This window comes from Pan paniscus, chromosome X (assembly GCF_029289425.2).
Source record: "Pan paniscus chromosome X, NHGRI_mPanPan1-v2.0_pri, whole genome shotgun sequence".
Lineage (NCBI taxonomy): Eukaryota > Metazoa > Chordata > Mammalia > Primates > Hominidae > Pan > Pan paniscus.
In genome coordinates, this window is record NC_073272.2 from 1,079,387 (window position 1) to 1,219,749 (window position 140,363).

The following is a 140,363-nucleotide window of genomic DNA, read 5'->3' on the forward strand; positions in this document are numbered from 1 at the left end:
GGCAACTACCTTAGGATTTCAAAAGAACCTTGTCTGAATTCACAATCTTTTATCTTTTTTTAAATTTTTTTTCCGGGACTGAGTTTCACTCTTGTCACCCAGGCTAGAGTGCAGTGGCACAATCTCGAATCACCGCAACCTCCACCTCCCGGGTTCAAGTGATTCTCCTGCCCCAGCCTCCCTAGTAGCTGGAATGATAGGCGCCCGCCACCACACCTGGCTAATTTTTGTATTTTTAGAAGAGATGGGGTTTCACCATGTTGGCCAGGCTGGTCTCGAACTCCTGACCTCAAGTGATCCATCTGCCTCGGCCTTGCAAAGTGCTGGGATTACAGGCGTGAGCCACCCCGCCCGGCCATATTTTTCCTTTAAGAAAATAGGTTAAACAATCTGTTAAAAATTTTCCATCTTATTTCATTTCTGTAGCAGTTGATATCTGGCTGTCCTTTTTACAATGCAGAGTAAGAACTTTCCCTACCATGTTTGATAAATGTCCTGGTTCCGTTGCCAAGAATGTGTTGTCCAAGATGCCTGTTTAGTTTTTAAAGATGGAACTCCATTCTTTGCTTTTTCTTCTTCTTCTTTTTGACGGAGTCTCGTTCTGTTGCCCAGGCTGGAGTGCAGTGGCGCTATCTCGGCTCACTGCAAGCTCCACCTCCCAGGTTCACGCCATTCTCCTGCCTCAGCCTCCTGAGTACCTGGGACTACAGGCGCCTGCCACCACGCCGGCTAATTTTTGTATTTTTAGTAGAGACGAGGTTTCAGCATGTTGGCCAGGCTGGTCTCGATCTCCTGACCTCGTGATCCACCCGCCTCGGCCTCCCAAAGTGCTGGGATTACAGGCGTGAGCCACCATGCCCGGCCACCTTTGCTTGGTGTTAAGTACGTACGGAATCTTACGATAGGACATAGTCGTAGCAGTGGTCAGACGTGGAAATGGTGGGGAGACAAAAACATACGTGTGAAATAAAACTCAGTATTTTAATAAAGTAGCACAGTTTCTATTGAAAAAATAAAAAACAAAATAAATAAAAATACAAAATAAATAAAATAAAATACAAATAAAATAAAATAAAATACAAAATAAATTAAAATACAAAAATTAATAAATAAATACAAAAAAATAAATACAAAAAATACAAAAATTAATAAATAAATAAAAATAAATAAAAATACAAAAATTAGTCAGGCTGGGTGGTGGGTGGTGGGATTACACATGTGAGCCACCACTCCCGGCCTTATCCCCCGCCTTTCTACACTGAAGCAATGTTCATCTTACCCACACTGATGGATGTTTCACATCTCCCTAAAATGTATGAAACCAAGCTGCGCCCGGACCACCCTCGGCATCTGTCATCAGGACCTTCTGAGGCTGCGTCACAGGGACGAATCTTCACGTCCTCAACCTTGGCAAAATAAACTTCCTAATTAACTGAGACCTGCGGCCGGGCATGGGGGCTCACGCCTGTAATCCCAGCAATTTGGGAGGCCGAGGTATGCGGATCACCTGAGGTCAGGAGTTCGAGACCAGCCTGGTCAACATGGTGAAACCCCGTCTCTACTAAAAATACAAAATTAGCCGGGCGTGGTGGCAAGTGCCTGTAATCCCAGCTATCCAGGAGGCTGAGAGAGGAGAATCTCTTGAACCCGGAGGCAGAGGTTGCAGTGAGCCGAGATCATACTACTGCACTCCAGCCTGGGTAACAGAGTTAGGCTCTGCCTCAAAACAAAACAATAAAAAAAATTAACCAGGCGTGGTGGCAGGTGCCTGTAATCCCCACTGCTTGGGAGGCTGAGACAGGAGAATCACTTGAACCCGGGAGGTGGAGGTTGCAGTGAGCCAAGATCACACCACTGCACTCCAGCCTGGGTGACAAGACTGAAACTCCATCTCAAAAAGTAAAATAAAACAGGCCGGGTGCGGTGGCTCACGCCTGTCATCCCAGCATTTAGCGAGGCCGAGGCGGGTGGATCACCTGAGGGTGGGAGTTAGAGACCAGCCTGACCAACCTGGAGAAACCCCGTCTCTACTAAAAATACAAAAATTAGCCGGGCGTGGTGGCAGGCGCCTGTGATCCCAACTACTCGGGAGGCTGAAGCAGGGGAATCGCTTGAACCAGGGAGGTGGAGGTTGCCGTGAGCCGAGATCACGTCATTGCACTCCAGTGTGGGCGACAGAGCGAGACTCTGTCTCCAAAAAATAAAATAATAAATAAATAAAATAAAGGCCGGGCACGGTGGCTCATGCCTGTAATCCCAGCACTTAGGGATGCCAAGGTGGGCTGATCCCCTGAGGTCGGGAGTTGGAGACCAGCCTGATCAACCTGGTGAAACCCCGTCTCTACTAAAAATACAAAATGAACTGGGCGTGGTGGTGCATGCCTGTAATCCCAGCTACTTGGGAGACTGAGACAGGACAATCGCTTGAACCCCGGAGGCAGAGGTTGCGGTGAGCCGAGATCACACCGTTGTACCGCAGCCTGGGCAACAGAGAGAAGCTCTGTCTCAAAACAAAATAAATGAACAAATAAATAAATAAAATAAATGTACTGAGACCTGTCATTGCAATGAAAAACCCACTCATCCTCAAACATAAAAAAAATATTCGGTCGGGCGCGGTGGCTCACGCCTGTCATCCCAGCACTTTGGGAGGCCGAGGCGGGTGGATCACGAAGTCAGGAGTTCGAGACCCGCCTGGCCAACATAGTGAAACCCTGTCTCTACTAAAAATACAAACAATTAGCCCGGCGTGGTGGCGGGCGCCTGTAGTCCCAGCTACTCGGGAGGCTGAGGCAGGAGAATGGCGTGAACCCAGGAGGCGGAGGTTGCAGTGAGCTGAGATCGCACCACTGCATTCCAGCCTGGGAGACAGAGTGAGACTCTGTCTCAAAAAATAAAAATAAACATAAATTAATTTTAAAAAAATTTAAAAAACACAAAAGTAAGAGACAGGTGAATTAACCAGGAGGCCGGCTCGTCTTGCGGTCTGGGAAGGGCGTAACTTCAGAGGATCACGGGCTTTGGAAAATTTGCCAAAATGAGACATTTCGGCTCCATTTAGCTGTGGTTTCTCTGCACTCCCACTTCCCCTCTGCCTAAGTTCCCCGTATGCCGGGCGGCCCCGGGGCAGAGGTGGGGTTCTGGGATGCTGAGACAGGGAAGTTGACCTGCAGTTGATTTGCTTGTGGTCTTTGAGGGATCTGCCCGTGGGTTCCAACGTCAGGGCCAGGCCTGGCTCCCCGGGCTCTGGCCTCCCATGATGATAGCAGTATCTTCTAGGAATATTCCCACCCACCCACGGCGCTGACGCACGGATATGACAGGGAAGCCTCCGGACCTGTCCTCTGGTGCTGGGTGTTGTCAAGAAAAAAAGAGCCAAACTCTGGCCGGGCGCGGTGACTCACACCTGTGATCCCAGCACTTTGGGAGGCCGAGGCGGGCAGATCACCTGAGGTCAGGAGTTTGAGACCAGCCTGACCAACATGGCAAAAACCTGTCTCTATTAAAAATACAAAAATTAGGTCGGGCGCGGTGACTCACACCTGTGATCCCAGCACTTTGGGAGGCCGAGGCGGGTGGATCACCTGAGGTCAGGAGTTTGAGACCAGCCTGACCAACATGGCAAAAACCTGTGTCTATTAAAAATACAAAAATTATTCCGCGCCTGGTGGCTCACACCTGTGATCCCAGCACTCTGGGAGGCCGAGGCGGGCGGATCACCTGAGGTCAGGAGTTTGAGACCAGCCTGACCAACGTGGCAAAAACCTGTGTCTATTAAAAATACAAAAATTATTCCGCGCCTGGTGGCTCACACCTGTAATCCCAGCACTCTAGGAGGCTGAGGCGGGTGGATCACCTCAGCCTGAGGTCAGGAGTTTGAGACCAGCCTGACCAACATGGCAACAACCTCTCTCTATTAAAAATACAAAAATTAGGCCGGGCGCGGTGGCTCACAACTGTGATCCCAGCACTTTGGGAGGCTGAGGCGGGTGGATCACGAGGTCAGGAGAATGAGACCATCCTGGCTAACATGGTGAAACCCCGTCTCTACTAAAAATACAAAAAATTAGCCGGGCATGGTGACGGGTGCCTGTAGTCCCAGCTACTCGGGAGGCCGAGGCAGGAGAATGGCGTGAACCCGGGAGGCGGAGCTTGCAGTGAGTCGAGATGGCGCCACTGCACTCCAGCCTGGGCGACAGAGCGAGACTCTGTCTTGGATAGACAAATAAATAAATAATAAACAAAATTAGCCGGGTATGGTGGCGTGCACCAGTAAACCCAGCTACTCGGGAGGCTGAGGTAGAAGAATTACTTGAACCTAGGAAGCAGAGGTTGCAGTGAGACAAGATCACACTGTTGCACTCCAGCCTGGGCAACAAGAGCAAAACTCCATCTCAAAAAAAAAAGAGTCAGACTCTGTAAAATATATATATATATATATATATATATATATATATATATGTATGTATGTTTTTTAGACAGAGTTTCGCTCTTGTCGCCCAGGCTGCAGTGCAATGGTGTGATCTCATCTCATTGCAACCTGCGCCTCCCGGGTTCAAGCGATTCTCCTGCCTCAGCCTCCCGAGTAGCTGGGATTACAGGCACCCGCCACCACGCCCAGCTAATTTTTTTTTTTTTTTTTTTTTTTTTGAGACAGAGTCTCACTCTATTGCCCAGAGGCTGGAGTGCAGTGGCACGATCTCGGCTCACTGCAACCTCCGCCTCCTGGGTTCACGCCATTCTCCTGCCTCAGCCTCCCGAGTAGCTGGGACTACAGGCGCCCACCGCCACGCCCGGCTAATTTTTCATATTTTTAGTAGAGACGGGGTTTCACCGTGTTACCCAGGATGGTCTCGATCTCCTGACCTCGTGATCTGCCTGCCTCGGCCTCCCAAAGTGCTGGGATGACAGGCATGAGCCACCGTGCCCGGCCAATTTTTGTATTTTTAGTACAGATGGGGTTTCACCATGTTGGTCAGTCTGGTCTCGAACTCCCGACCTCAGGTGATCCACCCGCCTCAGCCTCACAAAGTGCTGAGATGACAGGCGTGAGCCACCGCACCCGGCCGACTCTGTGAAATATTTGAAGAGATTTATTCTGAGCCAAATATGACTGACCCATGGCCCATGATACAGTCTCAGGAGGTCCTGAGAACAGGTGCTGAAGGTGGTCGGGGGCACCCCTTGGTTTTATACATTTTAGGGAGACACGAGACCTTGATCAACATGTGTAAGATGAAGATTGCTTCTGTCCAGAAAGGCAGGGGTAAAACTGGAAGTGGGGGCGTCCAGCACAAAAGGTTGCATTCTTGGCTGGGCACGGTGGCTCAGGCCTGTCATCCCAGCACTTTGGGAGGCTGAGGCGGGCAGATCACCTGAGGTCAGGAGTTCGAGACCAGCCTGAGCAACATGGAGAAACCCCGTCTCTACTAAAAATACAAAATTAGCCAGGCAGGCATGGTGGCTCATGCCTGTCATCCTAGCAGTTTGGGAGGCTGAGGCGGGCAGATCACCTGAGGTCAGGAGTTCGAGACCAGCCTGACCAACACGGTGAAACCCCATCTCTACTAAAAATACAAAAATTAGCCGGGCGTGATGGCAGGTGCCTGTAATCCCAGCTACTCGGGAGGCTGAGGCAGGAGAATCGCTTGAACCTGGAAGGTGGAGGTTACAGTGAGCCAAGATTACACCACTGCACTCCAGCCTGGTGACAAAGGGAGACTCAATCTCAAAAAAAAAAAGAAAAGACAAGACAAGACATCCATAAAGATCCCTGAATTGCCTAGGACCACTGAGCAGTCGGCCACGGCCCCATCCCAGAGGATCATGGCCCCAGCCTCGGAGTCCCCCAGCTGAGTGGGGTCTCTGGAGCATGGTGGAGATTTGGGGTGAGTGAAGGCCTCTGCAGGAGGGGTGATTTGGGGTGAGTGGGGGGGTCTCTCCCTGAAGGATGGAGATTTGGGGAGAGTGGGGTCTCTCTGAGGGATGGAGATTTGGGGTGAGTGGGGATCTCTCTCTGAAGAATGGAGACTTGGGGTGAGCAGGGATCTCTCTCTGAAGGATGGAGATTTGGGGTGAGCGGGGATCTCTCTCTGAGGGTGGAGATTTGGGGTGAGTGAGGGTCTCTCTCTGAAGGATGGAGTGGGGGGTCTCTGAGGGATGGAGATTTGGGGTGAATGGGGGTCTCTGTGAGGGACAGAGATTTGGGGTGAGTGGGGGTCTCTGAGGGATGGAGATCTGGGGTGAGTGGGGGTCTCTCTTTGAAGGTTGAAGATTTGGGGTGAGTGGGGTGTCTCTGAGTGATAGAGATTTGGGATGAGTGAGGGTCTCTCTCTGAAGAATGGAGATTTGGGGTGAGTGGGGATCTCTGTGAGGGATGGAGATTTGGGGTGAGTGGGGTGTCTCTGATGGATAGAGATTTGGGGTGAATGGGGGTCTCTGTGAGAGATGGAGATTTGGGGTGAGTGGGGGTCTCTCTCTGAAGGATGGAGTGGGGGTCTCTGAAGGATGGAGATTTGGGGTGAGTGGGGGTCTCTGTGAGGGATGGAGATTTGGGGTGGGGGGGGGTCCCTGAGGGATAGAGATTTGGGTTGAATGGGGGTCTCTCTGAGGGATGGAGATTTGGGGTGAAGACCATCCATGGGGTGACGATCAGAAACACAGTAACCTGATCGCATTTTCCCTCCTGCATTTTTTCCTGGAACTGTGGGCTGGGCGCGGTGGCTCACGCCTGTAATCCCAGCAGTTTGGAAGGCCAAGGCAGGTGGATCACTTGAGGTCAGGAGTTTGAGACCAGCCTGACTAACATGGTGAAACTCCGTCACTCCTAAAAATGCAAAAATTAGCCAGGTGTGGTGGCGAACGCCTGTAATCCCAGCTACTTGGGAGGTTGAGGAAGGAGAATCGCTTGAACCCTGGAGACAGTGGTTGCAGTGAGCCCAGATCACGCCATTGCACTCCTGCACTCCAGCCTGAGTGAAAGAGCAACACTCTGTCTTGGAAAAATATATTTAAAAATAATAATAATAAATAAAATTAGCCAAGCGTGGTGGCACATGCCTGTCATCCCAGCTACTCGGAAGGCTGAGGCAGGAGAATTACTTGAACCCGGGAGGCAGAAGTTGCAGTGACCTGAGATCACGCCACTGCACTCCAGCCTGGGCAACAAGAGTGAAAGTCTGCCTCAATAAATAAATAAATAAATAAAATTAAATAAATAAATAAATAAATAAATAGGGCTGGGCGCGGTGGCTCACGCCTGTAATCCCAGCACTTTGGGAGGCCGAGGCAGGCGGATCACTTGAGGTCAGGAGTTCAAGACCAGCCTGACTAAAAACCCCGTCACTCCTAAAAATACAAAAATTAGCCGGGTGTGGTGGCGGGCACCTGTAATCCCAGCTACTCGGGAGGCTGAGGCAGGAGCATCACTTGAACCTGGGAGGCGGAGGTTGCAGTGAGCTGAGATCGCACCAGTGCATTCCAGCCTGGGCAACAAGAGCGAAAGTCCACCTCGAAAAAAAAAAAAATAAATAAGTAAATAAAAAGGGCCAGGCACGGTGGCTCACGCCTGTAATCCCAGCACTTTGGGAGCCCAAGGCAGGTGAATCACTTGAGGTCGGAGTTCGAGACCAGCCTGACTAACATGGTGAAACCCCGTCTCTACTAAAAATACAAAAATTAGCCAGGTGTGGTGGCAGGCGCCTGTAATCCCAGCTACTCGGGAGGCTGAGGCAGGAGAATCACCTGAACCTAGGACGCAGAGGTTGCAGTGAGCTGAGATTGCACCACTGCACTCCAGCCTGGGCAACAAGAGCAAAAGTCCGCCTCAAAACACTACAAAAAATAAAAATAAGTAAAATAAAAAGGGCCAGGCGCGGTGGCTCACGCCTGTAATCCCAGCAGTTTGGGAGGCCGAGGCAGGTGAATCACTTGAGGTTGGAGTTCGAGACCAGCCTGACTAACATGGTGAAACCCTGTCACTCCTAAAAATACAAAAATTAGCCAGGCATGGTGGCAGGCGCCTGTAATACCAGCTACTCGGGAGGCTGAGGCAGGAGAATCGCTTGAACCCGGGAGGCGGAGGTTGTAGTGAGCCGAGATCGCACCAGTGCATTCCAGCCTGGGCAACAAGAGTGAAACTCCATCTGAAAAAAATTAAAAAAAAAACAAAAACACACAGCAACCCTCGTCTTCCCAGCTGAGTCATCCCACCTGTGGCTTCCCACTCAGTGCTTGCTTTCGGGGTGTGAGAATATGCCCTGAGGCCTAGGGCCGAACCCCACAGGAGAAAACAGCAGGGGGGGTGGCTGGCAAAGGTACTGGGAGGCTCCCCAACCCAGGAAGGTCCCCCCACCCTCCCCGCCCAGGAAGGACCCAGCATGTGGGAGTTACACCCCGGTTTGCGGGTCTCCCAGCCCAGGATGTTTTGTCAAAACTTAGCAAACCAGAGAGCGTCCTGGCCTTCTTGAAGGCATCTGATTTCTCTTTTCTTGTGAAGATTTTTCAAGCCAAGTGCTGGAGGTGGGAAGGGGGTTTCCAAGGCACCAACATACAAGATAACTCCAGGAGATAAGGACGCTGAGAGTTTTCAGGCAGAGCCGGTTCTGCAAACACCAGGAAATAGAAACAACAAGCAACTCACAAGCAGCTCACGCCTGTCATCCCAGCACTTTGGGAGGCCGAGGCGGGTGGATCACCAAAGGTCGGGAGTTTGAGACCAGCCTGGCCAACATGGTGAAACCCCGTCTCTACTAAAAATACAAAAATCAGCCAGATGTGGTGGTGGATGCCTGTAATCCCAGCTACTCGGGAGGCTGAGGCAGGAGAATCGCTTGAACCCAGGAGGCGGAGGTTGCAGTGAGCTGAGATCACACCGCGGCACTCCAGCCTGGGCGAAAAGAGTGAAAACTCCATTTAAAAAAAAAAAGCAAGCTACCTAGATTTTCACAGCTGGTTCAAATACCGCCGAGGGTATCCAGTCAGGAAGGGGTACTGTCTGAGGGGGCCAGGGGATACCTGTGCAAGTTGTCAGTTCAGAATGAATTTCTGAAACCCTCTCGTGGTAACAAGCTCCCAGCCTCTTTCTAATGGGCTTTGGCTAAAGGTCCAGCACGTAAAACACAAAGGCCAAGACGTGCTCTCCTGGGCTTGGCTCAACAGGGAGGTAGTTCCCAGAAAGAGACCTTCCTAGCTGGGCGCAGTAGCTCACGCCTGTAATCCCAGCACTTTGGGAGGCTGAGGCAGGCGGATCACGTGGTCAGGAGTTCGAGACCAGCCTGGCCAACTTGGTGAAACCCCGTCTCTACCGAAAACACAAAACGTTAGCCAGGCGTGGTGGCAGGTGCCTGTAATCCCAGCTACTCAGGAGGCTGATGCAGGAGAATGGCGTGAACCCGGGAGGCGGAGGTTGCAGTGAGCCGAGATTGTGCATTGCAGTACAGCCTGAGTGAGAGAGCAAGTCTCCATAGAAAAGAAGAAGGAAAAGAAAGAAAGACAGAAAGAGAGAAAGAAAGAGAAAGAAATGAAGGAGAGAAGCAGAAAGAAACAGAGAGAGAAAAAAGAAAGAATGAAAGAAAGAAAAGAAAGGAAGGAAGCAGGGAGGGAGGGAAAGAGAGAGGAAGGAAGGAAAGGGAAGGGAAGTAAGAAGGAAGGAAAGAAAGAAAGAAAAGGAAGGAAGGAGGGAGGGAGGGAAAGAGAGAGAGGAAGGAAGGAAAGGGAAGGGAAGTAAGAAGGAAGGAAAGAAACAGAAAGAAAGAAAGAAAGAAAAGGAAGGAAGGAGGGAGGGAGGGAAAGAGAGAGAGGAAGGAAGGAAAGGGAAGGGAAGTAAGAAGGAAGGAAAGAAAGAGAAAGAAAGAAAAGGAAGGAAGGAGGGAGGGAGGGAAAGAGAGAGAGGAAGGAAGGAAGGAAAGGGAAGGGAAGGGAAGGAAGGAAAGAAAGAGAAAGAAGACAGAAAAGGAAGGAAGGAGGGAAAGAGAGAGGAAGGAAGGAAAGGGAAGGGAAGGAAGGAGAAGGAGGGAAAGAAAGAAAGAAAAGGAAGGAAGCAGGGAGGGAAAGAGGAAGGAAGGAAGGAAGGAAAGGGAAGGGAAGGAAGGAGAAGGAATGAAAGAAAGAGGAAGGAAGGAAGCAGGGAGGGAGGGAAAGAGGAAGGAAGGAAGGAAAGGGAAGGGAAGTAAGAAGGAAGGAAAGAGAAAGAAAGAAAGAAAAGGAAGGAAGGAGGGAGGGAGGGAAAGAGAGAGGAAGGAAGGAAAGGGAAGGAAGGAGAAGGAAGGAAAGAAAGAGGAAGGAAGGAAGGAGGGAGGGAAAAAGAGAGGAAGGGAAGGAAGGAGAAGGAAGGAAGGAAAGAAAGAGAAAGAAAGAGAGAGAGAAAGGAAGCAAAGAAGAAGAAAGGAAGGAAGGAGAAAGAAAAAGAGAAAGAAAAAGGAAGGAAGGAGGGAGGGAAAGAGAGAGGGAGGGGAGGGGAGGGAAGGGAAGGGAAGGGAAGGGAAGGGAAGGGAAGGGAAGGGAAGGGAAGGGAAGGGAAGGGAAGGGAGAGCCCCAGACATCCCAGGTATCCTCATCCTAAATTCCTTCCACAGCTCACTGCATCCCAGGTGTGGGATTAACACAAGCCTCTGGTTACCTTTGAGGCTGGCGAGACAGCTTGGCTCCAGCCCTGGGGGACACTGGGTCTCCAAGTGCTGCGGGATACAGAGAGGCTTTTCCAGCCCCTCCTGCGACCCTTTCATCGCCAACAGCTGCTGGGGGGCTGAGCCAGCCAAAGCTGAATTTGCAGAGGATGCTTCTGACCCCTAGTGTCCAAAACTTCCAAATTAAAGGCGTGTCCCTGAGCAAGGGCTGGACGGGCTCAGGGGGCCCGGGGGCCTGCGGTTTAATGAACTCTGCAGAGACGCTTTAAACCCATCTACGGCCGGGCAACGTGGCTCATGCCTGTAATTCTTTTTTTCTTTTTTTTGAGACCGAATCTCGCTGTGTCGCCCAGGCTGGAGTGCAGTGGTGCGATCTCCGCTCACTGCAACCTCTGCCTCCCGGGTTCGAGTGATTCTCCTGCCTCAGCCTCCCGAGTAGCTGGGATTACAGGCAGCTGCCACTACGCGCCGCTAACTTTTGTCTTTTAAGTAGAGATGGGGTTTCACCATGTTGGCCAGGCTGGTCTCGAACTCCTGACCTCAGGTGATCCACCCGCCTGGGCCTCCCAAAGTGCTGGGATTACAGGCGTGAGCCACCGCGCCCGCCCTATAAACGGGTTATTTTTTATTATTTTTTATTTTTTGAGACAGAGTCTGGCTCTGTCCCCCAGGCTGGAGTGCAATGGCACCATCTCGGCTCACTGCAAGCTCTGCCTCCCGGGTTCAAGTGATTCTCCTGCCTCAGCCTCCGGAGTAGCTGGGACTACAGGCGCCCACCACCATGCCCTGCTAAATTTTTTTGTATTTTTAGTAGAGACAGGGTTTCACCATGTTGGCCAGGTTGGTCTCGAACTCCTGGCCTCAGGTGATCCACCCGCCTCGGCCTCCCAAAGTGCTAGGATGACAGGCGTGAGCCACTGCGCCCAGCCTATAAACGGGTTATTAATGAGCTCTCCAGCCAGGCAAACTTGAAAGCTCCAGGGCAGCCTTTCCGTGGCCGACGACGAGCAAAAGCAGAAGCTCGGAGATGCAGCAGGATAATTTGTTAAGGGGTGAAATGTACGTTGAGTTCCCAACTTCCAGTCTCTGTGAATATTGGGACCTTATTTGGAAATGTAATTAAAATGTAAATTGAGATGACATCATTTTTGATTAAGGTGAGTCATAAATCCCATGAGTGTGTGTCTAAGAGACAGAAGGGGCCGGGCGCGGTGGCTCACGCTTGTCATCCCAGCACTTTGGGAGCCCGAGGCAGGCGGATCACCTGAGCCCAGGAGATCGAGACCAGCCTGGCCAACATGGTGAAACCCTGTCTCTACTAAAAATACAAAAATTAGCTGGGCGTGGTGGCGGGCGCCTGTAATTCCAGCTATTCCAGAGGCTGAGGCAGGAGAATCGCTTGAACCCGGCAGGCGGAGGTTGCAGTGAGCCGAGATCGAGCCACTGCACTCCAGCCTGGCGACAGAGTGAGACTCCATCTCAAAAAAAAAAAAAAAAAAAAGAGACAGAAGAGGAGACACAGACAGGGGAGGAGGCCACGTGGAGACGGAGGCAGAGACTGGAGTGATTCGGCCACAAGCCCAGGGATTCCTGGAGCCCCCAGGAGCTGGGAGAGGCAGGAAGGATCCTCCCCTAGGACCTCCAGCAGGAACTGAATATAACTCTAGTGGGGTGAATGGGGATCCCCCAAAGACATGTCCAGGTCCTAAACCTTAGAATCCGTGCATAGGACCTCATTTGGAAATAGGGTCTTTGCAGATGTGTTTAAGGGAAGGATCTCAAAATCAAATCGTCTTGCATTGGAGTTGGACTCTAAATCCAATGAGGGGTGACCCCATCAGAGACAGAAGAGGAGACACAGACACAGAGGAGAAGGCCACATGGAGATGGTGGCAGAGACTGCAGTGAGGCGGCCACAAACCCAGGGACGCCTGGAGCCCCCAGGAGCTGGGAGAGGCAGGAAGGACCCTCCCCTAGAGCCTCCAGAGGGAGCGCAGTCCTGAGACACCTGGATCTCAAGACTCCTGGTCTGCAGGACTCAGAGAGGATAAATTCCAGTTGTTTTAAGGCCCTCGGTTTGTTCTGTCCGCCCCAAGAAACTACACACCCTACAAATGAGGACTCCAAGCCTCATTCTCCCGGCACCGCACGCCTGCAAACATAGGCATGGCCAGCAGGTGGCAGTCGAGTCCCCAAAAAGAAATCGCGTGGCTTAAGGTTCCTGGATTTGAATAAATACGGTAATAAAAAATCCGGCGGGCGGATCACGAGGTCAGGAGTTCGAGACCAGCCTGGCCAACATGGTGAAACCCTGTCTCTACTAAAAATACAAAAATTAGCCGGGGGTGGTGGCAGGCGCCTGTAGTCACTGCTACCGGGAGGCTGAGGCAGGAGAATGGCATGACCAGGGAGGCGGAGCTTACAGTGCTCTAAAAAAAAAAAAAAAAAAAAATCAGGCAGGCGGATCACAAGCTCAGGAATTCGAGACCTGCCTGACCAACATGGAGAAACCCCTTCTCTACTAAAAATACAAAAAATTAGCTGGGTGTGGTGGTGCATGCCTGTAATCCCAGCACTTTGGGAGGCTGAGGTGGGTGGATCACCAGAGCTTAGGAGTTCGAGACCAGCCTGGCCAACATGGAGAAACCCCGTCTCTACTAAAAATACAAAAAATTAGCTGGGCGTGGTGGTGCATGCCTGTAATCCCAGCTACTCGGGAGGCTGAGGTAGGAGAATCGCTTGAATCTGGGAGACGGAGGTTGCCGTGAGCCAAGATCGTGCCATTGTACTCCAGCCTGGGCAACAAGAGCAAAACTCTATCTCAAAAAGAAAAGAAAAGAATCTCAAGAAAGAAAGAAGGGAGGGAGGAAGGAAGGAAGGAGAGAGAGAGAGAGAGAGAGAGAGAAAGAGAGAGAGAGAGAGAAGAGACAGCCTGTACTATCCACCGGTTGAGTTGAGGGATGAAGAGAGGAGAGGGGAGGGGAGGAGAGGGGAGGAGAGGGGAGGGGAGGAGAGGGGAGGAGAGGGGAGGGGAGGAGAGGGGAGGAGAGGGGAGGGGAGGAGAGGGGAGGGGAGGAGAGGGGAGGGGAGGAGAGGGGAGGAGAGGGGAGGAGAGGGGAGGAGAGGGGAGGGGAGGGGAGGGGAGGGGAGGGGAGGAGAGGGGAGGAGACGGGAGGGGAGGAGAGGGGAGGAGAGGGGAGGGGAGGGGAGGGGAGGGGAGGGGAGGAGAGGGGAGGGGAGGGGAGGGGAGGAGAGGGGAGGGGAGGAGAGGGGAGGGGAGACCAGACGAGAAGAGACAGCCTGTACTACCCACCCGTTGAGTTGAGGGGTGAAGAGAGGAGAAGATAGGGGAGGAGAGGATAGGGGAGGGGAGGGGAGAAGAGAAGACAAGAGCCTATACTACCCACCCGTTGACTTGAGGGGGAAAGGGAGGGGAGGGGAAGGGATGGGAGGGGAGGGGAAGGGATGGGAGGGGAGGGGAATGGAGGGGAGGGGAGGGGAGGGGAGGGCGGGGAAGAAAAGAAAAGAGAGGAGAAGAGGACAGCCTGTACTACCCTCTCGTAGAGTTGAGGGGGGAGGGGAGGGGAGGAGAGAGGAGAGGAGAGGAGACAGCCTGTACTACCCACCCCTTGAGTTGAGGGGTGCCGGAAAACCCCGGACTTTTCTTGTGGAGGTGGAGGGGAGGGATTCCAGGGTTAGTCACAGCTGTCACTTTTCTGCTTCTTGTTTCTGGCAGGGTTCACTGTCCTGGGTGCTTGATTCGTTGCTAGCGATCCGGAGAAGAAAGGGTTAAAGGAATCCCTCCCCCACCCCTGGAATTCCAAAGGCGCAGCCAGGCTCGAATTTCCACGCGGGTGGTACTGAATTAACGGCTGGGCCCCGGCGCCTTTCTTTTAACTAATTACATCTGCAAGGGCCTTAATTCCAAATGAGGCGTCATTCCGGGAGACCAGGCATTTGGAACTCAACGTATATATTTTGGGGCCGCGATCGAGGCGCGTCTCCCGTCTTCTGCCTCTGCGTGTCCTCAGCTGCAGAAAGGCCGCCCTTGAGCCTTCGGAGAGCTCATGAGGAACCCGTGTATGCCTGGCGTTCCATTATTGGAACGCTAAGCTTGTCTGAACGCTGAAGGCCATCGCCAAGATCTGGTTTTTTACACCAAAAAAACTTGCAACCTCCGGCATAAATGGGCGTAAAGTGTCCGTGAGAGCTCATTAAACGACAGGCCCCGGGTCCCTGACGCCCCCCCCCCCTCCAAAGCCCTTGCTCTGGGACGCGCCTTGGACACGTCTGCAGATTCAGCCCTGGCCGGTTCAGCCCCCAGCGGCTGTCAGCAATGAAAGGGGTCCCAGAAAGGACTGGAAAAAGCAGATCACAACGGGAATCCCGAGGCAAGAATGCAGGAGCCAGGCTATGTGGCAAGCCTCAAATATAGCCAGCAGGTTGTGTTAATCCCGCATCACGGACGCTGTGAGCTGTGGAAGGAGCTTGGGATGAGGATTGCTGGGGATGCCTGCAGCTGTTTCTGCTGAAGCTGCCTCTGCGGCAGGAGGTGTCACGTTGCACCCCAGGAAGGTCTCTGTCCAGCGCAGACCACGTGGCCCTTCCTGGTGCTACTCAAGCCCTGGAGAGAGCCTCTAGGCTATTTGAGGTTCCTGGACTCCAGCTTTAGCCAGAGCCAGCTAGGAGGAGGCTGGGAGCTTGTTAAAGCCTGAAGGTAAGCCGGATGCGGTGGCTCACGCCTGTAATCCCAGCACTTTGGGAGGTCGAGGCAGGTGGATCACCTGAGGTCAGGAGTTCAAGACCAGCCTGGCCAACATGGTGAAACCTCATTTCTACTAAAAATACAAAAATTATCCAGGTGTGGTGGCAGATGCCTGTAATCCCAGCTACTCGGGAGGCTGAAGCAGGAGAATTGCTTGAAACCCGGAGGTGGAGGTTGCAGTGAGCCGAGATTGCACCACTGCACTCCAGCCTGGGTGACAGAGCGAGACTCCATCTCAAAGACAAAAAAAAAAAAAAAAAAGCCTGATGGTCCTGGGAATTCCACCCAAACTGAAAACCCAGAACAGGTGTCCCTGGCCCCCTCAAATAGGACACCAGACACCCCCTCAAATAGGACACCAGACACCCCCTCCAGGCTGGCCTCCAGGGACATCAGAACCAGGTATAACAATATATGTAGGTTGCTTTTGTCTTTTTTCTACTGGTGGCAGAATCAAATTCGTAACAGCTTTTTTTGCTGTTTATTTCTCTCTTTTTTTTTTTTTGTTTTTTTTTGTTGGTTGGTTGGTTGGTTTTTTGTGAGACGTTCTCACTGTGTTGCCCAGGCTGGTCTTGAACTCCTAGGCTTAAGCGACCCTCCTGCCTGGGCATCCGACAGTGCTGGGATTACAGGCGTGAGCCACCGCGCCCAGCCTATTATTTTTTGTTTATTTGTTTGTTTGTGATGGAGTTTCAATCTTGTTGCCCAGTCTGGAGTACAGTGGCACAATCTCAGCTCACTGCAATCTCCACCTCCTGGGTTCAAGCGATTCTCCAGCCTCAGCCTCCCGAGTAGCTGCGATTACAGGTGCATGCCACCACGCTCTGCTAATTTTTGTATTTTTTTTTTAGTAGAGACGGGGGGTTTCCCTACCTTGGCCAGGCTCGAACTCGTGACTTCAGGTAATCCACCCGCCTTGGCCTCCCACAGTGCTGTGATTACAGGCGTGAGACATCGTGCCCGGCCTATTTCTCTTTTTTTAAAACAGAAGTGATCAGCATGGACTGGGCGCGGTGGCTCACACCTGTAATCCCAGCACTTTGGGAGGCCGAGGCAGGTGGTTCACGAGGTCAAGAGATCGAGACCAGCCTGGCCAACATGGTGAAACCTCGTCTCTACTAAAAATACAACAATTAGCTGGGCGTGGGGGTGTGTGGCTGTAATCCCAGCTACTCAGGAGGTTGAGGCAGGAGAATCCCTTGAACCTGGGAGGCGGAGGTTGCAGTGAGCTGAGATTGTGCCATTGCACTCCAGCCTGGGCCCAGGAGCTCAAGGCTGCAGTGAGCTAAGATTGCACCACTACACAGCACTCCAGCCTGGGAGACAGAATGAGATGCTGTCTCTCAAAAAAAAAAAAAAAAACAGGAAGAAAATTAGTTAGGCTCCTGGTCTCACGCCTGTAATCCCAGCACTTTGGGAGGCCAAGGTGGGTGGATCACCTGAGGTCGGGAGTTCAAGACCAGCCTGACCAACATGGTGAAACCCCGCCTCTACTAAAAATACAAAATTAGCCGGGCGTGGTGGCAGGTGCTTTTATTCCCAGCTACGCGGGAGGCTGAGGCAGGAGAATCGCTTGAACCCGGGAGGTGGAGGTTGCAATGAGTCAAGATTACACCACTGCACTCCAGCCTGGGCAACAGAGTGAGACTCTGTCTCAAAAAATAAAAATTGATAGGCCGGGTGCAGTGGCTCACGCGTGTATTCCCAGCACTTTAGGACGCCAAGGCAGGTGGATCACCTGAGGTCAAGAGTTTGAGACCAGCCTGATCAACATGGTGAAACCCCGTCTCTACTGAAAATACAAAAATTAGCGAGGTGTAGTGGTAGATGCCTGTCATCCCAGCTACTGGGGAGGCTGAGGCAGGAGAATCACTTGAATCCGGGAGGTGGAGGTTGCAGTGAGTCAAGATTGTACCACTGCACTCCAGCCTGGGCGACAGAGTGAAACTCTGTCTCAAAAAAAATAAATAAAAACAAACACGGTATACATTTTGCACCCCAGCCTGGGAGACAGAGCGAGACTCCATCTCAAAAAATACAAATAAATAAATAAATAAAACAAAAACAGTAACTTCTTTGCACTTCAGCCTCGGAGACAGAGCAAGACTCTATCTCAAAAATAAATAAGTAAATAAATAAATAATAAATAGGCCGGGCGAGGTGTAATCGCTTGAACCCGGGAGGCGGAGGTCGCGGTGAGCCGAGATCGTGCCATTGCACTCCAGCCTGGGCGACAAGAGCGAAACTCCGTCTCAAAATAAATAAATACATACATAAATAAAAATAAAAACAAAAACAGTAACTTTTTTGCTCTCCAGCCTGGGAGACAGAGGGAGACTCTGTCTAAAAAAATATAAATAAGTAAATAAAAACATAAATGGTAACTTTTTTGCACTCCAACCTGGGAGACAGAGGGAGACTGTCTCAAAAAATATAAATAAATAAATAAATAATGGTGACTTTTTCTAAAAAAATATAAATAAATAAAGGCTGGGCGCGGTGGCTCACACCTGTCATCCCAGTACTTTGGGAGGCCGAGGCGGGCGGATTACCTGAGGTCAGGAGTTCGAGACCAGCCTGACCAACATGGAGAAACACCGTCTCTACTAAAAATACAAAATCAGCCGGATGTGGTGGCGGGTGCCTCTAATCCCAGCTACTCGGGAGGCTGAGGCAGGAGAATCGCTTGAACCCGGGAGGCGGAGGTTGCGGTGAGCCGAGATCGTGCCACTGTACTGCAGCCTGGGCAGCAAGAGTGAAACTCCGTCTCTAAATAAATAAATACAAAAATGGTGACTTTTTTGCACTCCAGCCTGCCAGACAGACTGAGACTTCGTCTCAAAAAAAAAAAAAAAAAAAAAAAAATTCCATTGCCACCAGCGTCTTCTTCCCCTGGTCCAGACACCAGGTAGCACCTGAGCGCCGCCCACCCCCCGTGGGGGAGATGTGGCCCCCACACTCTTTCTCCCAGGGAAGGATCACGACTCCGCTCTGTCGTCAGGAAGTTGAGAAATTTCAACTCGGATGATTTGGAAACAGGCCTGATAGTCTGTGCTTCCTCTTCGGGAAAAAGAGATGTCACAACGCGCTGGGCTCCACCCTCCCCCGAGAGCTTGCAGATTTCCGGCTTCTGAGGAGCTGCCCTACCACAGCTCCTTCTGTCGCTAGATAAGGGGTTGGGGTCACACCCTCCTCCCTTCTGTGGCTGGAGGGATGGTCTGTGGACACAAGAATGTGTGGCCACAGGGAAAGTGAGCCAGTATCAGCAGAAAAAGCAAACTGAGGCCGGCTCAGTGGCTCACGCCTGTCATCCCAGTACTTTAAGGCTGAGGTGGGCTGATCACGAGGTCATGAGTTCGAGACCAGCCTGGCCAACACGGTGAAACCCCATCTCTACTGAAAATACAAAACTTAGCCGGATGTGGTGGCGGGTGCCTGTAATCCCAGCTACTCAGGAGGCTGAGGCAGGAGAATCGCTTGAACCCGGGAGGCGGAGGTGGCAGTGAGCCGAGATCGCACCACTGCCCTCCAGCTTGGATGACAGAGCGAGACTCCATCTCAAGAATAAAAAGAAAAGGAAAAAGCAAACTGATATTGTCCCCAACATGGAGGATGGGGCATTCTCAACCTCGGCACTGCTGACATTGGGAGCGGGAGGATTCTCTGTGGTGGGGCTGTCCTGGGCACTGGTGGGCGTTGAGCAGCCGTCCTGGGATCCACACACCGGGGGCCAGGAGCAAACTTCCCAGGACTGACACCAAGGGTGTCCACAGATTGTCATTCTCTTGTGATTGTCTCTAGACATTGCCAAGTTTCCCCTGGGGGTAGAATTCTCCCTGGCCTGTGAACCACTGTTATAGATAGATGATACATAGATAGATGATAGATAGATAGATAGATAGATAGATAGATAGATAGATAGATAGAGTAGATAGAAAGATAGATAATAGATGGAAGAGAAGATGGACCGATATAATAAGTGATCATTACAGATATGATAGATGATAGGTGATAGGTAGACAGATGATAGATCGATAGATAGATAAAATAAAACTTAGATGATACATATAACAAATGATTATGATAGGTGATAGATACATAGATATCTATATACATATATAGAGGGAGTAAATACAAAGACACATAGACAATAGATGGAATAGAAGATCGATTGATATAATAAGTGATCATTATCGATATGATAGATGGTAGGTGATAGGTAGACAGATGATAGACATATAGATAGATAAAACTTAGATGATAGATATCATAAATGATTATGATAGGTGATACATATCTATGTAGATATCTATATAGATATATAGAGAGAGTAGATACAAAGAGACATAGACAGATAATAGATGCAATAGAAGATTAATTGATATAAGTGATCATTATAGATACGATAGATGGTAGGTGACAGATGATAGATGATAAACATATAGATAGATAAAATAAAACTTAGATGATAGATATAATAAATGATTATGATAGGTGATAGATATCTATCTAGGTAGATATCTATATAGACAGATATCTATCTAGATAGATATCTATATTGACAGATATCTACCTAGATAGATATCTGTCAATATAGATATCTAGAGAGAGTAGATACAAAGATAGAGGGACATAGATAATAAATGGAATAGAAGATCGATTGATATAATAAGTGATCATTATAGATATGATAGGTGATAGGTAGATGATAGATGATAGACATATAGATAGATAAAACTGAGATGATAGATATAATAAATGATTATGATAGATATCTATCCATATAGATATATCCACATAGATATGTCCACATAGATATATCCACATAGATATATCCACATGGATGTATCCACATAGATATATCCACATGGATGTATCCACATAGATATATCCACATGGATGTATCCACATAGATATATCCACATGGATGTATCCACATAGATATATCCACATGGATGTATCCACATAGATATATCCACATGGATGTATCCGTATAGATATACATAGATATCTATCCATATAGATATATAGAGAGAGTAGATACAAAGATAGAGGGACATAGAAAGATAATAAATGGAATAGAAGATCGATTGATATAATAAGTGATCATTATAGATATGATAGGTGATAGGTAGACAGATGATAGATGATAGACATATAGAGAGATAAAACTGAGATGATAGATATAATAAATGATTATGATAGATATCTATCCATATAGATATATCCATATAGATATACATAGATATCTATTCATATAGATATATAGAGAGTAGATACAAAGATAGAGAGCATAGACAAATAATAGATGGAATAGAAGATTAATTGATATAATAAGTAATCATTACAGATATGATAGATGGTAGGTGATAGGTAGACAGATGATAGATAATTGATAGATGATAGATAGGGTAGATAATTGATAGGATAGATAAGTGATAGATGATAGATAGATAGATAGATACATACATAGATAGATGCCGGGCATGGCGACTCACACCTGTAATCCCAGCACTTTGGGAGGCCGAGGCAGGTGGATCACGAGATCAGGAGTTCGAGACCATCCTGGCCAACATGGTGAAACCCCATCTCTACTGAAAATACAAAAATTGGCCAGGCATGGTGATGCACGCCGGTAATCCCAGCTACTCGGGAGGCTGAGGCAGGAGAATGGCGTGAACCCGGGAGGCACAGATTGCAGTGAGCAGAGGTCGCGCCACTGCACTCAGGCCTGGTGACAGAGCAAGACTCCCTCTCAAAATAATAATGATAAACAAAGTTCTGGGATTACAGGCGTGAGCCACCACTCCCGGCCTGGGGCTGTAGTTTTCCATCTCTTTGTTCCAAAGGCCGGAGTCACCAGCTTATCTTAATTTGCCTTGTGGTCTACCTGCCAACCTTCCCACCATCCCACACAGGAAAACTCATTGAGGCTGCTTCAGCAGACAACACCCTGAGCCTATTCCCACTGGTGCCTTTACTTATTACAACGCCGAGCTGCTTCAGAGGCAGAACAGGCTTATCTGAGTCCTCAGACTTCTCTCCTTCCCAACAGCATCAACATATTCCAGGAAAATCACGACTTGTGAATTTATTATTTTTATTTTATCTTATTTTATTTATTTTTTGAGATAGAATTTCACTCTTGTTGCCCAGGCTGGAGTGCAATGGCACGATCTCAGCTCACTGCAATGGCCACCTCCCAGGTTCAATCGATTCTCCTGCCTCAGCCTCCCAAGTAGCTGGGATTACAGCCACCTGCCACCACACCCAGCTATTTTTTTTGTATTTTTGTTAGAGATGGGGTTTCACCATGATGACCAGGCTGCTCTCAAACTCCTGACCTCAAGTGACCTGCCTGCCTCGGCCTCCCAGACTGCTGGGATTACAGGTGTGAGCCACTGTGCACGGCCAATGTGTAGATTTATTAAATGCCCCTGTTCGGCCTCCCAAAGTGCTGGGATTATAGGTGTGAGCCACCTCGCCCAACCCACCATCTAAAGTCTGTCTCTGAGCTTTACCTCATACCACCCCCACTCCTGGTATCCATCCCTGCCCCTGAGAAAAGGGAGGTGAAGGAGACCAGGAACCACAGTTTTCAGCTAAGAGGAAACTTCAGGTCAGAAAGTCCCTGCCTGGCCCACGTCCCTCATTCTAAAGAGAGAACTGGGGCTTCCCAGCAAGGAACAAGGAGATGGCACAGACAAGGCTATGTCTGTTCAAACAGTGACATTCTCTGGGCCATGTGTCCATCAAGCAAAAGATATCACCATCCCCATGTTCACAGACCAGGACAGGCACCTACAGGAAGCCGCTGACAGGTGCTGGGATGTATCTCAGAGCTCGGTCCTTTGAACACATCCCTCTGGGCCACGTTCTGGCCTTAGTACTGGAGGTTAAAGATTCACGGGACCATTGTTTCTGGAAAGGCAGGGAAGTATAAATAAACAAATGCTCAATGTCATCTGAAGGTGACGTACGAGGGAAGCGGAGAACTGAGAACTGGAGGCGGAGGGTTTCCAGTCATGGTGCAAGGCAAAGGGGTAGAAGGAATTACATGGTGAGAAAGGAAGCAAGAGAGAAGCCAGGGTCTTTTTTATTTTTTTGAGACGGAGTCTCACTCTGTTGCCCAGGCTGGAGTGCAGTGGCGCGATCTCGGCTCACTGCAACCTCCGCCTCCCAGGTTCAAGTGATTCTCCTGCCTCAGCCTGCTGAGTAGCTGGGACTACAGGCACCTGCCACCGTGCCTGGCTAATGTTTTTTGTATTTTTAGTAGAGATGGGGTTTCACCGTGTTAGCCAGGATGGTCTTGATCTCCTGACCTCGTGATCCGCCCGCCTCGGCCTCCCAAAGTGCTGGGATTACAGGCGTGAGCCACCACGCCCGGCTTTTTTCTTTTTTTGAGACAGAGTCGCACTCTGTCACCAGGCTGCAGTGCAATGGCGCGATCTCGGCTCACTGCAACCTCCACCTCCCGGGTTCATGCCATTTTCCTGCCTCAGCCTCCCGAGTAGCTGGGACTACAGGTGCCCGCCACCACGCCCGGCTAATTTTGTGTATTTTTAGTAGAGACGGGGTTTCACCATGTTAGCCAGGATGGTAAAAGAACAAACTCTCACACGAACTCACAGAGGAGAGCTCATTTACTGTCTCATTACCTTGGGGACTGCACCAAGCTATTTACTAGGGATTCACCCCATGATCCAAACACCTACCACCAGACCTCACACCCCAACATTGGGGATCCCATTTCAACATGAGATTTGGAGGGTACAAACATACAGACTCTATCACCGTCTCAATTTTTTTTTTTTTAAGAGGGACTCTTGCTCTGTTGCCGGGTTGGAGTGCAGTGGCACGATCTCGGCTGATCGCAAGCTCCGCCTCCAGGGTTCAAGCGATTCACCTGCCTCAGCCTCCTGAGTAGGTGGGATTACAGGCATTACAGCTGCATGTCCATGGTGGGCTGTGGGATGGTGATAAAAGTAGGGACAGAGAAGTCTACGTTCAGCCAAGATGGAATCATGGAAACGCACTTTACCCTCCCATCTGAAACAATCAAGAAAAACGTGGAAAAATGCAACTGTGATAATTTCTTTTTTTTCTTATTTTTTATTATTATTATTATTGAGACAGAGCTTCACTCTTGTAGCCCAGGCTGGAGTACAATGGCACAATTGCAGCTCACTGCCACCTCCAACTCCAGGGTTCAAGCGATTCTCCTGCCTCAGCCTCCCGATTAGGTGGAATTACAGGTGCACGCCACCATGCCCAGCTAATTTTTGTATTTTTAGTAGAGATGGGGTTTTACCATGTTGGCCAGGCTGTTCTCGAACTCCTGACCTCAGGGGATCCGCCCACCTCAGCCTCCCAAAGTGCTGGGTTTACAGGCATGAGCCACCACACCCCGCCAACTGTTAGTTTCTTAAGGCTGTGACAATAAATTAAAACAGATTGGGAGGTTTCCAAGAAAAGAGATTTATCCTCTACCTCAGTCCTGGAGAACAGAAGTCTGAGATCAAGGTGTCTTAGGGCTATGCTCCCTCCAGAGGCTCTAGGGGAGGATCCTTCCTGCCTCTCCCAGCTCCTGGGGTTCCAGGCATCCCTGGGCTTGTGACCGCATCACTACAGTCTCTGCCTCTGTCTTCACGTGGTCTTCTCCTGTGTGTCTGTGTCTCCTCTTCTGTCTCTTAGAAGGACACCTGCCGCCGTTGCATTTACGGCCCATCCTAATTCGGGATGATCTCATCGCCAGATCCTTAATCACATCTGCAAAGAAACTTTATCGAAATGAGGTCCCATTCCCAGGTTCTGGGGCTTAGGACATGGACAGATCTTTTGGACATCACCGCCCAACCCAATGCAGTTGGCTTTGCTTCCTTCCGGAGGCTCTAGGGGAGGATCCTTCCTGCCTCTCCCAGCTCCTGGGGGCTCCAGGCATCCCTGGGCTTGTGGCCACATCACTGCAGTCTCTGCCTCTGTCTCCGTGTGGCCTCATCCTCTGTGTCTGTGTCTCCTGTTCTGTCTCTTAGAAGGACACTTGTCACTGCATTTACAGCCCACCCTAATCCAGGATGATGTCAATCCAAGATGGATTTCATTTTGAGATCCTTCACTTAATTGTATTTGCAAAGACCCTATTTCCAAATGAGGTCCTATTCACAGGTTCTTGGGGGTTAGGACCTGAATCTATCTTTTGTGGATCATCATTCAACTCATTATAATATTGTTTGGTACCTTCTAGAAGGTTTAGGGGAGGATCCTTCCTGCCTCTCCCAGCTCCTGGGGGCTCCAGGCGTCCCTGGGTTTGTGGCCGCCTCACTGCAGTCTCTGCCGCCATCTCCATGTGGCCTTCTCCTCTGTGTCTGTGTATCCTCTTCTGTCTCTGATGGGGTCACCCCTCATTGGATTTAGACTCCAACCCCAATGCAAGACGATTTCATTTTGAGATCATTCCCTTAATCACATCTGCAAAGACGCTATTTCCAAATGAGATCATATTCACGGATTCTAAGGTTGAGGACCTGGACATGTCTTTAGGGGATCCCCATTCAACCCACTGCAATTTGGTTTGGTTCCTTTTAGAAGCTCTAGGAAAGGATCCTTCCTGCCTCTCCCAGCTCCTGGGGCCTCCAGGTGTCCCTGGGCTTGTGGCCACATCACTACAGTCTCTGCCTCTGTCTTCACGTGGCCTTCTCCTCTGTGTCTGTGTCTCCTCTTCTGTCTCTTACAGGGATACCTGGTATTGGATTGAGAATCCACCCTAAACCTAGGATGATCTCATCTCAAGATCTTTTACTCATTACACCTGCAAAGACACTATTTCTTTTTTTTTTTTTTCTTTTTTTGAGACAGAGTCTCACTCTGTCACCAGGCTGGAGTGCACTGGCGCGATCTCGGCTCACTGCAACCTCTGCCTCCCAGGTTCAAGCGATTCTCTTGCCTCAGCCTGCTGAGTAGCTGGGACTACGGGCGCCCGCCACCGCGCCTGGCTAATTTTTTTTTGTATTTTTAGTAGAGACGGGGTTTCACCATGTTAGGCAGGATGGTCTCGATCTCCTGACCTCGTGATCCGCCCACCTCGGCCTCCCAAAGTGCTGGGATTACAGGCGTGAGCCACCGCACCCGCCTTTTTTTTTTTTGAGACAGAGTCTCACTCTGTCACCAGGCTGGAGTGCAGTGGCGCGATCTCAACTCACTGCAACCTCCGCCTCCCGGGTTCAAGCGATTCTCCTGCCTCAGCCTCCCAAGTAGCTGGGACTACAGGTGCCCGCCACCACGCCCGGCTAATTTTTGTATTTTTAATAGAGATGGGGTTTCACCATGTTGGCCAGGATGCCCTCGATCTCTTGACCTTGTGATCTGCCTGCCTCAGCCTCCCAAAGTGCTGGGATTACAGGCGTGAGCCACCGCACCCGGCCAAATGCAAAGACCCTATTTCAAAATAAGGAAATAAAAAAATATTTCACAGCTGGACTTGATGTTGCATGTCTGTGGTCCCCGCCACTCTGCTTGAGCTTGGGAGTTCAAGGGTACGGTGAGCTGTGATCTCACCATTGCACTCCAGCCTAGTTGACAGAGCAAGACTCTGTCTCAAAAAAATAAAAATAAATTAATAAAATAAAATAATAAAAAGTGGGTGAGGTCAGGAGTTCCAAGACCAGCCTGGCCAACATGGTGAAATCCCGTCCCTACTGAAGATATAAGAAATTAGCAGGGTGTGGTGTCAGGCACCTGCAGTCCCAGCTACTCGGGAGGCTGAGAAAGGAGAAGGCTTCAACCCAGGAGGCGGAGGTGGTGGTGAGCAGAGATCGCACCACTGCACTCCTGCCTGGGCGATAGAATAAGACTATGTCTCAAAAAAAAAGAAAAGAAAAAAGAAAAAAAAAAGAGTGGAGATAATTACAGCAACCTACTCTTTAAATTCTAAACAAATGGACTGGGCGCGGTGGCTCACACCTATAATCCCAGCACTTTGGGAGGCTGAGGCGGGCGGATCACTTGAGGTCAGGAGTTCAACACCAGCCTGGCCAACGTGGTGAAACCCCATCTCTACTAAAAATACAAAAATTACCAGGCACAGTGGCGCACGCCTGTAACCCCAGCTACGTGGCAGGTTGAGGCAGGAGAATCGCTTGAACCCAGGAGGTGGAGGACGCAGTGAGCCGAGATCAGGACACTTCACTCCAGCCTGGGGGACAGAGTGAGAGTCTGTCTTTTTTTCTTTTTCTTTCTTCTTCTTTTTTTTTTTTTTGAGATGGAGTCTCGCTCTGTTTCCAGGCTGGAGTGTAGTGGCGTGATCTCGGCTCACTGCAACCTCCGCCTCCCAGGTTCAAGTGATTCTCCTGCCTCAGCCTCCTAACTGGGATTACAGGCACGCACCACCATGCCCAGCTAATTTTTTGTATTTTTAGTACAGATAGGGTTTCATCACTATACCCAGCGTGGTGTCCAACTCCTGAGCTCAGGCAATCCACCCGCCTCGGCCTCCCAAAAGTGCTGGGATGACAGACGGGAGCCACACCAGGCTGGGCTGCTTCTGTACATTTTAGGTAGACGTGAGACATGAATCAAACATATTTAAGATACACATTGGTTCAGTCCGGAAAAATGGGGAAGCTCACAGCGAACGCTCCCAGGTAATAGGTAGATTTAAACATTTAGTGATTGGTAATTGTTTGAAATAATTGTTCTTTTTTTTTTGAGATGGAGTTTCACTCTTGTTGTCCAGGCTAGAGTGCGGTGGCATGATCTCAGCTCACTGCAACCTCTGCCTCCCGGGTTCAAACGATTCTCCTGCCTCAGCCTCCCGAATAGCTGGGATTACAGGCATGCGCCACCATGCTCGGCTAAGTTTGTATTTTTAGTAGAGACGGGGTTATTTTTGAGGTGGAGTCTCACTCTATTGCCCAGGCTGGAATGCAGTGGCATGATATCAGCTCACTGCAACCTCTGCCTCCCGGGTTCAAGCAATTCTCCTGCCTTAGCCTTCCAAGTAGCTGGGATTACAGGCGTGCGCCACCACGCCCGGCTAATTTTTGTATTTTCAGTAGAGACAGGGATTCACCATGTTGGCCAGGCTGGTCTTGAACTCCTGACCTCAGGTGATCCGCCCTCCTCAGCCTCCCAAAGTGCTGGGATTACAGGCTTCAGCCACCGCGCCCGGCCTAACACAGATCTTAAGTCTGAAAAAGAAATATTTACAATTGGCTGGGTCTGGTGGCAAAAAAAAAAAATACAAAAAATACAAAAATTAGCCGGGCACGGTGGCACCTGTAATCCCAGCTACTTGGGAGGCTGAGGCAGAAGAATCACTTGAACCCGGGAAGCGGAGGTTGCAGTGAGCCAAGATCATGCTACTTCACTCCAGCCTGGAGGACAGAGCAACACTGTGTCTCAAAAAAAAAAAAAAAAAAAAAAAAGAGAAACATTTACAATCTATTCTCTCTGAAGCCTGCTCCCTGGAGGCGTCATCTGCTTGATAAAACCTTGGTCCCCAAACCCTATACCATTATAACCCAGACATTCTTTTCTATTGATAATAATTCTCGGCCAGGCACAATGGCTCACGCCCGTAATCCCAGCACTTTGGGAGGCCGAGGCGGGTGAATCACCTGAGGTTGGGAGTTCGAGACCAGCCTGACCAACATGGAGAAACCCCGTCTCTACTAAAAATACAAAATTAGCCGGGCGTGGTGGCGGGCGCCTGTAGTCCCAGCTACTAGGGAGGCTGAGGCAGGAGAATCGCTTGAACCCAGAAGGCGGAGGTTGTGGTGAACCGAGATCGCGCCATTGCACTCCAGCCTGGGCAACAGAGCGAGATTCCACCTCAAAAATAAAATAAAATAAATAGGCCGGGCGCGGTGGCTCACACCTGTAATCCAAACACTTTGGGAGGCCGAGGCGGGCAGATCACAAGGTCAGGAGATCGAGACCATCCTGGCTAACACGGTGAAACCCCGTCTCTACTAAAAATACAAAAAATTAGCTGGGCGTGGTGGCGGGCGCCTGTAGTCCCAGCTACTCGGGAGGTTGAGGCAGGAGAATGGCGTGAACCCGGGAGGCGGAGCTTGCAGTGAGCCGAGATCGTGCCACTGCACTCCAGCCTGGGCCACAGAGCGAGACTCCGTCTAAAATAAATAAATAAATAAAAATAGGACTCTGATTTTCCCTCCCCTTTTCTGTGTAAAAACTGGCCGTAAGGAAATTCCATGACCTCCCTTGTTTGTCTGAAGATCCTAAGATTTCCATTCCAGAGAGGAACAGGAATTCCGTTCTTTTCTTCTGCCCCACACCCAGAAGAAAAGGAGCTCTGCTGAGAGACACCAAGAAGAATCTAGAAAGACAGGCCTGGCTGGATTTCCTCACTCATTCATTAGCCTTAGATCAGACCTTTTTCCACCAATTCTGTTTCTACACAGCTGTCCAGACTGTGTTAAACCTAAGCTTAAAAACGAACAGTTTCACGCCTGGCACGGTGGCTCACGCCTGTCATCCCAGCACTTTGGGAGGCCGAGGCGGGTGGATCACGAGGTCAAGAGATCGAGACCAGCCTGGCCAACATGGTGAAACCCTGTCTCTACTAAAAATACAAAAAATGAGCCTGGCATGGTGGCGGGCACCTGTAATCCCAGCTACTCGGGAGGCTGAGGCAGGAGAATCGCTTGAACCTGGCAGGTGGAGGTTGCGGTGAGCTGAGATCAAACCACTGTCCTCCGACCTGGGTGACAGAGTGAGACTCAGTCTCAAAAAAAAGAATGTGCCAAGATCATGTATCACTCTGGGGTTTTTCTGCAGACAGATCATTTGGGCCCAGGAGTTCGAGACCAGTCTGGGCAACATAGTGAGACCTCGTGTGTACAGATAAGTTTTTTAATAAAATTCCCTGGGCACAGTGATCCCAGCCTGTCATCCCAGCACTTTGTGAGGCCAAGACAGGCGGATCACATGATGTAGGAGGTCGAGACCATCCTGGCCAACACGGTGAAACCCTGTCTCTACTAAAAATACAAAAAATTAGCCAGGCGTGGTGGAGGGCGCCTGTAGTCCCAGCTACTTAGGAGGCTGAGGCAGGAGAATGGCGTGAACCCAGGAGGCAGAGCTTGCAGTGAGCTGAGATCACGCCACCACACTCCAGCCTGGGAGACAGCGAGACTCCGTCTCAAAAAAAAAAAAAAAAAATTGCCTGGACACCTTGATCCCAGCCGGTCATCCCAGCACTTTGCGAGGCCAAGACAGGCGGATCACATGAGGTAGGAGTTCGAGACCAGCCTGGCCAACAGGGTGCAACCCCGTCTCTACTAAAAATACAAAAATTAGCTGGGCATGGTGCTGCATGCCTGTAATCCCAGCTACTTAGGAGGCTGAGGTATGAGAATCACTTGAATCCGGAAGCAGAGATTGCAGTGTGTTGAGATCACACCACTGTACTCCATCCTGGGGGACAGAGTGAGACCCTGTCTCAAAAAAAAAAAAAAAAAAAAAAAACAGAAAAAAAAACAAGAGAAAAGAAGAGAAAAAACAGAGGTTTATAGCATCTCCACAGGCTCCTGTTATCACTAATGTAAACCACAAATAAAATTTGAATGCTTGCTCAACCATCTGAATGGATCCCTTCCCTCAGCTAAGGACATTTGAAAGTTAAGGCCGGGCGCGGTGGCTCACGCCTGTAATCCCAGCACTTTGGGAGGCCGAGGCGGGAGGATCACCTGAGGTCAAGAGATCAAGACCAGCCTGGCCAGTATAGTCAAACCCTGTCACTACTAAAAATACAAAAAATTAGGTGGGCGTGGGGGCAGGTGCCTGTAATCACGGCTACTCAAGAGGCTGAGGCAGGAGAATGGAGTGAACCCAGGAGGCAGAGCTTGCAGTGAGCCAAGATCGCGCCACTGCACTCCAGCCTGGGTGACAGAGTGAGACTCTGTCTCAAAAAAAAAAAGTTAACCTGAAAGTCTAGTTCAGGCCGTCATGGAAAGTGGAGCCGGACATGCCTCATTACAGCCTCCTGCCTTTAGAATTCAGGCACAGCTGAGCAGCATTCACGTGAAAACCAAGATCATAAGATTCACAAAACAGGCCGGCACAGCGGCTCATGCCTGTAATCCCAGCACTTTGGGAGGCAGAGGCAGGCGGATCACCTGAGGTCCGGAGTTCGAGACCAGCCTGGCTAACACGGTGAGACCACCCCCGCCGCCGCCCCATCTCTACTAAAAATACAAAAAAAAAAATATTAGTCAGGCGTGATGGCAGGTGCCTGTGATCCCAGCTACTTGGGAGGCTGAGGCAGGAGAATCGCTTGAACCCGGGAGGCGGAGGTTGCAGTGAGCCGACATTGCACCATTGCACTCCAGCCTGGGCAACAGAGCGAGAGTCCATCTCAAAAAACAAAACAAAACAAAAAAAACCGGTAGCTAATAAGTAGCCTCTGAAAAGGACATCAGTTTCGGAGTTTTTGGCCCAAACCTGGGAGAATAATAAGACGTGGGGAATTCTTTCTGTGGGCAGAAGAGCATGCAGAGCGGGAAACCCAGTCTCCGTTTCTTGGAAAGCCTGTTTCTCATCTGTTCTCAGAACCTTTCTCTCAGCCGCTAACCTTTAGGATAAACTGCCAGACAAGGGACATTTGAAATCCCGCAGCTCACAGCTGCCAGGTAATCCTCGGTCCTAGAGAAGTAGAAACCGACCCCTCTGGGCCATGGGATTTTGGTTCTGGAAGGTCTGTGGGCTCCAGAGGAATGAGGGTTTTTTGGTTTTTGGTTTTTGTTATGAGACGGAGTTTCACTCTTGTCACCCAGGCTGGAGTGCAGTGGCACGATCTCGACTCACTGCAACCTCCGCCTCCCAGGTTCAAGAGATTCTCCTGCCTCAGCGTCCCAAGTTTCTGGGAGTACAGGTGCCTGCCACCACGCCTGGCTAATTTTTCTTTCTTTATTTTGTTTCTGTATTTTTAGTAGAGACAGGGTTTTGCCATGTTGGCCAGCCTGGTCTCGAACTCCTGACCTCAAGTGATCCACCCGTCTCGGCCTCCCAAAGTGCTGGGATTACGGGCGTGAGCCACTGCGCCCGGTCAGAAACAGGTTTTTCTTTTGTTTTGTTTTTATGTTTTCAGATGGAGTTTCACTCTTGTTGCCCAGGCTGCAATGCAGTGGCACAATCTCGGCTCACTGCAACCTCTGCCTCCCAGGTTCAAGAGACTCTCCTGCCCCAGCCTCCTGAGTTTCTAGGAGTACAGGTGCCTGCCCCCACGCCCGGCTAATTTTTCTTTTTTGTTTTTGTATTTTTAGTAGAGACATGCTTTCACCATATTGGCCAGCCTGGTCTTGAACTCCTGACCTCAAGTGATCCACCCCTCTCGGCCTCCCAAAGTGCTGGGATTACAGGCGTGAGCCACTGTGCCCGGTCAGCAAGATTTTTTTTGTTGTTTTTTTTTTGTTTTATGTTTTGAGACGGAGTTTCACTCTCCTCACCCAGGCTGGAGTGTAGTGGCACGATCTCAGCTCACTGCAACCTCCACTCCCGGGTTCAAGTGATTCCCCTGCCTCAGCCTCCCGAGTAGCTGGGATTACAGGTGCCCGCCACCACGCCCGACTAATTTTTTTCGGGGTTTTTTTTTTTTTGAGACGAAGTTTCGCTCTTGTTGCCCAGGCTGGAGTGCAGTGGCACGATCTCGGCTCACCGCCACCTCCGCCTCCTGGGTTCAAGCGATTCTCCTGCCCCAGCCTCCCGAGTAGCTGGGATTACAGGTGCCCACCACCACACTCGGCTGATTTTTGTATTTTTAGTAGAGACAGGGTTTCTCCCTGTGGGTCAGGCTGGTCTCGAACTCCTGACCTCAGGTGATCCGCTCCCCTCGGCCTCCCAAAGTGCTGGGATGACAGGGTAAGCCATTGCACCCAGCCTTTTTTTGATGTTTTTAGTAGAGATGGTGTTTCCCCATGTTGGCTAGGCTGGTCTCGAGCTCCTGACCTCAACTGATCCACCTGTCTCGGCCTCCCAAAGTGCTGGGATTACAGGTGTGAGTCAATGAGCCTGGTCAGCAAGAGATTGTTTTTGTTTTGTTTTGTTTTGTTTTATGTTTTGAGATGGAGTTTCACTCTTGTCGTCCAGGCTGGAGTGCAGTGGCATGAACTCAGCTCACTGCAACCTCCACCTCCTGGGTTCAGGTGATTCGCCTGCCTCAGCCTCCCGAGTAGCTGGGATTACAGGCGCCCGCCATCACGCCCAGCTAATATTTCTTTGGTGTGTTTAGTAAGAGATGGTGTTTCACCATGTTGGCCAGGCTGGTCTTGAACTCCTGACCTCGTGATCTGCCCGCCTCAACCTCCCAAAGTGCTGGGATTACAGGCGTGAGCCAGCGAGCCCGGCCCAGAAGCATGAGCTTTTTGTCATGGAGAATTTCCAGTTGGGAAGGAGTTATCTGGACAGGATCATTCTGATCACGGTGCCCCAGGGAGACCCCTGTGAGGGCCGCTTTCTGTCACGTAGAGAACAAAGAACAGCCTGAATGAGAAGCTCTCTGGCAGCATCATGAATGCTCCCAACCCGACAGAGGGCAGGTGCTCTGCAGACCCCTCCCCTCAGCTGAATGGTTTCTCCCTGGGGAAGCTGAGCCCCTCTCCTTGCCCCTTAATCCCATTCCCCTGAGAGCAGAGCTTCTATTTCTTTTTTTTCTTTTCTTTTCTTTTCTCTTTTCTTTTCTTTCTTTCTTTTTTTTTTTCTTTTTTTTTTTTTTTTTTGAGACAAAGTCTCTCGCTCCTGTCCCCCAGGCTGGAGTGCAATGGCGCGATCTCGGCTCACTGCAACCTCTGTCTCCCGGGTTCAAGCAATTCTCCTGCCTCAGCCCCCTGAATAGCTGGGATGACAGGCGTCTGCCACCATGCCCGGCTAATTTTTCTATTTTTAGTAGAGACAGGGTTTCACTATGTTGGCCATGCTGGTCTCTAACTCCTCTGACCTCAGGTGATCCTCCCGCCTCCACCTCCCAAAGTGCTGGGATGACAGGCGTGAGCCACCGTGGCCAGCCCAGAACTTTTATTTCTTATCTCTGCATTCCCCCAACTCAACTTTCTCCCCAGCTCCCCTGCTCCCCTACCCCACCTCCTCCCCAACCCATCTCCTCCTTCACCTGCTTCTAGCCCCTTCCAGGAAAGCTGATGTCCCTTGTGAAAGAAAAATAAATCGCCTGGCACGGTGGCTCATGCCTGTAATCCCAGCACTTTGGGAGGCCGAGGCGGGCGGATCACGAGGTCAGGAGATCGAGACCATCCTGGCTAACACGGTGAAACCCCGTCTCTACTAAAAATACAAAAAATTAGCCGGGCGTGGTGGCGGGCGCCTGTAGTCCCAGCTACTCGGGAGGCTGAGGCAGGAGAATGGTGTGAACCCAGGAGGTGGAGCTTGCAGTGAGCCCAGATCGCACCACTGCACTCCAGCCTGGGCGAGAAGAAAGAAAAATAAATCTCTGGGCCCCGCTGGGAACTGCTTAGAGCCTCTCCCTCTCATTGTATTCAAAGTGACGTCTCTGCTCACTGAGATAGATGCATATCTAATTGCCTCCTTTAGAGAGGCTAATCAGAAACTCAAAAGAATGCAGCCATTTGGGAGGCAGACAGGGGCGGATCACCTGAGGTCAGGGGTGTGAGCCACTGCCCCTGGCCCATCTTGCTTATGTTAATTGATTTCTTATGTATCCCTAGAATGTATAAAACCCAACTGTGAGGCCGGATGCGGTGACTCGCCTGTAATCCCAGCACTTTGGGAGGCCGAGGCGAGCAGATCGCCTGAGGTCAGGAGTTCGAGACCAGCCTGACCAACATGGAGAAACCCCGTCTCTATTAAAAATACAAAATTAGCCGGGCATGGTGGCGCATACGTGTAATCCCAGCTACTCAGGAGGCTGAGGTAGGAGAATCGCGTGAACCCGGGAGGCGGAGGTTGCAGTGAGCCGAGATTGCACCATTGCACTCCAGCCTGGGCCACAAGAGTGAAACTCCATCTCAAAGCAAACAAAGAAACAAACAAAAAACAAATCGCACTGTGCTCTGAGCCCCTTATGCACCTGTCACGGCTCTACATCCTTAGCTCTGGCTAAACAACTTCCTAAACTGACTGAGACCTGTCTCAGTTATTCGACGTTCATGCTGGATACACGCTGGTTGGGTGAGACATCATTGTCCCGTGACAAGCTCCCAACCTTGGCAAAATCAACTTTCTAAATTCACTGAGTCCTGTCTCAGATTTGCCGGGTTCACACGCATGTAGGGGCAGCAGCTTCCTATTCCTGGTTCCCTACAGAACCCAGCGCTTGCGGCTAAAACCGCCTTTGCAAAATGCTAACTGAGGAAATTATGAGGGGGAAAGAGGCCAGACCTAACTGACTCTGTCTTGCTTTGAACGTTGAAGCTGTCCTTGTTATTCCCTGGGCGTAGGCCGAACTAACTTTGAGAAGAAATTCAGGCCGGGCGAGGTAGCTCATACCTGTAATCCCAGCACTTTGGGAGGCCGAGACGGGCGGATCACAAGGTCAGGAGATCGAGACCAGCCTGGCTAACACGGTGAAACCCCGTCTCTACTAAAAATAGAAAAAATTAGCCGGGTGTGGTGGCGGTCACCTGCAGTCCCAGCTACTCGGGAGGCTGAGGCAGGAGAATGGCATGAACCCAGGAGGTGGAGCTTGCAGTGAGCCGAGATCGCGCCACTGCACTCCAGCCTGGGCGACAGAGCGAGACTCCTTCTCAAAATTAAAAAAAAAAAAAAAAGAGAGAAGAAATTCAGTTCGTGGTGTAATTCTGAAACAAAATGGAAAACAGCCCCTTTCCCTAAGAGCTAAGGTCCAGTCTGCCTTCAGAGGACTCACAAATTAGCTACAAAATTAGAAATTACAGTTTAGGGCTCCTGCAGGAGTATGTCACTGTTGTAAAACTAAGATCGATGCTTGAGATGTTTTGCAGAGCCTGCATTTGGCGGATAAGCTGACACCACCTAGACTGGCCATCTGGCTCAACCAGTTCTGCCATCCCATCCAGGAACAGAAAACAACAAGAAAAACTCACTTCAGGCCGGGGTGCAGTGGCTCATGCCTGTAATCCTAGCACTTTGGGAGGCCGAGGCAGGCGGATCACAAGGTCAGGAGATAGAGACCAGCCTGGCTAACATGGTGAAACCCCGTCTCTACTAAAAATACAAAAACTTAGCCAGGTGTGGTGGCGGGTGCCTGTAATCCCAGCTACTCGGGAGGCTGAGGTAGGAGAATCGCATGAACCCGGGAGGCGGAGATTGCAGTGAGCCGAGATTGCACCATTGCACTCCAGCCTGGGAGAGAGTGCAAAACTCCATCTAAAAAGAAAAGAAAAGAAAAATGCTTAAGGTGCTTTGTGAGGGTCTGATATACAATTGAATGGATCTGGCCCTAAGCGCGGAGTGAGCCGTGAGATACGAGCCATTATATCGCGTTGTGCATCTGGTCAGCCATCTGGTTGAACTCTTGGGAATTTAAAGTTCTCCACATTGATGATGAAACTCAGAAACAAGGTGTGAGCCATTGACAAGAAGAAGTATAACAGTGCCAGTTCCAGCAGCCTTGGTGAACCGTCTGGTTGAGCTCTTGGGAAGATAAACTTCTCTACATCAATGTCAAAAGGAAGATATGGGCCTTTGACAAGAAGATGCACCGTGGTGCCAGTTCCAGCAGCCTGGGTGAGCCATCTGGTTGAGCTCTTGGGAAGATAAACTTCTCTACATCAATGTCAACAAGAAGATATGAGCCTTTGACAAAAAGATCCACCATAATGCCCAGTTCCAGCAGCCTGGGTGAACCATCTGGTTGAATTCTTGGGAAGATAAACTTCTTTACATTGATGTCAACAACAGGGCATGACTCATTAAAGACAAAAAGGCCCATTATTGTGCCCACTTCCAGCAGCCTTGGTGAGTCATCTGATTTGGCTCTTGGAAAGACAAACTTCTCTACATGAATGGTGAAAGTCAGAAACAGGGTATGAGCCATTGACAAGCAGACCCACTATAGTTTGCAGTTTGGGCCTTGGTAAGCCATCTGGTTGAACTCTTGGAAAGTTAAATTTCTCTACATCGATGTCAGCAACAAAGTATGAGCCATTCACAAGAAGATCCACCATGGTGGCCAGTTCCAGCAGCCTTCATGAGCCACCTGCTTGAGCTCTTGGGAAGATAACCTTCTCTACATCAATTCTGGAGAGAGGCAGCATGCTACAGTTTGGGTACGGTTTGTTTGGTCCTGCCAGGTTTCATGTTGAAATTTGACCCCCTGTGTGGTAGGTGGGGCCTGGTGGGAGATGTTTAAACCATGTGGGTGAATCCCGTATGAATGGCTTGGTCCTGCCCCCAGAGTCATGAGTGAGTTCTCATTCTCAGTTTCCTGGAGAGCTGGTTGTTGAAAAGACCCTGGCACCTCCCCTCCTCTCTCTTGCTTCCTTTCTGCCCATGTGGTCTCTCCACACACAATGTCTTCCCTTCACTTTCTGTCATGACTGGAAGCAGCGTGACGTCCTCACCACAAGCAGGTCCAAACACCACGCTTCCTGGACAACCTGGAGAACCACTATGAGCCGAATAAATAATCTCTTTTTTTTTTTTACCTTTTTTTTTTAATTTTATTATTATTATACTTTAAGTTCTAGGGTACGTGTGCACAACATGCAGCTTTGTTACATATGTATACATGTGCCATGCTGGTGTGCTGCACCCATTAACTCGTCATTTAACATTAGGTATATCTCCTAATGCTACCCCTCCCCCTCTCTCCCCACCTCACAACAGGCCCCAGTGTGTGATGTTCCCCTTCCTGTGTCCATGTGTTCTCATTGTTCAGTTCCCACCTATGAGTGAGAACATGCGGTGTTTGGTTTTTTGTCCTTGCGATAGTTTGCTGAGAAAGATGGTTTCCAGCTTCAACCCTGTCCCTACAAAGGACATGAACTCATCATTTTTGATGGCTGCATAGTATTCCATGGTGTCTATGTGCCACATTTTCTTAATCCAGTCTATCGTTGTTGGACATTTAGGTTGGTTCCAAGTCTTTGCTATTGTGAATAGTGCCATTATAAACATATGTGTGCATGTGTCTTTATAGCAGCATGATTTATAATCTTTTTTTTTTTTGAGACACAGTCTCGCTCTGTCGCCGGGCTGCAGTGCAGTGGCACCATCTCGGCTCACTGCAAGCTCCACCTCCCGGGTTCAATTGATTCTCCTGCCTCAGCTTCCCAAGTAGCTGGGACTACAGGTGCACGCCACCACGCCCAGCTAATTTTTGTGTTTTTAGTAGAGATGGGGTTTCACCATGTTGGCCAGGCTGGTCTTGATCTCTTGACCTCATGATCCGCCTGCCTCGGTCTCCCAAAGTGCTGGGATTACAGGCGTGAGCCACCGCGCCCAGCCGATGATTTCTTCTTTATCAATTACCCAACCTCAGGTATTCGTTTACAGCAACATGAATGGACTTAGACAGCTCCTGCAGGAATGGGGAGGCTAAGACGGTAGAGGTGCAGCCTGGTCAGCCATCTTTCACCTTTGCTGATGTTGCTATCCAGGTGTTTTCCATTGCATGTGCATGACGCCCTATGCTTTGTTTAGGCGCCAACTGTTTGTATCGTAACACATGTCCAGTCTGCTTGGTTCTTTTTTTTGAGACGGAGTTTTGCTCTTGTTGCCCCGGCTGGAGGGCAATGGCACCATCTCAGCTCACTGCAACCTCCATCTCCTGGGTTCAAGGGATTCTCCTGCCTCAGCCTCCTGAGTAGCTGGGATTACAGGCACTCGCCACCACGCCCGGCTAATTTTTGTATTTTTTTTTTTTTTAGTGAGCCACTGCCCCTGGCCTGCTTGGTGTTTCTTATGATTTTGTAGACAGCACAAAAGGCATCTGTATTTGTGTGTGTGCAAGTGTGTGTGCAGGTGTGTGTGTGCCAATATGCTTGTTTGTGCAGAGGCATGTGCAGATGTGTGTGTAGTTGTGTGTATGGATAGGTACACTGTGTGCAGGTGTGTGGGGATGTGTGTGTGCAGGTCTGTGTATGCAGACATGCATGTGTATGGAGGTGTGTGTGTGTACAGACGTGCGTGTAGGTGTGTGTGCATGTGTGTGTGCAGATGTGTGTGTAGTTGTGTGTATGCACATGTGCATTGTGTGCAGGTGTGTGGGGATGTGTGTGTGCAGGTCTGTGTGTGCAGACATGCATGTGTATGGAGGTGTGTGTGTGTACAGATGTGTGTGCAGGTGTGTGTGCAGATGTGTGTGTAGTTGTGTGTATGCACATGTGCATTGTGTGCAGGTGTGTGGGGATGTGTGTGTGCAGGTCTGTGTGTGCAGACATGCATGTGTATGGAGGTGTGTGTGTACAGATGTGTGTGCAGGTGTGTGTGCAGATGTGTGTGTAGTTGTGTGTATGCACATGTGCATTGTGTGTAGGTGTGTGGGGATGTGTGTGCACGTCTGTGTGTGCAGATATGCGTGTGCGTGCAGGAGATTGGGGATGTGTGAGTGTGCAGGTCTGTGTGTGCAGATGTGTGTGCAGACATGTATGTGTGTGCAGGTGTGTGTGCAGGACTGTGCCAGTGTGCTTGTTTGTGCAGATGTGTGTGTAGCTGTGTGTATGCCCATGTGCACTGTGTGCAGGTGTGTGGGGATGTGTGTGTGCAGGTCTGTGTGTGCAGTTGTGTGTGCAGACATGCATGTCTGTGCAGGTGTGTGTGCAGATGTGTGTGTAGCTGTGTGTACACCCGTGCGCACTGTGTGCAGGTGTGTGGGGATATGTGTGTGCAGGTCTGTGTGTGCAGATGTGTGTGCAAACATGCACGCGCGTGCAAGCATGTGTGCAGGAGTGTGTGTACACGTGTGTGCAGGCGTGTGGGGATGTGTGCGTGTGCAGGTCTCCGTGTGCAGATATGTGTGCAGACATACGTGTGTGCAGGTGTGTGTGTGTAGATGTGTGTGGGACTCACACTTGAGCTGTTCCACGGGCCAGTCTTTGGAGCCGAGGTCAGGAGCCAATGAACTCACGGAGCAGTTACAGGTTTCCCAATCCTATGAAATGAGGAAGCTGGGGAGGGAGGGGCAGGGAGGCTATGATGACACAGAGGAACTCTGAAAGGAGCTACTGAGAAGCGGGAGTCTCCGAGAGAAGAAAGGCAGGTGGAAGGAGAGGAAGCGGATGCCGTGGGGGTAAGCTAAGTTCTTTCCTTCTGGGGTCTTTGAGCATGTCGAGTCACCCGGGTACATGTTTCTGCTGTGTCTGTCGATAGAAAAGAAAGAGACTGAACTGTAACATAAGATTTCAAACGTTGACTCGAGCCGAAGTGGGGACAGCGGCCCAGAAGACTGAGAGCCAAGGAACCTTGCATATGAGTTGTCTTCTGCCTTTGTTATATGCAGGTTTTTAAAGCAAAATTTAAAAAATAAAATAAAATAAAAAGAGGGAGGTGTTGCTGGAGGACAGGGAGGGGCTTCTGTGAAGCTGCTGGGAATTCTCGTTGGTTTACAGAAAAAACAATTGATTAATGATTGGCTGTACATTGCTAAGCTACAGGGCGTTGGGGTGTAGTATCTAGCACGGAATTATTACGTGAATTCATAGCTATCTGTGGCATCCGGAAGCCGTTTCGAGAGATGAACGCGGCCGGGCGTGGTGGCTCACGCCTGTAATCCCAACACTTTGGGAGACTGAGGCGGGCGGATCATCTGAGGTCAGGAGTTCGAGACCAGCCTGGCCAACATGGAGAAACCCCGTCTCTACTAAAAATACAAAATTAGCCGGGCATGGTGGTGGCAAGCACCTGTAATCCCAGCTACTCAGGAGACTGAGGCAGGAGAATCGTTTGAACCCGGGAGGCAGACCTTGCAGTGAGCTGAGATTGCACCACTGCACTCCAGCCTGGGCAACAAGAGCGAGACTCTATCTCAAAAAAAAAAAAAAAAAAAAAGAGAGAGGAAAAGAGATGAACGCAGAGCTGAAAGGGGGAGGGAGTGTGATGGTGTTACTGGTTACTAGAAAGGGGTCCTGATCCAGACTCCAAGAAAGGGTTCTGGGATCTTGCCCAAGAAAGAACTGGAGGCAAGTTCACATTGCAAACTGAAAGCAAGCTTATTAAGATAGTAAAGGGGGGCCGGGCACGGTGGCTCATGCCTGTAATCCCAACACTTTTGGAGGCTGAGGCGGGCGGATCACCTGAGCTCAGGAGTTCGAGATCAGCTTGGCCAACATGGCAAAACCACACCTTTATTAAAAATAGAAAAAATTAGCTAGGTGTGGCAGTGTGTGCCTGTAATCCCAGCTACTCGGGAGGCTGAGGCAGAAGAATCGCTTGAACCTGGGAGGTGGAGGTTGCAGTGAGCCCAGATCGCACCATTGCACTCCAGCCTGGGCAACAAGAGCAAAACTCTGTCCCCAAAAAAAGATAACTAAAAGAAAAAAATCGTGGGGAGAGATGCTCCACTACAAGGGTGTCTGATAAAGGATTCATCTTTGTCATGACTATCTTTTGCAGTAATCAATATTGTATATATACATATTATATATATTTTATTATTATTATTATTTTGAGATCATCTGGCTGTGTCACCCAGGCTGGAGGGCAGTGGTGCAATCACAGCTGACTGCTGTCTTGAATTCCTGGGCTCAAGCAATCCTCCCATCTCTGCCTCCCCAGTAGCTGGGTCAAAGGCAAATGCCACCATTCCTGGCAAATATTTGTATTTTTGTAGGGACGAGGGTTTCACTGTGTTTCCCGGGCTGGTCTTGAACTCCTAGACTCAATCTGTCTTCCTGCCTCAGCCTCCCAAAGTGGTGGGATGACAGGTGTGGGCCACCGCGCCTGGCCCAATATTATCATTTTTAAAGCAAAACGGATTCTCACACTAGGAAAGCTTTTGTTCTGAAGATATCAACACATCAGGAGGTTTCTGTGTCTGTTCAGTCCTGGGTCTGTCTAGTAAACAGTATCGATCTGTTCACATATCTTGCGTCGTCGGGAATGTCTGACCTCCAGGGAATGCTGCCCAGCCTGTCCCAGCCTCCTTGTTCCCAGCCCCTATTCAAGATGGAGTCCCTCTAAGCCAGGCGTGGTGTAATCCCAGGACTTTGGGAGGCCGAGGTGGGCGGATCACCTAAGGTCAGGAGTTCGAGACCAGCCTGGCCAACATGGAGAAACCCCATCTCTACTAAAAATACCCAAAATTAGCCGGGGCGTGGTGGCGGGCGCCTGTAATCCCAGCTACTTGGGAGGCTGAGGCAGGAGAATCGCATGAACCCGGGAGGCGGAGGTTGCAGTGAGCTGAGATCGCACCACTGCACTCCAGCCTGGGTGACAGAGTGAGACTCCGTCTCAAAATAAATAAATAAATAAATGGAACATTTAAGGCTGGGCGTGGTGGCGCACGCCCATAATCCCAATATTTTGGAAGGCTGAGGTGACAGAGGATTGCTTGAGGCCAGAGCAATTCCAGACCAGCCCGGGCAACATCGTAAGATTCCCCCATCCCTCGTGTATACAAAACAGATTAAGTTATTACAAATTTTAAGAAAGACAGAAATGAGGCATCTTAAGTTACCACCCAGATTGGGGTACTAAGAGTCTGGATTTGGACAGCTTGTTGCACGTTTTATAGGTGTGCGAAATCACATTTCACTCTTTTTGTTGAGACAGAGTCTCGTGCTGTCGCCCAGGCTGGAGGGCAGTGGCGCGATCTCTGCTCACGGCAACCTCCGCCTCCCGGGTTCAAGCGATTCTCCTGCCTCAGCCTCCTGAGTAGCTGGGATTACAGGCACCTGCCACCACACCCAGCTAATTTTTGTATTTTTTTTTTTTTTTTTTTTTGGAGACAACGTCTTACTCTGTCGCCCAGGCTGGAGTGCAATGGCGCGATCTCCGCTCACTGCAACCTCCACCTCCCGGGTTCAAGCAATTCTCCTGCATTAGCCTCCTGAGTAGCTGGGATTACAGGCACGTGCCACCATGCCCAGCTAATTTTTGTATTTATTTATTTATTTTTTTGGAGACAGCGTCTTGCTCTGTCGCCCAGGCTGGAGTGCAGTGGCGCGATCTCGGCTCACTGTAACCTCCGCCTCCCGGGTTCAAGTGATTCTCCTGCCTCAGCCTCCTGAGTAGCTGGGATTACAGGTGCCCACCACCACACCCAGCTAATTTTTGTATTTTTAGTAGGGATGGTGTTTCACCATGTTGGCCAGGCTGGTCTGGAACTCCTGACTTCAAATGATCCGCTCACCTTGGCCTCCTAAAGGGCTGGGATTACAGACATGAACCACCGAACCCGGCCGGATTTCACTCTTTAGATTTTTGGTTTAAACTCGAGAAACTCTTCTCGAGGGCTGAAAGCTCTTGGTCCCCTATAGGTTTGCTGTAGATGACAGACATGAGGCAGATTGATTAATAAGAGAAAAGACATGCACTTTATTTTTCTTTTTTTTTTTTGAGACGGAGTCTCGCTCTGTCACCGAGGCTGGAGTGCAGTGGCATGATCTCGGCTCACTGCAACCTCCACCTTCCAGGTTCAACTGATTCTCCTGCCTCAGCCTCTCCAGTAGCTGGGATTACAGGCGTGTGCTGCCATGCCTGGCTAATTGTTCTATTTTTAGTAGAGACAGGGTTGTTCCATATTGGTCAGGCTGGTCTCGAACACCTGACCTCAGGTGATCCGCCTCCCTCGGCCTCCCAGTGTGCTAGGATTAGAGGCGTGAACCACTGTACCCAGCCAGATTTACACATTGATAGAATGTGCATACACCAGATTCTTCAGAATGAGGACTCCACCCCACAATAAGGTTCAGAAGCTAGTACACCACATTGAGACTACAGAAAGGATAGGGAATTGCATCCTGGTACAAAAAAAAAAGGTTATAGGGTTGGGGGGAAAGAGGAATTCTATTGAGGAGCAATATATAATTTCTACTGGGGACTGAACTCTGATTTTTTTCTTTATTCTTTTTTATTTTATTTTATTTTATTTTTTTGAGACGGCATCTCACTCTGCCGCCCAGGCTGGAGTGCAGTGGTGCGATCTCAGCTCACTGCAACCTCCACCTCCTGGGTTCAAGCGATTCTCCCGCCTCAGCCTCCTGAGTAGCTGGGACTACAGGCACCTGCCACCATGCCCTGCTAATTTTCTTTGTATTTTTAGTAGAGATGGGGTTTCACCATGTTGGCCAGGCTGGTCTTGAACTCCTGACCTCAGGTGATCCAACCGCCTCGGCCTCCCAAAGTGCTGGGATTATACGCATGAGCCACTGCACCTAGCTTCTTCTTTTTCTTTTTTTTTTTTCTTTCTTTTTTTCTTTTTTTTTTTAGATGGAGTCTCACTCTGTCACCCAGACTGGAGTGGCACAATCTCAGCTCACCACAGCCTCTGCCTCCCAAGGTCAAGCAATTCTCCTGCCTCAGCCTCCCAAGTAGCTGAGATTACAGGCACGTACCACTACTGCCTGAGTAATTTTTGTGTTTTTAGTAGAGACAACATTTCACCAGGTTGGCCAGGCTGGTCTCAAACTCCTGACCTCAAGTGATCCACACGCCTCAGCCTCCCAAAGTGCTGGGATTATAGGCACCAGCCACCACACCGGGCCTCTGACTTTTTTCATCTTGCCCAAATTCCTATCTAAGAGGTCTGAGGAGGCAAGCCCTACAAACCATAAATTCTCATCAAATGGGATTTATTGAACCCGGTATATCGTGACTTACTTTCCAACCTGACTCTGGCAAACGTTACAAGACAGAGAAAAAAACAACATATGTTGCCCCAAAATATGTTTCTTAGCTGTATTTTTTTTTTCTGTTAAGATGGTCTCATTCTGTTTCCAAGGCTGCAGTGCAGTGGTGCAATCTTGGCTCCCTGCAACCTCCGTCTTCTAGGTTCAAGCGATTCTCCTGCCTCCTCAGCCTTCCAAATAGCTGGCATAATATGCATGAGCCATCGTGCCCAGATAACTGTTTTTACTTTTTTGTTTTTTTTTTAGTAGAGATGGGGTTTCACTGTGATGGCCAGGCTGGTCTTGAACTCCTGACCTCAGGTGATCCAACCGCCTCGGCCTCCCAAAGTGCTGGGATTATAGGCGTGAACCACTGCTCCCGGCTGGAGTACAGGGGCATAATCTTGGCTTACTGCAGCCTCTGCTTCCCAGGTTCAAGTGATTCTCCTGCCTCAGTCTCCTGAGTAGCTGGGACTACAGGCGCCCGCCACCACGCCCAGCTAATTTTTTTTTTTTTTTGTATTTTTTTTTTTTTTAGTAGAGATGGGGTTTCACTGTGTTTGCCAGGATGGTCTCGATCTCCTGACCTCATGATCTGCCCTCCTCGGCCTCCCAAAGTGCTGGGATGACAGGCGTGAGTCACCGCGCCCGGCATGAAAGGGTTTTTCATTAAAAATCCTTGTTATACCACGGAGCCCTGTGTTGGGGTAAAATATCATGATTTCCCTCACTCTCCATCATTCTTGCTTTGAATCTGAGAAGGAAGCTTGGCGGCCTCTATTTTAGGATCAGCCGAAAATTTCCAGAAAGGGGAAAGAAAACTCATTCTATAAACACAAAAAAGAAGAAGAGAAAAAAGTATAAGCGGTACAGACAAAACGCAAAGATGTTGCATAATTTTCCGTGAGTGCAAAATGTCCTGTAAACCAAAAAAGAGGTATCTGAGACAGGTCTCAGTCCATTTAGAAAGTTCATTTTGCCGAGGTTAAGGACGCCTGCCCATGACAGAGCCTCAGGAAATCGCGATGACAGGTGCTGTGGATACACAGGGCACAATTTGCTTTCATACATTTTTTTTTGGTGGGGGGGAGGGAGCTGGGGATCCAGTCTTGTTCTGTCACCCAGGCTGCAGTGCAATGGTGCAATCTCAGCTCACTATCACTGTAACCTCCGCCTCCCGTGTTCAAGCGATTCTCCTGCCTCAGCCTTCCGAGTAGCTGGGATTATAGGCACCCACTAATGCGCCCAGCTAATTTTTGTATTTTTAGTAGAGACGGCGTTTCACCATGTTGGCCAGGATGGTCTCGAACTCCTGGCCTTAAATGATCCACCTGCCTCGGCCTCCCAAAGTGCTGGGATGACGGGCTTGAGCTACTGCGTCCGGCCTTTTTTTTTTTCTTTTTTTTTTTTTTTGAGATCCAGTCTTGCTCTGTCACCCAGGCTGGAGTGCAGGGGTGCCATTTCAGCTCACTCTCACTGCAACCTCTGCCTCCCAGGTTCAAATGATTCTCCTGCCTCAGGCTCTCGAGTCACTGGGATTACAGGCGCTCACCACCACGCCCAGCTAATTTTTCTATTTTTAGTAGAGACGGGGTTTCACCATCTTGGCCAGGCTGTTCTTGAACTTCTGACCTTAAGTGATCCACCTGCCTCGGCCTCCCAAAGTGCTGGGATGACAGGCGTGAGCCACTGTGCCCGGCCTTTTTTTTTTTTTTTTTTTTTTTTTTTTTCTTTTTTGAGATCCAGTCTTGCTCTGTCACCCAGGCTGGAGTGCAGTGGTGCGATCTTCGGCTCACTCTCACTGCAACCTCTGCCTCCCGGGTTCAAACGATTCTCCTGCCTCAGCCTCCTGAGTCACTGGGATTACAGGCATGGACCACCACACGCAGCTCATTTTTGTATTTTTTTTTTTTTTTTTTTTTTGAGACAGAGTCTCATTCTGTAGCCAAGGCTGGAGTGCAGTGCTGCGATCTCGGCTCACTGCAACCTCCGTCACCCAGGTTCAAGCGATTCTCCTGCCTCAACCTCCCGAGTAGCTGAGATTACAGGCACCTGCCACCGCGCCCGGCTAATTTTTGTATTTTCAGTAGAGACAGGGTTTCACCATGTTGGCCAGGCTGTTCTCGAACTCCTGGCCTCAAGTGATCCACCTGCCTCAGCCTCCCAAAGTGCTGGGATGACAGGCATGAGCCACTGCACCCGGCCGCTTTTATACATTTTAGGGATATATGAGACATCAATCAATACGTGTAAGATATGCATTGATGATGTCCGGTAAGGCCCTAAGTGACAAAAGGTTTCATTCGAGTCCTTGATCAGTTTTCCACAGAATACACAGTTTAGCCTGGCTCAGTAAATCTGCATTTTTTTTTTTTTTTTTTTTTTTTTTTGAGACAGAGTCTCGCTCTGTTGCCCAGGCTGGAGTGCAGTCGTGCGATCTTGGCTCACTGCAACCTCCGCCTCCTGGGTTCAAGCTATTCTCCTGCCTCAACCTCCTGAGTAGCTGGGACTACAGGCGCCCACCACCATGCCCAGCTAATTTTTTTGTATTTTTAGTAGAGACGGGGTTTCACCCTGTTAGCCAGGATGGTCTCGATCTCCTGACCTCGTGATCTGCCCATCTCGGCCTCCCAAAGTGCTGGGATGACAGGCATGAGCCACCGCGCCCAGGCCTAAATCTGCATTTTTACATGAACAATAGGGCAGAGGAGCTAGGCGCAGTGGCTCACCCCTGTAATTCCAGCTCTTCAGGAGTCCGAGTCAGGTGGATCACCTGAGGTCAGGAGTTCGAGACCAGCCTGGCCAACATAGTGGAACCCCGTCTCTACTGAAAATACAAAAATTAGCCAGGTGTGGTGTGGTGGTGGGTGCCTGTAATCCCAGCTACTCAGGAGGCTGAGGCAGGAGAATCGGTTAAATCTCCCAGGCAGAGGTTGCAGTGAGTGGAGATCACGCCACTACACTCCAGCCTGGGCAACAGAGCGAAACTCTTAGTAAAAAAAAAAAAAAAGGTAGGGGAGAGGAAACAATCAGACTTTGAAATCTGTTTGTCCTTTGTCTCCAAGGATTTCCTTGTGGCCAGATTGTGAGGGAGATATGTAGTTCTTTTTTTGTTTTGTTTTGTGTTGTTTTTTGAGATGGAGTCTCTCTCTGTCACCCAGGCTGGAGTGCAATGGCACGATCTCAGCTCACTGCAACTTCCGCCTCCCAGGTTCAAGCAATTCTACTGCCTCAGCCTCCTGAGTAGCTGGGATTACAGGCATGCACTACCATGCCCAACTAATTTTTGTATTTTTAGCAGAGAAAGGGTTTCTCCACGTTGGCCAGGCTGGTCTCAAACTCCTGGCCTCAGGTGATCCACCAGCCTTGGCCTCCCAAAGTGCTGGGATTATAGGTGTGAGCCATGGCGCCCAGCCCCAGTATGTAATTTTTAAAACCTTTGTAGTACCTTATTTACGAATAAAATGCGAGGCAGGTTTGCCTAAGACAGTTTCCACTATAACCTTTCATGATTTTGGGGTCCTGAGACTTATTTACCTTTCACAGTTTACAGCAGGAAAATCCGTGGAGACAGCAGATCCGAGAAGCGGCGATGTTTGCGTAGAACCCTGTACGTGCTTCCTTCGGCCTGTCGGTAATGTGGTTGGGGATTTTCTTTTTTTTAAGTGAAGTCTAAAGAACTGAAATGTTTTGCTCCGTAATGATGAACCAGGATAGAAGTGAGAACTCAGGGCAGAAGAATCTGAATGAGGAACTGTCTGACCTATGACAAATTTAACATGTCACGTTCCCTCCGAGACAGTACACATCCTCCTGAAACAGCGTGACAAGGCACATCCTCCTGAAGGGTCTCCAGGCAGAAGAGACGCATGAACCTGTCAAAAAAAAAAAAAAAGAGCCGGCCAGGCGCAGTGGCTCAAGCCTGTAATCCCAGCACTGTGGGAGGCTGAGGCGGGGGGATCATCAGGTCAGGAGTTCCAGACCAGCCTGGCCAACATGGTGAAACCCCATCTCTGCTAAAAATACAAAAATTAGCTGGGTGTAGTGGCAGGTGCCTCTAGTCCCAGCTACTCCGCAGGCCGAGGCAGGAGAATCGCTTGAACCCAGGAGGCGTAGGTTGCAGTGAGCCAAGATCGCGCCACTGCACTCCAGCCTGGGCAACAGAGCGACAGTCCGTCCCAAACACTGCAAAATATTTAAAGAGATTTATTCTGAGCCAAATATGAGTGAGCAAGAAGGCCCAGGGAAAATAGTGTAAAGAGATCCTGAGAACACGTATCCAAGCTGGTTGAGCGGCAGTTTGGTTTTATATGTTTTTGTTTGTTTACTTATTTTACTTTATTTTATTTTATTTATTTATTTATTTATTTTGAGATGAAGCCTTGCTCAGTCTGTTAGGCTGGAGTGCAGTGGCGCGATCTCGGCTCACTGCAACCTCCGCCTCCCGGGTTCACGCCATTCTCCTGCCTCAGCCTCCCGAGTAGCTGGGACTACAGGCGCCCGCCACCACGCCCAGCTAATTTTTTGTATTTTTAGTAGAGAAGGGGTTTCACCGTGTTAGCCAGGATGGTCTCGATCTCCTGACTTCGTGATCCGCCCGCCTCAGCCCCCCAAAGTGTTGGGATTACAGGCGTGAGCCACCACACCCGGCCAATTTTTGTATTTTTAGTAGCGACGGGGTTTCACCATGTTGGCCAGGCTGGTCTCAAACTTGTGACCTCACATGATCTGCTCACCTCAGCCTCCCAAAGTGCTGGGATTACAGGCGTGAGCCACCGTGTCTGGCTGTTTTATTTTATTTGTTTTATTTTTTGTGACAGAGTCTCACTCTGTCGCCCAGGCTGGAGTGCAGTGGAGCGATCTCAGCTCACTGCAACCTCTGCCTCCGGAGTTGGAGTAATTCTCCCACCTCAGCCTCCCAGGTAACTGGCATTACAGAGGTACGCCACCACGCCTGGCTAAATTTTGTTTGTTTGTTTGTTTGTTTTTGTTTTTCAGTAGACACAGGGTTTCACTATGTTGGCCAGGCTGGTCTCGAACTCCTGACCTCACCTGATCTGCCTGCCTCAGCATCCAGAAGTACTGGGATTACAGCCGTGAGCCACCTCACCCAGCCAGCAGCTTGGTTTTATGTTTGTTTATATATTTATATATTTATTTATTTATTTATTTTTAATTTTTGGAGACGGAGTCTTGCTCTGTTGCCTGGGCTGGAGAGCAGCGGCATGATCTTGGCTCACGGCAACCTCTGCCTCCCGAGTTCCAGTGATTCTCCTGCCTCAGCCTCGCGAGTAGCTGGGAGTACAGGCGCCCGCCATGACACCCGGCTAGTTTTTGTATTTGTAGTAGAGAGAGGGTTTCACCGTATTGTCCAGGCTGGTCTTGAACTCCTGTCCTCAAGTGATCCACCCACCTGAGCCTCTCAAAGTGCTGGGATTGCAGGCGTGAGCCTCTGTGGTCAGCCAACAGACAGTTTTGCAGGACCATTTCAAAATATGTCAAGTAAATATATTTTGGGGTGAAATGTATTTTAAAGTGGCATATACTGATTTCCCACAGTCTTGTCTGGGGAGGCATATCCTGGCCTCCTAGAAAGCATACACAGTAGCAGACAGGTGTGGTGGCTCACGCCTGCAATCCCAGACCTTTGGGAGGCCGAGGCAGGTGGATCACAAGGTCAGGAGATCGAGACCATCTTGACCAACATGGTGAAATGCTGTCTCTACTAAAAATACAAAAATTAGCTGGGCGTGGTGGTGCATGCCTGTAATCCCAGCTACTCGGGAGGCCGAGGCAGGAGGACCACTTGAACCCAGGAGGCGGAGGTTGCAGTGAGCTGAGATCGCGCCACTGCACTCCAGCCTGGGAGACAGAGCGAGGCTCCGTCTCTAAATAAATAAAGCTTACGCAGTAGCTGAGAAGACAGGGAAAGGAGGTGAAGAAATGACAGAAAGCTTAGAAGTCGCTCGTTATAACCCCTTCCTGCCCCATCTCATGGTTCTCTTAAAGCATCAACCAAGGGTGCTTGTGTTACAGGAAAGGGGTTCGGATCCAGCCCCCAAGAGGGGGTTCTTGGATCTCACGCAAGAAAGAATTCAGGGCTGCCAGGCGCGGTGGCTCACACCTGTAATCCCAGCACCTTGGGAGGCAGAGGTGGGTGGATCACGAGGTCAGGAGTTCGAGACCAGCCTGACCAACATGGTGAAACCCCGTCTCTACTAAAAATACAAAACTTAGCCAGGCGTGGTGGTGCGTGCCTGTAGTCCCAGCTACTCGGGAGACAGAGGCATGAGAATGGTGTGAACCCGGGAGGTGATGCTTGCAGTGAGTGGAGATCATGCCACTACACTCCAGCCTGGGCGATAGAGTGAGTCCATCTAAAAAAAAAAAAAAAAAAAAAAAAAAAAAAAAAAAATTCAGGGTGAGTCAGCAGTGCAAAGCCAAAGCAAATTTATTACAAAAGTAAAATAGTGAAAGAATAGCTACTCCAGAGGCCGGGCGCAGTGGCTCATGCCCGTAATCCCAGCACTTTGGGAGGTTGAGGTGGGCAGATCACCTGAGGTCAGGAGTTCGAGACCAGCCTGACCAACATGGTGAAACCCCATCTCTACTAAAAATACAAAAATTAGCCAGGCATGTTGGTGCGTGCCTGTAGTCCCAGCTACTCGGAGGCTGAGGCAGTAGGATTGCTTCAACTTAGGAGACGGAGGTTGCAGTGAGCCGAGATGGCACCACTGCACTCCAGCCTGGGCGAGAGAATGAGACTCAGTCTCAAAAAAAAAAAAAAAATTTCAGGGCGAGCAAGTTTATTATGAAAGTAAAATTGTGAAAGACTAGGTACTCCAGAGGCCAGGCGCAGTGGCTCATACCTATAATCCCAGCACTTTGGGAGCCCGAGGCAGGTGGATCACCTGAGGTCAGGAGTTCGAGACCAGCGTGGCCGACATGGTGAAACCCCATCTCTACTAAAAATACAAAAATTAGCCAGGCATGTTGGTGCGTGCCTGTAGTCCCAGCTACTCGGAGGCTGAGGCAGTAGAATCACTTGAACCTAGGAGACAGAGGTTGCAGTGAGCCGAGACGGCGGCACTGTACTCCAGCCTGGGTGACAGAGTGAGACTCCATCTCCAAAAAATAAATAAATAAGTCAACCAAGAAGGCCGTACGTACAGTGGCTCACACCTGTCATCCCATCACTTTGGGAGTCCGAGGCAGGGGGATCACTTGAGATCAGGAGTTTGAGACCAGCCTGGCCAACATGGTGAAACCCTGTCTCTACTAAAAATACAAAAATTAGCCGGGCATGGTGGCAGGCGCCTGTAATCCCAGCTACTCGGGAGGCTGAGGCAGGAGGATCGCTTTAACCCGGGAGGCGGAGGTTGCAGTGAGCCGAGATCGTGCCATTGCACTCCAGCCTGGGCAACAGAGCAAGACCGTCTACAAAATAATAATAATAATTAATAATAATAATAATAACTAGTGCAAGAGAAGTACACAAATATCCCAAACATTTAGTGACTCAGCAGAGGGGGCCAGTCTCACGGAACAAGAGTTCTACACCTGTTACCACCACCTGGGGAGTTGTGTCTGAATCTCAACATTTAGTGACTCAGCAGAGGGGGGCCAGTCTCAAGGAACAGGACTTCTACACCTGTTACCACCACCTGGGGTGTTGTATCTGGATCTCAATGTCAGGCCCACCCAGACAGAACGTGCATCTCTAGGGTGCCACAGGAGAGTCTGTCCAGTGCCCAGAAACACCTGCAGGACCCAGAAGCAGGCTCCAAGAAGCGGGGTGCCGCAGTCCAGTGGGGGAAGTGGCCACATCCCTGTCATGTGGGCTACAGATGAGTGAGGGGGCAGGGGCAGGAGAAGAAGAAACAGGTGTGGCCTACATGCTTTTACTTCCTTTTAGCAAGCGAGGTTCCTCTTGCAGAGGAACGGTCTGAGAGACACAACCGTTTTTTTTTGTTTGTTTGTTTTTCCTTGAGACAGAGTCTCCCTCTGTCACCCAGGCTGGAGGGCAGTGGCGCGATCTCGGCTCACTGCAGCCTCCACCTCCTGGGTTCAAGCGATTCTCCTGCCTCAGCCTCCCGAGTAGCTGGGATTACAGGTGCCCACCACCCCACCTGGCTAATTTTTGTATTTCTAGTAGAGACGAGGTTTCATCGTATTAGCCAAGCTGGTCCCGAACTCCTGACCTCAGGCGATCCGCCTGCCTTGGCCTCCCAAAGTGCTGGGATTACAGGCGTGAGCCACTGTGCCCGGCCAAGAGACGCAATCTTTCAGAGAGGAGGTTTGGAGCAGGAACCGCAGGGTGGACAGATGGGTCCCACCAGGTGCAGACGCTTGAACTAAAGATGCTACAAAGGCCGGGTGCAGTGGCTCATGCCTGTAATTCCAGCAGTTTGAGAAGCTGAGGCAGGCAGATCATCTGAGGTCAGGAGTTCGAGCCCAGCCTGGCCAACATGGCAAAACAGCCTCTCTACTAAAAATGCAAAATTAGCCTGGCATAATGGCGGGTGCCTATAATCCCAGCTACTTGGGAGGCTGAGGCAGGAGAATCGCTTGAACCCGGGAGGCGGAGGTTGCAGTGAGCCGAGATTGCACCACTGCACAGCCTGGGCGACAAGAGTGAAACTCTGTCTCAAAAAAAAAAAAAAAAAAAAAAAAGAAGAAGAAGAAAAGAAATACATTAGTTTGGTCCATAAAGGCGGGACAACTCAAAGTGGGGGCTTCCAGGCTATAAATGAATTTAAACATTTTCTGGTTGACAATTGGTTGAGTTTGTAGCTCCTCCTCCTTCTCTTCTTCCTCCTCCTTCTCCCCCCTTCCTCCTCTTCCTCCTCCTCCTTCTTCTTCTCTTCTTTCTTCTTCTTCTTCTTCCTCCTCCTTCTCCTCCTCCTTTTTCTTCTTCTTCCTTATGGGCTTGGATAGAAGTATATCGACATGGATCCACCATTTGTAGAATCATACCGAGTAGCTTCTTTTCTCCTCCTCCTTCTCCTCCTGCTCCATCCCCTCCTCTTCCTCCTACTCCTCCTTCTCTTCCTTCTCCTCCTCCTCCTCCTCCTTCTCCTCCTCCTTCTCCTCCTCCTTCTCCTCCTCCTTCTCCTCCTCCTTCTCCTCCTCCTCCTTCTCCTCCTCCTCCTTCTCCTCCTCCTTTTCCTTCTCCTCCTCCTCCTTCTCCTACTCCTCCTTCTCCTCCTCCTTCTTCTCCTCCTCCTGCTCCTTCTCCTCCTCCTTCTCCTCCTGCTCCTTCTCCTCCTCTTCCTCCTACTCCTCCTTCTCTTCCTTCTCCTCCTCCTCCTCCTCGTCCTTCTCCTCCTCCTTCTCCTCCTCCTGCACCTTCTCCTCCTCCTCCTTCTTCTTCTTCCTTTTTCGCATAAAGAAGTATCAAATAAGAGTAGTTTCACTGCCCTAAAAATCCTCTGAGGTCCATGTATTCATCCCTCCGTCTGCCCAACACCAACCAACTCCAGATCTTTTTACTGTTTCCATGATTTTGTCTTTTCCACAGTGTCCAAGTGTTAGAATGACTCAGTCTGCAGCCATCTCAAAGTGGCTTCTTTCCCTTAGTCATAAGTATTTAAACTTCATTCATGTCGTTTTATGTACTCACACTTTCTTTCTTCCTCTTCTTTTTTTTTTTTTCACTTGCCTTTTATAGCTGTTGCAAAAGTCAAGATTTTAAAAAAAGTATAAAAGAGCAGGGCCGGGCGCGGTGGCTCACACCTGTAATCCCAGCACTTTGGGAGGCCGAGGCAGGTGGATCACGAGATCAGGAGATCGAGACTATCCTGGCTAACACGGTGAAAGCCTGTTTCTACTAAAAATAAAAAATAAAAAAAATTAGCTGGGTGTGGTGGTGGGCGCCTGTAGTCCCAGCTACTTGGGAAGCTGAGGCAGGAGAATGGTGTGAACCTGGGAGGTGGAGGTTGCAGTGAGCCGAGATCGCGCCACTGCACTCCAGCCTGGGTGACAGAGCGTGACTTCGTCTCAAAAAAGAAAAAAAAAAGTACAAAAGAGCAAAACAAAACGAAACAAAAGTTATGAAAATGAAAACCTGAGCCATCCTTTATCTTATTTCCCCAAATCCACTAATTATTAACAGAAAGTAAAAGCTACGAAAAATGAACGAAAGTGACTGCAATTTCCTTGAAGTGTGTTAGAACCTGCCTTTAGTGTCAGCTATGGGTTCCCTCGTGAAGGTCAGCTGAGCCATGACCCGTGAACCATGGAAGCTTGACTCTAGATTGACCATCTTGAGATGCCAAAGATGTCCACGTCCTAATCCCATGTGCGAGACAGAATAATGGCCCCAAAGATGTCCACGTCCTAATCCCCATGTGATAGACAGAATAATGGCCCCAGAGATGTCCACAGCCTAGTCCCATGTGGGAGACAGAATAATGGCCCTGCAGACCTTCCCCAGCTGGCCATGACCCCTCATTTGACCAGGTCAGCAGCTGACCACCATCCTGGGTTTGTTTCCCCAAATCACCTCCCTGGGGTCCCCTGCCAGGAATGTCCTGGGAGAGGCAACCTTCTCACTGTGTGATATTTTCTCTCCTGCAGCTCTTCCCTTCTCTCTGACCAGCACCATGCTTCTCCTGGTGACAAGCCTTCTGCTCTGTGAGTTACCACACCCAGCATTCCTCCTGATCCCAGGGAAATCGGGTAAGTATGGAAACCTGGCTGAACCTTCTCCGCGGCCCCTGTTTAGATGTCCTGCATCTGGAGACCTATCTGGATACGTGGGCCCATCTGCATTTCATCTCTAATGTTTATGAGGGACCCAATAAGCACCAGCCAACCCACCAGAAGCTCAGAGCGCCTCTTGTTCTCACCTCCTTTTCTGCTGTTAATTCCCATCCACCCATTCTACAGATGAGAAAACGGAGGCTCAGATACCTCCACAGTTTAACCCAATGACCATCCAGGTAGTGATGGGGCCAGGATGAGCACCCATGTCTGCATGGGCCAAAGTGTTCCTTCCTTCCTTCCTTCGTTCCTCCTTTCTTTTGTTTCCTTCCTTTTTCCTCCCTTCCTTCTTCCCTCCCTTGCTTCCTTCTCTTCCTCCTGCCCTCCCTCTTTCCATCCTTCCTTCTCTCCTTCCTTCCATCCTTCTCTCCCTCCTGATTCATTTCTTCTTTCTTTCTTTCTCTTCCTTCCTTCCCTCCTTCCCTTTCTCTCTTTCTTCCTTCCATTGTTTCTTTCTTTCCTTCCTTCTTCCCTCCCTCCCTTCTTTCTTTCTCTTTCTTCCTTCCTTCCCTCCTTCCCTCTCTCTCTTTCTTCCTTCCATTGTTTCTTTCTTTCCTTCCTTCCCTCCCTCCCTCTCTCTCTCTCTTTCTTTCTTTCTCCTTCTTTGTTTGTTCTCCTTCTTTGTTTCTTTTTTCCTCTTTCTTCTTTCTTTCTTTCTTTCTTTCCTTCTTTCTTTTTCTTTTTTTTCAGAGTCTCCCTCTTGTTGCCCAGGCTGGAGTGCAATGGCTCAATCTCAGCTCACTGCAAACTCAGCCTCCCGGGCTCAAGCGATTCTCCTGCCTTAGCCTCCCGAGTAGCTGGGATTACAGGCGCTAATCCCACCGAGTAGGTGGGATTACACCACCATGCCCAGCTAATTTTTGTATTTCTAATAGAGACGGGGTTTTGTCATGTTGGCCAGGCTGGTCTCAATCTCCTGGCCTCAGGTGATCCCGTGCCTCGGCCTCCCAAAGTGCTAGGATTACAGCTATGAGCCACCACACCCAGCCTCTTGTTTGTTGACTTCTTAATAACAGCCACTGTGACTGGCGTGGAATGATAGCTCATTGTGGTTTTGATTTGCATTTCCGGGAGGCACCCTCTTGACTGAGGGTGTCAGGGCCTGCTTCAGGAAAATATTTCCAGGTGTTTGTGACCTGGTTCAGGGAAGACAGACAAAGACAGCTTTCTGTTTCTGCAATTTTCTCAAATTCCTTCAGCTTTATATAAAACTGCCAAGGTTCCATAATTTGGGAAGCGTGTTCAGAGCCACATCACTCTGGACAAAGAGCCTTTGCCTGTTCTCATTCAAGCGGTTTTCTTTCTCTCTCTCTCTTTTTTTTTTTTTTTTTTTTTTGAGACAGGATCTCGCTCTGTCTCCCAGGCTGGAGTGCAGTGGCGTGATCTCGGCTCACTGCAGCCTCAACTTTCTGGGATCAAGTATCCTCCCACTCCAGCCTCCCAAGTAGCTGGGACTGCAGAAATACACCACCATGCCAAGCTAATTTAATTTTTTTTTTTAATTTTATAGAGGAGATCTTGCTATGTTGCCAAGACTAGTTTTTGATTTTTTTTTTTTTTTTGAGATGGAGTCTTACTCTGTCTCCCAGGCTGGAGTGCAGTGGCGAGATCTCGGCTCACTACAGCCTCCACCTCCTGGGTTCAACCGATTCTCCTGCCTCAGCCTCCTGAGTAGCTGGGATTACAGGTACCCGCCACCATGTCCACCTAATTTTTTTGTATTTTTAGTAGAGACAGGGTTTCACCATGTTGGCCAGGCTGGTCTCGAACTCCTGACCTCAGGTGATCCGCCCACCTCAGCCTCCCAAAGTGCTGGGATTGCAGGCGTGAGCCACCGCGCCCGGCCAGTTTTTGATGATTTCTGCAGTAAACATCTCCATGTGGAGAAGGAGCAAGCTGGGACCACAGATGTGCACCGCCACGCCTGCCTAATTTAAATTTTTTTAAAAATTGTTTTTTTTTAAGAGATGCGATCTTGCTATGTTGCCCAGATGGATCCCAACCTACTGGGCTCAAGTCAGCTTTTTGCCTCAGCCTCCCAAGGTGCTGGGATTAGAGGCGTGAGCCACCACCCCCAGTCTTCAGATGATTTTCGAATGTTTCTGCAGCAGAAATCTCCTTTTTCAGAAACAGCCAGGGGGCTGTGAAAAGGAGGGAAGATGGACAAGGGAGGAACAGATACCTGAGGATGTGGGACGTCCTGGGGCCACGTGGGTGACAGAGGAAAATCAGCAGGCTTCAGCCCTGAACTTCACCTCCCAGAGCCGGGTGGGAGGAGAGAAAACAGGGCCGGCCGGGCACGGTGGCTCACGCCTGTTATCCCAGCACTTCGGGAGGCTGAGGCAGGTGGATCACCTGAGGTCGGCAGTTCGAGACCAGCCTGACCAACATGGTGAAACCCCGTCTCTACTAAAAATACAAAAGTTAGCTGGGCATGGTGGTCGGCGCCTGTAATCCCAGCTACTCGGGAGGCTGAGGCAGGAGAATCACTTGAACCCGGATGGCGGAGCTTGCAGTGAGCTGAGATCACACCACTGCACTCCAGCCTGGGAGACAAAGCCAGACTCCGTCTCAAAAAAAAAAAAAAAAAAAAAAAGGAAAAGAAAAGAGGAAATTCTGAATCCAGTGCCCGCTCCTTGCAGATCTGCGAACAGTGGTACCAGCCTCTAGTCTCAATGTGAGGTTTGACTCCAGGACAATGAATTTAAGCTGGGACTGCCAAGAAAACACAACCTTCAGCAGGTGTTTCTTAACTGACAAGAAGAACAGAGTCGTGGAACCCAGGGTGAGACGAATTTCCCATGCTCAACCCCTGTCCTTTACACACCCCTTTCTGAGTTAAAAGCAACAGGGCCAGCCGGGCGCGGTGGCTCACGCCTGTAATCCCAGCACTTTGGGAGGCCGAGGTGGGCGGATCACCTGAGGTCGGGAGTTCGAGACCAGCCTGACCAACATGGTGAAACCCCATCTCTATTACAAATACAAAATTAGCCGGGCGTGCTGGTGCATGCCTGTAATCCCAGCTACTCGGGAGGCTGAGGGCAGGAGAATTACTCGAACCCGGGAGGTGGAAGTTGCAGTGAGTCGAGCTTGTGCCATTGCACTCCAGCCTGGGCGACAGAGCGAGACTCCGTCTCATAAAATAAAATAAGGCCGGGTGTGGTGGCTCACACTTGTCATCCCAGCACTCTGGGAGGCCGAGGCAGGTGGATCACCTGAGGTCAGGAGTTCAAGACCAGGCTGACCAACATGGTGAAACCCTGTCTCTACTAAAAACACAAAAATTAGTCGGGCGTGGTGGCAGGCATCTGTAATCCCAGCTACTTGGGAGGCTGAGGCAGGAGAATCACTTGAACCCGGGAGGTGGAGGTTGCAGTGAGCTGGGTGTGGTGGCAGGTGCCTGTAATCCCAGCTACTCGGGAGGCTGAGGCAGGAGAATTACTCGAACTCGGGAGGCGGAGGTTGCGGTGAGCTGAGATGGTGCCATTGCACTCCAGCCTGGGCAACAAGAGCAAAACTCTGTCTCAAAAAATAATAATAATAAATTCAATTAAATAAAAGCGAGAGGGCCACAGACACAAACAACACAAGTGTGGTATTTGGAGAAATGTCAGAGCCAATAATCTCACGGGGACCGGGAAAGTGCTGTTAGCTCATGTCCACAATGTGTACCAGGGCCTGATTCCCTGAGGCAGAGCCTGTGTTACCGTATTTTACCCCAAGAGTGTATTTTACCCCAAGAGAAGAGAAATCCTGGCAAATGCAGTTGGTTGTGCGCCTGGGTCTGTGGTGGAAGTAGGACGGAGAAAGTAAAGTGTCAGTCACGTTGTCAGTGTGTCACCGTCCTGGTTCCCCAAGGGATTAAGGTCAGGGTTTTTGGAACACAGGAGACAGAGACAGAAGAGCGGGGAGAGGGGAGGGAAGGAGGGAGAAACACAGAGAAAGAATAGAAGGAGGAGGGAGAGGAAGAGAGAAATATGGGTGATCGATAGGTAGGTGATAGATGATTTATTGACTGATAGGTGATAATAGGTGATTGGAAGATTGATAATCAATTCCATAGGTAGATGTTACACGGAGCGATGCGTGGTCTTGCTATGTTACCCCAGATGACATACTTTTTTTTTTTTTTTTTTTTTGAGATGGAGTTTCGCTCTGTCGCCCAGGCTGGAGTGCACTGGCGTGAGCTCAGCTCCCTGCAACCTGTGCCTCCTGGGTTCAAGCGATTCTCCTATCTCAGCCTCCCAAGTAGCTGGGATTACAGGTGCCCACCACCACACCTGGCTAATTTTTGTATTTTTAGTAGAGACGGGGTTTCACCGTTGGCCGGGCTGGTCTCGAACTCCTGACCTCAAGTGATCCACCCACCTCCGCCTCCCAAAGTGCTGGCATTACAGGTGTGAGCCACTATGTCCGACCCTTTTTTTGGGGGGATGGAGTCTCTGTCTGTCGCCCAGGCTGGAGTGCACTGGCGTGATCTCAGCTCACTGCAACCTGTGCCTCCCGGTTTCAAGAGAGTCTCCTGCCTCAGCCTCCCGAGTAGCTGGGATTACAGGTGCCTGCCACCACAACTGGCTAATTTTTTAATTTTTAGTAGAGATGGGGTTTCACCATGTTGGCCAGGCTGGTCTTGAACTCCTGACCTCAAGTGATCCACCCGCCTCGGCCTCCCAAAGTGCTGGGATTATAGGTGTGAGCCACGGCACCTGGCCTCTAGTCTGATACTTTCAGCACTGCTAGAGTATAAGATTGAGTTTTCACCTGCAAGCTGGTATTTGGCGTATCCACTCAGAGTCCTCGGAGGAAGCTTAGGGGGATGATTTCACAAAGGGAGGCAGGTGCATGTCGCCAAATCCAGGTAAAAACCAATACCATGGCCGGGCGTGGTGGCTCACGCCTGTAATCCCAGCACTTTGGGAGGGCGAGGCGGGTGGGTCACCTGAGGTCAGGAGTTTGAGACCAGCCTGGCCAACATGGTGAAACCCTGTCTCTACTACAAATACACAAATTAGCAGGGTGTGGTGGCAGGTGTCTGTAATCCGAGCTACTCGGGAGGCTGAGGCAGGAGAATTGCTTGAACCTGGAAGGCGGAGGGCGCAGTGAGCTGAGATCGCGCCACTGCACTCCAGCCTGAAGACTGTAGGAGACAGAAGGTTGTTTCCTAATCGGCTCTGTCTGGTTGCAATTCTTCAGCTCAGTAACAACGAATGTTCGTGCACATTTCGTGAAATCTGTCTGCATGGAGGAGTCACATTTGAGGTTCACGTGAATACTAGTCAAAGAGGATTTCAACAGAAACTGCTTTATCCAAATTCAGGTAAGCAGGACAGCTCAGGGATCCGTTTACAGCACTGGCCCCACCACCCCGCCAGCATCAAAGTACATCCCGTTGGACTTCGGAGTGAAAATTACTTTGTTTCTACCTCTTCCCAGGAAGGGAGGGTACTGCTGCTCAGAATTTCTCCTGTTTCATCTACAATGCGGATTTAATGAACTGCACCTGGGCGAGGGGTCCGGCGGCCCCCCGTGACGTCCAGTATTTTTTGTACATACAAAACTCAAAGTAAGTGTTCACCTCATGTGAAGAATTATGAGGAATGCAGGGATGGGAGAAAAAATCATGCTGGTTTTCTTTTTTTCCTTTTTCTTTTTTTAAGACATGGTCTTGCTCTGTTGCCCAGGCTGGAATGCAATGGTGCCACCTCGGCTCACTGCAACCTCGACCTCCTGGGTTCAAGCAATTTTCCTGCCTCAGCTTCCCAGGTAGCTGGGATTCCAGGCACCCGCCACCACATCCAGCTAAATTTTGTATTTTTAGTAGAGACGGGGTTTTGCCATGTTGCCCAGGTTGGTCTCGAACTCCTGAGCTGAAGTGGTCTGCCTGCCTTGGCCTCCCAAAGTGTTGGGATTACAGGCGTGAGCCACCACACTAGGCCCCATATATGTATTTAGAGACAGAGTCTTGCTCTGTCGCCCGCCCAGGCTGGAGTGTAGTGATGTGATCTCAGCTCCCTGCAACCTGCGCCTCCCTCCAGGGTTCAAGTGATTCTCCTGCCTCAGCCTCCCAAGTAGCTGGCACTACAGGTGCACTCCACCACACCTGTCTAATTTTTGTATTTTTAGTAGAGACAGGGTTTCACCATGCTGGCCAGGTTGGTCTCGAACTCCTGACCTCAAGTGATCTGCCTGCCTCAACCTCCCCAAAGTGCTGGGATTACAGGCGTGAGCCACTGCACCTGGACTGTTTTTTGTTGTTGTTGTTTTGTTTTGTGTTTTTTGTTTTGTTTTGTGTTTTTTGTTTTGTTTTGTGTTTCTTTTTGTTTTGCCTTGTGTTTTTGTGTTCTTGTTTTGTTTTGTGTTTCTGTGTTTTTCTTTTGTTTTTGTGTTTTTTTGGTTGCATGTTTTTGTGGTGTTTTGTGTTTTTGTGTTTTTGTTTTTTGTGTTTTTGTTTTGTTTTGTGTTTTGTTTTGTGTTTGTTTTTGTTTTGTTTTGTGTTTTTGTTTTGTGTTGTGTTTGTTTTTGTTTTGTTTTGTTTTTTTGTTTGTGTTTTAGTGTTTTTGTTTTGTGTTTTTGTTTTGTTTTGTGTTTGTTTTTGTTTTGTGTTTTTGTGTTTTTGTTTCATTTTGTTTTGTTTTGTGTTTTTGTGTTTTGTTTTGTTTTTGTTTTTGTTTTGTTTTGTGTTTTTGTGTTTTGTTTTGTGTTTTTGTGTTTTGTGTTTTTGTTTTGTTTTGTGTTTTTGTGTTTTGTGTTTTTGTGTTTTGTTTTGTGTTTGTTTTTGTTTTGTGTTTTTGTGTTTTTGTTTTGTGTTTTGTGTTTTATTTTGTGTTTTTGTGTTTTGTTTTGTGTTTTTGTTTTGTGTTTTTGTGTTTTGTTTCGTGTTTGTTTTTGTTTTGTTTTGTGTTTTGTGTTTTTATGTTTTGTTTTGTGTTTTTGTTTTGTTTTGTGTTTTTGTGTTTTTGTTTTGTGTTTTGTTTTGTGTTTTTGTGTTTTTTTGTTTTGTGTTTTTGTTTTGTGTTTTTGTGTTTTGTTTTGTGATTGTTTTTGTTTTGTTTTGTGTTTTTGTGTTTTGTTTTGTTTTCCTGATTGCTCTCTGAGCACTTTCTAATCTTTCAGGAGAAGGAGGGAGATCCGGTGTCCTTATTACATACAAGACTCAGGAACCCATGTGGGATGTCACCTGGATAACCTGTCAGGATTAACGTCTCGCAATTACTTTCTGGTTAACGGAACCAGCCGAGAAATTGGCATCCAATTCTTTGATTCACTTTTGGACACAAAGAAAATAGGTGAGAATAACACATATGATTTTCCTATTGTTTATAGGTGAAATGGAATTTGCCTTAAAATCTGTGTAACTGAGGCCAGGTGTGGTGTCTCACACCTGTAATCTCAGCACTTTGGGAGGCCGAGGCAGGCCGATCACCTGAGATCGGGTGTTCAAGACCAGCCTGACCAACATGGGGAAACCCCATCTCTACTAAAAATACAAAAATTAGCCAGGCGTGGTGGCACGTGCCTGTAATCCCAGCTACTCGGAAGGCTGAGGAGAATCACTCGAACCTAGGAGGTGGACATTGCAATGAGGTGAGATTGTGCCACTGCACTCCAGCTTGAGCGACAGAGCAAGACTCTGTCTCAAAAACAAACAAACAAAAATCTGTGTAACTTTGGTGCTGTAACAAATTAGAACTGAGCTGATTTAACTTTCCTTTTTTTGAGATACAGTCTCGCTCTGTCACCCAGGCTGGAGTGCAGTGGTGCAATCTCAGCTCACTGCAACCTCTGCCTCCCAGGTTCAAGTGATTCTCCTGTCTCAGCCTCCTTAGTAGCTTGGATTACAGGTGCACACCACCACGCTCGGCTAATTTTTGTATTTTTAGTAGAGACAGTGTTTCACCATCTTGGCCGGGCTGGTCTCGAACTTCTGACCTCAGATGATCCGCCTGCCTCAGCCTCCCAAAGTGCTGGGATTACAGGCGTGAGCCACCGCGCCTGACCTCCCTCTTTACCTCCTTCCTTCTTTCCTTCCTCCCTGCCTTTCTGCCTTTCTTCTCTCTTCCCTTTTCTTCCTTCCTTCCTTCCTTCCTCCTTCCCTCCCTTCTTCCTTCCCTCCCTCCCTCTCTCCCTCCCTCCCTCTCTCCCTCCCTTCTTCATTCCTTCCTTCTCCTTCACTCATTTCCTCCTTCCTTCCTCTTTCTTCATTTCTTCCTCACCAGCACCACTTCGTGTCCCAGTGCCCTGCTCCTGGCTGGCCTCTTGGAGCCAGTGCCATATGCCCACACGCTCTCCTCTTCCCAAGCCCGCCGCATCCCACCCATGGACTCCTTCATCCCGTTGGGCGTTCCCAGCCTCTTCAGGCTTAGGACTCTCACAGAAGTGTGACTCCTGCCCACCAAGCCCATCCCCACCTCCCACCCTGGAACCCCTGCCGCAGTGGGTATCTCTCCTGTACATGGTAGCTGCCCCATCTCCACTTGGACCCAGTGTAGACAGGAGGAGACCCTGCACCACCTCCACCTGGACCCAGTGTAGACAAAGAGATGTCCCTACTCCACGCCCACCTGGGCCCAGTGTAGACAGGAGGAGACCCTGTACCACCTCCACTTTACCCAGTGTAGACAGAAGGAGACCTTGCACCACCTCCACCTGGACCCAGTGTAGACAAAGAGATGTCCCTACTCCACGCCCACCTGGGCCCAGTGTAGACAGGAGGAGACCCTGTACCACCTCCACTTTACCCAGTGTAGACAGAAGGAGACCCTGCACCACCTCCACCTGGACCCAGTGTAGACAAAGAGATGTCCCTACTCCACGCCCACCTGGGCCCAGTGTAGACAGGAGGAGACCCTGTACCACCTCCACTTTACCCAGTGTAGACAGAAGGAGACCCTGCACCACCTCCACCTGGACCCAGTGTAGACAAAGAGATGTCCCTACTCCACGCCCACCTGGGCCCAGTGTAGACAGGAGGAGACCCTGTACCACCTCCACTTTACCCAGTGTAGACAGAAGGAGACCCTGCACCACCTCCACCTGGATCCAGTGTAGACAAAGAGATGTCCCTACTCCACGCCCACCTGGGCCCAGTGTAGACAGGAGGAGACCCTGTACCACCTCCACTTTACCCAGTGTAGACAGAAGGAGACCCTGCACCACCTCCACCTGGACCCAGTGTAGACAAAGAGATGTCCCTACTCCACGCCCACCTGGGCCCAGTGTAGACAGGAGGAGACCCTGTACCACCTCCACTTTACCCAGTGTAGACAGAAGGAGACCCTGTACCACCTCCACCTGGACCCAGTGTAGACAAAGAGATGTCCCTACTCCACGCCCACCTGGGCCCAGTGTAGACAGGAGGAGACCCTGTACCACCTCCACTTTACCCAGTGTAGACAGAAGGAGACCCTGCACCACCTCCACCTGGACCCAGTGTAGACAAAGAGATGTCCCTACTCCACGCCCACCTGGGCCCAGTGTAGACAGGAGGAGACCCTGTACCACCTCCACTTTACCCAGTGTAGACAGAAGGAGACCCTGCACCACCTCCACCTGGATCCAGTGTAGACAAAGAGGTGTCCCTACTCCACATTTACCTGGACACAGTGTAGACAGGAGACCCTGCACCACCTCCACCTGGACCCAGTGTAGACAAAGAGGTGTCCCTACTCCACGTCCACCTGGACCCAGTGTAGACAGGAGGAGACTGCACCACCTCCACCTGGACCCAGTGTAGACAAAGAGGTGTCCTACTCCACATTTACCTGGGCCCAGTGTAGACAGAAGGAGACCCTGTACCACCTCCACCTGGACCCAGTGTAGACAAAGAGGTGTCCCTACTCCACATTTACGTGGACCCAGTGTAGACAGGAGACCCTGCCCCACCTCCACCTGGACCCAGTGTAGACAAAGAGATGTCCCTACTCCACGCCCACCTGGGCCCAGTGTAGACAGGAGGAGACCCTGTACCACCTCCACTTTACCCAGTGTAGACAGAAGGAGACCCTGCACCACCTCCACCTGGACCCAGTGTAGACAAAGAGATGTCCCTACTCCACGCCCACCTGGGCCCAGTGTAGACAGGAGGAGACCCTGTACCACCTCCACCTGGACCCAGTGTAGACAGAAGGAGACCCTGCACCACCTCCACCTGGACCCAGTGTAGACAAAGAGATGTCCCTACTCCACGCCCACCTGGGCCCAGTGTAGACAGGAGGAGACCCTGTACCACCTCCACTTTACCCAGTGTAGACAGAAGGAGACCCTGCACCACCTCCACCTGGATCCAGTGTAGACAAAGAGGTGTCCCTACTCCACATTTACCTGGACACAGTGTAGACAGGAGACCCTGCACCACCTCCACCTGGACCCAGTGTAGACAAAGAGGTGTCCCTACTCCACGTCCACCTGGACCCAGTGTAGACAGGAGGAGACTGCACCACCTCCACCTGGACCCAGTGTAGACAAAGAGGTGTCCTACTCCACATTTACCTGGGCCCAGTGTAGACAGAAGGAGACCCTGTACCACCTCCACCTGGACCCAGTGTAGACAAAGAGGTGTCCCTACTCCACATTTACGTGGACCCAGTGTAGACAGGAGACCCTGTACCACCTCCACCTGGACCCAGTGTAGACAAAGAGATGTCCCTACTCCACGCCCACCTGGGCCCAGTGTAGACAGGAGGAGACCCTGTACCACCTCCACTTTACCCAGTGTAGACAGAAGGAGACCCTGCACCACCTCCACCTGGACCCAGTGTAGACAAAGAGATGTCCCTACTCCACGCCCACCTGGGCCCAGTGTAGACAGGAGGAGACCCTGTACCACCTCCACTTTACCCAGTGTAGACAGAAGGAGACCCTGCACCACCTCCACCTGGATCCAGTGTAGACAAAGAGGTGTCCCTACTCCACATTTACCTGGACACAGTGTAGACAGGAGACCCTGCACCACCTCCACCTGGACCCAGTGTAGACAAAGAGGTGTCCCTACTCCACGTCCACCTGGACCCAGTGTAGACAGGAGGAGACTGCACCACCTCCACCTGGACCCAGTGTAGACAAAGAGGTGTCCTACTCCACATTTACCTGGGCCCAGTGTAGACAGAAGGAGACCCTGTACCACCTCCACCTGGACCCAGTGTAGACAAAGAGGTGTCCCTACTCCACATTTACGTGGACCCAGTGTAGACAGGAGACCCTGTACCACCTCCACCTGGACCCAGTGTAGACAAAGAGATGTCCCTACTCCACGCCCACCTGGGCCCAGTTTAGACAGGAGGAGACCCTGTACCACCTCCACTTTACCCAGTGTAGACAGAAGGAGACCCTGCACCACCTCCACCTGGACCCAGTGTAGACAAAGAGATGTCCCTACTCCACGCCCACCTGGGCCCAGTGTAGACAGGAGGAGACCCTGTACCACCTCCACTTTACCCAGTGTAGACAGAAGGAGACCCTGCACCACCTCCACCTGGATCCAGTGTAGACAAAGAGGTGTCCCTACTCCACATTTACCTGGACACAGTGTAGACAGGAGACCCTGCACCACCTCCACCTGGACCCAGTGTAGACAAAGAGGTGTCCCTACTCCACGTCCACCTGGACCCAGTGTAGACAGGAGGAGACTGCACCACCTCCACCTGGACCCAGTGTAGACAAAGAGGTGTCCCTACTCCACATTTACGTGGACCCAGTGTAGACAGGAGACCCTGCCCCACCTCTACCTGGACCCCGTGTGAAGGCGACCAGCCCTTCCACACATGTGGGTATTTGTCGTCAGGTGGGACGAGAGACTGAGAAAAGAAATAAGACACAGAGACAAAGTATAGAGAAAGAACAGTGAGCCCAGGGGACCGGCGCTCAGCATACGGAGGACCTGCACCGGTCTCTGAGTTCTCTCAGTATTGATTGCTTACTATTTTCACTATCTCGGCAAGGGGAATGTGGCAGAAGGACAGGGTGATAGTCGGGAGAAGGTCAGGAAGACATATGAGCAAAGGAATCTGTGTCACAAATAAGTTCAAGGGAAGCTACTGTGCCTGGTTGCGCACGCAGGCCAGATTTATGCTTCTCTCCACGCAAACATCCGTGTAGCAAAGAGTCACAGAGCAGTATCGCCACCAGCATAGCTCGCCTCCAGCCACAGGGCGGTTTTCTCCTGTCTCAGAATAGAACGAATGTACGATCGGGTTTTACACGGAGACATTCCATTCCCAGGGGCAGGCAGGAGACGGAGGGCTTCCTCTTATCTCAACCGCGACACGACTTCCTCTTCAGCACAGACCCTTTATGGGTGTCGGGCTGGGGGACGGTCCCATCTTTCCCTTCCCACGAGGCCATATCTCAGGCTGTCTCAGTGGGGGGAACCCTCAGACGATACCCAGGCTCTCTCGGGCACAGGTCCCTGTGGCTTTCCGCAGTGCATGGTGTCCCTGGTTAATAGAGAATGGAGAATGGCGATGACTTTTACCAAGCATGCTGCCTGCAAACCTACTAACAAGACACAGCACATGTTTCTGTGAGCACAGTGTTGGGGCTACAGTTACAGCTTAACAGCGTCTCAAGGCAAAACAGTGGTTCAAAATACAGATCAAAACGGAGTTTCTTACCTTCCTTTCTACATAGACACAGTAACAGTCTGATCTTTTTTGTTTTGTTTGTTTGTTTGTTTGATTGTTTTTCTGAGACAGAGTCTTGCTCTGTCGCCCACCCAGGCTGGAGTGCGGTGGCGCGATCTCGGCTCACTGCAACCTCTGCCTCCCGGGTTCACGCCATTCTCCTGCCTCAGCCTCCCGAGTAGCTGAGACTATAGGCGCCACCACCACGCCCGGCTAATTTTTTTGGATTTTTAGTAGAGACGGGGTTTCACCGTGTTAGCCAGGATGGTCTTGATCTCCTGACCTCATGATCCGCCCGCCTCGGCCTCCCAAAGTGCTGGTATTACAGGCGTGAGCCACCGCGCCCGGCCCCCTGATCTCTCTTTCTTTTCCCTACACAGAGTAGACAAAGAGGTGTCTCTACTCCACATTTACCTGGACCCAGTGTAGACAGGAGGAGACCCTGCCCCACCTCCACCTGGACCCAGCGTAGACAAAGAGGTGTCTCTACTCCATATCTACCTGGACCCAGTGTAGACGGGAGGAGACCCTGCCCCATCTCCACCTGGACCCAGTGTAGACAAAGAGGTGTCCCTAGTCCACATCCACCTGGACCGAGTGTAGATGAGAGGAGACCCTGCCCCACCTCCACCTGGACCCAGTGTAGACAGGAGGAGACTCTGCACCACCTCCACCTGGACCCAGTGTAGACAGGAGGAGACTCTGCGCCACCTCCACCTGGACCCAGTGTAGACAGGAGGAGACCCTGCCCCACCTCCACCTGGACCCAGTGTAGACAGGAGGAGACCCTGCCCCATCTCCACCTGGACCCAGTGTAGACAGGAGGAGACTCTGCACCACCTCCACCTGGACCCAGTGTAGACAGGAGGAGACTCTGCGCCACCTCCACCTGGACCCAGTGTAGACAGGAGGAGACCCTGTCCCACCTCCACCTGGACCCAGTGTAGACAGGAGGAGACCCTGCCCCATCTCCACCTGGACCCAGTGTAGTCAAAGAGGTGTCCCTACTCCACCTCCACCTGGACCCAGTGTAGACAGGAGGAGACTCTGCCCCACCTCCACCTGGACCCAGTGTAGACAGGAGGAGACCCTGCCCCACCTCCACCTGGACCCAGTGTAGACAGGAGGAGACCCTGCCCCATCTCCACCTGGACCCAGTGTAGTCAAAGAGGTGTCCCTACTCCACCTCCACCTGGACCCAGTGTAGACAGGAGGAGACTCTGCACCACCTCCACCTGGACCCAGTGTAGACAGGAGGAGACCCTGCCCCACCTCCACCTGGACCCAGTGTAGACAGGAGGAGACCCTGCCCCATCTCCACCTGGACCCAGTGTAGTCAAAGAGGTGTCCCTACTCCACCTCCACCTGGACCCAGTGTAGACAGGAGGAGACTCTGCACCACCTCCACCTGGACCCAGTGTAGACAGGAGGAGACCCTGCCCCACCTCCACCTGGACCCAGTGTAGACAGGAGGAGACTCTGCACCACCTCCACCTGGACCCAGTGTAGACAGGAGGAGACCCTGCCCCACCTCCACCTGGACCCAGTGTAGACAGGACCTCTCGGGTTCAGGGGTGTGTCCTGCGCCCTCGTTACAGAACGATTCAACCCTCCCAGCAATGTCACCGTACGTTGCAACACGACGCACTGCCTCGTACGGTGGAAACAGCCCAGGACCTATCAGAAGCTGTCGTACCTGGACTTTCAGTACCAGCTGGACGTCCACAGAAAGGTCGGTGAGAGCTCCCCGGGGCTGGGCACCAGGAGGGAGGCGTACGGGACACGCCCGCACAGGAGCCTGGGAATCCCGGGGAAGTGGCCTGGGGGAAGGATGGGTGGGTGGTGAGCGGTGACTCTGGGGTGAACGCACTTCGGGTAGCGGAGGAAGAGGTGAAGCGTCTGTGGCCTGTGAAGCCACCTTGAAAGAGGTTGCAGGGAGGGTGGACAAGGATGATCCTGCAACCATGGAACCAGGAAGTGGACCGGGAGGTGTGGGGGACGATGCCACCAGCAAGGAGAGCCTCTGGTCCACCTCCAGTTGGACGCAGTGTAGACAGAAGGAGACCCTGCCCCATGTCTCCCTGGACCCAGTGTAGATAGGAGGAGACCCTGCCCCACCTCCACGGAGACCCAGTGTAGACAGGAGGAGCGCTTGTCCCACAACTACCTGGACCCAGTGTAGACAGGAAGAGAGACTGCCTCACGTCCACCTCGATCCAGTGTAGACAAGAGGAGATCTTGTCCCACAACCACCTGGACCCAGTGTAGACAAGAAGGAGAGACTCTCCATGTCTACCTGGACCCAGTGTAGACAGGAGGAGACCTGACCCCACCTCCACCTACACCCAGTGTAGACAGGAAGAGACCCTGCCACACCTCCACGGAGACCCAGTGTAGACAGGAGGAGTTCTTGTCTCAGAACCACCTGGACCCAGTGTAGACAGGAAGAGAGACTGCCTCATGTCCACCTCGATCCAGTGTAGACAAGAGGAGATCTTGTCCCACTACCACCTGGACCCAGTGTAGACAAGAAGAGACCCTGCCTCACATCCACCTCAATCCAGTGTAGACAGGAGGAGCTCTTGTCCCACAACCACCTGGACCCAGTGTAGACAAGAAGGAGAGACTGCCCCATGTCTACCTGGACCCAGTGTAGACAGGAGGAGACCCTGCCCCACCTCCACCTACACGCAGTGTAGAAAGAAGGAGACCCTGCCCCACCTCCATGGAGACCCAGTGTAGACAGGAGGAGCTCTTGTCCCACAACTACCTGGACCCAGTGTAGACAGGAAGAAACCCTGCCCCACATCCACCTCGATCCAGTGTAGACAAGAGGAGATCTTGTCCCACAACCACCTGGACGCCGTGTAGACAGGAAGAAACCCTGCCCCATGTCCACCTCGATCCAGTGTAGACAAGAGGAGATCTTGTCCCACAACCACCTGGACGCAGTGTAGACAGGAGGAGCTCTTGTCCCACAACCACCTGGACGCAGTGTAGACAAGAAGGAGAGACTCTCCATGTCTACCTGGACGACAGGAGAATACCATGCCCCAAGGCCAGTGGGACCTTTCTGGATGGGTTACAGGAAGATACCTGGCCAGGAAAACTTCTGTGTTTGCAGCTCCTCATCCTACCTGTCTTGTAGATTCGGGGTTTGTGGAGGGAGACCTGCCTGCCACTCCGCAGGGACTCCTTCCCATTCGGTGCCCACACCAGGGGAGACACTGTGTGAACCATCTACAGTGTTTTAGAAATGGAAACAGTGAGCCTTGTGTTGTGTTTTGTTTTGTTTCTAGAATACCCAGCCTGGCACGGAAAACCTGCTGGTAAGTGAAACCACAGACCCTACTGACAACCCTCAGCGTAACCCTACGGTCCCCTACTCACGACCCCTACAGTCCCCTACTGACGACCTCCAGCATAACCCTACAGTCCCCTACTCACCACACCTAGTGTAAGGAGGAGGAGACCCTGCCCCAGCTCCACAGAGACCCAGTATAGACAGGAGGAGCTCTTGTCCCACAACCACCTGGACCCCCTGTAGACAGGAAGAGACCCTGCCCCACGTCCACCTAGTTTAACCCTACAGTCCCCTACTCACGACCCCTACAGTCCCCTACTGACGACCCCTACAGTCCCCTACTGACGACCCCTACAGTCCCCTACTGACGACCCCTACAGTCCCCTACTCACGACCCCTACAGTCCCCTACTGACGACCCCTACAGTCCCCTACTGACGACCTCCAGCGTAACCCTACAGTGCCCTACTCACCACACCTAGTGTAACGCTACAGTCCCCTACTCACGACCCCTACAGTCCCCTACTCACGACCCCTACAGTCCCCTACTGACGACCTCCAGCGTAACCCTACAGTCCCCTACTCACCACACCTAGTGTAAGGAGGAGGAGACGCTGCCCCACCTCCACAGAGACCCAGTATAGACAGGAGGAGCTCTTGTCCCACAACCACCTGGACCCCCTGTAGACAGGAAGAGACCCTGCCCCACGTCCACCTAGTATAACCCTACAGTCCCCTACTCACGACCCCTACAGTCTCCTACTGACGACCCCTACAGTCCCCTACTGACGACCCCTACAGTCCCCTACTCACGACCCCTACAGTCCCCTACTGACGACCCCTACAGTCCCCTACTGACGACCTCCAGCGTAACCCTACAGTCCCCTACTCACCACACCTAGCGTAACCCTACAGTCCCCTACTCACAACCCCTACAGTCCCCTACTCACCACACCTAGTGTAAGGAGGAGGAGACGCTGCCCCACCTCCACAGAGACCCAGTATAGACAGGAGGAGCTCTTGTCCCACAACCACCTGGACCCCCTGTAGACAGGAAGAGACCCTGCCCCACGTCCACCTAGTATAACCCTACAGTCCCCTACTCACGACCCCTACAGTCTACTACTGACGACCTCCAGCATAACCCTACAGTCCCCTACTCACCACACCTAGCGTAACCCTACAGTCCCCTACTCACAACCCCTACAGTCCCCTACTCACCACACCTAGTGTAAGGAGGAGGAGACGCTGCCCCACCTCCACAGAGACCCAGTATAGACAGGAGGAGCTCTTGTCCCACAACCACCTGGACCCCCTGTAGACAGGAAGAGACCCTGCCCCACGTCCACCTAGTATAACCCTACAGTCCCCTACTCACGACCCCTACAGTCCCCTACTGACGACCCCTACAGTCCCCTACTGACGACCCCTACAGTCCCCTACTCACGACCCCTACAGTCCCCTACTGACGACCCCTACAGTCCCCTACTCACGACCCCTACAGTCCCCTACTGACGACCTCCAGCGTAAACCTACAGTGCCCTACTCACCACACCTAGTGTAACGCTACAGTCCCCTACTCACGACCCCTACAGTCCCCTACTCACGACCCCTACAGTCCCCTACTGACGACCTCCAGCGTAACCCTACAGTGCCCTACTCACCACACCTAGTGTAACGCTACAGTCCCCTACTCACGACCCCTACAGTCCCCTACTCACGACCCCTACAGTCCCCTACTGACGACCTCCAGCGTAACCCTACAGTGCCCTACTCACCACACCTAGTGTAACGCTACAGTCCCCTACTCACGACCCCTACAGTCCCCTACTCACGACCCCTACAGTCCCCTACTGACGACCTCCAGCGTAACCCTACAGTGCCCTACTCACCACACCTAGTGTAACGCTACAGTCCCCTACTCACGACCCCTACAGTCCCCTACTCACGATCCCTACAGTCTCCTACCCATGACCCCTGGCGGAACCCTACAGTCCCCTACTCACGATCCCTACAGTCCCCTACTCACGACCCCTACAGTCCCCTACTCACGACCCCTACAGTCCCCTACTGACGACCTCCAGCGTAACCCTACAGTGCCCTACTCACCACACCTAGTGTAACGCTACAGTCCCCTACTCACGACCCCTACAGTCTCCTACTGACGACCTCCAGCATAACCCTACAGTCCCTTACTCACCACACCTAGTGTAACCCTACAGTCCCCTACTCACGACCCCTACAGTCCCCTACTGACGACCTCCAGCGTAACCCTACAGTGCCCTACTCACCACACCTAGTGTAACGCTACAGTCCCCTACTCACGACCCCTACAGTCTCCTACCCATGACCCCTGGCGGAACCCTACAGTCCCCTACTCACGATCCCTACAGTCTCCTACCCATGACCCCTGGCGGAACCCTACAGTCCCCTACTCACGATCCCTACAGTCCCCTACTCACGACCCCTACAGTCCCCTACTCACGACCCCTACAGTCCCCTACTGACGACCTCCAGCGTAACCCTACAGTGCCCTACTCACCACACCTAGTGTAACGCTACAGTCCCCTACTCACGACCCCTACAGTCTCCTACTGACGACCTCCAGCATAACCCTACAGTCCCTTACTCACCACACCTAGTGTAACCCTACAGTCCCCTACTCACGACCCCTACAGTCCCCTACTGACGACCTCCAGCGTAACCCTACAGTGCCCTACTCACCACACCTAGTGTAACGCTACAGTCCCCTACTCACGACCCCTACAGTCTCCTACCCATGACCCCTGGCGGAACCCTACAGTCCCCTACTCACGATCCCTACAGTCTCCTACCCATGACCCCTGGCGGAACCCTACAGTCCCCTACTCATGATCCCTACAGTCCCCTACTCACGACCCCTACAGTCCCCTACTCACGACCCCTACAGTCCCCTACTGACGACCTCCAGCGTAACCCTACAGTGCCCTACTCACCACACCTAGTGTAACGCTACAGTCCCCTACTCACGACCCCTACAGTCTCCTACTGACGACCTCCAGCATAACCCTACAGTCCCTTACTCACCACACCTAGCGTAACCCTACAGTCCCCTACTCACAACCCCTACAGTCCCCTACTCACCACACCTAGTGTAAGGAGGAGGAGACGCTGCCCCACCTCCACAGAGACCCAGTATAGACAGGAGGAGCTCTTGTCCCACAACCACCTGGACCCCCTGTAGACAGGAAGAGACCCTGCCCCACGTCCACCTAGTATAACCCTACAGTCCCCTACTCACGACCCCTACAGTCCCCTACTGACGACCCCTACAGTCCCCTACTGACGACCCCTACAGTCCCCTACTCACGACCCCTACAGTCCCCTACTGACGACCCCTACAGTCCCCTACTGACGACCTCCAGCGTAACCCTACAGTGCCCTACTCACCACACCTAGTGTAACGCTACAGTCCCCTACTCACGACCCCTACAGTCCCCTACTCACGACCCCTACAGTCCCCTACTGACGACCTCCAGCGTAACCCTACAGTGCCCTACTCACCACACCTAGTGTAACGCTACAGTCCCCTACTCACGACCCCTACAGTCCCCTACTCATGACCCCTACAGTCCCCTACTGACGACCTCCAGCGTAACCCTACAGTGCCCTACTCACCACACCTAGTGTAACACTACAGTCCCCTACTCACGACCCCTACAGTCTCCTACTGACGACCTCCAGCATAACCCTACAGTCCCTTACTCACCACACCTAGTGTAACCCTACAGTCCCCTACTCACGACCCCTACAGTCCCCTACTGACGACCTCCAGCGTAACCCTACAGTGCCCTACTCACCACACCTAGTGTAACGCTACAGTCCCCTACTCACGACCCCTACAGTCTCCTACCCATGACCCCTGGCGGAACCCTACAGTCCCCTACTCACGATCCCTACAGTCTCCTACCCATGACCCCTGGCGGAACCCTACAGTCCCCTACTCACGATCCCTACAGTCCCCTACTCACGACCCCTACAGTCCCCTACTCACGACCCCTACAGTCCCCTACTGACGACCTCCAGCGTAACCCTACAGTGCCCTACTCACCACACCTAGTGTAACGCTACAGTCCCCTACTCACGACCCCTACAGTCTCCTACTGACGACCTCCAGCATAACCCTACAGTCTCTTACTCACCACACCTAGTGTAACCCTACAGTCCCCTACTCACGACCCCTACAGTCCCCTACTGACGACCTCCAGCGTAACCCTACAGTGCCCTACTCACCACACCTAGTGTAACGCTACAGTCCCCTACTCACGACCCCTACAGTCTCCTACCCATGACCCCTGGCGGAACCCTACAGTCTCCTACTCACGATCCCTACAGTCTCCTACCCATGACCCCTGGCGGAACCCTACAGTCCCCTACTCACGATCCCTACAGTCCCCTACTCACGACCCCTACAGTCCCCTACTCACGACCCCTACAGTCCCCTACTGACGACCTCCAGCGTAACCCTACAGTGCCCTACTCACCACACCTAGTGTAACGCTACAGTCCCCTACTCACGACCCCTACAGTCTCCTACTGACGACCTCCAGCATAACCCTACAGTCCCCTACTCACCACACCTAGTGTAACCCTACAGTCCCCTACTCACGACCCCTACAGTCCCCTACTGACGACCTCCAGCGTAACCCTACAGTGCCCTACTCACCACACCTAGTGTAACGCTACAGTCCCCTACTCACGACACCTACAGTCTCCTACCCATGACCCCTGGCGGAACCCTACAGTCCCCTACTCACGATCCCTACAGTCTCCTACCCATGACCCCTGGCGGAACCCTACAGTCCCCTACTCACGATCCCTACAGTCCCCTACTCACGACCCCTACAGTCCCCTACTCACGACCCCTACAGTCCCCTACTGACGACCTCCAGCGTAACCCTACAGTGCCCTACTCACCACACCTAGTGTAACGCTACAGTCCCCTACTCACGACCCCTACAGTCTCCTACTGACGACCTCCAGCATAACCCTACAGTCCCTTACTCACCACACCTAGTGTAACCCTACAGTCCCCTACTCACGACCCCTACAGTCCCCTACTGACGACCTCCAGCGTAACCCTACAGTGCCCTACTCACCACACCTAGTGTAACGCTACAGTCCCCTACTCACGACCCCTACAGTCTCCTACCCATGACCCCTGGCGGAACCCTACAGTCCCCTACTCACGATCCCTACAGTCTCCTACCCATGACCCCTGGCGGAACCCTACAGTCCCCTACTCACGATCCCTACAGTCCCCTACTCACGACCCCTACAGTCCCCTACTCACGACCCCTACAGTCCCCTACTCACGACCCCTACAGTCCCCTACTGACGACCTCCAGCGTAACCCTACAGTGCCCTACTCACCACACCTAGTGTAACGCTACAGTCCCCTACTCACGACCCCTACAGTCTCCTACTGACGACCTCCAGCATAACCCTACAGTCCCCTACTCACCACACCTAGTGTAACCCTACAGTCCCCTACTCATGACCCCTACAGTCCCCTACTGACGACCTCCAGCGTAACCCTACAGTCCCTTACTCACCACACCTAGTGTAACTCTAGAGTCCCCTACTCACGACCCCTACAGTCCCCTACTGACGACCCCTACAGTCCCCTACTGACGACCTCCAGCGTAACCCTACAGTCCCTTACTCACCACACCTAGTGTAACTCTAGAGTCCCCTACTCACGACCCCTACAGTCCCCTACTGACGACCCCTACAGTCCCCTACTGACGACCCCTACAGTCCCCTACTGACGACCCCTACAGTCCCCTACTCACGACCCCTACAGTCCCCTACTCACGACCCCTACAGTCCCCTACTGACGACCTCCAGCGTAACCCTACAGTGCCCTACTCACCACACCTAGTGTAACGCTACAGTCCCCTACTCACGACCCCTACAGTCTCCTACTGACGACCTCCAGCATAACCCTACAGTCCCCTACTCACCACACCTAGTGTAACCCTACAGTCCCCTACTCATGACCCCTACAGTCCCCTACTGACGACCTCCAGCGTAACCCTACAGTCCCTTACTCACCACACCTAGTGTAACTCTAGAGTCCCCTACTCACGACCCCTACAGTCCCCTACTGACGACCCCTACAGTCCCCTACTGACGACCTCCAGCGTAACCCTACAGTCCCTTACTCACCACACCTAGTGTAACTCTAGAGTCCCCTACTCACGACCCCTACAGTCCCCTACTGACGACCCCTACAGTCCCCTACTGACGACCCCTACAGTCCCCTACTGACGACCCCTACAGTCCCCTACTCACGACCCCTACAGTCCCCTACTCATGACCCCTACAGTCCCCTACTGACGACCTCCAGCGTAACCCTACAGTGCCCTACTCACCACACCTAGTGTAACGCTACAGTCCCCTACTCACGACCCCTACAGTCCCCTACTGACGACCTCCAGCGTAACCCTACAGTGCCCTACTCACCACACCTAGTGTAACGCTACAGTCCCCTACTCACGACCCCTACAGTCCCCTACTCACGACCCCTACAGTCCCCTACTGACGACCCCTACAGTCCCCTACTGACGACCCCTACAGTCCCCTACTCACGACCCCTACAGTCCCCTACTCACGACCCCTACAGTCCCCTACTGACGACCTCCAGCGTAACCCTACAGTGCCCTACTCACCACACCTAGTGTAACGCTACAGTCCCCTACTCACGACCCCTACAGTCTCCTACTGACGACCTCCAGCATAACCCTACAGTCCCCTACTCACCACACCTAGTGTAACCCTACAGTCCCCTACTCATGACCCCTACAGTCCCCTACTGACGACCTCCAGCGTAACCCTACAGTCCCTTACTCACCACACCTAGTGTAACTCTAGAGTCCCCTACTCACGACCCCTACAGTCCCCTACTGACGACCCCTACAGTCCCCTACTGACGACCTCCAGCGTAACCCTACAGTCCCTTACTCACCACACCTAGTGTAACTCTAGAGTCCCCTACTCACGACCCCTACAGTCCCCTACTGACGACCCCTACAGTCCCCTACTGACGACCCCTACAGTCCCCTACTGACGACCCCTACAGTCCCCTACTCACGACCCCTACAGTCCCCTACTCATGACCCCTACAGTCCCCTACTGACGACCTCCAGCGTAACCCTACAGTGCCCTACTCACCACACCTAGTGTAACGCTACAGTCCCCTACTCACGACCCCTACAGTCCCCTACTGACGACCTCCAGCGTAACCCTACAGTGCCCTACTCACCACACCTAGTGTAACGCTACAGTCCCCTACTCACGACCCCTACAGTCCCCTACTGACGACCTCCAGCGTAACCCTACAGTGCCCTACTCACCACACCTAGTGTAACACTACAGTCCCCTACTCACGACCCCTACAGTCTCCTACTGACGACCTGAAGCATAACCCTACAGTCCCTTACTCACCACACCTAGTGTAACCCTACAGTCCCCTACTCACGACCCCTACAGTCCCCTACTGACGACCTCCAGCGTAACCCTACAGTGCCCTACTCACCACACCTAGTGTAACGCTACAGTCCCCTACTCACGACCCCTACAGTCTCCTACCCATGACCCCTGGCGGAACCCTACAGTCCCCTACTCACGATCCCTACAGTCTCCTACCCATGACCCCTGGCGGAACCCTACAGTCCCCTACTCACGATCCCTACAGTCCCCTACTCACGACCCCTACAGTCCCCTACTCACGACCCCTACAGTCCCCTACTGACGACCTCCAGCGTAACCCTACAGTGCCCTACTCACCACACCTAGTGTAACGCTACAGTCCCCTACTCACGACCCCTACAGTCTCCTACTGACGACCTCCAGCATAACCCTACAGTCCCTTACTCACCACACCTAGTGTAACCCTACAGTCCCCTACTCACGACCCCTACAGTCCCCTACTGACGACCTCCAGCGTAACCCTACAGTGCCCTACTCACCACACCTAGTGTAACGCTACAGTCCCCTACTCACGACCCCTACAGTCTCCTACCCATGACCCCTGGCGGAACCCTACAGTCCCCTACTCACGATCCCTACAGTCTCCTACCCATGACCCCTGGCGGAACCCTACAGTCCCCTACTCACGATCCCTACAGTCCCCTACTCACGACCCCTACAGTCCCCTACTCACGACCCCTACAGTCCCCTACTCACGACCCCTACAGTCCCCTACTGACGACCTCCAGCGTAACCCTACAGTGCCCTACTCACCACACCTAGTGTAACGCTACAGTCCCCTACTCACGACCCCTACAGTCTCCTACTGACGACCTCCAGCATAACCCTACAGTCCCCTACTCACCACACCTAGTGTAACCCTACAGTCCCCTACTCATGACCCCTACAGTCCCCTACTGACGACCTCCAGCGTAACCCTACAGTCCCTTACTCACCACACCTAGTGTAACTCTAGTGTCCCCTACTGACGACCCCTACAGTCCCCTACTGACGACCCCTACAGTCCCCTACTGACGACCTCCAGCGTAACCCTACAGTCCCTTACTCACCACACCTAGTGTAACTCTCGAGTCCCCTACTCACGACCCTTACAGTCCCCTACTGACGACCCCTACAGTCCCCTACTGACGACCTCCAGCGTAACCCTACAGTCCCTTACTCACCACACCTAGTGTAACTCTAGAGTCCCCTACTCACGACCCCTACAGTCCCCTACTCACGACCCCTACAGTCCCCTACTCACGACCCCTACAGTCCCCTACTCACGACCCCTACAGTCCCCTACTGACGACCTCCAGCGTAACCCTACAGTGCCCTACTCACCACACCTAGTGTAACGCTACAGTCCCCTACTCACGACCCCTACAGTCCCCTACTCACGACCCCTACAGTCCCCTACTGACGACCTCCAGCGTAACCCTACAGTCCCTTACTCACCACACCTAGTGTAACGCTACAGTCCCCTACTCACCACCCCTACAGTCCCCTACTCACGACCCCTACAGTCCCCTACTCACGACCCCTACAGTCCCCTACTCAGGACCCCTACAGTCCCCTACTGACGACCTCCAGCGTAACCCTACAGTCCCTTACTCACCACACCTAGTGTAACGCTACAGTCCCCTACTCACCACCCCTACAGTCCCCTACTCACGACCCCTACAGTCCCCTACTCACGACCCCTACAGTCCCCTACTCAGGACCCCTACAGTCCCCTACTGACGACCTCCAGCGTAACCCTACAGTGCCCTACTCACCACACCTAGTGTAACGCTACAGTCCCCTACTCACGACCCCTACAGTCCCCTACTCACGACCCCTACAGTCCCCTACTGACGACCTCCAGCGTAACCCTACAGTGCCCTACTCACCACACCTAGTGTAACGCTACAGTCCCCTACTCACGACCCCTACAGTCCCCTACTCACGACCCCTACAGTCCCCTACTGACGACCTCCAGCGTAACCCTACAGTGCCCTACTCACCACACCTAGTGTAACGCTACAGTCCCCTACTCACGACCCCTACAGTCCCCTACTCACGACCCCTACAGTCCCCTACTGACGACCTCCAGCGTAACCCTACAGTGCCCTACTCACCACACCTAGTGTAACGCTACAGTCCCCTACTCACGACCCCTACAGTCCCCTACTCACGACCCCTACAGTCCCCTACTGACGACCTCCAGCGTAAACCTACAGTGCCCTACTCACCACACCTAGTGTAACGCTACAGTCCCCTACTCACGACCCCTACAGTCCCCTACTCACGACCCCTACAGTCCCCTACTGACGACCTCCAGCGTAACCCTACAGTGCCCTACTCACCACACCTAGTGTAACGCTACAGTCCCCTACTCACGACCCCTACAGTCCCCTACTCACGACCCCTACAGTCCCCTACTCACGACCTCCAGCGTAACCCTACAGTGCCCTACTCACCACACCTAGTGTAACGCTACAGTCCCCTACTCACGACCCCTACAGTCCCCTACTCACGACCCCTACAGTCCCCTACTGACGACCTCCAGCGTAACCCTACAGTGCCCTACTCACCACACCTAGTGTAACGCTACAGTCCCCTACTCACGACCCCTACAGTCCCCTACTCACGACCCCTACAGTCCCCTACTGACGACCTCCAGCGTAACCCTACAGTGCCCTACTCACCACACCTAGTGTAACGCTACAGTCCCCTACTCACGACCCCTACAGTCCCCTACTCACGACCCCTACAGTCCCCTACTGACGACCTCCAGCGTAACCCTACAGTGCCCTACTCACCACACCTAGTGTAACGCTACAGTCCCCTACTCACGACCCCTACAGTCCCCTACTCACGACCCATACAGTCCCCTACTGACGACCTCCAGCGTAACCCTACAGTCCCCTACTCACCACCCCTACAGTCCCCTACTGACGACCCCTACAGTCCCCTACTCACGACCCCTACAGTCCCCTACTGACGACCTCCAGCGTAACCCTACAGTGCCCTACTCACCACACCTAGTGTAACGCTACAGTCCCCTACTGACGACCCCTACAGTCCCCTACTCACGACCCCTACAGTCCCCTACTGACGACCTCCAGCGTAACCCTACAGTGCCCTACTCACCACACCTAGTGTAACGCTACAGTCCCCTACTCACAACCCCTACAGTCCCCTACTCACGACCCCTACAGTCCCCTACTGACGACCTCCAGCGTAACCCTACAGTGCCCTACTCACCACACCTAGTGTAACGCTACAGTCCCCTACTCACGACCCCTACAGTCCCCTACTAACGACCCCTACAGTCCCCTACTGACGACCTCCAGCGTAACCCTACAGTGCCCTACTCACCACACCTAGTGTAACGCTACAGTCCCCTACTCACGACCCCTACAGTCCCCTACTGACGACCTCCAGCGTAACCCTACAGTGCCCTACTCACCACACCTAGTGTAACACTACAGTCCCCTACTCACGACCCCTACAGTCTCCTACTGACGACCTCCAGCATAACCCTACAGTCCCTTACTCACCACACCTAGTGTAACCCTACAGTCCCCTACTCACGACCCCTACAGTCCCCTACTGACGACCTCCAGCGTAACCCTACAGTCCCTTACTCACCACACCTAGTGTAACTCTAGAGTCCCCTACTCACGACCCCTACAGTCCCCTACTGACGACCCCTACAGTCCCCTACTGACGACCTCCAGCGTAACCCTACAGTGCCCTACTCACCACACCTAGTGTAACGCTACAGTCCCCTACTCACGACCCCTACAGTCCCCTACTCACGACCCATACAGTCCCCTACTGACGACCTCCAGCGTAACCCTACAGTGCCCTACTCACCACACCTAGTGTAACGCTACAGTCCCCTACTCACGACCCCTACAGTCCCCTACTGACGACCTCCAGCGTAACCCTACAGTGCCCTACTCACCACACCTAGTGTAACGCTACAGTCCCCTACTGACGACCCCTACAGTCCCCTACTGACGACCCCTACAGTCCCCTACTGACGACCTCCAGCGTAACCCTACAGTCCCTTACTCACCACACCTAGTGTAACTCTAGAGTCCCCTACTCACGACCCCTACAGTCCCCTACTGACGACCCCTACAGTCCCCTACTCACGACCCCTACAGTCCCCTACTGACGACCTCCAGCGTAACCCTACAGTGCCCTACTCACCACACCTAGTGTAACGCTACAGTCCCCTACTCACGACCCCTACAGTCTCCTACCCATGACCCCTGGCGGAACCCTACAGTCCCCTACTCACGATCCCTACAGTCTCCTACCCATGACCCCTGGCGGAACCCTACAGTCCCCTACTCACGATCCCTACAGTCCCCTACTCACGACCCCTACAGTCCCCTACTCACGACCCCTACAGTCCCCTACTGACGACCTCCAGCGTAACCCTACAGTGCCCTACTCACCACACCTAGTGTAACGCTACAGTCCCCTACTCACGACCCCTACAGTCTCCTACTGACGACCTCCAGCATAACCCTACAGTCCCCTACTCACCACACCTAGTGTAACCCTACAGTCCCCTACTCACGACCCCTACAGTCCCCTACTGACGACCTCCAGCGTAACCCTACAGTGCCCTACTCACCACACCTAGTGTAACTCTAGAGTCCCCTACTCACGACCCCTACAGTCCCCTACTCATGACCCCTACAGTCCCCTACTGACGACCTCCAGCGTAACCCTACAGTCCCTTACTCACCACACCTAGTGTAACGCTACAGTCCCCTACTCACGACCCCTACAGTCCCCTACTGACGACCTCCAGCGTAACCCTACAGTGCCCTACTCACCACACCTAGTGTAACTCTAGAGTCCCCTACTCACGACCCCTACAGTCCCCTACTCATGACCCCTACAGTCCCCTACTGACGACCTCCAGCGTAACCCTACAGTCCCTTACTCACCACACCTAGTGTAACTCTAGAGTCCCCTACTCACGACCCCTACAGTCCCCTACTGACGACCCCTACAGTCCCCTACTGACGACCTCCAGCGTAACCCTACAGTCCCTTACTCACCACACCTAGTGTAACTCTAGAGTCCCCTACTCACGACCCCTACAGTCCCCTACTCACGACCCCTACAGTCCCCTACTCACGACCCCTACAGTCCCCTACTCACGACCCCTACAGTCCCCTACTCACGACCTCCAGCGTAACCCTACAGTGCCCTACTCACCACACCTAGTGTAACGCTACAGTCCCCTACTCACGACCCCTACAGTCCCCTACTCACGACCCCTACAGTCCCCTACTGACGACCTCCAGCGTAACCCTACGGTGCCCTACTCACCACACCTAGTGTAACGCTACAGTCCCCTACTCACGACCCCTACAGTCCCCTACTCACGACCCCTACAGTCCCCTACTGACGACCTCCAGCGTAACCCTACAGTCCCTTACTCACCACACCTAGTGTAACTCTAGAGTCCCCTACTCACGACCCCTACAGTCCCCTACTGACGACCCCTACAGTCCCCTACTCACGACCCCTACAGTCCCCTACTGACGACCTCCAGCGTAACCCTACAGTGCCCTACTCACCACACCTAGTGTAACGCTACAGTCCCCTACTCACGACCCCTACAGTCCCCTACTCACGACCCCTACAGTCCCCTACTCACGACCTCCAGCGTAACCCTACAGTGCCCTACTCACCACACCTAGTGTAACGCTACAGTCCCCTACTCACGACCCCTACAGTCCCCTACTCACGACCCCTACAGTCCCCTACTGACGACCTCCAGCGTAACCCTACGGTGCCCTACTCACCACACCTAGTGTAACGCTACAGTCCCCTACTCACGACCCCTACAGTCCCCTACTCACGACCCCTACAGTCCCCTACTGACGACCTCCAGCGTAACCCTACAGTCCCTTACTCACCACACCTAGTGTAACTCTAGAGTCCCCTACTCACGACCCCTACAGTCCCCTACTGACGACCCCTACAGTCCCCTACTGACGACCTCCAGCGTAACCCTACAGTCCCTTACTCACCACACCTAGTGTAACTCTAGAGTCCCCTACTCACGACCCCTACAGTCCCCTACTCACGACCCCTACAGTCCCCTACTGACGACCTCCAGCGTAACCCTACAGTCCCCTACTCGCCACACCTAGTGTAACTCTACAGTCCCCTACTCACGACCCCCGGAGTAATCCTACAGTCTCCTACTCACAACGCCTACAGTTCCCTATTCATGACCCCTAGCGTAACCATACAGTCCCCTACTCATGAGCCCTGGCGTAACCCTACAATCCCCTACTCACCACACCTAGCATAACCCTACAGTCCCCTACCCATGACCCCCGGCGTAACCCTACAGTCCCCTACTCACGACCACTACAGTCTCCTACCCATGACCCCTGGCGTAACCCTACAGTCCCCTACTCACCACACCTAGTATAACCCTACAGTCCCCTACCCATGACCCCTGGCGGAACCCTACAGTCCCCTAGTCACTACACCTAGTGTAACCGTACAGTTCCCTATCCATGACCTGTGGCGGAACCCTGCGGTCCCCTACTGACGACCCCTACAGTCTCCTACCCATGACCCCTGGTGGAACCCTACAGTCCCCTACTCACGACCCCTACAGTCTCCTACCCATGACCCCTGGCGGAACCCTACGGTCCCCTACTCACGACCCCTACAGTCTCCTACCCATGACCCCTGGCGGAACCCTACGGTCCCCTACTCACGACCCCTACAGTCTCCTACCCATGACCCCTGGCGGAACCCTACGGTCCCCTACTCACGACCCCTACAGTCTCCTACCCATGACCCCTGGCGGAACCCTACGGTCCCCTACTCACGACCCCTAGTGTAACCCCACATGACCCCTGGTGTAACCCTATAGTCCCCTATTCAGGAGCCTTAGTGTGACCCTACAATCCCCTACTCACAACACCCGGTGGAACCCTACAGTCCCCTACCCATGACCTCTGGTGGAACCCTACAGTCCCCTACTCACGACCCCTAGTGTAACCCCACATGACCCCCGGTGTAACCCTATAGTCCCCTACCCATAACCCATGTCTGCCTAGACCCAGTGTGATCAGGAGGAGACCCCGCCCCACCTCCCCCTAGACCCAGTGTAGACAAGAAGGAGAGCCTGCCCCACGTCTACCTGGATCCAGTGTAGACAGGAGAATACTCTGCCCGACATACAGTTGAACCACTCACAACCCTAGCATCACCCTACAGTCTCCACGAACCCAGTATAACCCTACAGTCTTGGTTTATGGGACTCTTGGTGCCAGTGTGGCCCAGGGGTGGACACGGTGGATCCTGAACCGGAGGACGCAGATCTCAGACGGGTGAGGACCCCCTCATAGTTCTCACTGGGCAGGGTCTGCTCTTGGCCTCAACCTTCATGTCCCAATGGTTGGAATATTTATGCTCAGCCTGTTCTACTGATTTTCCCATTTTATTCCTCTTTCCTCTACGTGGGTTAAGAATATATTCTAGTGACTGTCTAAGGAGATTATGTCTCCCTCTAAAATGCTTTTAGAGTGAGTACTGTTGCCAGGTATTTACCAAGTCTCGCGGCCACTCTGACCCTCAGTATCCTCCTCTGTCCGATGAGTATGCTAGACTTGGGGATCTTAATATCCCTTGCTAAACTATCCGTCTGAAGGTCTGTTAAGATCAGTTGTTAATCCTGAATCATTTATTTATGTATGTATTTATTTTTGAGATGGAGTCTCGCTCTGTCCCCCAGGCTGGAGTGCAGTGGTGCGATCTCGGCTCACTGCAACCTCCACCTCCCAGCGATTCTCCTGCCTCAGCCTCCCTACAGAGATTCTACAGCCTCAGCCTGTAGCTGGGACTACAGGCGCCCACCCCCACACCTGGCCAACAATTTCTGTTTCAGAAAATAAAATTTTAGCCAGGCACGGTGGCTCACGCCTGTCATCCCAGCACCTTGGTAGGCTGAGGTGGGCGGATCACTTGAGGTCAGCAGTTCAAGACCAGCCTGGCCAACATGGAGAAACCCCATCTCTACTAAAAATACAAAACGTACCCATGCGTGGTGGCGGGCGCCTGTAATCCCAGCTACGTGGGAGGCTGAGGCAGGAGAATGGCGTGAACCCGGGAAGCGGAGGTTGCGGTGAGCCCGGATCATGCCATTGCACTCCAGCCTGGGCGACAGAGCGAGTGTGTCTCAAATAAAATAAAATAAAAGAGGCCGGGCGTGGTGGCTCATGCCTGTAATCCCAGCACTTTGTGAGGCCGAGGCGGTCGGATCACGAGGTGAGGAGATCGAGACCATCCTGGCCAACATGGTGAAACCCCGTCTCCACTAAAAATACAAAAAATTAGCCGGGCGTGGTGGCGGGCACCTGTAGTCCCAGCTGCTGGGGAGGCTGAGGCAGGAGAATGGCGTGAACCTGGGAGGCGGAGGTTGCAGTGAGCTGAGATCGCGCCACTGCACTCCCGTCTGGGCTATAGGGTGAGACTCCGTCTCAAAAAAAATAATAATAATAAATAAATAAAATAAAATAATTTAAAGCCTACATCACCCAAATTTTCCCAACTTGTCTCCCATCGAAATACTAACGAGGCTTGACTCTGCTTAGCTTCCAAGACCCGATCAGACCAAGTGCATTCAGAGTGGTAGAAACAAAAGAAAAAAAGGAAAAAAAGAAAAGGAGAAAAAAATTTAAAAGACAGAAGAACGCAAAAAGGCAACCTTTTCCCCCACAAGGAAGACGCCTATCTCTAACTTTCTTTTTTCCTCCGAAGATTAATGTTTCTGGTGATTTGGAAAATAGATACAACTTTCCAAGCTCTGAGCCCAGAGCAAAACACAGTGTGAAGATCAGAGCTGCAGACGTCCGCATCTTGAATTGGAGCTCCTGGAGTGAAGCCATTGAATTTGGTAAGCGTTGGGCAGAGGTAAGGGATGTTTGTGCCGTCTGCGGCCACTCTGGAGCAGGCACAGAGGTCAGGTGCTCTGTCCTGGGCGCTGAGATCGAGTTGAGCACGTCGCGGGGAGTAGTGTCAGGCTCTGAGCTTATCGCTGAGGCTCAGAAGAAGGAGGTGGTCTCGTACTTGCTCCCGCAACATTGCTTTGCTGATGTTTTTTCAGGACGGATGAGTTGGCTCCCTTAATAACCAGAGAAGGGCCAGGTGCAGAGGTTCACGCCTGTAATCCCAGCAATTTGGGAGGCTGAGGCCGGCGGATCACCGGAGGTCAGGAGTTTGAGACCAGCCTGGCCAACATGGTGAAACCCCATCTCTACTAAAAATACAAAAACTCGGCCGGGTGCAGTGGCTCACACCTCTAATCCCAGCATTTTGGGAGGCCGAGGCAGGTAGATCACAAGGTCAGGAGTTTGAGGCCAGCCTGGCCAACATGGTGAAACCCCGTCTCTACTAAAAATACAAAATTAGCCCAGCATTGTGGCAGGTGCCTGTAATCCCAGCTACTCGGGAGGCTGAGGCAGGAGAATCACTTGAACCCGGGAGGCGGAGGTTGCACTGAGCTTGGATCACGCCACTGCACTCCAGCCTGGGTGACAGAGTGAGACTCCATCTCAAAAAAAAAAAAATACTAGCGAGGCATGGTGGCACATGCCTGTAATCCCAGCTACTCGGGAGGCTGAGGGCAGGAGAATGACTTGAACCCGGGAGGCGGAGGTTGCAGTGAGCTGGGATCACACCACTGCACTCCAGCCTGGGCGACAGAGCAAGATTCCATCTCAAAAACAAAACACAAAAACAAAAGCAAAAACTAGCCAGGCGTGGTGGCGGCTGCCTGTAGTCCCAGCTACTCAGAAGGCTGAGGGCAGGAGAATCACTTGAACCCGGGAGGTGGAGGTTGCAGTGAGCTGGGATCACGCCATTGCCCTCCAGCCTGGGTGACAGAGTGAGACTCTGTCTCAAAAAAAAAAAAAAGAAAAAGAAAAAGTAGAAGGAGGTGGTCTCATACTCATACGGGGTCATGCAACATTGCTTTGCTGGTGTTTTTTTCAGGGTGGATGAGCTAGAATCCCTTAATAGCCAGAGAAGGACCCCACTGATAGCCCTCCTAAAGCCACACCTCCCTCTGCCCCACTGGGAAACAATCAGTCAGTCTTTGTCCAGTCAAACCATCACCATTCCGGCTCCCTGGCCAAGGGGAAGCTCTCTCCCTCTTTTTTTCTTTTTTTTTTTGAGACGGCGTTTCGCTCTTGTCGCAGGCTGGAGTCCAGTGGCGCAATCTCGGCTCACTGCAAGCTCCACCTCCTGGGTTCACGCCATTCTCCTGCCTCAGCCTCCCAAGTAGCTGGGACTACAGGTGCCCATCACCACGCCTGGCTAATTTTTTGTATTTTTTTTTTTTAGTAGAGACAGGGTTTCACCGTTTTTTAGCCAGGATGGTCTCGATCTCCTGACCTCGTGATCCGCCCACCTCGGCCTCCCAAAGTGCTGGGATGACAGGCATGAGCCACGGTGTCCGTCCGGGGAAGCTCTCTTCAAAGCCAGGTCTGGGCCGCCCAGGAGACAGGTCTATGCTTTTCTCTGAAGACGATTTTGAGGGCTCCAAATTGAAAAGGGGAAGGGACAGGATATTGAGAAGTATGCGGTTTTCACCTCAACAAAGGGTACAGAAGAAAAAATGTGAGCTGCAGTGCAGTGGTGCACCTCTACCTCCCAGATCACACAGACAAAACGGGGTACAGGGATGATCAGAGGTGCATTCGTGTCTGGTGGGCCGGGGTGACTGCACCTGTAAGAAATGTTTTTTTGTTTATTTATTTTTTGTTTTTTGAGACGGACTCTCACTCTGTCACCCAGGCTGGAGTGCAATGTCACGATCTCAGCTCACTGCAACCTCTGCCTCCTGGGTTCAAGCGATTCTCCTGCCTCAGCCTCCCGAGTAGCTGGGATTACAGACATGCATCACGCTTGGCCAATTTTTGTATTTTTATTTTTATTTATTTATTTATTTATTTTGAGATGGAGTTTCACTGTGTCACCCAGGCTGGAGTGCAATGGCACGATCTTGGCTCACTGCAACCTCCGTCTCCCAGGCTCAAGCGATTCTCCTGCCTCAGCCTCCTGAGTAGCTGGGATTACAGACATGCATCATGCTTGGCCATTTTTTAAATATTTTTATTGAGACAGGGTCTCACTCTGTCACCCAGGCTGGAGTGCAATGGCACGATCTCGGCTCACTGCAACTTCCGCCTCCCAGGTTCAAGCTATTCTCCTGCCTCAGCCTCCTGAGTAGCTGGGACTACAGGCGCCCACCACCATGGCCAGCTAATTTTTTTGTATTTTTAGTAGAGACGGGGTTTCACCCTGTTAGTGAGGCTTGTCTCGAACTCCTGACCTCAGATGATGCGCCCACCTCGGCCTCCCAAAGTGCTGGGATGACAGGTGTGAGCCACCGTGCCTGGCCCAATTTTTGTATTTTTGGGAGAGACGGGGTTTCACCATGTTGGTCAGGCTGGTCTTGAACTCCCAACCTCAGGTGATCCTCCCACGTCGGCCTCCCAAAGTGCTGGGATGACAGGCGTGAGCCACCGTGCCTGGCCCAATTTTTGTATTTTTGGGAGAGACGGGGTTTCACCATGTTGGTCAGGCTGGTCTCGAACTCCCAACCTCAGGTGATCCTCCCGCCTCGGCCTCCCAAAGTGCTGGGATGACAGGTGTGAGCCACCGTGCCTGGCCCAATTTTTGTATTTTTGGGAGAGACGGGGTTTCACCATGTTGGTCAGGCTGGTCTCGAACTCCCAACCTCAGGTGATCCTCCCGCGTCGGCCTCCCAAAGTGCTGGGATGACAGGTGTGAGCCACCGTGCCTGGCCCAATTTTTGTATTTTTGGGAGAGATGGGGTTTCACCATGTTGGTCAAGCTGGTGTCGAACTCCCAACCTCAGGTGATCCTCCCGCCTCAGCCTCCCAAAGTGCTGGGATGACAGGCGTGAGCCACCGCATCCAGCCCATGGTGGCGAAGTTTTAACAGCTCAGCAGAAATTTCCTTGTGGGCAAAACATAGGGCAGGCAGGTTGCTTTCATCTCAGAGCCATCTTACTTAAGAACCAAAAAGAGGGAGGCAGGTTTGCTGGACCCAGTTCTCAGCTTGACTGTTCCCTTTGGCTAAATGCATTTGGACACCCGAAGAGATTTAATTTCCTTTCACATGTCTGTCAACGATTCACCGCAGACGCAAACCTGTGTGTCTCTCTAGGTTCTGACAACGGGAACCTCGGCTCTGTGTACATTTACGTGCTCCTGATCGTGGGAACCCTTGTCTGTGGCATCATCCTCGGCTTCCTCTTTAAAAGGTAACCTGTGAAACACCTGGGCCTCCCCCAGGAAAACAGGCCAGGCCGGGAGGAAAGCGCTTTGTCCAGTCTCTGTCTCTGAGAAAGAGAAACACAGCCTTGGCCGGGCGTGTTGGCTCACGCCTGTCATCCCAGCACTTTGGGAGGCCGAGGCGGGAGGATCACCTGAGGTCGGGAGTTCGAGACCAGCCTGACCAACGTGGAGAAACCCCCACTCTATTAAAAATACAAAATTAGCCGAGTTTGGTGGCGGGTGCCTGTCATCCCAGCTACTCGGGAGGCTGAGGCAGGAGAATCGCTTGAACCCGGGAGGCGGAGGCTGCGGTGAGCAGAGATCACGCCATTGCACTCCAGCCTGGGCAACAAGAGCGAAACTCCGTCTCCAAGTAAGTAAGTAAGTAAATAAATAAATTATACTTTAAAAACTGACCCCGGCTGGGCACGGTGGCTCATGCCTGTAATCGCAGCACTTTGGGAGGCCGAGGTAGGCAGATCACCTGAGGTCAGGAGTTCAAGTCCAGCCTGGCCAACACGGTGAAACCCCATCTCTACTAAAAAATATAAAAATTAGCCGGGCATGGTGGCGGGCGCTTCTCATCCCAGCTACTCGGGAGGCTGAGGCAGGAGAATCGCTTGAACCCGGGAGGCGGAGGTTGAGGTGAGCTGAGATCACGCCGTTGCACTCCAGCCTGGGCAACAAGAGTGAAACTCCGTCTCAAAAAATAACAATAATAATAATACATAAAAAGAGAGAAACACAGAGTGCAGGCACAAAGGTTACGGTATCTTCCTGTGTCCTGTGGCTTTTGCCTGTAAGGGATGATCCTTTCTGCCTTTCCCAGATCCTGGAGGCTCCCTACGTCCCTGGGCTTGTGGCCCCGTCACTGCCGTCTCTCCCTCCGTCTCCACGTGACCTCCTCGTCTGTGTCTGTGTCTCCTCTTCTGTCTCTTAGAACAGCGTCACGCCTGTCATCCTAGCACTTTGGGAAGCCGAGGCGGGTGGATCACAAGGTCAGGAGATCGAGACCATCCTGGCTACCACAGTGAAACCCGTTTCTACTAAAAAGTTAGCCGGGTGTGGTGGCGGGCGCCTGTAGTCCCAGCTACTCGGGAGGCTGAGGCAGGAGAATGGCGTGAACCCGGGAGGCGGAGCTTGCAGTGAGCTGAGATTGCACCACTGCACTCCAGCCTGGGTGACAGGGCGAGACTCCATCTCAAAACAAACAAAAAGAATGGAGAAAATGGGAGATCCTACAGGAATGCACAGTGATGCTCACAGGGAATCTTTCTAGAATCTTCCCTCAGCCCCTCGGGCACAGGGATGGGAATGGAACAGGCAGTCAGCTGTGGGCAGCTTCAGGGAGTCTGAGGTCACTGATGTTGAAGGGCTGAGCTCCAGAGGGGAAACACCTGCCTTGATCCCACCAGCCTTGAAGAGCGTGGTTTCTGGGTTGGAGGTGGTTTTTTTGTTTGTTTGTTTGTTTGTTTTTTTGAGACAGACTTTTGCTCTTGTTGCCCAGGCTGGAGTGCAGTGTTGCAATCTCGGCTCACTGCAACCTCCACCTCCCAGGTTCAAGCGATTCTCCTGCCTCAGCCTCCCGAGTAGCTGGGATTACAGGCGTGCACCACGATGCCCGGCTAATTTTTGTATTTTTAGTAGAGACGGGGTTTCTCCATGTTGGCCAGGCTGGTCTCGAACTCTTGACCTCAGGTGATCCACCCGCCTCGGCCTCCCAAAGTGCTGAGATTATAGGTGTGAGCCACCATGCCCAGCCTAGTTCCTTAAGATTTTCGTCATTTGGTGATTCTTTCTTTTTCTTTTTTTTTTGAGATGGGGTCTCACTCTGTCACCCAGGCTGGAGTGCAGTGGTGCAATCTCGGCTCACTGCAACCTCCACCTCCCAGGTTCAAGCAATTCTCCTGCCTCAGCCTCCTGAATAGCTGGGATTACAGGCAAGCACCACGATACTCAGCTAATGTTTGTATTTTTAGTAGAGACGGGGTTTCACCACGTTGGCCAGGCTGGTCTCGAACTCTTGACCTCAAGTGATCCACCCGCCTCGGCCTCCCAAAGTGCTGGGATTACAGGTGTGAGCCACTGCACCCGGCCTAGTTCCTTAAGATTTTCGTCACTTGGTGATTCTTAGTGAAGTTCTGCATAGTTGAGCGCAGACACCCTGCACGTAGCATCCCTCGGCACAGGGCGTTGATGCAAGGAACTCTGGTGACCCGGGGTTCATTCTCTTCACACTTTTTCTCTGTGTCTCAGGTTCCTTAGGATACAGCGGCTGTTCCCGCCAGTTCCACAGATCAAAGACAAACTGAATGATAACCATGAGGTGGAAGACGAGGTAGGCAGGGGTGGGCGGAGCAGTGAACTGGGATGGAAGGTGGGGAGTGGGGAGCGTGGGACACGGCCTCTGAGTGTCGACCATCTTGCTTCTCCACCAGCTGGGACCGCAGCGTCACCACCGGTGTGGCTGGAATCTGTATCCCATTCCTGGGCCTTCTCCCGGGTCGGGGTCTTCTCCAGGGTTGGGGTCAGAGTCATCTCTGTGAGCTCCATCAGGAGAAACTGAGGCAGGGTGGTGGTCAAAAAAAGGAGGAGAAGACGGTAGAGAGGGCCAGGCATGGTGGCTCATGCCTGTCATCCCAGCACTTTGGGAGGTTGAGGCATGTGGATCATCTGAGGTCAGAGGTTCGAGACCAGCCTGGCCAACGTGGTGAAACCCCATCTCTGCTAAAAATGCAAAAAATTAGCTGGGCGTGGTGGTGTACGCCTGAAATCCCAGTGACTCGGGAGGCTGGGGCAGGAGAACGGCTTGAACCCAGGGGGCGGAGGTTGCCGTGAGCCGAGATCGCACCACCGCACTCCAGCCTGGCTGACAGAGTGAGACTCCATCTCAAAAGAAAAAAGAAGGTAGAGAGGAGAGGCGGAAATAGAGACAAGAGACAGAGGCAGAGAAAGATGGAGGGAGAGAGATGGAGGAGAGAGAGAGGAATGTAGAAGAGAATGAGAAGAAGACACAAAGGAGAGGGAAACAAACAGGCAGACAGACTGACAGAAACAAAGGCAGACACACAGACAGAGAAACAGAGAGAGGGAGGGAGAAAAGAGAGAAGGAAAGAGAGAGAGACACACACAGAGAGCAAGACTGACCTACAAAGAGAAAAAGACAATCAGAGAGACACAGATGGAGAAACAGAGACAGATAAACAACAAACATAAAGACCCAGGCGGGGGCCGGTCGCGGTGACTCACATCTGTCATCCCAGCACTTTGGGAGGCCAAGGCAGGTGGATCACTTGAGGTCGGGAGTTCGAGACCAGCCTGACCAACCTGAAGAAACCTCGTCTCTACTAAAATTACAAAAATTAGCCAGGTGTGATGGCGCACACCTGTAATCCCACCTACTCTGGAGGCTGAGGCAGGAGAATCACTTGAACCCAGGAGGCGGAGGCTGCAGTGAGCCGAGATCGCACCATTGCATTCTAACCTGGGCAACAAGAGCAAAACTCTCTATCAAAAACAAAACAAAACAAAAAAATCATCCCCAGCAGGGAGAGGAGAGAGACAGAGAGGAACAGAGGCAAAGAGAGGGGAGAGAGACAAAGACACAGAGACACAGAGAAAGACACAGACAGAAAAAGAGAGAGAGAGAGGGAGAAGGAGACATAGAGACAGGGACAAAGAGAAAAAGACAGAGAAACAGAGAGACATAGGTGGACACGGACAGGGGAGAGAGAGAGAGAGACAGAGACAGAGACCAAGGGATGAGAGTGGAAGAGAGACAGATAGAGGAAAAAGACAGAGAGGGAGGCAGAGAAAAGAGACACAGAGAGACCGAGAGAGACAGGGAAGACAGAGGAGTCGGACTTAGTCTCAGCGAGAGCCCAGAGAGGGTGAACAAGGGCGAGAAACCATGTGACCTCCACCCTGAGACCCCAGTGGCGCTCCTCTCCCACCCACCTCTCTCCGGCTCAGGGACTGCGTCTTATGTTGCAGTAGGCTGGCAGGCTGGAAAGTCAGGCCAGGGCTGATGCTCATCCCAGAGGCAGAACCGTCCTGCATTCTCAGAGTGGGAGATGAAATTTTTAAAAAGGAAATAAAACTCTTGTACGGGGAACCTCAGCTTTTATCCTTTAGACCTTTGACTGATTAGATGAGGCCCACTCTTCTCCTTTACACCTTCAGCTGATTAAATGAGGCCCACTCTTCCCCCTTTAGACCTTCGACGGATTAGATGAGGCCCACCCTTCCCCCTTTAGACCTTCGACTGATTAGATGCGGCCCACCCTTCCCCTATATACCTTCCACGGATTAGCTGAGGCCCACCCTTCCCTATATACCTTCCACTGATTAGATGAGGCCCACCCTTCCCCCTTTAGACCTTCGACTGATAAGTTGAGGCCCGCCCTTGCCCTATATACCTTCCACTGATTAGATGAGGCCCGTCCTTCCCCTATATACCTTCCACTGATTAGATGAGGCCCGTCCTTCCCCCTTTAGACCTTCGAATGATTAGTTGAGTCCCGCCCATCCCCTATATACCTTCCACTGATTAGATGAGGCCCGCCCTTCCCTATATACCTTCCACTGATTAGATGAGGCCCACCCTTCCCCTATATACCTTCCACTGATTAGCTGAGGCCCACCCTTCCCTATATACTTTCGACTGATTAGATGAGGCCCACCCTTCCCCCTTTAGACTTTTGACTGATCAGATGAGGCCCACCCTTCCCCTTTGGACCTTCAGCTGATTAGATGAAGCCCAGCCATCCCCTTTAGGCCTTCGACTTATGAATTAGATAAAGCCCACTCTTCATCTTTAGACTTTCAACTGATTAGACGAGGCCCACTCTACCCATTTACACCTTCGACTGATTAGATGAAACCCGCCATTCCCCTTTAGACCTTCGACTGATTAGATAAGGCCCACCCTTCCCCTTTAGACCTTCAGCTTATTAGATAAGGCCCACCCTTACCCTTTAGACTTACAACTGATTAAATGAGGCCCACTCTCCCCGTTTAGACCTTTGACTGATTAGATGAAGCCCACCTTTCCCTTTTAGGACCTTTGACTGATTAGATGAGGCCTACCCTTCTCCCTTTAGACCTTTGACTGATTAGATGAAGCCTACCCTTCTCCCTTTAGACCTTTGACTGATTAGATGAAGCCCACCTTTCCCTTTTAGGACCTTTGACTGATTAGATGAGGCCTACCCTTCTCCCTTTAGACCTTTGACTGATTAGATGAGGCCTACCCTTCTCCCTTTAGACCTTTGACTGATTAGATGGGACCCACCCTTCCCATTTAGACCTTCAACTCATTACATGAAGCCCACCCTTCCCCGCTTCCCCTTTAGACATCCAGCTTATTAATTAGACAAGGCCCACCCCCTTTAGACCTTCGACTGATTAGATGAGGCCGACCCTTCCCTATATGCCTTCAACTGATTAGATGAGGCCCACCCTTCCCCTATATACTTTCCACTGATTAGATGAGGCCCGCCCTTCCCCTATATACCTTCCACTGATCAGGTGAGGCCCACCCTACCCCTGTATACCTTCCACTGATTAGACGAGGCCCACCCTTCCCTATATACCTTCCACTGATTAGATGAGGCCCACCCTTCCCCCTTTGGACCTTCGACTGATTAGTTGAGGCCCGCCCTTCCCCTATATACCTTCCACTGTTTAGATGAGGCCTGCCCTTCCCCTATATACCTTCCACTGATTAGATGAGGCCCACCCTTCCCCTATATACCTTCCACTGATTAGCTGAGGCCCACCCTTCCCTATATACCTTCCACTGATTAGATGAGGCCCACCCTTCCCCCTTTAGACTTTTGACTGATCAGATGAGGCCCACCCTTCCCCCTTTAGATCTTGGATGGATTCGATGAGACCCACCCTTCCCCTTTGGACGTTCAGCTGATTAGATGAAGCCCAGCCTTCCCCTTTAGGCCTTCAACTCATGAATTAGATAAAGCCCACTCTTCCTCTTTACACTTTCAACTGATTAGACGAGGCCCACTCTACCCATTTACACCTTCGACTGATTAGATGAAACCCTCCATTCCCCTTTAGACCTTCGACTGATTAGATGAGGCCCACCCTTCCCCTTTAGAGCTTCAGCTTATTAGATAAGGCCCACCCTTACCCTTTAGACTTTCAACTGATTAAATGAGGCCCACTCTCCCCGTTTAGACCTTTGACTGATTAGATGAAGCCCACCTTTCCCTTTTAGGACCTTTGACTGATTAGATGAGGCCTACCCTTCTCCCTTTAGACCTTTGACTGATTAGATGAGGCCTACCCTTCTCCCTTTAGACCTTTGACTGATTAGATGGGACCCACCCTTCCCATTTAGACCTTCAACTCATTACATGAAGCCCACCCTTCCCCGCTTCCCCTTTAGACATCCAGCTTATTAATTAGACAAGGCCCACCCCCTTTAGACCTTCGACTGATTAGATGAGGCCGACCCTTCCCTATATGCCTTCAACTGATTAGATGAGGCCCACCCTTCCCCTATATACCTTCCACTGATTAGATGAGGCCCGCCCTTCCCCTATATACCTTCCACTGATCAGGTGAGGCCCACCCTACCCCTGTATACCTTCCACTGATTAGATGAGGCCCGCCCTTCCCCTATATACCTTCCACTGTTTAGATGAGGCCTGCCCTTCCCCTATATACCTTCCACTGATTAGATGAGGCCCACCCTTCCCTATATACCTTCCACTGATTAGATGAGGCCCACCCTTCCCCTATATACCTTCCACTGATTAGCTGAGGCCCGCCCTTCCCTATATACCTTCCACTGATTAGATGAGGCCCACCCTTCCCCCTTTAGACTTTTGACTGATCAGATGAGGCCCACCCTTCCCCCTTTAGATCTTGGATGGATTCGATGAGACCCACCCTTCCCCTTTGGACGTTCAGCTGATTAGATGAAGCCCAGCCTTCCCCTTTAGGCCTTCAACTCATGAATTAGATAAAGCCCACTCTTCCTCTTTACACTTTCAACTGATTAGACGAGGCCCACTCTACCCATTTACACCTTCGACTGATTAGATGAAACCCTCCATTCCCCTTTAGACCTTCGACTGATTAGATGAGGCCCACCCTTCCCCTTTAGAGCTTCAGCTTATTAGATAAGGCCCACCCTTACCCTTTAGACTTTCAACTGATTAAATGAGGCCCACTCTCCCCGTTTAGACCTTTGACTGATTAGATGAAGCCCACCTTTCCCTTTTAGGACCTTTGACTGATTAGATGAGGCCTACCCTTCTCCCTTTAGACCTTTGACTGATTAGATGAGGCCTACCCTTCTCCCTTTAGACCTTTGACTGATTAGATGGGACCCACCCTTCCCATTTAGACCTTCAACTCATTACATGAAGCCCACCCTTCCCCACTTCCCCTTTAGACATCCAGCTTATTAATTAGACAAGGCCCACCCCCTTTAGACCTTCGACTGATTAGATGAGGCCGACCCTTCCCTATATGCCTTCAACTGATTAGATGAGGCCCACCCTTCCCCTATATACTTTCCACTGATTAGATGAGGCCCGCCCTTCCCCTATATACCTTCCACTGATCAGGTGAGGCCCACCCTACCCCTGTATACCTTCCACTGATTAGACGAGGCCCACCCTTCCCTATATACCTTCCACTGATTAGATGAGGCCCACCCTTCCCCCTTTGGACCTTCGACTGATTAGTTGAGGCCCGCCCTTCCCCTATATACCTTCCACTGTTTAGATGAGGCCTGCCCTTCCCCTATATACCTTCCACTGATTAGATGAGGCCCACCCTTCCCCTATATACCTTCCACTGATTAGCTGAGGCCCACCCTTCCCTATATACCTTCCACTGATTAGATGAGGCCCACCCTTCCCCCTTTAGACTTTTGACTGATCAGATGAGGCCCACCCTTCCCCCTTTAGATCTTGGATGGATTCGATGAGACCCACCCTTCCCCTTTGGACGTTCAGCTGATTAGATGAAGCCCAGCCTTCCCCTTTAGGCCTTCAACTCATGAATTAGATAAAGCCCACTCTTCCTCTTTACACTTTCAACTGATTAGACGAGGCCCACTCTACCCATTTACACCTTCAACTGATTAGATGAAACCCTCCATTCCCCTTTAGACCTTCGACTGATTAGATGAGGCCCACCCTTCCCCTTTAGAGCTTCAGCTTATTAGATAAGGCCCACCCTTACCCTTTAGACTTTCAACTGATTAAATGAGGCCCACTCTCCCCGTTTACACCTTTGACTGATTAGATGAAGCCCACCATTCTTCTTTACACCTTCGACTGATTAGATGAAGCCCACGCTTCTCCTTTGGACCTTCAACTGATTAGATGAGGCCCACCCTCCCCTTTATTCCTTCGACTGATTAGATGAGGCCTACCCTTCCCTATATACCTTCCACTGATTAGCTGAGGCCCACCCTTCCCCCTTTAGACCTTCGACTAATTAGTTGAGGCCCGCCCTTCCCCTATATACCTTCCACTGATTAGATGAGGCCCGCCCTTCCCCTATATACCTTCCACTGATTAGATGAGGCCCGCCCTTCCCCATTTAGTCCTTCGACTGATTAGCTGAGGCCCGCCCTTCCACTATATACCTTCCACTGATTAGACGAGGCCCACCCTTCGCCGTTTAGACCTTCGAATTATTAGTTGAGGCCCGCCCTTCCCCTATATACCTTCCACTGATTAGATGAGGCCCGCCCTTCCCCCTTTAGACCTTCGACCGATCAGTTGAGGCCCACCCTTCCCCCTTCAGACCTTCGACTGATTAGTTGAGGCCCGCCCTTCCCCTATATATCTTCCACTGATTAGATGAGGCCCACCCTTCCCCCTTGAGACCTTTGACTGATTAGGTGAAGGGCACTCTTCCCCCTTTAAACCTTTGACTGATTAGATGAGGCCCACCCTTCCCCTACATACCTTCCACTGATTAGCTGAGGCCCACCCTTCCCTATATACCTGCGACTGATTAGGTTAGGCCCACCCTTCCCCTATATACCTTCCACTGATTAGCTGAGGCCCACCCTTCCCTATATACCTTCAACTGATTAAATGAGGCCCGCCCGTCCCCTATATACCTTCCACTGATTAGTTGAGGCCCGCCCTTCCCCTATATACCTTCCACGGATGAGGCCCGCCCTTCCTCTATATACCTTCCTCTGATTAGATGAGGCCCACCCTTCCCCTATGTACGTTCCACTGATTAGATGAGGCCCACCCTTCCCCCTTTAGACCTTCCACTGATTAGATGAGGCCCGCCCGTCCCCTATGTACCTTCCACTGTTTAGATGAGGCCCGCCCTTCCCCTATATACCTTCCACTGATTAGATGAGGCCCACCCTTCCCCTATGTACCTTCCACTGATTAGATGAGGCCCGCCCTTCCCCCTTTAGACCTTCGACCGATCAGTTGAGGCCCACCCTTCCCCCTTCAGACCTTCGACTGATTAGTTGAGGCCCGCCCTTCCCCTATATATCTTCCACTGATTAGATGAGGCCCACCCTTCCCCCTTGAGACCTTTGACTGATTAGGTGAAGTGCACTCTTCCCCCTTTAAACCTTTGACTGATTAGATGAGGCCCACCCTTCCCCTACATACCTTCCACTGATTAGCTGAGGCCCACCCTTCCCTATATACCTGCGACTGATTAGGTTAGGCCCACCCTTCCCGTATATACCTTCCACTGATTAGCTGAGGCCCACCCTTCCCTATATACCTTCAACTGATTAAATGAGGCCCGCCCGTCCCCTATATACCTTCCACTGATTAGATGAGGCCCACCCTTCCCCCTTTAGACCTTCGACTGATTAGCTGAGGCCCGCCCTTCCCCTATATACCTTCCACGGATAAGATGAGGCCCGCCCTTCCTCTATATACCTTCCTCTGATTAGATGAGGCCCACCCTTCCCCTATGTACGTTCCACTGATTGGATGAGGCCCACCCTTCCCCCTTTAGACCTTCCACTGATTAGATGAGGCCCGCCCGTCCCCTATGTACCTTCCACTGTTTAGATGAGGCCCGCCCTTCCCCTATATACCTTCCACTGATTAGATGAGGCCCACCCTTCCCCTATGTACCTTCCACTGATTAGACGAGGCCCACCCTTCCCTATATACCTTCCACTGATTAGATGAGGCCCACCCTTCCCCTATGTACCTTCCACTGATTAGATGAGGCCCACCCTTCCCCTATATACCTTCCACTGATTAGATGAGGCCCACCCTTCCCCCTTTAGACCTTCGACCGATCAGTTGAGGCCCACCCTTCCCCCTTCAGACCTTCGACTGATTAGTTGAGGCCCGCCCTTCCCCTATATATCTTCCACTGATTAGATGAGGCCCACCCTTCCCCCTTGAGACCTTTGACTGATTAGGTGAAGTGCACTCTTCCCCCTTTAAACCTTTGACTGATTAGATGAGGCCCACCCTTCCCCTACATACCTTCCACTGATTAGCTGAGGCCCACCCTTCCCTATATACCTTCAACTGATTAAATGAGGCCCGCCCGTCCCCTATATACCTTCCACTGATTAGCTGAGGCCCGCCCTTCCCCTATATACCTTCAACTGATTAAATGAGGCCCGCCCGTCCCCTATATACCTTCCACTGATTAGCTGAGGCCCGCCCTTCCCCTATATACCTTCAACTGATTAAATGAGGCCCGCCCGTCCCCTATATACCTTCCACTGATTAGATGAGGCCCACCCTTCCCCCTTTAGACCTTCGACTGATTAGTTGAGGCCCGCCCTTCCCCTATATACCTTCCACGGATAAGATGAGGCCTGCCCTTCCTCTATATACCTTCCTCTGATTAGATGAGGCCCACCCTTCTCCCTTTAGAGCTTTGACTGATTAGTTGAGGCCCGACCTTCCCCTATATACCTTCCACTGATTAGATGAGGCCCACCCTACCCCTATATACCTTCCACTGATTAGTTGAGGCCCACCCTTCCACTATATACCTTCCACTGATTAGCTGAGGCCCGCCCTTCCCCTATGTACCTTCCACTGATTAGATGAGGCCCACCCTTCCCCTATGTACCTTCCACTGATTAGATGAGGCCCACCCTTCCCCTATATACCTTCCACTGATTAGATGAGGCCCGCCCTTCCCCCTTTAGACCTTCGACCGATCAGTTGAGGCCCACCCTTCCCCCTTCAGACCTTCGACTGATTAGTTGAGGCCCGCCCTTCCCCTATATACCTTCCACGGATAAGATGAGGCCTGCCCTTCCTCTATATACCTTCCTCTGATTAGATGAGGCCCACCCTTCCCCTATGTACGTTCCACTGATTAGATGAGGCCCACCCTTCCCCCTTTAGACCTTCCACTGATTAGATGAGGCCCGCCCGTCCCCTATGTACCTTCCACTGTTTAGATGAGGCCCGCCCTTCCCCTATATACCTTCCACTGATTAGATGAGGCCCACCCTTCCCCTATGTACCTTCCACTGATTAGATGAGGCCCACCCTTCCCCCTTTAGACCTTCGACTGATTAGTTGAGGCCCGCCCTTCCCCTATGTACCTTCCACTGATTAGATGAGGCCCACCCTTCCCCCTTTAGACCTTTGACTGATCAGATGAGGCCCACCCTTCCCCCTTTAGATCTTGGATGGATTCGATGAGACCCACCCTTCCACTTTGGACGTTCAGCTGATTAGATGAAGCCCAGCCTTCCCCTTTAGGCCTTCAACTCATGAATTAGATAAAGCCCACTCTTCCTCTTTACACTTTCAACTGATTAGAGGAGGCCCACTCTACCCATTTACACCTTCAACTGATTAGATGAGGCCCACCCTTCCCCCTTCAGACCTTCGACTGATTAGTTGAGGCCCGCCCTTCCCCTATATATCTTCCACTGATTAGATGAGGCCCACCCTTCCCCCTTCAGACCTTCGACTGATTAGTTGAGGCCCGCCCGTCCCCTATGTACCTTCCACTGTTTAGATGAGGCCCGCCCTTCCCCTATATACCTTCCACTGATTAGATGAGGCCCACCCTTCCCCTATGTACCTTCCACTGATTAGACGAGGCCCACCCTTCCCTATATACCTTCCACTGATTAGATGAGGCCCACCCTTCCCCTATGTACCTTCCACTGATTAGACGAGGCCCACCCTTCCCCTATATACCTTCCACTGATTAGATGAGGCCCGCCCTTCCCCTATGTACCTTCCACTGATTAGACGAGGCCCACCCTTCCCTATATACCTTCCACTGATTAGATGAGGCCCACCCTTCCCCTATGTACCTTCCACTGATTAGATGAGGCCCACCCTTCCCCTATATACCTTCCACTGATTAGATGAGGCCCGCCCTTCCCCCTTTAGACCTTCGACCGATCAGTTGAGGCCCACCCTTCCCCCTTCAGACCTTCGACTGATTAGTTGAGGCCCGCCCTTCCCCTATATACCTTCCACGGATAAGATGAGGCCTGCCCTTCCTCTATATACCTTCCTCTGATTAGATGAGGCCCACCCTTCCCCTATGTACGTTCCACTGATTAGATGAGGCCCACCCTTCCCCCTTTAGACCTTTGACTGATTAGGTGAAGTGCACTCTTCCCCCTTTAAACCTTTGACTGATTAGATGAGGCCCACCCTTCCCCTACATACCTTCCACTGATTAGCTGAGGCCCACCCTTCCCTATATACCTTCGACTGATTAGATTAGGCCCATCCTTCCCCTATATACCTTCCACTGATTAGCTGAGGCCCACCCTTCCCTATATACCTTCAACTGATTAAATGAGGCCCGCCCGTCCCCTATATACCTTCCACTGATTAGCTGAGGCCCGCCCTTCCCCTATATACCTTCAACTGATTAAATGAGGCCCGCCCGTCCCCTATATACCTTCCACTGATTAGATGAGGCCCACCCTTCCCCCTTTAGACCTTCGACTGATTAGTTGAGGCCCGCCCTTCCCCTATATACCTTCCACGGATAAGATGAGGCCTGCCCTTCCTCTATATACCTTCCTCTGATTAGATGAGGCCCACCCTTCCCCTATGTACGTTCCACTGATTAGATGAGGCCCACCCTTCCCCCTTTAGACCTTCCACTGATTAGATGAGGCCCGCCCGTCCCCTATGTACCTTCCACTGTTTAGATGAGGCCCGCCCTTCCCCTATATACCTTCCACTGATTAGATGAGGCCCACCCTTCCCCTATGTACCTTCCACTGATTAGATGAGGCCCACCCTTCCCCCTTTAGACCTTCGACTGATTAGTTGAGGCCCGCCCTTCCCCTATGTACCTTCCACTGATTAGATGAGGCCCACCCTTCCCCCTTTAGACCTTTGACTGATCAGATGAGGCCCACCCTTCCCTATATACCTTCCACTGATTAGTTGAGGCCCACCCTTCCACTATATACCTTCCACTGATTAGCTGAGGCCCGCCCTTCCCCTATGTACCTTCCACTGATTAGATGAGGCCCACCCTTCCCCTATGTACCTTCCACTGATTAGATGAGGCCCACCCTTCCCCCTTTAGACCTTCGACCGATCAGTTGAGGCCCACCCTTCCCCCTTCAGACCTTCGACTGATTAGTTGAGGCCCGCCCTTCCCCTATATATCTTCCACTGATTAGATGAGGCCCACCCTTCCCCCTTGAGACCTTTGACTGATTAGGTGAAGTGCACTCTTCCCCCTTTAAACCTTTGACTGATTAGATGAGGCCCACCCTTCCCCTACATACCTTCCACTGATTAGCTGAGGCCCACCCTTCCCTATATACCTTCGACTGATTAGATTAGGCCCATCCTTCCCCTATATACCTTCCACTGATTAGCTGAGGCCCACCCTTCCCTATATACCTTCAACTGATTAAATGAGGCCCGCCCGTCCCCTATATACCTTCCACTGATTAGCTGAGGCCCGCCCTTCCCCTATATACCTTCAACTGATTAAATGAGGCCCGCCCGTCCCCTATATACCTTCCACTGATTAGATGAGGCCCACCCTTCCCCCTTTAGACCTTCGACTGATTAGTTGAGGCCCGCCCTTCCCCTATATACCTTCCACGGATAAGATGAGGCCTGCCCTTCCTCTATATACCTTCCTCTGATTAGATGAGGCCCACCCTTCTCCCTTTAGAGCTTTGACTGATTAGTTGAGGCCCGACCTTCCCCTATATACCTTCCACTGATTAGATGAGGCCCACCCTACCCCTATATACCTTCCACTGATTAGTTGAGGCCCACCCTTCCACTATATACCTTCCACTGATTAGCTGAGGCCCGCCCTTCCCCTATGTACCTTCCACTGATTAGATGAGGCCCACCCTTCCCCTATGTACCTTCCACTGATTAGATGAGGCCCACCCTTCCCCTATATACCTTCCACTGATTAGATGAGGCCCGCCCTTCCCCCTTTAGACCTTCGACCGATCAGTTGAGGCCCACCCTTCCCCCTTCAGACCTTCGACTGATTAGTTGAGGCCCGCCCTTCCCCTATATACCTTCCACGGATAAGATGAGGCCTGCCCTTCCTCTATATACCTTCCTCTGATTAGATGAGGCCCACCCTTCCCCTATGTACGTTCCACTGATTAGATGAGGCCCACCCTTCCCCCTTTAGACCTTCCACTGATTAGATGAGGCCCGCCCGTCCCCTATGTACCTTCCACTGTTTAGATGAGGCCCGCCCTTCCCCTATATACCTTCCACTGATTAGATGAGGCCCACCCTTCCCCTATGTACCTTCCACTGATTAGATGAGGCCCACCCTTCCCCCTTTAGACCTTCGACTGATTAGTTGAGGCCCGCCCTTCCCCTATGTACCTTCCACTGATTAGATGAGGCCCACCCTTCCCCCTTTAGACCTTTGACTGATCAGATGAGGCCCACCCTTCCCCCTTTAGATCTTGGATGGATTCGATGAGACCCACCCTTCCACTTTGGACGTTCAGCTGATTAGATGAAGCCCAGCCTTCCCCTTTAGGCCTTCAACTCATGAATTAGATAAAGCCCACTCTTCCTCTTTACACTTTCAACTGATTAGAGGAGGCCCACTCTACCCATTTACACCTTCAACTGATTAGATGAGGCCCGTCCTTCCCCCCTTTAGATCTTCAACTGATTAGATGAGGCCCACCCATCCCCCTTCAGCCCTTCGACTGATTAGATGAAGCCCAGCCTTCCCCCCTTCCCCTTTAGACCTTCAGCTTATTAATTACACAAAGCCCACCACCTTCAGACCTTCAACTGATTAGATGAGGCCCACCCCCTTTAGACCTTTGACTGATTAGATAAGGCCCACCCACATTCTCCAGTCCAATTTCTTTTCCTGGAAATCAGCTGATTGTGGACTTGACATCTACAAAGCCCCTTCGTACCAGCCGCTGAGTCATGGTTCGATTCAATAACTGGGGACTGTAGCCTAGTCACGGGGACACGTCAGTGGTGCCGGGTATCAGAGACGAAGGCCAAGAGATGAAAGAGAAACAGAGACTGAACCCAAAAGAGGCAGACACACAGGAAGATGGAGATAGAGACCCAGAGATGGGGGTGGAAGAAGGTGAGAGGGGGAGGAAAGAGAGACAGAGAGGGAGACAGAAAAGAGGCAGAGAGACCAAGAGAGAGGCTGAACAGCAAGACCCCAGAGAGGGTGACTAAGGGTGAGAGACTTGCGTGACCCACATCCCAAGACCCCGTGGGTGGCCCTCTCCCACTCAACTCTCTCCAGCTCAGGGGCTGTGTCTTCCTCCCATGGGGAACTCCAGTTCGAGCCCAGGGTTGCCCCCACCGCCCTCTTCCCTGCCACATAGGTAACATCCTCCTGGTTGCCACTTGCACACCCCCATCCTAGACCCGGCCATCTGTCATTCCGTTACCTTCCACCCCAACGCCAGCCTCCTCCCCGGCCCCCGCTTCTTTCCACTGACCCCCAGGGGTCCCCCACATCGAGGTGCCAGGATGACGGCTTCAGGCTTCAACCTTCCCTTCTCTGAGCTCCGTCAGCTCCAGGGGCTTAGCACCTGCTGTACCCTGCCGTGGTTTCATGCTCACAAGCTCTTCCAAAGACCACCCTGTTCATCGTCAACTATGAGGTACCATGGGTGGATCTGTCTCAGATCTTTACCCCAGGAAAAATTCCTGGCCAGGTGCAGTGGCTCACGCCTGTCATCCCAGCTTTTTGGGAGGCCGAGGCGAGTGGATCACCTCGATGTCAGGAGTTTGAGACCAGCCTGGCCAACATGGTAAAACCCCATCTCCACTGAAAGTACAAAATTTAGCTGGTGGCGGCTAAAGGGGGAAGGGTGGGCCTCATCTAATCAGTCGAAGGTATATAGGGGGAAGGGTGGGCCTCGTCTAGTCAGTCAAAGGTCTAAAGGGGGAAGGGTGGGCCTCATCTAATCAGTTGAAGGTCTATAGGGGGAAGGGTGGGCCTCGTCTAATCAGTTGAAGGTATATAGGGTAGGGTGGGCCTCATCTAATCAGTTAAAAGTCTAAAGGGGGAAGGGTGGGCCTTGTCTAATCAGTCGAAGGTATACGGGGGAAGGGTGGGCCTCATCTAGTCAGTTAAAGGTCTAAAGGGGAAGGGTGGGCCTCATCTAATCAGTTGAAGGTATATAGGGAAGGGTGGGACTCATCTAATCAGTCGAAGGTCTAAAGGGGGAAGGGGGGCCTCGTCTAATCAGTTGAAGGTACATAGGATAGGGTGGGCCTCATCTAATCACGTGAAGGTATATAGGGTAGGCCGGGCCTCATCTAATCAGTTGAAGGTAGATAGGGAAGGGTGGGCCTCGTCTAATCAGTTGAAGGTATATAGGATAGGGTGGGCCTCATCTAATCACTCGAAGGTATATAGGGTAGGCTGGGCCTCATCTAATCAGTTGAAGGTATATAGGGAAGGGTGGGCCTCGTCTAACCAGTCGAAGGTCTAAAGGGGGAAGGGGGGCCTCGTCTAATCAGTTGAAGGTATATAGGATAGGGTGGGCCTCATCTAATCACATGAAGGTATATAGGGTAGGGTGGGCCTCATCTAATCAGTTAAAAGTCTAAAGGGGAAGGGGGGCTTCGTCTAATCAGTTGAAGGAATATAGGGAAGGGTGGGCCTCATCTAATCAGCTGAAGGTCTAAAGCGGGAAGGGGGGCCTCGTCTAATCAGTTGAAGGTATATAGGGAAGGGTGGGCCTCATCTAATCAGTCGAAGGTCTAAAGGAGAAGGGTGGGCCTCATCTGATCAGTCAAATTTGTGGTGGCGGTCACCTGTAATCCCAGCTACTCAGGAGGCTGAGGCAGGAGAATCGCTTGAACCCGGGAGGCCGAGGTTGCAGTGAGCTGAGATGACACCACTGCACTCCAGCCTGGGCAATAGAATGAGACTCCGTCTCGAGGGAGAAAAAGAAAATAAACACAGCCCACTGAGTCCCAGGCTGAGCTCGTGAAGATCTGACAGCCTGAACCCTCCTTTTTCTCAGATCATCTGGGAGGAATTCACCCCAGAGGAAGGTAAAGGCTACCGCGAAGAGGTCTTGACCGTGAAGGAAATTACCTGAGACCCAGAGAGTGTAGGAATGGCATGGACATCTCCGCCTCTGCGACAGTGAGGAACTGTTTTCTTGATGATGCTGTGAACCTTTATATCATTTTCTATGTTTTTATTTAAAAACATGACATTTGGGGCTGGGGGCGGTGGCTCACGCCTGTAATCCCAGCACTTTGGGAGGCCAAGGCAGGCAGATCACCTGAGGTCAGGAGTTCAAGACCAGCCTGCCCAACATGGTGAAACCCCATCTGGACTAAAATTGCAGAAATTTACCCAGGAGCGGTGGCGGGCGCCCATCATCCCAGCTACTTGGGAGGCTGAGGCGGGAGAATTGCTTGAACCCGTGAGGCGGAGGTTGTAGTGAGCCGAGATCGCGCCATTGCACACCAAGCTGGGTGACAGAGCAAGATTGCATCTCAAAACAAACAATAATAATAAATAATAAAAACCTGATATTTGGCTGGGCGCCGTGGCTCATGCCTGTAATCCTGATACTTTGGAGGATTGCTGGAGACAGGAGTTTAAGACCAGTCTGGGCAACATAGCAAGACCCTGTCTCTACCAAAAAGGCAAAAATTAGCTGGGCGTGGTGGCTTGTGCCTGTAGTGCCAGCTATCCGGGAGGCTGAGGTGGGAGGATCACTTGAGTTCAAGCTGACAGTAAGCTATGATTGCACCGCTGCACTCCAGCCTGGGTGACAAACTAAGACCCCATCTCTCTGTCTCAAAAAAAGTGATATTTCGCAAAGATGCTTAGACTCCAAGAAGCTTTTGCATCTCCTTCCAACCCAACCACTGAGGTACTGTGTAGCCTCCTCCTTGAATAACTGACCTGGTGAGCTGAGATTGCGCCATTGCAATCCAGCCTGGGCTACAAAAGCAAAACTCCATCTCATTTAAAAAAAAAAAAAAAAAAAATTGATGGCCGGGCGCGGTGGCTCACACCAGTAATCCCAGCACTTTGGGAGGCTGAGGCGGGCGGATCACGAGGTCAGGAGATCGAGACCAGCCTGGCTAACATAGTGAAACCCCATCTCTACTAAAAATACAAAAAATTAGCCAGACGTGGTAGCGGGCGCCTGTAGTCCCAGCTACTCGGGAGGCTGAGGCAGGAGAATGGCGTGAACCCGGGAGGAGGAGGTTGCAGTGAGCCGAGATCACAACACCGCACTCCAGCCTGGATGACATAGCAAGACTCCATCTCAAAAAAAAAAAAAAAAAATTATTATTGTACAGTGCCAGGCCTCCCTGGGTTATAAATCCAGTTTTTAGTAGGTCCGGTTCCTTCTGCAGGACAAAGTGATGATATAGTTTGGTTGTTTGTCCTTTGCAAATCTCAGTTTGAAATTTGGTTCTCTGGGTCGGAGGTGGGACCTGGCAGGAGGTGTTTGAATCAAGAGGGGGCGGACTCCTTATAGATGGCTTGGTGCCTTTCTTGTAGTAATGAGTGAGTTCTTTCTCTATTTGTTCCTGAAAGAGCTGGTTATGAAAAAGAGGCTGGTACCCAGGCGCGGTGGCTCACGCCTGTAATCCTAGCACTTTGGGAGGCCGAGGCGGGTGGATTGCCTGAGCTCATGAGTTCGAGACCAGCCTGGGCAACATGGTGAAACCCCGTTTCTACTAAAATACAAAAAATTAGCCGGGTGTGGTGGCAGGTGCACCTGTAGTCCCAGCTACTCGGGAGGCTGAGACAGGAGGATCGCTTGAACCTGGGAGGCGGAGGCTGCAGTGAGCCAAGATCACGCCATTGCACTCCAGCCTGGGCAACAGAGTTAGATTCTGTCTCCAAAAAAAAAGGTAAAAAGAAAAAGAGGCTGGTACCTCCTTCCCTGCCTCTTGCCACCTCTCCCAACATGTAACACCAGCTCCCCTTCCTCTCCCACCAGGAGTGGAAGTTGTTGAGGTTCTCAGCAGCAGATGCTGAAGGCACAATTCCTGTACAGTCTGTGGAATCATCAGCCAAATAAACCTGTTTTTTTTTTTTTTAAGTTGGAGTCTTGCTTTGTCGCCAGGCTGGAGTGCAGTGGCACAATCTCTGCTCACTGCAACCTCCATCTCCCCAGTTCAAGCAATTCCCCTGCCTCAGCCTCCCAAGTGGCTGGGAGTACAGGCGCCCGCCACCATTCCCGGCTACTTTTTTTTGTTTTGTTTTGTATTTTAGTAGAGACAGGGTTTCACCCTGTTGGTCAGGCTTGTCTCGAACTCCTGACCTCGTGATCCGCCCCCCCTTGGCCTCTCCACGTGCTGGGATGACAGGCCTGAGCCACCGCGTCCAGCCAAATAAACCTCTCTTTAAAACACATTACCCAGCCTCGGGAATCCCTTTGTAGCAACGCAAAACAGACTAAGACGAGACGGAAATTCATTTCCCTCCATTTCCCACATCTAGAAAAGGCTGACTTTCTTCATTGGTGGTTGCTGTCACTCAGGCCTGCTGTTGCCTCCTCATATCTCACTGGACTGTGACTCTCCTACCTCCCTCTTATAAGGACAATTATTATTATTATTATAAATTATTATTATTATTTGAGATGGAGTCTCGCTCTGTCATTCAGGCTGGAGTGCAGTGGCACGATCTCAGCTCACTACAACCTCCACCTCCCGGGTTCAGGCAATTCTCATGCCTCAGCCTCTCGAGTAGCTGGGATGACAGGCACCTGCCACCACACCTGGCTAATTTTTGTATTTTTAGTAGAGATGGGGTTTCACCATGTTGACCTGACCACAGGTGACCCACCTGCCTCAACCTCTCAAAGTGCTGGGATTACAGGTGTGAACCACCACACCTGTTCCTTATAAGGACAATTGTAATTACATGTCAGGCCCATGTGGACACTCCAGAATCATCTCTCCATGGCAATATCCCTGGAATAAAAGTCCTCCTTCCATAGAGAGCATTCTGTAATGTGTCGACAGCATGCTTATCCAGGTAAGAACATGCTGGGGACCATTATTCTGTCTCCCACATGGAATTAGGACGTGGACATATTTGGGGCCATTATTCTGTCTCCCACATGGGATTAGGACGTGGACATCTTTGGGGCCATTATTCTGTCTCCCACATGGAATTAGGACGTGGACATCTTTGGGGCCATTATTCTGTCTCCCACATGGGATTAGGACATGGCCATATTTACGGGACATTATTTTGCCTCCCACGATCAGTGAGTAATTCAATCGCCACAGATACTGAAACATCAACTGAGATGGTGGCTGACAGGTGATCTAGGGCCTACAGGGGACTTCAGGGCTTGGAGCCAAGAGAGAGCCGAGCTTGGGATGGATCTGACGATGAGGTGGCAGCTGTTTCCTCCCTCGTGGGTGTTCCACGTCCCTCCTGCAAACCCCAGCCAGCCCCTTGCTTCCGAGTTGCAGGGGAGATTTGACGATGGAGCAGAGGCAGTCTTCCGGAACCTTCTACCCCTGACCTTTTGATTCACAAGTCAAAGCTTGGGGAAGAGATGGGGCCAGGCTCTTGGCGGGGAGAAGCGTCTAAAACACAGCAAGGAAGGAAAAGCGTGGAATCCTCTGGGCCTGCAAGAAGTGAGAGGAGGAGACTCCCACAGGGCACCCCAGGAAGCAGGTCCACCTCCCCAAGGGAGCACCACATTCCTGGGTAGGCACCTGTGGGTTTCAGAGACCTCAGGCCCCATTTAGCTCAGAAGCAGAGGCCTCGTGTCAAAGAGACAGCAGAGGCCGGGCGTGGTGGCCATGCCTACAATCCCAGCGCTTTGCCAGGCCAAGGCAGGTGGATCACTTGAGGTCAGGAGTTCAAAACCAGCCTGGCCAACGTGGTGAAACTCATCTCTACTACAAATATAAAATAAAAATAAAAATAAAAAAAGCTGGGTGTGGTGGCACACGCCTGTAATCCCAGCTACTCAGGAGGCTGAGGCAGGAGAATCACTTGAACCTGGGAGGCAGAGGTTGCAGTGAGCCGAGATCACGCCACTGCACTCCAGTCTGGGTGACAGAGAGGAGCTGTGGCCAGGCACAGTGGCTCATGCCTGGAATCCCAGCACTTTGGGAGGCCGAGGCGGGCGGATCACCTGAGGTCAGGAGTTCGAGACCAGCCTGGCCAACATGGTGAAACTCCGTCTCTGCTAAAGATACAAAATCTTAGCCGGGTGTGGCAGGCACCTGTAATTGCAGGTGCTGTACTCAGGAGGCTGAGGCAGGAGAATCGCTTGAACCTGGGAGGCAGAGGTTGCAGTGAGCCCAGATCATGCGATTGCACTCTGGCCTGGGTGACAGGGCGAGATTCTGTCTCAAAATAAATGAATAAATAAAATAAAATAAAATAAAATAAAAAATAAAAAACAGCCAGCAGAGATAGGGCCTAGGATGACTGAGGCCCCTGAAGGCTGTGGCGATCAGCCCCTCCCCTGTGTTCTTTGGCACCTAAGGACCCTCTCCAAGGAATGGGTGGGCAGAGGCTGTCAATATTGGCTGAGAGGGAGCTTTTGCAGAACCGCACTGCACCTGCCCAACCGTACTGCACCTGCCCAACCCCACTGCACCTGCCCAACCCCACTGCACCTGCCCAACCCCACTGTGCCTGTCCAACCCCACTGCACCTGCCGAATCCCACTGCACCTGCCCAACCCCACTGCACCTGCCCAACCCCACTGTGCATGCCCAACCCTACTGCGCCTGCCCAACCCTACTGCGCCTGCCCAACCCCATTGCACCTGCCCAAACACACTGTGCCTGCCCAACCGCACTGCACCTGCCCAATCCCACTGCACCTGCCCAATCCCACTGCACCTGCCCAATCCCACTGCACCTGCCCAACCGCACTGCACCTGCCCAACCACACTGAACCTGCTCAACCCCATTTCACCTGCCCAACCGCACTGCACTTGCCCAACCCCTCTGTGCCTGCCCAACCCCACTGCAGCTGCCCAATCCCACTGCACCTGCCCAATCCCACTGTACCTGCCCAACCGCACTGCACCTGCCCAACCACACTGAACCTGCTCAACCCCACTTCACATGCCCAACCGCACTGCACTTGCCCAACCCCTCTGTGCCTGCCCAATCGCACTGCACCTGCCCAACCGCACTGCACCAAAGGAAGAGCAATGCAGACATTCAATCCTTTGCATGCCTAAACTGGAGAAGACTGTTTATAAGATGCATGCAGGTGGGAGTCACACTGTTGGTGGGGAGGGTCGTCGGTCACCTGCATGAGATCAGGGTTGTGCAGGTGGAGAAAAGAGAGGGAGGGGAGAAAGATTCTATGATGAGGCCAGGTGTGGTGAAAATGGGTCTCAAAAGAAATTTAAAAAATAGATGATATATATAGAAGACAGATAGATGACTGATAGATGACAGATGAAAATATATATGATAGATGAATAGATGTATAGGTAACAGATGATAGCTAGATAGATGATTGACTGATAGATATTTGATAGATAGATGATAGATGAATTTTATTGTATTTTATTTTGTTTTAAGAGACAGAGTCTCATTCTGTCACCCAGGCTGGAGTGCAGTGGCGCGATCTCAGCTCACTACAACCTCCGCCTCCCAGGTTCAAGTGATTCTCCTGCCTCAGCCTCTTGAGTAGCTGAGATTACAGGTGTGCACCACCACGCCCCGCCAATTTTTTATATTTTTGGTAGAGACAGGATTTCACCATGTTGGCCAGGCTGGTCTCGAACTCCTGACCTCAAGTGACCTGCCCGCCTCAGCCTCCGAAAATGCTGGGATTACAGGCGTGAGCCACCTTGCCCAGCCATAATGGATGAATTTTAGATAGATGATAGACATAGATAGATAGATAGAAAATAGATAAAATAGATAACAGATAGATAGATAGATAGATAGATAGATAGATAGATAGATAGATTAGATAGATAGATGAATGGATAAATAGATGGATAGATAGGTGGATGAATGGATAGATGACAGATAGATAGATAGACTCTAGATGGATAATAGACGATGGATAGATCGATGATAGATGGATGATAGATAATAAATGAGAAATGATAGATAGATGATTGATAGAAAATAGATGATAGATGGATAGACAGATAGATAGATATATAGACAGATACATAGATACATAGATAGACCAATAGATAGATAGATAGATAGATCAATAGATAGATAGATAGATAGATAGAATAGATAAATGGATAGATAGACACATAGATACAAGATACATAGACAGATACATAGATGATAGATAGATAGATAGATAGATAGATAGATGATAGATAGAAGAGACAGACAGATAGATGGATAGATAGACACATAGACGGATACATAGATAGATACATAGGTAGATGATAGATGACAGATGATAGATTAGATAGATGATAGATGATAGATAGATAGATAGATAGATAGATAGATAGATAGATTAGATAGATGAATGGATAAATAGATGGATAGATAGGTGGATGAATGGATAGATGACAGATAGATAGATAGACTCTAGATGGATAATAGATGATGGATAGATCGATGATAGATGGATGATAGATAATAAATGATAGATGATAGATAGATGATTGATAGAAAATAGATGATAGATGGATAGAGAGAGAGACAGATATATAGATAGATACATAGATACATAGACCAATAGACAGATAGATAGATCAATAGATAGATAGATAGATAGATAGAATAGATAAATGGATAGATAGACACATAGATACATAGATAGATGATAGATAGATTAGATAGATGATAGATACATAGAAGAGATAGATGGATAGATAGACACATAGACGGAAAAAAGATACATAGATACATAGATAGATAGATGGATGATAGATGACAGATGATAGATTAGATAGATGATAGATAGATAGATAGATAGATAGACAGACAGACAGATAGACAGACAGACAGACAGGTAGTTGGGATCTATCTACTATTTCTCAGGCTCCCTCCTGGAAGTTGGAACTGATCTCACTTGCTCCAAGACCCTCACCTTAAATCACATTGTTAGACTGTGAACCATCCAAAGCCCCCAGGCCAGCAAAGATACTACCAGGGGCCATTCCAGGACCTGAGATATCACCACCCTCCAGCCAAGACCCAAGGCGAGACTCCCCTTTGGGTAAGGCTAGGTCTTCACTGCACAGCGTCTAACAAGCGACAGGAGAAAGGTATGTCCTGGAGATGGGCTTGGCCCGAGAAGAGCCATGGAGACTCACGTTCAGCCCCTGCCCATTGACACGGGAGGGAACACCGGCGTCATGGGGCTCCCCAGCGCCTGGGCTCTCCTGAATGAGATCAACAGCACCACCACCTCCTACGTCCGTGCCTGCGTCTCTCATCCTGTTGAGTCATGCCGTGGGGAGCAAGTTCCCTAATTCTGTCTTCCTGTGTGGACACAAAACCAGCAGCCGACGCCCCAGACAAAGAGGCGTTGAGGGCGTGGGGCCAACACGCTTGCCCCCCTAACGGTTTGCTGAATAATCACTAACAATGAACCAGATAGATTACTAAGAAACAAGACATGCATATTTTCTTTCTTTCTTTTTTTTTTTTGAGACGGACTCTTGCTCTGTCGCCCAGGCTGGAGTGCAGTGGCGCGATCTCGGCTCACTGCAAGCTCCACTTCCCGGGTTCACGCCATTCTCCTGCCTCAGCCTCCCAAGTAGCTGGGACTACAGGTGCCCGCCACCATGCCCGGCTAATTTTTTTTTGCATTTTTAGTAGACACGGGGTTTCACCGTGTTAGCCAGGATGGTTTCGAACTCCTGACCTTATGATCTGCCTGCCTCGGCCTCCCAAAGTCCTGGGGTTGCAGGCGTGAGCCACCGCGCCCAGCTTTTTTTATTTTTATTTTATTATTTTTTTTGAGACGGAGTCTTGCTCTTGTCACCCAGGCTGGAGTGCAATGGTATCATCTCAGGTCATCATTTCTGTAACGTGCAAATTTCTGTAACGTGCACGCACAGAAGCCTTCAGAATGAAGACCCACGCTCCCAGGGAGGTACAAGCTTTTGGAGTGGAAGAAGAGGAAGAAGAGAAATGCTAATGGGGCTTCGATCTTCTCTCCTGGAGTGGGAAAAGAGGAATTCTATTGAGGGAAAGTAAGAGATTGCTAGGAAGATCCTTTGCCCAGGCTGGAGTGCAGGGGCGACTCTTGGCTCACGGCAGCCTCAACATCCCAGGCTTAAACAATCCTCCCACCTCGGCCTCCTTAGTAGCTTGGATGACAGGCATGCACCACCATGGCTGGCTAATTTTTTTCTTTTCTTTTTTTTTTCTTTTTTTTTTTGTGAGACAGAGTCTCACTGTGTCACCCAGGCTGGAGTACAGTGGAGCGATCTCGGCTCACTGCAACCTCCACTTCCCGGGTTCAAGCGATTCTCCTGTCTCAGCCTCCCCAGTAGCTGGGACTACAGGCACCTGCCACCACGCCCGGCTAATTTTTTTTTTTTTTTTTTTACTTTTTTTTTGACACAGAGTTTCACTCTTGTTGCCCAGGTTGGAGTGCAATGGCGTGATCTTGGCTCACTGCAACCTCTGCTTCCCGGGTGCAAGTGATTCTCCTGCCTCAGCCTCCCGAGTAGCTGGGATTACAGGCATGCACCACCACGCCCAGCTAATTTTGTATTTTTAATAGAGACGGGGTTTCACCATGTTGGCCAGGCTGGTCTTGAACTCTCTACCTCACGTGATCCACCCACCTCGGCCTGCCAAAGTGCTGGGATTACAGGCGTGAGCCACTGCACCAGGCCGAAGCTGAACTTTTGTCTCCACTGGCCAAAGGGTGGTTGCACCTTCTCCTGTCCCCCCAGGCCGTTGGACTTTGCCCCACTCCCCCTGCGCCACCAACAGCCCCTCCTGAGAGAAAGGATAGAAAAGACTTTGGAGAGGTTTGCAGATGTCTGGGAAGACAATTGCAAAGCTGACCGGGCGCAGTGGCTCACGCCTGTAATCCCAACACTTTGGGAGGCCGAGGCGGGCAGATCACAAGGTCAGGAGATCGAGACCCTCCTGGCTAACACGGTGAAACCCCATCTCTACTAAAAATACAAAAAATGAGCCTGGCATGGTGGCGGGCACCTGTAGTCCTAGCTACTCGGGAGGCTGAGGCAGGAGAATGGTGTGAACCCGGGAGGCAAGCTTGCAGTGAGCCGAGATTGTGCCACTGCACTCCAGCCTGGGTTACAGAGCGAGACTCCATCTCAAAAAAAAAAAAGAAAGAGAATTGCAAAGCTTCCTTTCGCCCTCTGGTGACGGTGATCCTTTATTTTATTTTATTTTATTTTATTTTATTTTATTTTATTTTATTTTATTTATTTTTTGAGACTGAGTCTTGGTCTGTCGCCAGGCTGGAGTACAGTGGCATGATCTCGGCTCACTACAACCTCCGCCTCCCGGGTTCAAGCGATTCTCCTGCCTCAGCCTTCCAAGCAGCTGGAATTACAGACGCCCACCACCATGCTCGGCTTATTTGTATTTTATTTTATTTTTTTGAGACAGAGTTTTGCTCTGTCACCCAGGCTGGAGTGCAGTGGCGTGGTCTTGGCTCACTGCAACCTCCGCCTGCTGGGTTCAAGCAATTCTCCTGCCAAAGTGCTGGGATTACAGGCGTGAGCCACCATGCCCAGACTTTTTATTTTATTTTATTTTATTTTATTTTATTTTATTTTATTTATTTGAGACGGAGTCTCTGTCTGTCACCCAGGCTGGAGTGCAGTGGCGTGATCTCGGCTCACTGCCACCTCCGCCTCCTGGGTTCAAGCGATTCTCCTGCCTCAGCCTCCCTAGTAGCTGGGATTACAGGTGCCCACCACCGTGCCCAGCTAATTTTTGTATTTTTAGTAAGGACAGGGTTTCACCATGTTGGCCAGGCTGGTGTTGAACTCCTGGCCTCAGGTGATCCACCCGGCTCGGCCTCCCAAAGTGCTGGGATTGTAGACATGAGCCACCATGCCCGGCCTCCTTTTTAAATTTTTGAGACAGCATCTTGCTCCTTTGCCCAGGCTGGAGTGCACGATCATGGCTCACTGTAGCCTCAGACTCCCCGGCTTAGTGATCCTCCTCTCTCAGTCTCCTGAAGTAGCTGGGACCACAGCTGAACGTCACCACACCCGGCTAATTTTTGTATTTTTAGTACAGACGGGGTCTCACTATGTTGCCCAGGCTGGTCTCCAACTTCTGGCCTCAAGCGATCCACCCTCCTCGGCCTCCCAAAGTGATGGGTTTACAGGCATGAGCCACCATGCCTAGCCCAAGTTTTTTGTAGAGATGGAATCTCACTATGTTACCCAGACTGGTCTTGACTCCTAGGCTCCAGTGATCCTCCTGCCTCAGCCTCCCAAAGTTCTGGAATTACAGCCATTCTTTACGCCTTTGCTGTTTTGTTTTGTTTTTTTTTAGACAGAGTCTCACTCTGTCGCCCAGGCTGGAGTGCAGTGGCACAATCTTGGCTCATTGCAACCTCTGCCTCCCAGGTTCAAGTGATTCTCCTGCCTCACCCTCCCGAGTAGCTGGGATTACAGGCACGTGCCACCACGCCCGGCTTGTTTGTTTGTTTGTTTGTTTTGAGACGGAGTCTCGCTCTGTCCCCCAGGCCGGAGTGCAGTGGCACGATCTCAGCTCACTGCAAGCTCTGCCTCCTGGGTTCACGCCATTCTCTTGCCTCAGCCTTCCGAGTAGCTGGGACTACAGGCGCCCGCCACCACGCCTGGCTAATTTTTTGCATTTTTAGTACAGACGGGGTTTCACCATGTTAGCCAGGATGGTCTCGATCTCCTGACCTCGTGATCCACCTGCCTCGGCCTCCCAAAGTGCTGGGATTACAGGCATGAGCCACTGAGCCCGGCCTGTTTGTATTTTTATCAGAGATGGAGTTTCAGCATGTTGGTCAGGCTGGTCTCGAACTCCTGACCTCAGGTGATCCACCCGCCTCGGCCTCCCAAAATGCTGGAATGACAGGCGTGAGCCACCGCACCCGGCTAATGCTGTCTTCTTTGTGGTCATAAAACTTCCCCAGAGAGAGAATTTACAACACTCATCATTTTTCAGAGGTTTTTGCTTTTAGTCAGAAAAGGGAAGCTCCAAGAAGTTTCTTTCTAGATCTGTTGATTCTCAAATGCCTCAGTTCAGAAGAATTTATATGCATGTGGCTATTTTTTTTTTTTTCCGAGACGGAGTGTTACTCTGTCACCCAGGCCGGAGTGCCATGGCGTGGTCTTGGCTCACTGCAACCTCTGCCTCCAGGGTTCAAGCGATTCCCCTGCCTCAGCCTCCTCAGTAGCTGGGACTACAGGCGCCCACCATCATGCCCAGCTAATTTTTTTTTTTTTTTGTATTTTAGTAGAGACGGGGTTTCGCCATGTTGGCCAGGATGGTCTCGATCCCCTGACCTTGTGATCCGCCTACCTCAGCCTCCCAAAGTGCTGGGATTACAGGCATGAGCCACTGCACCCAGCCTGTTTTGTCAACCTTATGATCTCTGGTTTTTGTTTGTTTGTTTGTTTTGAGACAGAGTCTCACTCTGTCACCCAAGTTCGAGTAGAGTGGCGCGATCTCAGCTCACTGCAACCTCCGCCTCCCAGGTTCAAGTGACTCTCGTGCCTCAGCCTCCCAAGGAGCTGGGATTACAGGCAGACGCCACCACGTCCAGCTAATTTTTGTAATTTTTCTTAGCAGACATGGGGTTTCGCCATGTCAGTCAGGCTGGTCTTGAACTCCTGACCACAGGTGACCCACCCTCCTCGGCCTCCCAAAGTGCTGAGATTATAGGCTCAGCCCCAACTTGGCATATTTTGGATTGACCCATTCTAGTCCCTTTTAAGAAGTGCAGACAGCGGCCGGGCGCGGTGGCTGACGCCTGTCATCCCAACACTTTGGGAGGCCGAGGCGGGTGGATCACGAGGTCAGGAGATTGAGACCATCCTGGCTAACACAATGAAACCCTTTCTCCACTAAAAATACAAAAAATTAGCCGGGCCTGGTGGCGGGCTCCTGTAGTCCCAGCTACTCGGGAGGCTGAGGCAGGTGAATGGCGTGAACCCGGGAGGCGGAGCTTGCAGTGAGCCGAGATCGTGCCACTGCACTCCAGCCTGGGCGACAGAGTGAGACTCCATCTCAAAAATAAAATAAATAAGTAAATAAATAAATTAATTAATAAAATAAAAACCCAGGAGGCAGAGGTTGCGGTTGGCTGAGGTCGTGCCACTGCACTCCAGCCTGGGGGACAGAGCGAGACTCCATCTCAAAAAAAAAAAAGAAGAAACGCAGACAGCATTTCAGTACATGCTTGGGGGTTAACTTCAACAGTGACCATCACCAAGCGAAATCTTAAAATGCGAGCAACGTGGAGCTAAACGGACTGCAAGAAGAAGATCGTTGTGTATTCTAGGCACTGTCACAAAAAGGCAGAACCCCGCTTCTTCAGCGTAGCTGAGAACGTCCACATCGGGCAACTCAGATTTTTTTGCCACACTGTTTATGGTGCCTCTGAATGGCCACAAACTTGCCCCAAGTATCAGCCGGGTGCGGTGGCTCATGCCTGTAAATTGCATCACTTTGGGAGGCCGAGGTGTGTGTGGATCGCATCATGAGGTCGGGAGTTCGAGACCAGCCCGACCAACGTGGCGAAACCCCTTTTCCACTAAAAATACAAAATTACCCCGGCATGGTGGCTCATGCCTGTAATCCCAGAACTTTTGGAGGCTGAGGCAGGAGCATTGCTTGATCCCAGGATTTCAGGACCAGCCTGGGCAATATAATAACACCCTATTATTTATTTATTTATGTATTTATTTTTGAGACAGTGTCTCACTCTGTTGCCCAGGCTGGAGTGCAATGGCAGAATCTCTGGTCAACGCAACCTCCACCTCCCAGGTTCAAGTGATTCTCCTGTCTCAGCCTCCCGAGTAGCTGGGATGACAGGCGCCCGCCACGTCACCTGGCTATTTTTTTTTTTTTTTTGTATTTTTAGTAGAGACGGACTTTCACCGTGTTAGCCAGGATGGTCTCGATCTCCTGACCTCGTGATCCGTCCACCTCAGCCTCCCAAAGTGCTGGGATTACAGGCATCAGTCAGCACACCTGGCCCACTTACCATCTTAACTGTGTGTGTTTGTTTGTTTGTTTTTTTTTTTTGAAAGGTAGCTCTCCAGAGAAAGACCCTGTAAGTATCTTTTTCTTTCTCAATGACATCCTGTGATTGGGCCATGAGTCACCTCCAAGTTCAGTGCTCATTTCATGGAACTGTTTAGCTGTGGGGCCCTTTGTGGTCACGCGGCAGCTCTCGGAGGAGCCACGGTTCTCCTGAACGCCCCTGGCTCAGCTACTCAACAACCACACAGTGGACAGAGCGACGTCCTTCCTCCAAAGCTGCCCACTGAGAGATTTTCAGGTCAAAAATTGTAGTGCGTTGAACAGTGACCCTTAACATTTATGTCCACGTTAACCTCAGAATGGGACATTATTTCAAAATAAGGTCTTTGCAGATGTAATGAAGTAAAGAATCTGAAGATTGGCCGGGCGCGGTGTGGCTCACGCCTGTAATCCCAGCACTTTGAGAGGCCAAGGCGGGCGGATCACCAGGTCAGGAGATCGAGACCATCCTGGCTAACATGGTGAAACCCCGTCTCTACTAAAAATACAAAAAATTAGCCGGGCGTAGTGGCAGGTGCCTGTGGTCCAGGCTACTCAGGAGGCTGAGGCAGGAGAATGGTGTGAACCCGGGAGGTGGAGCTTGCAGTGAGCTGAGATCGCGCCACCGCACTCCAGCCTGGGTGACAGAGCGAGATTCCATCTCAAAAAAAATACAATACAATTAAAATAAAATAAAATAAAATAAAATAAAATATAAAATAGTCTTTGCAGATGTAATGAAGTAAAGAATCTGAAGATGAACTGGGAGCGGTGGCTCACGCCTGTAATTTCAGCACTTTGGGAGGCCGAGGCGGGCGGATCACCTGAGGTCGGGAGTTCAAGACCGGCCTGGCCAACATGGTGAAACCCCGTCTCAGGGTGAACCACCGCACCTGGACCCAATTCCTGTTATTAAACGTCCCTAGTTACTAGTCGGGACTGGCAGGGATGGCTGCAGAGAGGAGCATGTCGTCAGTCACTAGAGGGCAGCAATGTCCCCCACCTTCAGGCAACCGGATTCTCACATCTGGGTGGTGGCCACAAGGACCTCCCAGCAGCTCTCAGGTGGTGCTAGTGATGCTTCCATGGACCACACCTCGAGAAGGGGGAAGAGCTTTAGAAGCTGTCTGGGCTGGGTGTGGTGGCTCACACCTACAATCCCAGCACTTTGGGAGGCTGAGGCAGCAGGATCTCTTGAATCCAGCAGTTTGAGGCTAGCCTGGGCAACATAGTGAGACCCCATCTCTTAAAAAAAAATGCAGGCTGGGCGCAGTGGCTCATGCCTGTAATCCCAGCACTTTGGGAGGCCGAGGTGGGTGGATCACGAGGTCAGGAGATCAAGACCATCCTGGCCAACACGGTGAAACCCCGTCTGTAATAAAAATACAAAAAATTAGCCAGGCGTGGTGGTGGGCGCCTGTAGTGCCAGCTACTCGGGAGGCTGAGGCAGGAGAATGGCGTGAACCCAAGAGGCCGAGGTTGTTGTGAGCCAAGATCACCCCACTGCATTCCAGCCTGGACAATGGTGTGAGACTCCGTCTCAAAAAGAAAAAAATGCAAAAACTTAGCTGGACATGGTAGCGTGTTCCTGTTGCCCTAGCTACTGGGGAGGCTGAGGTGGGAGGATCACTTGAGTCTGGGAGGTGTAGGCTGTGGTAAGCTAAGATCACGCCGCTGCACTCCAGCCTGGGCGACAGAGTGTAACTCTGCCTTTAAAAACAAAAACAAAACAGAGGCCAGGAGGGGTGATTCACGCCTGTAATCCCAGCACTTTGGGAGGTAGAGGCTGGAGGATCACTTGAGGTCAGGAGTTAGAGGCCAGCCTGGGCCACATGGCAAGATCCTGTCTCTAAGAAAAAGGAAGGAAGGAAGGAAGGAAAAAGAGAAAGGAAAGAAAGAGAAAGAAAGAAGAGAGAGAGAAAAAAGAAAGAAAAAGAAAGACAAAGAGCAAGCAAGCAAGCAGGGAGGGAGGGGAGGGAAGGAGGAGGAAAGGAAGGAAGGGAGGGAGGGAGGAAGGGAAAGAAAGGAGGGAGGGAAGGAGTAAGGGAAAGAAAGGAAAGAAAAGAAGGAAGGAAGGAAGGAAAGAAAGAAAGAGAAAGAGAAAGAAAGAAAAGCAAGAAAGGAAAGAAAGAAAAAAGGAAAAGGACATAAGTGCTTTGGCCCCACTGTGGATGGAGAGGTCGCTTTTGCCCAGCAGGGCCGCTTGGGCATGACCAAGAAGCACTCTCGTTGCCACCTAACAAAGGCCTGTGTGAGTCGGGACCACGCAAGATATGGACGCACGCAGGGAAAGCTGTCAGCAGCTTACACCCATAAAGCCCTTTGCTGTCCTCACCCGGAGGTGCAGACTCTGAGGACCCCTGAGGGGAAGAAAGGCAGGAAAGTCTGACCTCCTTGTCAGAGCCCTGTGTCCAAGAACTGGGTACTCAGCGATCACAGGACGGTTGGGTTTCTCCGCCTCCTCCCTCAGGTCACAGCTCAGCCGTCTGTGCCCCAAACTGGCCACCGACACCAGGTTCTCTCTTCTTTTAAAGGGTTTCCAGAGAGGTGTACCTGGTGCCCAGTCCTGAGTTGAAAACAGAACATACTTTGCGCCGTGGCTCACGCCTGTCATCCCAGCACTTTGGGAGGCCGAGACGGGTGGATCAAGAGGTCGGGAGATCGAGACCAGCCTGGCCAACGTGTTGAAACCCCCATCTCTACTAAAATACACAAAAAAATTAGCCGGGCGTGGTGGCGGGCACCTGTAGTCCCAGCTACTGGGGAGGCTGAGGCAGGAGGATTGCTTGAACCCAGGAGATGGAGGTTGCAGTGAGCCGAGATCATACCACTGCACTCCAGCCTGCGGACTCTGTCTCAAAATAAAAAAAGGAAAGGAAAGGAAAGGAGAGGGGAGGGGAGGGAGGAAGGAGGAGAGGGGAGGGGAGGCGGGAAGGAGGTGGAGGGGAGGGGGGAAGGAGGGGAGGGGAGGGGAGAGGAGGGGAAGGAGGGGAGGGGAGGGGAGAGGAGGGCAAGGAGGGGAGAGGAGGGCAAGGAGGGGAGGGGAGGGTAGCGGAGGGGAGGGTAGCGGAGGGGAAGGGGAGGGGGGAGCGGAGGGGAGGGGGAGGGGAGGGGAGCAGAGGGGAAGGGGGGACGGGAGGGGAGGAGAAGGGGAGGGGGGAGTGGAGGGGAAGGGGAGTGGGGAGCGCAGGTGAGGGGAGGGGGGAGTGGAGGGGGAGGGGAGGGGGAGTGGAGGGGGAGGGGAGGGGAGCAGAGGGGAAGAGGGGAGGGAGGAGAGGAGGGGGAGGGGAGGAGAGGAGGGGGAGGGGAGGGGGAGGGAGGGGAGGAGAGGAGAGGAGGGGGAGGGGTGACAGAGGGGAGGGGGAGGGGGAGGGGAGGGGAGGAGTCGGGGAAGGGGAGGGAAGGGGAGAAGAGGGAGCGGAGGGGAGGGGAGGAGGGGATGAGGGGAGGGGAGGGGAGGCGAGAGGAGAGGAGGGGAGGGGAGGGGACGGGAGGGGAGGGGAGGGGACGGGAGGGGAGGAGTCGGGGAAGGGGAGGGAAGGGGAGAAGAGGGAGCGGAGGGTAGGGGAGGAGGGGATGAGGGGAGGGGAGGGGAGGCAAGAGGAGGGGAGGGGAGGAGGGAAGGGGAGGGGAGGAGGGGAGGGGAGGGGACGGGAGGGGAGGGGACGGGATGGGAGGGGAGGGGACGGGAGGGGAGGGGAGGGGACGGGAGGGGAGGGGAAGGGAGGAGGGGAGGAGAGAGAGGGAGGAGGGGAGGAGAGAGAGGGAGGAGGGAATGAGGGGAGGGGAGGAGGGGATGAGGGGAGGGGATGGGGGAGGGGAGGAGGGGATGAGGGGAGGGGAGGGGACGGGAGGGGAGGCGAGAGGAGGAGACGGGAGGGGAGGAGGGAAGGGGAGGGGAGAAGGGGAGGAGAGAGAGGGAGGTGGGGAGGAGAGGGAAGGGGAGCGGAGGGGAAGGCGAGGCAGGGGAATTTCCCCAGGCCACATGCCTCAAATGTGCTATGAAGGAAAAGTAAAAATGCCTGTGGTGGGTGCTGAAGACAGACACCAGCCAGGAGATTCCTGCGGGAATTAGAAACACCCTGACCCCAACCTTGGGTCCAAACAATGAAGAAATAACACATGTCCTAAGAGGCAGTGGCTCCTGATCGGACAGATTTTAATTTCAAAACTTCATCCACGTCTTTGGGTTCAGGCAGGGGGAGCGATGAACAGGTGCTGTAACAGCCAGCATCTTTCGAAAGATTTCCTTTGTGTTGACAAACTGAGTTGACACTTGCCCAGTGAAAGAGAGATGATTTGCTATCTCTGTGGCCACCTGCTCCCCAGGAGCCGGTGACCAAGATAAGCCCCGTGCCCCCAGCCAACCAGTCAAGGTGCCACCTGCGATAGCCCCTGAGTGACTCAGGCGGTGCCCACATTACCGTCGGTGACGGTAGCTTTGGTTTTCAGAACCTCTGATCACAAAACATAAGGTTTCTCTGGGACACCCTGGCTGTGGCTCGACGGATGAGCTCAGCTGTGGAGAAACTTCTGGGTTAGCAGGACAGAGCTATAGAAAAAATATCAGGCCGGGCGCGGTGGCTCATGCCTGTCATCCCAGCCCTTTGGGAGGCCGAGGCGGGCGGATCACCTGAGGTCAGGAGTTCGAGACCAGCCTGGCCAACATGGCGAAACCCCGTCTCTACTAAAAAGAATAATAATAATAAAAATTGGTTGGGCATGGTGGCCTGCAATCCCAGCTACTTGGGAGGCTGAGGCAGGAGAATCGCTTGAACCTGGGAGGCGGAGGTTGAGGTGAGCTGAGATCGTGCCATTGCACTCCAGCCTGGGTGACAAGAGTGAAACTCCATCTCAAAAATAATAAAATTAAATTAAATTAAATTAAATTTTTTAAAAAAAGATATCAGACTGGGCACAGTGGCTCACACCTGTCATCCCAGCACTTTGGGAGGCCGAGGCAGGCGGATCACCTGAGGTCAGGAGTTCGAGACCAGCCTGGCCAACTGGGTGAAACCCCATCTCTACTAAAAATACAAAAATTAGCCGGGTGTGTTGGCGCACACCTGTCATCCCAGCGACTCGGGAGGCTGAGGCAGGAGAATCGCTTGAACCCGGGAGGCGGAGGTTGAGGTGAGCCGAGATCGCGCCACTACACTCCATCCTGGGCGACAAGAGTGAAACTCCATCTCAAAAAGAATAAAGTAAAATAAAATAATAAAAAAATAAAAAATAAAGATATCAGGCCAGGCGCGGTGGCTCACACCTGTAATCCCAGCACTTCGTGAGGCCCAGGCAGGCGGATCCCCTGAGATCAGGAGTTCGAGACCAGCCTGGCCAACAGGGTGAAATCCCATCTCTACTAAAAATACAACAATTAGCCAGGCGTGGTGGCATGTGCCTGTCATCCCAGCTACTCAGGAGGCTGAGGCAGGAGAATCGCTTGAACCCGGGAGGTGGAGCTTGCAGTGAGCCAAGATCGCACCATTGCACTCCAGCCTGGCGACAAGAGCAAAACTCCATCTCAAAAAAATAAAAATAAAAATAAATAAAATAAAATAATAAAAAAAATAAAGATATCAGGCCAGGCGCGGTGGCTCACACCTGTCATCCCAGCACTTTGTGAGGCCGAGGCAGGCGGATCGGATCCCCTGAGGTCAGGAGTTCGAAACCAGCCTGGCCAACATGGTGAAAGCCCATCTCTACTAAAAATACAAAAATTAGCCAGGCGTGGTGGCAGGTGCCTGTCATCCCAGGTACTCGGGAGGCTGGGGCAGGAGAATCACTTCAACCAGGGAGGCACAGGTTGAGGTTAACCTACATAGGGCCACTGCACTCCAGCCTGGGCGACAAGAGCAAAAGTCCATCTCAAAATAAATAAATAAATACATAAATAATACATACATACATACATACATAAAATTTAAAAATAAATAAATAATAAAACTATCAAAGCCTGGGAAGTCAGTTTGAGACCGTTTCTGTGGCCAGCGGGTTCTGAGAAGGCAGAGATCAGAGTGTGTGCAAGAGGAGATTGCGAACGCCTCGAAGTGGCCAAGTCCCTGCCTCCCGGGACCCAGGACAGGTTCCCGAAGGCCGGAATGAGGGGTCTGAAGGGAGTGTGAGGAGAAGGAAAGGAAGAAGGTGGTTATTGTAGAAGTTTTGCTGGGGTTGCTGTAATGAATGATGACAAGGTAGAGAAAGGAAACCGCGGAGATTCATCCTCCCTCCATCCTGGAGAGCAGGAGTGTGAGGTCCAGGTGTCTCAGGGCCACGCTTCCTCCAGAGGCTGTAGGGGAGGGTCCTTCCTGCCTCTCCCAGCTCCTGGGGGCTCCAGGCATCCCTGGGCTTGTGGCTACATCACTCCAGTCTCTGCCTCCGTCTCCACGTGGCCTTCTCCTCTGTGTCTGTGTCTCCTCTTCTGTCTCTTGGAAGGACAGCTGTCATCAGACTTAGGGCCTACCTTACTCCAGAATGATCTCATCTCAAGATCCCTTAACTTAATGACATCTGCAAAGACCCTATTTCCAATTAAGATCCTATTCACAGGCTCCAGGTGGATGTGAATTTTGGCGGCAGGGTGGACACCATCCAACCCAGTACGGTTATCAAAAAGCTATATTTTACTCCAGGAGGAGAAAATTGCAGGAAAGATTCACAAGTTCCCGAAACAGGCTGTTAATATGGACACAAGCCAACGCCTCCTCCCTGGCAAGCAGCTGAGATCTGCAGAAGGAGATCTGTGTACCTGGAAAAGGCGAGAAAAATCCTTAAGAATGTCAAAACATGGGGCCGAGGCGGGCAGATCACGGGGTCAGGAGTTTGAGACCAGCCTGACCAACGTGGTGAAACCCCGTCTCTACTAAAAACACAAATATTAGCCGGGCGTGGTGGTGCACGCCTATAGTCCCAGCTACTCAGGAGGCTGAGGCAGGAGAATCGCTTGAACCCGAGAGGCGGTTTTGCAGGATACATAGATTCAAGAGATCTATGGTACAACACATGGCCGGGTGCGGTGGCTCATGCCTGTAATCCCAGCACTTAGGGACGCAGAGGTAGGCGGATCACGAGGTCAGGAGTTCGAGACCAGCCTGGCCAACAGGGTGACATCTCATCTCTACTAAAAATACAATGGTTAGCCGGGCGTGGTGGTGTGTGCCTGTAATCCCAGCTAATCAGGAGGCTGAGGCAGGAGAATCGCTTGAACCAGGAAGGTGGAGGTTGAGGTGAGCCTACATAGAGCCGCTGCACTCCAGCCTGGGCAACAAGAGCAAAACTCCATCTCAAAAAAACATAAATAAAAATAAATAAATAAATAAATAACAAAAATATCAAGCGAGGCACGGCGGCTCACGCCTGAAATCCCAGCACTTTGTGAGGCCGAGGTGGGCGGATCCCCTGAGATCAGGAGTTCGAGACCAGCCTGACCAACATGGTGAAACCCCGTCTCTACTAAAAATACAAAAATTAGCCGGGCATGGTGGTGGGCACCTGTCATCCCAGCTACTCAGGAGGCCGAGGCAGGAGAATCGTTTGAACCCGGGAGGTGGTTTTGCAGGATAGATAGATTCAAGAGATCTATGGTACAATGCATGGCTGGGCGCAGTGGCTCATGCCTGTAATCCCACCACTTAGGGAGGCCGAGGCAGGCGGATCACAAGTTCAGGAGTTCGAGACCAGCCTGACCAACATGGTGAAACCCCGTCTCTACTAAAAATACAAAAATTAGCCGGGCGTGGTGGCGTGCACCTGTCATCCCAGCTACTCGGGAGGCTGAGGCAGGAGAATCGCTTGAACCCGGGAGGCAGAGCTTGCAGTGAGCCAAGATCACGCCACTGCCCTCCAGCCTGGGTGACAGAGTGAGGCTCCATCTCAAAAAATAAATAAATAAATAAAACTGAGCACAGTTGGAGCCCCTCATCCCCACGACCCCTTTTAACAGTAACCCAGGGGATGGTATCTCAAGTTCAGACAGAAGTGGGTCGGTCTTGCAACTGCCGGAGACCGTGGCCCCTGCCCTGGGGGTGCTCTGAGCAGTAGCAGAACCAGCCACATTGCAGAAGCCGGGAACCAGGAGTCAGCCTCACGGTGGGTGGAGGGTGGGGGGCTGGAGGATCCCTCATTTCCCCGGGGACAGACCTGCACGTCCACCCTCTTAGAAGCCAGGGCAAGAGCAAAGAGTGGGCACGTGGTCTCAGAGACCCGCTGGTCACGGAAAGTCTCAGCAACACCATCCCCAGGAGGGTCTTGCAGGCACCTGTGGGGCTAGTTCCTGGCTCCAGGCAGCCTTTACCGTCCAACCCAGGCAGGAGTGGTTTCCATGACCCCAGTATTGCCCGTGGAATTCCCCTGAGACGAGGGGCTTTCCTGGCGAACTTTCCCAGCGAAAACACATCCGGTCGCAGGTTTGCAGCCCCCTCACTCCTGGGATCCCTGGGGAAGGGGGGCTGAGTTTCTGAGATTTCTTTTTTTTTTTTTTTTTTTTTTTGAGGTGGAGTCTCACTGTGTCACCCAGAGTGGGGCTGAGTCTCTGAGATTTGTTTTTTGTTTTTTTTTTTTTTGAGATGGAGTCTCGCTATGTTACCCAGAGTGGGGCTGAGTCTCTGAGATTTCTACTTTTTTTTTGAGATGGAGTGTTGCTGTGTCACCCAGAGTGGGGCTGAGTCTCTGAGATTTCTTTTTTTTTTTTTTTTTTTTGAGATGGAGTCTCACTGTGTCACCCAGAGTGGAGCTGAGTCTCTGAGACTTATTTTTTTTTTTTTTTGAGACGGAGTCTCGCTCTGTCACCCAGAGTGGGGCTGAGTCTCTGAGGTTTCTATTTTTTTATTTTTTATTTTTTTGAGATGGAGTGTCGCTCTGTCACCCAGAGTGGGGCTGAGTCTCTGAGATTTCTATTTTTTTTTTTTTTTTTGAGATGGAGTGTCGTTCTGTCACCCAGAGTAGTGGGGCTGAGTCTCTGAGATTTCTTTTTTTTTTTTTTTTTTTGAGATGGAGTCTCGCTCTGTCACCCAGAGTGGGGCTGAGTCTCTGAGATTTCTAATTTTTTAATTTTTTGAGATGGAGTGTTGCTGTGTCACCCAGAGTGGGGCTGAGTCTCTGAGATTTCTTTTTTTTTTTTTTTTGAGATGGAGTCTCACTCTGTCACCCAGAGTGGAGTTGAGTCTCTGAGACTTTTTTTTTTTTTTTGAGATGGAGTGTCAGTCTGTCACCCAGAGTGGGGCTGAGTCTCTGAGATTTCTATTTTTTTTTTTTTTTTTTTGAGATGGAGTCTCGCTCTGTCACCCAGAGTGGGGCTGAGTCTCTGAGATTTCTAATTTTTTTATTTTTTGAGATGGAGTGTTGCTGTGTCACCCAGAGTGGGGCTGAGTCTCTGAGATTTCTTTTTTTTTTTTTTTTTTTGAGATGGAGTCTCACTGTGTCACCCAGAGTGGAGTTGAGTCTCTGAGACTTTTTTTTTTTTTTTTTTGAGATGGAGTGTCACTCTGTCACCCAGAGTGGGGCTGAGTCTCTGAGATTTCTATTTTTTTTTTTTGAGATGGAGTCTCACTTTGTCACCCAGGCTGGAGTGCAGTGGCGCGATCTCGGCTCACTGCAACCTCCGCCTCCCGGGTTCAAGCGATTCTCCTGTCTCAGCTTCCTGAGTAGCTGGGATCAGAGGCGTGCCCCACCATGCCTGGCTCATTTTTTGTATTTTAGTAGAGACAGGGTTTCACCATGTTGCCCAGGCTGGTCTTGAACTCCTGAGCTCAGGCAATCCACCTGCCTCAGCCTCCCAAAGTGCTGGGATAACAGGCCTGAGCCTCCGTGCCCGACTGACTACTCCCAGTTTAATTCATCCCAGGCAAATGCAGGCTGGATATGCTGGGACCCCTCTTTCATGGCAAAGAGGTCTTTGTAGATGTTGTTAAGTAAAGGATCTTGAGATGAGATTGTTCTGGAGGGGGGTGGCCCTAAATGCAATGACAGGTGTCCTTCTAAGAGACAGAAGAGGAGACACAGACACAGAGGAGAAGGCCACGTGGAGACGGAGGCAGAGACTGGAGTGATGTGGCCACAAGCCCAGGGACGCCTGGAGCCCCCAGGAGCTGGGAGAGGCAGGAAGGACCCTCCCCTAGAGCCGCCAGAGGGAGCTCAACCCTGAGACACCTTTTTTGTTTTTTTGTTTGTTTGTTTGTTTGTTTTTTGAGACGGAGTCTTGCTCTGTCACACAGGCTGGAGTGCGGTGGCGCCATCTCAGCTCACTGCAAGCTCCGCCTCCCGGGTTCAAGCCATTCTCCTGCCTCAGCCTCCCCAGTAGCTGGGATGACAGGCACCTGCCACCACGCCTGGACAATTTTTGTATTTTTTAACAGACACGGGGTTTCACCATGTTGGCCAGTCTGGTCTCGAACTCCTGATCTCATGATCCGTCCGCCTCAGCCTCCCAAAGTGCTGGGATTACAGGAGTGAGCCATCACGCCTGGCCCGACCCTGAGACATCTTGATCTCAGACTCCTGACCTCCAGGACTGGGGGATAGGATGTTGTGATCAAGGTGCGGCTTCTGGCATGGAGATTGGCAAGGCCCGAGATTGTTCCAGCAGGCACACAGGAGGGCTGCGTCACCGGAGGGAGACCTGAGGTCTCCAGCCATCGCCCAGACTGCGAAAAAGCAGCGGACAGAAACCCAGAGGAAGGTTAACCGAAGCCAGGTCCCATCCCACTTACCTGGCCACTGTGCATCCCTCAACATCCTCACAAGGGATGCCTCAGCCTCCTGCGTAGCTGGGATGACAGGCACCTGCCATCATGTCCAGCTCATTTTTTTCTTTTTCTTTTTGAGACGGAGTCTTGCTGTGTCACCCAGGCTGGAGTGCAGTGGCACCATCTCAGCTCACTGCTACCTCCGCCTCCCGGGGTTCAAGTGATTCTCCTGCCTCAGCCTCCGCAGTAGCTGGGATTACAGGCACCTGCCATCATGTCCAGCTCATTTTTTTCTTTTTCTTTTTGAGACGGATTCTTGCTGTGTCGCCCAGGCTGGAGTGCAGTGGCACGATCTCAGCTCACTGCAAGCCCCGCCTCCTGGGTTCAAGCGATTCTCCTGCCTCAGCCTCCCGTGTACTTGGGATGACAGGCACCTGCCATCATGTCCAGCTCATTTTTTTCTTTTTCTTTTTGAGATGGAGTCTTGCTGTGTTGCCCAGGCTGGAGTGCAGTGGCACGATCTCAGCTCACTGCTACCTCCACCTCCCGGGGTTCAAGTGATTCCCCTGCCTCAGCCTCCCCAGTAGCTGGGAGGCAGAGGTAGCAGTGAGCCGAGATCTCGCCACTGCACTCCAGCCTGGGCGACAGAGCAAGACTCCATCTCAAAAAAAAAAAAAAATGAGCTGAACCTGATGGCAGGTGCCTGTCATCCCAGCTACTAGGGAAGCTGAGGCAGGAGAATTGCTTGAACCCGGGAGGCGGAGGTTGCAGCGAGCCTAGATTATGCCACTGCACTCCAGCCTGGACGACAGAGCGAGACTCCGTCTCAAAGAACAAAGAAAAAGTCGGCTGTGCTCCTGGCGTGGGTGGCACACATACGAGGGTCTGCACACACAGGTGCACGCCTTGCTGCGTTAAGGAGGTTCTATTTCGGGTGTCTCCCATCTGTGTTATCTCCCAGACTCACCCACCATCCCTTCTCATTTCCTTGTTTCTGTTCCTCCTGCCCAAGTCCTGCCAAGGCCGACACCCCTCCTGCAAGCTTCTGAAGCTATTCCCAATTGCCTCCCTCCTCTGCCACCAGCCCAAGGAGTTTTTCAGAATGACCCCTGCTGGGTGCGTGGCTCACGCCTGTCATCCCAGCCCTTTGGGAGGCAGAGGCAGATGGATCACCTGAGGTCAGGAGTTCAAGACCAGCCAGACCAAGAAGCTGAAACCCCTTCTCTACTAAAAATACAAAAATTAGCCGGGCATGGTGGCGGGAGCCTGTAGTCCCAGCTACTCTGGAGGCTGAGGCAGGAAAATCGCTTGAACCTGGGAGGCGGAGGTTGTGGTGAGCTGAGATCTTGCCACTGCACTCCAGCCTGGGTGACAGAGGAAGACTCCATCTCAAAAAAAAAAAAAAAAAAAAAAAAATTAGTTGGATATGATGGCAGCTGCCTGTAATCCCATACTCGGGAGGCTGAGGAAGGAGAATCACTTGAACCCTGGGAGGCAGAGGTTGCAGTGAGCCGAGATCGCGCCACTGCACTCCAGCCTGGGCAACAGAGCAAGACTCTGTCTCAAAAATAAATAAATAAGTAAATAAGTAAGTAAATAAATAAATAAAATGGCCCCCACCAGGCATGGTGGCTCACGCCTGTCATCCCAGCACTTTGGGAGGCTGGCAGATTGCCTGAGGTCAGGAGTTCGAGACCAGCCTGACCAAGAAGCTGAAACCCTGTCTCTACTAAAAATACAAAAATTAGCCCGGCGTGGTGGCAGGCGGCTGTAGTCCCAGCTACTCCGGAAGCTGAGGCAGGAAAATCGCTTGAATCTGGGAGGCGGAGTTTGCAGTGAGCCGAGATCTTGCCACTGCACTCCAGCCTGGGCGACAGAGCGAGACTCCGTCTCAAAAAAAAAAAAAAATTAGTTGGACATGATGGCAGGTGCCTGTAATCCCAGCTACTCGGGAGGCCGAGGCAGGAGAATCGCTTGAACCCTGGGAGGCAGAGGTTGCAGTGAGCCGAGATCGCGCCACTGCACTCCAGCCTGGGCGACAGAGCAAGACTCTGTCTCAAAAATAAATAAATAAATAAATGAAATGAAATGGTCCCCACCAGGCATGGTGGCTCACGCCTGTAATCCCAGCACTTTGGGAGGCTGGCAGATTGCCTGAGGTCAGAAGTTCGAGACCAGCCTGGCCAACATGGCAAAACCCGGTCTCTACTAAAAATACAAAAATTAGCCAGGCGTGGTGGCGGGCGCCTGTAATCCCAGCTACTCGGGAGACTGAAGCAGGAGAATCTCTTGAACCCGGGAGGCAGAGGTTGCAGTGAGCAGAGATCACACCACTGCACTCCAGCCTGGGCGACAGAGAGAGACTCCATCTAAAAAAATAAAATAAAAATAAAAATAAAATAAAATGACCCCATCATCCCACACTCAAGGTGGAGGGGAGGTGTTGGTTTTTAAAGGGCTGTTTTCTTTGTTTTTTATTTCTATTTTTATTTTATTTTAAGTTCTGGGATACATGTGCAGAACGTGCAGGTTTGTTACATAGGTATACATGTGCCAGGGTGGTTTGCTGCACCCATCAACTCGTCATCTACATTAGGTATTTGTCCTAATGCTCTCACTCCCCTTGTCCCCCAAGCCCCGACAGGCCCTGGTGTGTGATGTTCCCCTCCCTGTGTCCATGTGTTCTCATCGTTCAACTCCCACTTATGAGTGAGAACATGTGGTCTTTGGTTTTCTGTTCTTGTGTTAGTTTGCTGAGAATGATGGTTTCCAGCTTCATCCATGTCCCTGCAAAGGACATGAACTTATCCATTTTGATGGCTGCATAGTATTCCATGGTGTCTATGTGCCACATTTTCTTCATCCAGTCTATCATTGAGGGGCATTTGGGTTGGTTCCAAGTCTTGGCTATTGTGAACAGTGCTGCAAAAACATACGTGTGCGTGTGTCTTTATAGGAGAATGACTGATCATCTAAAGGGCTATTTTCTTTCTTTCTTTCTTTCTTTCTTTCTTTCTTTCTTTCTTTTTTTTTTTTGAGACAGAGTCTTCCTCTGTCACCAGGCTGGAGTGCAGTGGCATGATCTTGGCTCACTGTAACCTCCGCCTCCTTGGTTCAAGCCAAATTCTCCTGGCCCAGCCTCCCGACTGGCTGGGACTACAGGCGCCCACCAGCACACCCAGCTAATTTTTTTTGTTTTTTTGTATTTTTAGTAGAGACAGGGTTTCACCGTGTTAGCCAGGATGGTCTCGATCTTCTGACCTCGTGATACGCCCGCCTCGGCCTCCCAAAGTGCTGGGATTACAGGCTTGAGCCATACATGTGATAAAATTACTTAGAACTGAATGCTTAGTAATACTGGGAACACCTAAGTAAGATTGTATCAATCTCCAGGTTGCAACATTGCAACCCTCATTTTGTAAGATGTTACCAAAGAAAAAAAACTGACCCAAGCATGCCAGGGTGTTTGTATTAAATTTTTTTTTTTTTTTTTTGAGATGGAGTCTTGTTCTGTCGTCCAGGCTGGAGTGCAGTGGCACAATCTCAGCTCACTGCAACCTCCGCCTCCCAGGTTCAAGCAATTCTCTTGCCTTATTCTCCTCAGTAGCTGGTATTACAGGTGCCTGCCACCATGCCCAGCTACTTTTTGTATTTTTTTTTTTTTGAGACAGATTCTTGCTCTGTTGCCCAGGTTGGAGTGCAGTGGCGCGATCTCGGCTCACTGCAACCTCCGCCTCCTGGGTTCAAGCGATTCTCCTGCCTCAGCCTCCCGAGTAGCTGGGATTACAGGCACGTACCACCACAACCAGCTAATTTTTGTATTTTTAGTAGAGACAGGGTTTTGTATTTTGTATTTGTATTTGTATACAAATAATTTTGTATTTTTAGTAGAGACAGGGTTTCAGCATGTTGGTCTTGAACTCCTGACATTGTGATCTGCCCGCCTTGGCCTCCCAAAGTGCTGGGATGACAGGTGTAAGCCACTGCACCCAGCCTGCCGCCATGGTTTTCTTAATGAGCATAACAAATATGTATGAATCAACTGTTTATGTTATCAGTAAGGCTTCTGGTTAACACTAGGCTGTTAGTTGTTACAGTTTGGGGGAGTTAAAATTTACACTTGGATTTTTTTTTTTTTTTTTAGATGGAGTCTCACTCTGTTGCCCAGGCTGGAGTGCAGTGGCGTGATTTCAGCTCACTGCAACCTCCACCTCCTGGGTTCAAGCGATTCTCCTGCCTCAGCCTCCTGAGTAGCTGGGATGACAGGCGTGTACCACCATGCCTGGGTCATTTTTGTATTTTTAGTAGACATGGAGCTTCACCATGTTGGCCAGGCTGGTCTCGAACCCCTGACCTCAGATGACGCACCCACCTTGGCCTCCCACAGAGCTGGGATTACAGGCGTGAGCCACTGGGCCCCGCCCTGTATTTGGACTTTTGAGTGCACAAGGTGGCCGTGTCTGTAACCTCCACATTGCTTAAGAGTTAATTCTGTAACAAAACATCTTGTTTGTATGTTAAATATATCCAATTAAAAAAAAAAATAAGGAAGCGGTTAGCCATGAGTTGACATCAAGTTTACAACCCCATCATTTCAAACTTCCTTTTCTGGGTGTGATGACGGGCACCTGTCATCCCAGCTACTCAGGAGGCTGAGGCAGGAGAATCACTTGAACCCGGGAGGCTCAGGTTGCGGAGAGCTGAGATCGCGCCATTGCACTCCAGCCTGGGCGACAAGAGCGAGACGCCATCTCAAAAACACAAAACAAAACCTGCGTAGGAGACTCATGTGTATTTGGGGGGCCTGGGTGCATCTTAGCCTCCTGGGCTGCAGTAAAGGTTTCAGTGTGTCTATAGACAGTTGATCCTTGGGTGTCCAGGGTGGGCTGACCAGGGGACGGGGAGATATCCCGGCCCCCAAACACAGTTAAAGGGTTGTTGGAAGCAAAAGAGAAAGGAAAAAAAGACATGCAATTGCCCGTGTAGTTGAAGCCCAGGCATACTAATGACTCAGGATTCCGCTACAGAGCAGACGGTCTCAGAGGCGGCTACCGTCTTCTGGTTGCTAAGAGTCACCAGCATAGGGGTGACCTTGACCCTGTGATTCACAGAATGAGGCAGAAAGGATGCCGGGGGGAGCAGTGGGCAGCCTAGGGGTGCTGTGGGTTGAGCAGATCCTCCAGGAGAGAGGAAAAGCTTTGAAGGCTCTTGTCCTCTGTGGGGACTTAGGGCGGTGAGTCTCACTTCCTGCTGTTTTTTTCTGGAGGGAAACGTCACATTAAAATATGGCAGAGCCCTCCCCACCCAATCCACAGCCAGGGGCACGTCCGCAAGCCACTTGTCCCTGAGGCCACGTCCGCAAGCCACCCGTCCCTGAGGCCACGTCCGCAAGCCACCCGTCCCTGAGGCCACGTCCGCAAGCCACCCGTCCCTGAGGCCACCGTTGCCTCCTGAATCCCTGCGGCAGCACCAGGCCAGGCGGATGGCCCTGGTTTAACATAGAGAACTGCAAAGTGGGGCCAGGACCTCACACTCCCTCCGGGTGGGGTAAGGGCCCCCTCAACCCCGACTCACAGGGGCCACAGCAGGTGTGGGAAGTTACAGCAGGGTAGAGGGCACCCTGGGAGGGGCCCCGAAAGCCTTGGTCCTCTCCCCTTGCCACCTGGGAAGGCCTCACGATAAAAGAGACCCCAGCGGGCTGAGACTTCCAACAGCAAGACCACAACCTGGTTCAGGCTGCCCGCTTTCTGGAAACTTTGCTCACGTTTCTTCCCTCCCTGCCTCCTTCCCTCCCTCTCTTCCTCTCTCCTTCCTTCCTTCCTTTCTTCCTCTCTCTTCCTCCCTCTCTCCCTCTCTCCTTCCTCCCTCCCTGTCTCCTCCCTCCCTCCCTTCCTTCCCTTCTTTTTTCTTCCCTCCCTTCCTCCTTCCTTCCTTTCCTCTCTCTCCCTGTCTCGTTTCCTTCCTTGATTTCCTTCTTTTTTCCTTCCTTCCTTCTTTCCCTCTCTCCCTCCTTCCCTCTCTCCCTCCTTCCCTCCCTCCCTCCTTCCCTCCCTCCCTCCCTCCCTCCCTCCCCCCTTCCCTCCCTCCCTCCCTCCCCCCTTCCCTCCCTCCCTCCTTCCCTCCCTCCTTCCCTCCCTCCTTCCCTCCCTCCCTCCTTCCCTCCCTCCCTCCTTCCCTCCCTCCCCCCTTCCCTCTCTCTCCCCTTCCCTCTCTCCCTCCTTCCCTCCCTCCCTCCTTCCCTCCCTCCCTCCTTATCTCCCTCCCTCCTTCCCTCTCTCCCTCCTTCCCTCTCTCACTCCTTATCTCCCTCCCTCCTTCCCTCCCTCCCTGTCTCCTTCCTCCCTCCTTCCCTCTCTCCCTCCTTCCCTCCCTCCCTCCTTCCCTCCCTCCTTCCCTCTCTCCCTATCTCCCTCCCTCCTTCCCTCCCTCCCTCCTTCCCTCCCTCCTTCCCTCCCTCCCTCCTTCCCTCCCTCCCTCCTTCCCTCTCTCCCTATCTCCCTCCCTCCTTCCCTCCCTCCCTCCTTCCCTCTCTCCCTATCTCCTTCCCTCCTTCCCTCCCTCCCTCCTTCCCTCCCTCCTTCCCTCCCTCCCTCCTTCCCTCCCTCCCTCCTTCCCTCCCTCCTTCCCTCTCTCCCTCCTTCCCTCTCTCCCTCCTTCCCTCCCTCCCTCCCTCCCTCCTTCCCTCCCTCCCTCCTTCCCTCCCTCCCTCCTTATCTCCCTCCCTCCTTCCCTCCCTCCCTCCCTTTCTTCCTTCCTTCCTCCTTTCCTCTCTCTTCCTCCCTCTGTCCCTGTCTCCTTCCTCCATCTCTCTCTGTCTCCTTCCTCCCTCCCTCCCTTCCCTTCTTTTTTCTCTTTTTCTTTTCTTGTTGTTTTGTTTGTTTGTTTGTTCTGTTTTTTGAGATGGAATCTTGCTCTGTCACCCAGGCTAGACTGCAGTGGCGCCATCTGGGCTCACGGCAACCTCCGCCTCCCAGGTTGAAGGGATTCTCTTGCCTCAGCCTCCCGAGTAGCTGGGATTACAGGCGCCTGCTACCATGCCTGGCTAATTTTTGTATTTTTAGTAGAGATGGGGTTTCATTCATGTTGGTCAGGCTGGTCTCGAACTCCTGACCTCGTGATCCGCCCGCTTCGGCCTCCCAAAGTGCTGGGATGACAGGTGTGAGCCACTGCTCCTGGCCACCATCCTCCCCTCTGTAGACACAATGAGGCCCTGCGGGACCTGGTCCCCAGCCACATCCCACCTCCTCAGCGTCCTCCCCTGTCTAGACACAGCCCCCTTACTTATCCACAAAGCCCAATACAGACGTCGAGGCCCCGGAACATTGGCAATTGCTGTTTTCCGCATCTACAATGCCTTGCCTTTGCCAGGTACGGTGGCTCACGCGTGTGATCCCAGCGCTTTGGGAGGCTGAGGCGGGTGGATCACTTGAGCTGCGGCATTCGAGACCAGCCGGGCCAACATAGCGAGACCCCATCTCTGAAAAAAAAATTAATTTTAAAATTAGAATACCCCCCTGTGAGCACGGGGTTCCTGTACTCGGTCCCGGCAGCTCTGACGTCTTCATGAAATGAAATATGTGTCTGTGCCCGCCCCAGAGCACTCCCCACCCACCGCCACACTTACACCCGCCACTCCTGGTGTTTAATTTACTTCTTTCTATCTTGTGTGTCTCCAAGGAGGGCTGTGATGGGGGCTGTAGTGACTGCTGATCCTGAGAGAGAGAAAGAAAGGAGGGAAGGAGGGAGGGAGGGAAGCAGGAAGGAAGGAAGGAAGGAAAGAAGGGAGGAAGGAAGAGGGGGAGGGAGGAGGGGAGGGAAGAGAAAGGAAAGCAAACAAAGGGAAACAAAAAGGAAAAGAAAGGAAGGAAAAGAGAAAGGAAAGAGAGAGAGAGAAATAAGGAAGGAAGGTGGGGAGGGAGGAGGGGAAGGAAGAGAAAGGAAAGCAAAATAAGGGAAACAAAAAGGAAAAGAAAGGAAGGAAGGAAAAGAGAAAAGAAAGAGAGAGAGAGAAGGAAGGAAGGAAGAAGGGGGGTAGGGAGGAGGGGAGGGAACACAAATGAAAGGAAACAAAGGGAAACAAAAAGGAAAAGAAAGGAAGGAAGGAAAAGAGAAAGGAAAGAGAGAGAGAAATAAGGAAGGAAGGGGGGAGGGAGGAGGGGAGGGAAGAGAAAGGAAAGCAAAGAAAGGGAAACAAAAAGGAAAAGAAAGGAAGGAAGGAAAAGAGAAAAGAAAGAGAGAGAGAAGGAAGGAAGGAAGGAAGAGACCGGGCGTAGTGGCTCACGCCTGTAATCCCAGCACTTTGGGAGGCCAACGGAGGTGGATCACCTGAGGTCAGGAGTTTGAGACCAGCCTGGCGAACATGGCAAAACCCTGTCTGTACTAAAAA

General features: G+C 51.6%; 1 protein-coding gene across 7 annotated transcripts; it reads left to right on the forward strand.

Annotated features, from left to right (window-relative positions):
* Positions 1–22,072: 22,072 nt before the first annotated feature.
* Positions 22,073–112,520, forward strand: LOC129395249 (granulocyte-macrophage colony-stimulating factor receptor subunit alpha). Of its 7 annotated transcripts, none has more exons than XM_055106248.2 (13): positions 39,493–39,589; positions 47,673–47,760; positions 54,705–54,806; positions 57,533–57,675; positions 60,084–60,207; positions 60,324–60,453; positions 62,004–62,176; positions 69,106–69,239; positions 70,807–70,836; positions 87,128–87,263; positions 90,563–90,659; positions 92,929–93,010; positions 108,134–112,520. In XM_055106248.2, the coding sequence occupies exons 3-13, from the start codon at positions 54,731–54,733 to the stop codon at positions 108,209–108,211; spliced, it is 1,203 nt and encodes a 400-aa protein (XP_054962223.1). In that variant the 5' UTR covers positions 39,493–39,589; positions 47,673–47,760; positions 54,705–54,730; the 3' UTR covers positions 108,212–112,520. The 7 variants fall into 7 exon arrangements, 4 of the variants coding, with proteins under 4 accessions (XP_054962223.1, XP_054962224.1, XP_054962225.1 ...); XM_055106249.2 differs by having other exon boundaries at positions 39,495–39,589; positions 47,673–47,736; XM_055106250.2 differs by lacking the exon at positions 39,493–39,589 and adding an exon at positions 42,309–45,158 and having other exon boundaries at positions 47,673–47,736.
* Positions 112,521–140,363: the final 27,843 nt, after the last annotated feature.

Bases quoted from the DNA above. Each gene is read 5' to 3' on its own strand.
- LOC129395249 (XM_055106248.2), top strand. From the start codon at position 54,731: ATGCTTCTCCTGGTGACAAGCCTTCTGCTCTGTGAGTTACCACACCCA. The intron at 69,240-70,806 runs GTCGGTGAGAGC...TTTTGTTTCTAG, and splicing joins AGCTGGACGTCCACAGAAAG to AATACCCAGCCTGGCACGGA. The intron at 93,011-108,133 runs GTAGGCAGGGGT...CCTTTTTCTCAG, and splicing joins ACCATGAGGTGGAAGACGAG to ATCATCTGGGAGGAATTCAC.